This window comes from Aquarana catesbeiana, linkage group LG07 (assembly GCF_042186555.1).
Source record: "Aquarana catesbeiana isolate 2022-GZ linkage group LG07, ASM4218655v1, whole genome shotgun sequence".
Taxonomy (NCBI): Eukaryota; Metazoa; Chordata; class Amphibia; order Anura; family Ranidae; genus Aquarana; species Aquarana catesbeiana.
The window spans coordinates 323,859,431-324,003,609 of record NC_133330.1 but is presented as its reverse complement, the minus strand read 5'-3'; the positions used below and the strand labels follow the sequence as shown (position 1 = coordinate 324,003,609).

The following is a 144,179-nucleotide window of genomic DNA, read 5'->3' as shown; positions in this document are numbered from 1 at the left end:
TACTGCCTGTCCTCACCATCAACTGCCCCCCCCTGTACTGCCTGTTCTCACCATCAACTGTCCCCCCTGTACTGCCTGTCCTCACCATCAACTGCTTCCCTCTGTATTGCCTGTCCTCACCCTCAGCTGCCTCCCCCTGTACTGCCTGTTCCCACCTCTGTACTATTTGTTTCAACTGCCCCCCCAACAGGGGAAATCAGGGTGTGATTTTGTACTTGTGGCTATATATAGGGGTATGATTTTGTGTAGTTAAAAGTGAAAATCTGGTCACCTTATTGCTGCACCCCCTCTAAAGGCCCATACACACGATAAGAAAATCGGAAGTAAAATTCTGTACAGCGAGCGATTATCTGATCGTTAGTATAGTGCTTTCGACAGCCCGATTCAGACTTTTCAGACGACAAAAAGTTGTGAAGTTGAGTGCAATAAAATTTTTATCATATGTGAGCACAACGTCCGATTTTGGTTTAATCAGGACAGTTTTTGTCCTAAAAAAAGTCGTAAGAGCAAGACAACGCATGCTCAGAAATAAATACATCACACAACAATTCAACACATTACATCACTTCTGAAGTTGTATTCTGTCGTACCTCTGTCGAAATTTGGCAAGTTGAGTAACCTCTTCACTTTTGATATGCGACAGGGTGGATAAAAATCAATGATTACAATTTTTGATTTAAATCTGATTTTTCTGATTTATATTAGATTTGTTTATTTTTTATCAAATTTATTTCAAGATAGATAGATAAGATAATAGATAATATAGATAAGATACGTTAAAAACTTAGTTTATTCAGCATGAAATGGAGATTAGTTGTGTGGCAGGAGGCTGTATATTCTGCAATATTTACATTTTTGGTAAACTCATTCAATGAATCCAAGCTCTGCAAGCTGAGAGAAAATGCACTGCACTGATGCATTCACACAATTTCACAGTAACCATGAGATAAAACAAAGCTCAGGAATATTCCTTTATCCCATTGTTTTGCAAATCTATGTACACTACAAACTGTATGATTAAATCGGTTCTGATATCGCTGTTTTACTAACCTGACAGCTTATTATTCTATGTAGGAAACCTTCATTTTACTTGCAAATATTAAAGAATAGCAGCAAGAATAAGTCCTTACATTTAAAGAGCACCTGTCATTTCAGATCCATCATGGCAGAGCCTGTTAGCGGGCATTCAGTCTCCTGCTGCCGCCACGTCCCTCACCTTGTTGGGTCACTGCCGCATCACCAGCCATCCCATTAAAGTGAATGGGACTGTCGGCGAGTCAACAGCCGGTCAGAGGAGGAGCCGCTGCGGGAAAGAGATGACAGGTGCTCTTTAAAAATTATGATTTAAATCGAGTTGATTTAACCACTTAAGGACCAGAAGGATTTTCCCCCTCAATGACCAGGCCATTTTTTGCGATACGGCACTGCATCGCTTTAACTAAAAATTGCACAGTTGTGCGACACTGTACCCAAACAAAATTGGCGTCCTTTTTTTCCCACAAATAGAGCTTTCTTTTGCTGGTATTTGATCACCTCTGTGTTTTTTATCTTTTGCGCTATAAACAAAAAAAGACTGACAATTTTGAGAAAAAAACAACAACAATATTTTGTACTTTTTGCTATAATAAATATCCCCCTCCAAAAAAATAAAAAAAAAACTAATAACTTCATCATAGGCATTGAGGCCATTGTATGGTCCTCAGGGACTTTTTACGGTGCTTGAGTCAAATGATATATCCAACATATCATAAAATCATATTTTATTAAACAATCTTATAAAAGGAAACAGACATGATAAAAGACAATATACAAAAAAGAAAAAAGGGGAGGGAGGATAACCCTTCGATACACAAATTATACAAATTAATACCACTTTCTCAACATGTTTCGCTTGCATAAGCTTCTTCAGGAGATATATTTGTGATATTAAGGTCAACTATAAAAAATAGAAAGAATATCTGTAAATAATACATATACATGTCTGTTAATACCTCATACAGTCGACATATGGGCCTCCATCATCAATTTAATGATCAGTTGATGCACTTTTATGCTTTGGAACACGTCCCCCCAAATGAAAGAGGGGGTGATTATGATAAAATCCTGTTACAACGTGAAACCAAATGGATTATTACCCTCAATGCTCTAAAACATCCAGGCCTAAATGATACTCTGAGTTACAAACCTTTCTTATAATTTATTCCTTTTTGATAATGTAAAAAATATTAGTGTATTTTTTTTTTTTGCATTATATATTAATAAATCAACTGACGGTTTAATCAACCCAATTATTAATTTTATTGACCTAAAAGGTGGTATGAGCTCTTGCTTCTTCCTTGATTTCCTCCCTCTACACTATTTGGCATGTACGGACACCCCGGGCACCTGGACAATCATTTCTTAATCAATGTTTTGGTTGCTCGGTTGCCCGTTTTTTAGACCCCTTGCGCGGCGGCGCCCCCCCCCCCCCCCTTTCAGTCTCTGATTTTTTCGTGCATACGGTATTCATTATTTTATTAGATCAACGATAGTTTATCATTGGGCTTTTTCAATTCCGGACCATTTCTGAACAATCCCCAATTATGGCTACTTTTTATTCTAGTGATTTTTGAGCTTAATTAATTTCATCGCATTTACCTAGTACAATTCAACTTTATTGTTGCTCCTCTCTTTTGAGCCTTGTGAGCCTCCTTACTACCATACTTAGGACGCAGGATTTTTAAAGATGGCCGCGAGTCCATTTGCCAGTACCTGACGTCACTCACGTTGTCCGATGTACGGGAGTCAGAGGTGTGCGCATGCGCGGGCGTCTTCTTTGTGTCCGCAGCGTGACGATGAGTCGGACGTCGTCACGCTGGAGGGTTTAAAAAGCGGGGCTTTATCCCCCGCCAATTTTCTGTCAGTTCCTGTTTGATACATGGGGCAGAGAGATCTCCCGGACGGGCCATTCTAATTTAAATAAGAACTTTGATCATCATAGTAAGTCTATGCTTTTTTGCCGTCTACATTAACTATGCACTCCTAATATTGATGATACTCAGAGACATTTCTCCAATATGTCCTTATTTATCTTTTAGGTTTTTTGTGGTTAGTTTGCAGCAATACCTCCGGGTCCAGCTTAGCCATCAGCTGTGTATGGACGCATACTGCCCCCCTTTGGTTTTGCTACTCCACTGCAATATTAGAACCATCTTTTATATCTGTTAGCAATTTTGCAATCTACCATCTCCTGGATGTAGCCTTCTTTTTATCTTGAATTGATTCTATTGAGGTATTTCTGGATTTATATTTATACATAATTATCATTGATAATTACTCTAACTACCTAGACTTACTTTTTTCCATTCTCTTTCTCTTCTAAGAAGAGCTTATGCCTAAAGATTTTTATCTCTCTCTGCATGCCTCCCAAGTGAGGTGAGAATCGAGGAGGAAGCATTTTGCCATTACGTAAATCTTCATGTGAATTGTAGACTTTTCTCTACAGGTAAGCTCTTTTGAGCTGAATGATGACAATGCAAAAAACCCCCCTTCCCCCTTTTTTTTTTTTTTTTCTTCTTAAATATATAATGCTTATATATATATGCAGATTTAATTATTAGATTCATTTTGTATATGGTTTATTTTCTAATATCATGACTGTATGAGGTATTAACAGACATGTATATGTTTTATTTACAGATATTCTTTCTATTTTTTATAGTTGACCTTAATATCACAAATATATCTCCTGAAGAAGCTTATGCAAGCGAAACATGTTGAGAAAGTGGTATTAATTTGTATAATTTGTGTATCGAAGGGTTATCCTCCCTCCCCTTTTTTCTTTTTTGTATATTGTCTTTTATCATGTCTGTTTCCTTTTATAAGATTGTTTAATAAAATATGATTTTATGATATGTTGGATATATCATTTGACTCAAGCACCGTAAAAAGTCCCTGAGGACCATACAATGGCCTCAATGCCCCTCTCCTATATTTAAATTGAATATTTGGGATGTAGGTGCTATTGAATTTTTCCTCTCTTTCCGTAATCTCTCTAATAACTTCATCAGTTTAGGCCAATATGGATACTTCTACATGTTTTTGGTAAAAAAAAAAAAAAAATAGCAATAAGCGTATATTGATTGGTTTGCGCAAAAGTTATAGCTTCTACAAAATATATATTTATGCCATTTTTATTATTATTATTATTTTTTTTTTTACAAGTAATGGCGGTGATCAGCGATTTTTAGCAGGACTGCGACATTGCGGCAGACAGATCGGACACTTTTGACACTTTTTTGAGACCAGTGACATTATTACAGTGATCAGAGCTAAAAATAGCCGCTGAATACTGTATAAATGTCACTGGCAGGGAAGGGGTTAACACCAAGGGCGATCAAAGGGTTAATTGCTTCCTAGGGAGGTGTCTGACTGGGAGTAGAGAGAGATCGCTGTTCCTGATCACAAGGAACGGACGATCTCACTGTACTCTCCTGTCAGAATGGGGATCTGTTTTGTTTAAAAAGGTAGATCCCCGTTCTGGCTCTCTGAGGAGCGATTGTGAGGGGCCAGCGAAAATCGTGGCTGCCGGACCCGCGCATCTGCTCCCCCTGCTGTGCAGCGGGCACATGCGCGCCCACAGTGACTTGTGCACGAAACTACGTACGGGTATGTCGTTTCGCGCAATAGGGCTGTCCTGCCGCAGTATACAGTATATGCGGTGGGCGGTCCTTAAAGGGTAAGTTCACCTTTACAGAAAAATCAATAAGGTGAACCCCCTCCTCACCGCCCCCTCCCAGTCCCGCTGACCTGGAGCATGGCAGTCTCCCGTTATGAGCCCTGCTATAGCCGCCTCACGGGTTCGGGGCTTAGAAATCCACTTGGCTTAATTTCCAAAATGTACCCCGTCAGGAGGTACGTTTAGCAGCATTCTAATTGGTCGGCGCCGACCAATCAGAACCCGTGTAGCCCATCCTGTCAGTGGGGAAGAAGAAGAGGGAAGGCAGAGGGGATTTCTAAGCCCCGGAGCAGTGAGACGGCTATACCGGGGCTCATAAAGGGAGATCTTGTCAGGGTTGCCCACCGTCAGTAAATTTACTGGCAGTTTGTAAAAAAAAATTTTTTTTTTTTTTACAACTGTCAGTAAATATCAGGGGCTGATAATTTGGCATGCTGTTGTATCACAGGGGTTTGCTACCAAAAGTTATCATGTTAAGTAATATGTTGTTTCTTAAGTAAGGGTTTGGCTCCCTCTAGTGACCGCTGAAACTTTACCGGGATCTTTCTTTTTTTTAAGACTCAAACAACTATGCATTGTGGGGAATGTAGTTTGATGAGGAAGTGACTCATGTTGTTAAATCAGTCTGGGAACTACTGACCCACAATGCCAAGCCACAGACCCACAATGCCAAGCCACAGACCCACAATGCCAAGTCACAGAACAGCCTGCTGGGTAAACAGATAAAAGGACAGGCGTGGCCTGCTTTCGGCCTCTCCGGACACCATTCAACAACCAGCAGGAGGTCTGCGTGTGTGGCCTGGGCTGAGAGACTGCGGCCTGCGGCGCGGAGCAGGATCGCCAACCTCTGAGGGACTTCAGAGTACAGCCCGGCCAGCTTAGCAAGCGGATCGGTGTGCAGTGCCAGGACATCTGGAAGTTTCCTGCATCTCAGCCATCCGGAGGATCGGTACAACGCGGCGGCGCCATCTTCCATCAGACTGAGACATCAAGAGGGGAGACTGGACGGAGCCTCACAGCCTCTGGGTCTATTGTGGTGAGAGGGCACCTGCCCATTTCAGTAAAGTGCACTAATTGCTGAGTGAGTTATTTACAGACTGCTGGTGAGACTTGTAGTCCCCCCAGAAGTGATCCTACCTATTCACAGGCCGCATACAGCTGAACTCTAGGGTCTGTTATTCCCTGTACTATAAAGTCAGTACTGTATTCCACTCACAGATAAGAAGGAAGTGTTACAAGTGCCCTGTTTCTTCAGTTATCAACACATCATTTATTCCACAGTTTGCTTTCTCTTTGTTTCCCTGTTGGATTACAAATACTGCAGTTTAAAATACAGGCTAGCTGAAGATACTTGGAGAAAAGGAACTTTCATCATCTTCTGCACAGCATCACAGCTCTACTTTATAGTTTGAACATTGAATTACCACCTAGGGGGAGCCCTTGAGTTCAAGTTAAATATTGCATTGTACTGTTGGATGTAAGTAACATTATATTATGACGGTTTGGTGTGTGTGTATTGGGGTTTCAGTGGGAAGGTGTTTAATATAGGAATTGAAGCATATTGAACGCCTGTCCCATTATACACTCGTCTGCATATACTCCCTACTGTGATTATTGAACTCATCGTTTCACATATACACTAACTGTTATCTACTGTCATTTATTGTTTCTGATTTGTCACATTACATTGTTCATCGTGTTTAATATCCACTTTCGTAAACTTTCTGAGTGGTTAATTGCTATTCTTTGTGAGTCTCTATTTATTTTCCAGGGCTATGTTAAATATACTTTATGGGTTATCATCATTGTGTTTCTCTCTATTGCTGGGTCCCACACTAATATTACCAAGCAGGTGTGCCAGAGGGGTTGAGACCGTTCTTGGGGTTGAGAGGCAGGGTGAAGAATCAAACATTCATTAGCAGCTCTTTCAGGGGTAGTGCTACACTGTGTTGACTTTTTAAAGTGGTGTTCCACCGAAAAAAAAAAAAAACTACATGAAAAAATCCTAAAAAAAAAATACAAAAAAACATTTGTATATATTTTATTTTTACTCACCTCTAAATGCCTGTTGCTAGGTGGTCCCTCGTAGTCTGCCTCTTTCAGTACCTGGGCTGGTGACATCACTTCCGTCTCGGCACAGGAAGGGCTCAGCTCTGCTCCCTCCCTCCTGTCAATCATCTGGGACCCATTACAGGTCCCAGGTGACTGAGCGGCCAATCATGGCGCTCGGCGCTGCTCGCGCATGCGCAGTGGGTGCCAGGCTGTGAAGCCACAGCCCGGCGCCCACAGTTGCAATGCCGGCGCCGCCGAACGGAGGGGGAGACGAGTGGGGCTTCGATCCCCCGCATCGCTGGACCCAGGGACAGGTAAGTGTCCAATTAAAAGTCAGCAGCTGCAGTATTTGTAACTGCTGACTTTTAATTCTTTTTTTTTTTTAATGGCTCTCCTCTTTAAGTGTAATGCCGTGTACACACGGGCGGACTTTTCGATCGGACTAGAATCCGTCGGACAATCCGACCGTGTGTGGGCTTCATCGGACCTACAGCGGACTTTTCCGGTCGAAAATCAGACGGACTTTAGATTTGGAACATGTTTCAAATCTTTCCGACGGACTCGAGTCCGGTCGAAAAATCCGCTCATCTATATGCTAGTCCGACGGACGAACACCGACGCTAGGGCAGCTATTGGCTACTGGCTATCAACTTCCTTATTTTAGTCCAGTCGTATGTCATCACGTACGAATCCGTCAGACTTTGGTGTGATCGTGTGTAGGCAAGTTCGTTTGTTCGAAAGTCAGTCGGAAGTCTGTCAAAAGTCCGTAGAAAGTCCGTCGGAAAGACCGTCGGACCTTTGATGACGAAAAGTCCGCCCGTGTGTACACGGCATTAAGTTACATGTTATGGGTATTGTCGGTGTTCCCATATCATAGTTATACTGTTTAAATATTGATTGTGTTAGTTTTCAATAGGAGTTCTTTCATGTTTTAGGTCGTCAGTAAAAAAATGTGCTCAGTCAGTAAATGTTTCATGTTTTGTCAGTAAAAAATGCCGCCGGAGGTTAAGTGGTTAAATCAAGCCTTTTTACTAGTGATTTAAATTAAATCCACCCTGATATGAGATAACATGCAATACAAAAAAGGATGATTATTTATCCGATAATCTGATCGTGTGTACAAGGCTTAAAGCGGAGTTCCGCCGACAAAAAAAAAAAAAAAATTAAAAGTCAACAGCTACAAATATTGCAGCTGCTGACTTAATAATTGGACACTTACCTGTCCCAGGGTCCAGCGATGCGGGGGAACGAAGCCCCGCTCCTCTCCCCCTCCTCCCTGCGGCACCGGCGTTGTCACTGTGGGCGCCCGGTTACTGCACATGCGCGTGCCGCTCTGCGCACTGTGACTGGCCGGATAATCATCTGGGACCTGTGACGTGTCCCAGATGATTGCCGGGAGGGGGGGGGAGAGGTGAACTTCCTTCCGGTGCCGCGGTGCCTCGGGAGGAAGTGGGAGCTGGAACCCTCTAAAAAGAGGGTATCCGCCCCCCCCCACCCTCAAAAAAATGACATGCCAAATGTGGCATGTCAGGGGTCACCTTCCCTTAAAGTGGACGTTACATTTTTGGGTGGAACTCCGCTTTGACAGGGATGCATGTCACAGGGTGACAACTCAGGAACACAACTGAGAAACAGTTGTCACCCCAGAACAGGAAATGCATACCTCCCAACATTTTGAGATGGGAATGAGGAACACCTACTAACAAATGTATGTAGGCATAGGACACGCCCCCTGCCACACCCCCTTAAAGGAGAATTAACCAAAAAAAAAAGGTTAATTAAATCCACAAGGACTTTTTTTTACCACTACAATTCCTTTATATTGGCTTTTAAAATGTACAAATGCAGCAATTTAGAATTTGGATGAAAGGTTTAGCGCTGGAAAGCACTTTTTGAAAGATAAAAAGTGCATTTTATATACAATTATATAGATCAGACCAAAATTAGGGACAATTGAGGTGGAATGAGGGACAGAGGGACATTGCTCCAAATCAGGTACAGTCCCTCCAAATCAGTGACAGTTGGGAGCTATGAAAAGGTCCGAACATTGACCTTAATGGCAGGATTGTCTCGATATAAAAACCACACCTCCCAACTTTCTGAAATGGAAATGAGGGACACCTATTACCAAAAGTATGTAGGCATAGGACACAAACCCTGCCACACCCTCTTAAAGGAGAATTATACAAAAAAAATGATTGGTTAAACACACAAGTGCTTTTTTTTTACCACTTGCAGCAATTTAGAATTTGGATGAAAGGTTTAGCACTGAGAAACATTTTTCGAAAAGATAAAAAGCATATTTTATATACAACTACCGTATATACTCGAGTATAAGCCGAGTTTTTCAGCACATTTTTTTGTGCTGAAAGTGCGCCCCTCGACTTGTACTCGAGTCAAGCACTTTTCTGCAGCAAAAAAATGTCATTTTCCGAACCGACTTTGGGGCCCCGTATCTCGGGGACACTTGGTGCTAGGAACCCCAAATTTGGTGTGCCCCAAAGTCGGTTCCGAAAATGTCATTCTCTGCTGCAGAAAAGTGCTTGACATTTTCTGAACCGATTTTTGGGGCCCTGTATCTCGGGGCCACTTGGTGCTAGGAACCCCAGCTTTGGATATATTATGGTGCTAGTTCCACTGGGTTTGCACACCACATTTGGGGTGCCTAGCACTAAGTGGCCCTGAGATACGGGGCCCCAAAGTCGGTCAACTGTGTCCATCTGCAGCAATGTCATTTCGGGACCCTTTGGGTCCAGAGACCCCAAATTTTGGCTGCAGCTAGGGGGCACCTAGGAACCCTTAACTACCGAGTTTGAAGTTCGGGGGACCTATGGCTGCAAATGGGCACAGTGAGGCTGCAAATGGGCACAGTGAGGCTGCAAATGGGCATTGTTGACCCTCTTTTCCACTTACAGTAGCTGCGCATTTCTCACCCTAGGCTTATACTCGAGTCAATACCTTTTCCTAGTTTTTTGTGGTAAAATTAGGTGCCTCGGCTTATATTCGGGTCGACTTATACTGGAGTATATACAGTATATAGATCAGACCAAAATGAGGGACAAATGAGGAGGAAAGAGGACAGAGGGACATTGCTCCAAATCAGGGACAGTTGGGAGATATGAAAAACTGTCAATTTAAAGTGAAAATGGCTTTTTAAACGATGTGAACATGTTAGGGCGTAAATGAGATTTTACCGGCTGCCTTTAGATCGTATTGCTAAGATTAGGTCACATTGTGAAATGTATAATGTTTATGTTTAGGCGTGGTGTATAGCCAGTTAGATCTAGGGCAATATATTTGTGCCTTGTGGCGCCACGAAACCTCTTGCTGGGGAGCCGTAAACTTTTCGCTGGGGAAAAGTCCCCCTGCCCCGTAACTGGTGAGATTGAGGTCATGTCTATGTGTGTGTATCTGGTGCACAGACAGGCAGTCAAAGTTGCATTCTGAGAGGCTGCATTTACGTCCCAGATACTCAAGAGGAAGACACAGGTAGGCGGGAGGTTTGTAGTAAAGAGCAGATAAAAGGGGAAATCACCATCACAGCTCTGCAAAGCTCCACAGCAATCAGAGATGAAGGTAGGTCCTGCAACTGTTACTTACGATGCTGCTAATGATCCCCCTTAGGACCTACAACCCCCCTCTCTGTCCATCTTTTGTTAGCAATCTACTCTCATTTTGGACTTATTTCTACCAATAATGTTTCTTTTTTAAATCTGTATGCAATATAACTACCCTATAGTGTTTTATATCTGTATAGATATATTTCATTACCAATAGTTTACATCATTGTTCTTTGAAGAAGACCAATGGGTCGAAATGCATCGGGGTATTCATGTGGATAACTATTTGATGATACGTCACTTATCTGGGGGCCCTTTTTAGCCATGATTGATGTTTTATGCTGATGTCTGTTACACGTGAACCAGAGTCTGTATTTTATAATAAATTGTTGTATATTTGAATTTCTTATGAACTTGATTTATTTTACTGTCATAATAATATTCAATACAATGCTGCCTAAAAAACCCTCTGGGAAATTTGTTTTTTTGTAACATCATTGTTCTTTAACCACTTAAGGAGCGGAAGATTTGCCCCCTTAATGACCGGGCCATTTTTTATTTTATTTTTTGCGATACTGCACTGCGTCTCTTTAACTGACAATTGCGCGGTCGTGCGACGCTGTACCCGAACAGAAATCAACATCCTTTTTTTCCCCACAAATAGAGATTTCTTGTTGTGGTATTTGATCACCTCTGCGGTTTTTATTTTTTGCGCTATAAACAGAAAAAAAAAGACCGACAGTTTTGAAAAACAAAACATTTTTTACTTTTTGCTATAATATATATCCAAAAAAAACCCCAAATTTCTTCATCAGTTTAGGCCAATATGTATTCTTCTACATATTTTTTGAAAAAAAAAAATCACAATAAGCCTATGTTGACTGGTTTGCGCAAAAGTTATAGCGTCTACAAAATAGGGGATAGATTTATAACATTTTTATTAATATTTTTTTTTTTTTTTTACTAGTAATTTTTGTTACGGGACTGCGACATTGCGATGGACAGTTCAGACACTTTTGATACTTTTTTGGGACCAGTGACATTTATACAGCAATCAGTGCTATAAAAATGCACCGATTACTGTATAAATGACACTGGCAGGGAAGGGTTTAACACTAGTGGTGATCAAGGGGTTAAATGTGTTTCCTAGGGAGGTGTTTCTAATTGTGGGGGGCTGGGCTGACTGGAGAAGGAGAGAGATCGCTGTTCCTGATCACTAGGAACAGACATCTCTCTACTCCCCTATCAGAACAGGTATCTGTTTGTTTACATTGACAGATCCCTGTTCTGGCTCTCTTTGGAGCAATCGCAGGTGGCCGGTGGGCATCGTAGCCGCCAACCACGCGCATCGGCTCCCTCGCCGTGCAGAGGGCGCGCCTGCTATAGCTCTTAAAGGAGCAGGAACATAGCAAAGTTGTAGACCTGGGCTCTTAGTGCAGGGATGATGGGAATCCTCATAATGAACACAGCAGAGGTGTAGACATGGGATCTTAGTGCTGGGATGGTGGGAACCCTCATAATTAACACAGCAGAGGTGTAGACGTGGGTTCTTAGTGCTGGGATGGTGGGAACCCTCATAATGAACACAACAGAGGTGTTGACCTGGGATCATAGTGCTGGGATGGTGGGTGCCCTTATAATTAACACAGCAGAGGTGTAGACGTGGGATCTTAGTGCTGGGATGGTGGGAACCCTCATAATTAACACAGCAGAGGTGTAGACCTGGGATCTTAGTGCTGGGATGGTGGGAACCCTTGTAATGAACACAGTAGAGGTGTAGACCTGGAATCTTTATTTTGTAATGGTGATAACCCACATAATGAACACAGCAGAGGTGTTGACCTAGGATCTTAGTTTTGGGATGGTGGGAACCCTCATAAGGAACACAATAGAGGTGTAAACCTGGGATCATAGTGCAGGGATGGTGGGAACCCTCATAATGAACACAACAGAGGTGTTGACCTGGGATCATAGTGCTGGGATGGTGGGAGCCCTTATAATGAACACAGCAGAGGTGTTGACCTAGGATCTTAGTGTTGGGATGGTGGGAACCCTCATAATGAACACAGTAGAGGTGTAAACCTAGGATCATAGTGCAGGGATGGTGGGAACCCTCATAATGAATACAATAGAGGTGTAAACCTAGGATCATAGTGCAGGGATGGTGGGAACCCTCATAATGAACACAGCACAGATGTAGACCTGGGATTTTAGTGCAGGGATAGTGAGAGCCCCTCATAATGGGCACAGCAGGCTTGTAGATCTGGGATCTCAGCGATGGGATGGTGGGAGTCTCTCATAAAGTGCACAGCAGGTGTGCAGACCTCGGGATCTCAGCGCAGGGATGATGGGGGCCTCTTATAATGGACACAGCAGGTGTGTAGACCTGGAATCTTATCTTAGTGCAGGGATGGCGGAAGCCCTTCATAATGGGCATAGCAGACTTTTAGACCTAGGATCTCAGTGATGGGATGGTGGGAGTCCCTCATAATAGGAACAGGTGAAACCTTTTAGTGTCCCCTATGGAAATGATTGCTTAATTTTGGACACTAGCACAGAAAAGGAAGAGGAGTCATGTTGCCCCTGGCAATGTTTGCTGGGATTTTCTAAGGTATACCACCTACAGACATAACACAAGAGCCGTTCATTCACTTCTTTAGTAAGCATTACTGACAGAAAACTGACTGAGCAGAAAAACTGATCTGCAGAGCTGGTATTTTTTTCTTGTCAGTTTTCTATTTTATGAATAAGGTGGTTGAAGCCTTATTATTATTATTCAATGACAACAACATAGTTAGGGCCGGTTCACACGGGGGCGACTTGTCAGGCGACCTAGCCGCCTGACAAGTCGCCTCCCGTTCTGCGTCGCTCCGACTTAGAAGAAAGGTTCCTGTACTACTTTGGGGGCGACTTGCATAGACTTCTATACAGAAGTCGTCTTGCAAGTCGCCTCGGCAGTCGTGTGCAGGTCGCCTCGGTGAGGCGACCTGCAAGTTGTGCCACGTCTAGTGTGAACCGGCACTTAAGTACTGTCCATAATACTTTTTTTTTATTGCACTGACAATTACATTTTTATCCCCTCTTTTTTCCGCACCTTAAATAAGGACATGTGTGTTCCAGTGCGTTTTTGATGCGTTTTACAGAGTTCCAGTACAGTCCAGTGCAGGAAAAATGCAGCGTGTTCCACTTTTTTTTTACTGGAACTGCAAGAACTGGTGTGAACTATGCCATTGAAAACCGTATAATCTACTTTCCATGCGCACTGGACTGAATGTGGTGTGAACTGAATTATTTTGTTTATTTTTGCATTTAAGAATCCTTATTTAAGTATTCACGTTCAACAGACAGACACATTTCCTGTACCCGGACACGCTGTCTTGATATTATCTGGTATCTCCCATGTGCTTTCTGAGTAAATCTATTTTTTCTTATCGAGACATACGTGTACATGTACATATATTTACTTTTTAAATTCATGCCATGTGGTGCACACTGCACAGTGGAAAACCATTCAACTCTCCTATGAAGGTTTATAGACCGCTTTCCTGGAGTCGAATGGTGCTTTAGAGCTTCAAGAAATCTGGATGAGGCTTATCAAATGGTTTGCAGGTAGTTAGTTACTGTGGTTTGATAAAGATGTAAAAAAAAAAGATATCTGCAAAGAGATTACCAAACTTTTTTTTACATTAGCAATGTTTTGCACTTTAAGTTTGCTGCAATTACAATTGCTATTATGTTTTTTTTCTTGTTCGCTTTTTTTTTTGTTTTTTTGTTTTTTTATCACATTGCAGAGAACAAATTTGATTCACTATCTAATGGATGCTTGGTGTGCCACCAATGTAAGGGGCACCACACTGACCACCAATGTAAGGGGCACCACACTGACCACCAATGTCAGGGGCACCACACTGATCACCAATGTAAAGGGCACCACACTGACCACCAATATAAGGTTCACCATACCGACCACAAATATAAGGTTCACCATACCAACCACCAATGTAAGAAGCTTCACATTTACCACCAGTGTAATGGCATCACATTGGCCACCAAGGTAAAGGGTCACTACAATGTTAAATATCTGCATTTGACTTTTGGTGATGATGATATTTATTATTTTTAATGATTATTACTGAAAATCATTTTGTCATGTAAAGCGCAGTGTTGAAAAACTATCCCCTATGGTTGTCACTTTCCCTAAATACTCCCGCAAATATACAAAACCTATTTGGTGACTACTACAGGCGATTTAAATAATTACATCCATATTTATGCATATTTGTGTACTAGTATCTAAATTAAAACAATCAAAGAATGATTTTGATCACTAAATACTCCACATTTTGTTTTATTTGAATAATTATTATATCTATGAATTAATCATCACGCTAATGTACCATTTGCTATAGATAAATTATTTTTTATAGGGTGTTCCCATAGACCTGCAATTTTAAGAGTTCCTTTGGGGTTAAAATGTTGAGAAAGGCTGATATAGAGGCATAAGGGTAGACAAATGAGGAAAGGGAATGAGCAATCTGTATATAAGGTGACAGTGTGTGTGCCTGGTCAGATAGTGAAGTAGGAAGCCGTGTTGGATAAGCTGCGCATAATTGACAGTGAGGCCGCGGAATATCATGCCTGGGGTCCAGTGCATTCCTGTACACTGGTTCAGGTGCGATTCAGGTCCAAATTTTAGCCTGAATTCACACCTGAACTGGACCCAAAGATGCCCCACACCGCAGCCGCCCCGGATATGTGTGAACCGGCTACATTGAGAGGTCACATTTGTCTGTCACGTGACTTTGATGCGGGGAAACCCACATCCAATTTGCAAATGTGTGAACCCACCCTGAGCGTTTTGTTAGATTTTAGAGAAGGAAGCAATGAAGTAAAGCCCATGGGAGTCCTGAGTGATAATTATTGAGTGAGAAACTCTGAAGAAGTAACTGAAGTGAATCAGGAAGAAGGTGTCAGAAACCATGAAATCAGACCGAGACAGAAGTACAGTTAAATCACACTTGTTTAATAATAAAAGAACAAACGTAGTCAAAACATAGCCAAAGTTCAGTAACCGGAACGGATCGTCAGCCAAGCCAGGAGTCAGGGATCAAAGTAGCAGAATCAGTAGCCTGAAGGGATGTCAGCAAAGCCAGTCTTTAAAACAGGAACGCAGGAGATAGTTTCTTGTGATGTGACCAAGGCGAAGGCAGAGCTCCTCTGGACTGGACGGTTTAATTAGGCAGGACTGACGAGCAGGATATCATCAACAGCTGAGTAACTGTGGAGAGATAGGAGCTGGCAATTAGCTGACAGCTGAGCACCGGTACGGATACTCCGAGAACAGTAAGTGTTAGAGAAAGAAATTTCCCCCAAAAAAATTGGGACTTTTTAGGCTCAAGGAATGTGCAAAGGTCAAGCATAATAGTATTAAATATATTGTATTTTTTAGTGTCAAAAAAGTATTTAAAAGAAATTAACAGTATAAAACATGGATACAAAAGACATGAAAAATGTGGTCTATGGCCACAAGGCAAAAAAACCTACTAAATGTGAGTACAAATGTTGTATATAAACCAATCGCCAACACGTTTCGGGGTCCTTTAAAGCTCCTTCTTCAGGGAAGGTTTTAACAGACGTAGTACATATGGTAATGCCTTGATGAAAATTGTCAACACACACACGGAGTCTGGTCTCAGATGAGCAGAGCATGACAAGCTGTATGGATCATCTTTGCAGTTGGATCCAGAGAAACGCCGTTACATGGCTATCCTACAATCATACTGCTCAGGCTTTTCTAGTCCATTTCGAATATGCTTTGAGCAAGGCGATATAGGATTGATGTTCCATAAGGATCTCTTTAAAAGATCTAAAGGCTACCCCTTAGGCCGAGGGTTTTTTCATCTTTAATAGGTGATCCCAGCACACTCCCCCCTTGATTCACCCTGAAGCAGTGGCGGTGCGTCCATTAAGGGCGCACAGGCGCCGCCCCCTCTCTCCAGCCACCCCCCTCTGTGTACTATGGATAGATTCATGCATAACACAAATCTATCCATGGCCGCTGTAGCCACCACCTATTCAGGCGCCCGGCCCCAATTTTTTTTTTTGTGGGGAGATTTCTTTATCTATCCATATTAGGGGTGTGGCCTTTTTAAGCGGAAACGCACAACCTTGTCTATTCTATTATCAGAAATGTTAGTTCCTCAATAGTTCTGGAACTACACATTGCCCAACTCGGAGTGTAAAGGTTAGAAATGTCACTCAGAGATTAGAATTGTGTTTCTGGGAAGTTGGAGGAAGTCAGAAAACAATAAATTCTTTTGTGAAATTCTGTAAACCTAATAAAAACTGTGTGTCTGCAGTTCCGTGTTGCAGTTTCCTCTTCGACTCTTTTTGGGAATTTCCTGCCAGATATACAATACTTGTATCAGATAGACAGATGAGCAGGATTGATAAGACAAAGTTCATGTTTGAGTTTCCTCAATTTCTGCCTGAAGGGTAAACAGATATATGAAGGATTTCATCAAATTTTATAATGATGGCTATTGACAAGAGATGGCGGGTGGGAGATTGGACCACCATATGGTGTGTTTAGAATTGTACAATGGGTTTGCATTGGATCCGATCAAAAAAATCTATTATTATTATTATTATTCTACAACTTAATGACCATGTTAATGCTGAGCTATAGATATAAAATTATCTTTAGTAGGGGGGTACCCTTAAAAAATAATTTTAAGGTTGTAAATGTGAAGACTGCCTGCGTCCAGGGCCGATCACTCGTTGCACGCATGAGTGGCCATGATTAGCTTGCAGCCTCCCATTGCTTTCAATGGGGCTGCCTCCTGCAGCTAATCGCAGAACTCCCACTGGGGTTCTGGCATCTAATCTTGGTGTGGGAGCGATCGCAGGTGGAAGTGACCCCTAAGGAGATGATTCCAGCTGTTCCCTTCCCCAACCTTGTCTTCCTACTACAGCATTACTATCTCTTCTAAGGTACTTACCAGGCCTTTCAAAAAATATAAAAATTAAAAAGAGGCAACTTTAGAGGAAAGATTACTATACTTGTGTCACATGGACCCTTTTCTGTAACAGTACCTTATCAAGTAATCTTTTACATGTCTGTAATATGTTGTACATGTATACGCTCTGGAATGTTCTTTCCTCTTGAATAAATACCGTATTTATCGGCGTATAACACGCGCCGGCGTATAACACGCACCCCAAGTTTAGGAGGGAATTTTAAGGAAAAAAACTTTTAGGAGGGAAGTTTAAGGAAAAAAACTTACATTTAAATGCCCATCAATGCAGCCTCATCAGTGTTCATCTGCAGCCTTTCCCCAGTGTCCAGTGCAGCCTTGTCAGTGCAGCTTTGCCCCAGTGCAGCTTGTCCCCAGTGCAGCTTGTCCCCAGTGCAGTCTTGTCCCCAGTGCAGCTTTGTCCCCAGTGCAGCTTTGCCCCAGTGCAGCCTTGTCCCCAGTGCAGCCTTGTCCCCAGTGCAGCTTTGTCCCCAGTGCAGCCTTGTCCCCAGTGCAGCCTTGTCCCCAGTGCAGCTTGTCCCCAGTGCAGCCTTGTCCCCAGTGCAGCTTTGCCCCAGTTCAGCCTTGTCCCCAGTGCAGCCTTGTCCCCAGTGGTCCGTGCAGCCTTGTCCCCAGTGGTCCGTGCAGCCTTGTCGCCGCCAACATACAAACGTTTAGTTTGTATTTTTAAACATGGCGCCGCGGAGTTCGGAGGGACTCAGGGGCGCTCGTTCAGCTGAACGAGCGCCGCCGAGGACACAGTGACTGGGCGGAGCCGAGATACACATAGCCGAGGGTTCTCGGCTATTCTCGGCGCCGTTCACAGTCACGCCCAGTCCCTATGATGGACATAACAGAGGTCCAATGGCGGGACTGGGCGTGACTGTGAACGGCGCCGAGAAAAGCCGAGAACCCTCGGCTATGTGTATCTCGGCTCCGCCCAGTCACTGTGTCCTCGGCGGCGCTCGTTCAGCTGAACGAGCGCCCCCGAGTCCCTCCGAACTCCGCGGCGCCATGTTTAAAAATACAAGCTATGTGAATGTCGGCGGCGATCGCGGCGATCGCTCCGACAGATCACAAAATAGCGGGGATCGGCGTATAACACGCACCCACGATTTTCCCCTTATTTTAAGGGGAAAAAAGTGCGTGTTATACGCCGATAAATACGGTAATTAAAGTGGTTGTAAAGGCTGAAGGTTGTTCAGCCTTTAGAAAGCCGATGACACAGAGCTGCGAAATGCATTGAGGCTGTGTGTCCGCCATCGTTGACGTCACTTCTGGTTTGTCCTCGGGGAGCTTCCTGATGACGCAGAGTTGCGAAATGCATTGAGGCTGTGTGTCTGCCATTGTTGATGTCACTTCTGGTTTTAACCTTGGAGGAGCTTCCTGATAAGGAAGAGTTGCGAAATGCACTGAGGCTGTGTGTCCACCATCATTGATGTCACTTCCGGTTCGTCTTTGGGCAGTTTCCGGCCATTGGAATGCACACCAGCATGAGCGGCTGGGAAATACACTGTTGGCTGTTTATGTTGGTGCTGACATTAGCACCATTAAATGTAAGTGTCCTCTTATGTACTGAAGAATTTTAATTAAATTACTACACTATGATACCCTTTATCACTCTCTTTGGGTCCTTTTGTTTATTACTATATGAGAGGGTGGTATCTGGAGGGCTGGGGTTGGTGAACCCTATGCTACCACGAGATCTTCCAGTTCCAGTTTTTGGTTGGGGAAATGAGAGCTGACAATATCTGAAGGCTGGTTTTATATTGATGGTGAATGAATGAATGAATGAGTGACTTGTATAGCTCTACCTATGCAAACTGAATCGCCTCAGGGCGCTTTTTAATCTACCAGCATGTCTTTGGAGTGTGGGAGGAAACCGGAGTACCCGGAGGAAACCCACGCAGGCACAGGGAAAACATGCAAACTCCAGGCAGGTAGTGTCGTGGTCGGGATTTGAACCAGCGACCCTTTTTGCTGCTAGGTGAGAGTGCTATCCACTACACCACTGTGCTGCCCTCAGTGGTTGGTGAGTGTGCAATTTATACACACATAGAGTTTGAGTGGTGGAGTCTCAATATTTTATTATTTATATTGATGGCACTTATTTTTTTCAGGCTGCACATGCTTAGTTTGGTGTGTAATGCTTGAGAGTTTTTTTTGGGAGAGTGCATGTGATCAGCACAAGGCCAATCAGTACTGTCCAGACAGAGGGTCAGGTGTCTTGCAGTCTCATAGGACAGTCAGAAAACTACTCCTACATGCTTTAACCAGTGCTTGGCTAGACTGATAGAAGTCACAAGACTGCTCTAACTGCTGATGAGAAAAAGGTATTTAGCAGTTTATATTTACTAAAATTGCATTTCCATCTTCTGTGTACTGCGGGAGACCAGATATAGTGAATGCAGAGTCCTGGGTTTAGTAATACTTTATTATCTCTTTAAAAAAAAAAGAAAGGTTGTGCACTGACTGACTCCGATGATTAAAAAACAGCCCTGCACATTACTGTGTACTGCTGCTTTCTTTGGAAATATTTCCATCTTGAAAGTGGTTGTAAACCCTTACAGCCCACTTTAACCTACAGGTAAGCCTAGATTAAGGCTTACCTGTAGGTCCAAGAAATATCTCCTAAACCTACACTGTTTAGGAGTTATTTGCAAAAAGACAGGCACCGCTGCCTACGGCGCATGCTAACGGCGATAAGCCGTTAGTGGCGGCTCCCGTGCGCATGCGCGGGAGTGACGTCATTGCGGCTCTGGCCAATCACAACGCCGGAGCCACGATACCCAGAAAGAAGATGGACGCTTCGTAGCAGAGGGGACAGCGGTGACATCGCAGGCTCCTGTGTCAGGTAAGTGACACATAATGGGCTACTATGCGGTGCATAGTAGCCCATTATGCTTTACCTTTGCAGGGAAACAAAGAGGAAGTAAACCCATCAGGGTTTATTTCCTCTTGAAGATGGTCATCAATACGTGATATCTAGCACATTACCAGTACCAGATTTTTCCCTCTCAGGATGATTCAGTATTATTCTTGGCTGTACCACGCACTTGAAACTGAGCTGCGGGCAGATATAAAAGACACAAATGAATGCAGCTCTGAAACCATTAATCCATAATTAAATTTATTTTTAAATGCAAGCAGTGTAAGTATCCGAATTTGGTCTCATATCAGCCTCTCACAGTCCTTGTACAGCAGGGCAAAAGTGTGAGAGGAAGAAGCAGCTTTAAGAGCCAATCAGTGCTGATAGAAGGAGAAAGCAGAGTGACATAGAGATAAGCTTAACATCTTTTTCTGGCTGTAGATGCATGAGCTTTGACCCCAACTGTTGCAAGAGTTACCAGCAGATAACACAATTAAATTTGGTGTTGAAGACCTTCTGGCTCAAACCATCAGCTTTTGGGATGAATTTTCAGGGAAAGCCACGCCTGGAGAAATTAGCAGTCATTTAAAATCTAAACCACTTAAAGAGAATTGATGGATTTTTAATAATTTGGCTATTTTTTTGTTTTGTTTTTTAATTGCATGCCAGACTCATTGACATCCACAACTTTCTTTCTGCACATTACCACTAATTTCTACAATGTATAGCAACCCACCTGTTCTACATGCGGTGGGTTGTACTGTGAATGGCACCCCAAAAACATTGTACAGTAGAGCCCAATGCACTGCAATTCAGTAAAGGGGTTGCCTTAGTGCAACACACATGTGAATTAATGCAACACAAGGGAAAGCTTTATGGCTTTCACATGGGCGGACCGATTTGTTGTGAGTGTGGTATGGAATCTTAAATAAGATCTCATTGTATTATTTTTCTGCACCTCCAACCTTACGGTAAATTTGTGAACTTCAGATAAGTTCAGATAATCAGTACATACCACAATCCTTTCCTGAGTTTGTTAATTTATGGGGATTTCTTATCAATGTATAAATATCTCCCAACAAAATTAATAAGTAAATAATTTGACTTTATTAATTAACAAGTATAGTTATACAATTTCATACAGAACTGGAACTTCTGGTGATTGATATTTCACACACACATTATCAAAACCTCAACACGGCAATAAAACGATATTTCTTCATATTCTGCAAATAACTCAGGGGAGCCCAAATTGTTCTGTTAGAAAAATATATGCGGTAATCACGCTTTACGTTCAAGAACACAATATCCCTTGTCGCTCTGGGAAACAGTCCTCTGAATTTCTCCGGCCGGAAGGAATCCAAAGTATGTCTCGCGGAGTCAACAGATAAATATTGCCAATTTTGAAAAATATTAATCTAACAGAGTTCCTAAATTGAATAGGGCGATAAATACTCTCCCTAGGACCACAGTAGATTAAATTGAAGTAATCCAAGTTTATGTCTGAATTCCTCCAAACACGGCTTCAATAATACACAGCCTAGACCAGTGATGGAGAACCTGGGCACCCCAGATGTTTTGGAACTACAATTCCCATGATGCTCAACTACACTGCAGAGTGCATGAGCATCATGGGAAATGTAGTTCCAAAACATCTGGGGTGCCAAGGTTCGCCGTCACTGGCTTAGACAATCAATGTGGGCGAATGATAATGATAAACTACCCTACACACTGCACATGATAATGTTAACACATAAACTATACAACACAATCCCTATAATTTTGAGAAAAAAATAATTAATATTTGTAACGTCTGTATCTTACCAACAGTTTAAAAGGGGAAGCTATCTGACAACATCTAAGTACATTGAGTGGTTCCAGTCACAAGGTCCTGCAAGATGGGGAGTGGTCAAATATCAGCAGGCTTCTTGATCGTCTAGGGGTGTATCCGGCGTGTGGGTCTGTGATCCTCTCTCTATGGCCCTCACATCCTTTATACCATCTGGGACAATAAGCTCATAATATGATCATAAGCTCAGGCCAGAAGTTTTGGCTTTATTCTCCATTGGTTGGAGAACGCTAATGATTTACCTGGTGAGTCCAGGTAATATCATCATCAGCCACTAGGTGTGTCTGAGGGCAGAAAAATGTGTTCTAAATTATTTATTAAAAGAAAATATGTAGTCTTTCATAATGGGCATCTATCTAAATATTGGGGCTTATGAAAATATATATCTATATTGTTCAGGGACCCCGGCAACTGGTACAAAATACAATACACTTAGTATAAATTTGATTAATTAATATCACACGAAATGGATGTTTATATGGATAATTGCATGACACCTGCATATCCTATGAAAACCTATTTGTCTTAGGATAAACACATGCTATATGGGTATTTTTATTTAGATGCGGTCACGGTTTCTATGTCTTTACAATAATGATCTAAACACAATTCTTCATTTGTTCTATATCAAAATTTATATTTCTACCTTATGGCAGATTACTCATGGGGTCAGTGGATATTAAAATTATGGTCGTATTTGTGACCTGGAGTCTAGTATAAATTTGAGTTACTTATGATCACATATATTTACAATATCACATGAATACAAGTTTTAAATGCCCTCCTAGAGCCTTTGAAATGAACTTTGGACAGGCTCAATGAAGATATTTAAATCAGGGTTTTAGCTGTCCAGACAATTTCTCCTTTCAGACAATTTAGTCACACAATGATTATTTACTGTTCAGAGATTTGTGCCTGTTTGTCATTCTGGTGTAACATTAACCTCGCATCTCAGTCATTGTCTGAGGGAAAGCTTGAGTCAACATTTGGGTTTGACTAGGAAGACTATTTCACCCTTTGAAACAATGGGATATTTACCCAAGCTTTTCCTTTAATTTAAGGTTTTGTAACTGGGGTCTGAAAACACAAATTTGACCATAATCAGCTGGTTTCGTATCAGATTCATGTTTACTCGGTTTCGACATAAGTTTTGTCTCTTAACGTTAACTCTCCAATGGATGGTATAACTTAATCGGCCTTCCCTGTTGGGAGGAGGGAATGCTCTCCTGGAGTGATGACTCCAAAGCTAAAAGTTCCATGAAAAATATAATATTTTAATGTATCTCGGCCATGACAGATTGAGTCCACCTGTCAGTTTTTTAGGTGGACCCGATCGGAACATCCATTGCCCTTTATGGAGCGGCGAATGTCAACCGACATGTCGCTTTACACCCACCAATATCCAATCTGCTCTGCTGGCGGAGTCCGACAGTGTGAAAGAGTCCTTAGTGTGAATGGGCCTTCAATGGGGAAACCTATCACAGTGAAAACGAACTAATTGTGACTTTCCCTGACTTTAGAGAGATTTACTTCTTGTTGTTTTTATGGGACAGAAAGTGTAAGAAAAATTCTCCAATGGGGCAGCAAAAAAAAAAAAAAAAAAAAAAAGAATTAACAGGAAATATTGGTTTTAGAAACATTTTAAATGGATACCTTTTTAAAACTAAACTGAGGAACAAAACATAATATATTGCACCCTACCAGTCTTTAGATGTGGTGGCTGCGTTAGTTTAAAAATAAGCCTATTGAAAGGATCCAAATCAGCCCTTTCCAACCATTTACCCCAAAGGAACTCTTGAAATAATTTAATTTTCAGGTCTTAGGGAACACCTGATAAAACCAATTTATTATAGGGGCCAGGGGATAATGCCCCTTACAGTGCCTTGAAAAAGTGTTCATACCCCTCTGAAATGTTCCACATTTTGTCATGTTACAACCAAAAACGTAAATTTATTTTATTGGGATTTTATATGATAGACCAACACAAAGTGGCACATAATTGTGAAGTGGAAGGAAAAATGATAAATGGTTGTCAAAATATTTTACAAATATGTGAAAAGTGTGGTGTGTATTTGTAATCAGCCCCCCCCGAGTCAGTACTTTGTAGAACTGCCTTTCACTGCAATTACAGCTGCAAGTCTTTTTGGGAATGTCTCTACCAGCTTTGCACATCTAGAGAGTGACGTTTTTGACCACTCTTCCTTGCAAAATATCTCAAGCTCTGTCAGATTGGATGGAGAGCGTCTGTGAACAGCAATTTTCAAGTCTTGCCACAGATTCTCAATTGGGTTTGGGCCATTCTAACACATGAATATGCATTGATTGTAGCTCTGGCTGTATGTTTAGGGTCATTGTCCTGCTGGAGGATGAACCTCCACCCCCCCGTCTCAAGTCTTTTGCAGAGTCGAACAGATTTTCTTCTAATGCCACGTACACGCGGTCGGATATTCCGACAAGAAATGTTCAATGTTAGCTTGTTGTCGGAAAGTCCGACCGCGTGTAGGCTCCATCGAACATTTAATAAATAATGATATTTGAAGCGCTTCACAATGTGCATGAAAATGAATATATAAGAATAAATATAAATAGTCAAATAAATCCAGCGGTGAGCAAAAATTCCTATAAAATCCAGCAATCAAAATAGTGTAAAATTATAAAAAATTAGTGACACCAAATGTGTAAAAAATCCACAAAAAAATAAATATATAGGGATGTATTCAGAAGGTTCAATTATACAGGTGTAGAATCCTGATTGGTATAGAGCTTTTGATCACTAGCAAAGCTGTTTAAAAACACTTGCTTAATTAAGGTGCTCATTGATAGTACCTAGGGTTGTCCCGATACCACTTTTTTAGGACCGAGTACAAGTACCGATACTTTTTTTCAAGTACTCGCCGATACCGATTACCGATACTTTTTTTTAATGTCACGTGACAGTTTTTTTTTTTTTTTTTTTTTGAGGGGGGGGGGCGGGTGGGGTGGGGGTGGTGGTATAGTGAACGGTGTCTGTGTGTGTGTTTTGGTTTTGGTTTTTTTCATTTACATTTATTATTTTTTACAATTTTTTTTTTATTCTTTATTGCACTATGTGTGTGTTTTTTTTTTTTTTTTTAATCAGCCCTGTTGGGGGGCTTTGGTGAGATATCAGGGGTCTTAACAGACCTCTGATATCTCCCCCTTGAGACAGAGAAATAGACAGAGGATAGAGATTCCCCAGTCCCTTTCTCTGCAGCGTCAGCTGCACTGAGAATGAATGGAGAGAACACAGCGGCTTCTCTCCATTCATAAACTGACACATTGTAATCACAGAAGATTACAATGTTTCAGTTATGTGAATGGAAAGAGTCAGCTGACTCTCTCCATACACACAGCGGAGAGAGAGCAGAACGGAGGGGACAGACGAAGAGAGAGGGGGACAACGGAAAGCCGGAACGGATGGGGACAGCGGAGGGGGACAGAGGAACGCATGGGGACAGCGGAGGGGGACAGAGGAACGGATGGGGACAGCGGAGGGGGACAGAGCAAAGAAGGACAGCGGGAGGTGGACAGAGGAACGGAGGAGGACAGCGGAGGGGGACAGAGCAAAGAAGGAGGACAGCGGGGGGGGGACAGAGGAACGGAGGGGGACACAGCAATGGAGCAGGACAGCGGAGGGGGACAGAGGAACGGAGGAGGACTAAGGAGGAGGAGGTGACAGTCAGCGGTGATCGCGTGTGGGGGAATTACAAGCACCGATCACCGCTGTATGTCACTAAGCAGCTGAAAGCCGCGGGGGGAGAAGCTTGTAACTCCCCCACACGTCCATCACCGCTGACAGTCAAGGTATCGGCGGAAGCATCGGGAGCATTTGCCCGAGTACAAGTACTTGGGCAAATGCTTGGTATCGGTGCCGATACCGATACTAGTATCGGTATCGGGACAACCCTAATAGTACCAATGTGTTTTTTGCTTCTATTCACAACCAATGTGAGAATCATAAACAGGCAGATAAGAGAAAAAAACAATCATTGTGCAATAGTTAGGATACCAAGGTACACAGGCAAACTTCAATCCACTCACGTGTGCCTTATAATGATAAGGCATATGCAGGTTTTACTATAGCAGTCAGCCGCCTTAGACAGGAGCAGATTCAGTGCAGTACACTGTGTGAAACTGCTGATCTGCACAGAGCTTCCTTGGCTCCTCCCACGCGTTACATCACAGTCACGTGACTTTTTCAAGGATCCTTATCATTATAAGGCACACGGGAGTGGATTGAAGTTTGCCTGTGTACCTTGGTATCCTAACTATTGCACAATGATTGTTTTTTTCTCTTATCTGCCTGTTTATGATTCTCACATTGGTTGTGAATAGAAGCAAAAAACACATTGGTACTATCAATGAGCACCTTAATTAAGCAAGTGTTTTTAAACAGCTTTGCTAGTGATCAAAAGCTCTATACCAATCAGGATTCTACACCTGTATAATTGAACCTTCTGAATACATCCCTATATATTTATTTTTATGTGGATTTTTTACACATTTGGTGTCACTAATTTTTTATAATTTTACACTATTTTGATTGCTGGATTTTATAGGAATTTTTACTCACCGCTGGATTTATTTGACTATTTATATTTATTCTTATATATTCATTTTCATGCACATTGTGAAGCGCTTCAAATATCATTATTTATTCTTTTTAAGTGACTCTGAAAACACTCTCTTTTGATAGCAGCCTCACTTGGTTTTATGTGTAATTATCAGCTATTTAGCATCACAGCGCTTTGTGTTTTATATATATTTTTTCCATCGAACATTTGCTGTTGGAATTTCCGCCCACAAATGTTTGAGAGCAGGTTCTCAAATTTTCCACCAACAAAACTTGTTGTCGGAAAGTCCAATCATGTGTATACAAGTCCGTCGCACTAAAGTTCACGCATGCTCTGAATCAAGCAGAAGGAGCCACACTGGCTATTGAACTTCATTTTTCTCAGCTCGTGGTACATCACCGCGTTCCCACGTTCGGAATTTTGGGCCAACATTTGTGTGACCGTGTGTATGCAAGACAAGTGAGCCAACATCCTTCGGAAAAAAATCCACGGTTTTGTTGGCGGAAAGTCCAATCGTGTGTACGGGGCTTTAGATTGCCCTGTGTTTGGCTCTATCCATCTTCCCACCAACTCTGACCATCTTCCCTGTGCCTGCTAAAGAAAAGCATCTCCACAACATGCTTCCACCACCATGTTTTACGGTGGGGATGGTGTGTTCAGGGTGCAGTGTTAGTTTTAGCGCTTTGCTTTTAGACCAAAAAGTTACATTTTGCTCTCTTCTGACCAGAGCACCATCTTCCACAGGTTTGCTGTGTCCCCCACATGGCTTCTCGCAAACTGCAAACGGGACGTCTTATGGTTTTCTTTCCACAATGGCTTTCTTCTTGCCACTCTTCCATAAAGACCAGATTTGTTGAGAGCACGACTAATAGTTGTCCTGTGGACAGATTCTCCCACCTGAGCTGTGGATCTCTGCAGCTCCTCCAGAGCTACCATGGGCCTCTTGGCTGCTTCTCTGATTAATGCTCTCCTTGCCCGGCCTGTCAGTTTAGGTGGACGGCCATGTCTTGGTAGGTTTGCAGTTGCGCCATACTCTTTCCATTTTTGGATGATGGATTGAACAGTACTCCGTGAGATGTTCAACGCTTGGGATATTTTTTTATAGCCTAACCCTGCTTTAAACTTCTCCAAAACGTTATCCCTGACCTGTCTGGTGTGTTCCTTGGCTTTCATGATGCTGTTTGTTCACTAAGTTTCTCTAACCAACCTCTGAGGGCTTCACAGAACAGCTGTATTTATACTGAGATTAAATTACACACAGGTGGACTCTATTTACTAATTAGGTGACTTCTGAAGGCAATTGGTTCCACTCGATTTTAGTTAGGGGTATCAGAGTAAAGGGGGCTGAATACATATGCATGGTACACTTTTCAGATATTTATTTATTAAAAATTTGTAAAAACATTTATCATTTTCCTTCCACTTCACAGTTCTGTGCCACTTTGTGTTGGTCTATCACATAAAATCCCAATAAAATACATTTATGTTTTTGGTTGTAACATGACAAAATGTGGAAAATTTCAAGGCGTTTGAATACTTTTTCAAGGCACTGTACATTGGTGGTCAGCAGTTGCGGCTGGTGCTCAATATTTTGTGGGGGGGGGCAAACCCACGGGAGGCGCCGATCAGTCCCCCCCCGCGGCAGACTGACAGCAGTGATCAGTGTCCCCCTCATGGGGGATGGACGGCAGTGATCAGTGGTCTTACGTTAGGAGGCCAATGCTGCTCCTTGGTCCAGCTTGCCGAGGGGAAGAGCCGGGGCCCTTGCTTCTCCTCCCGGCCGAACAGGAAGTGGGTCCTGAGTCCTAAGACTCCCTGGCCAATCGGGTCTCAGGACCCGCTTCCTGATTGGCTGGGAGGAGAAGCAGGAAGACATTAGTGAATATTAATTTGCTAATTAATATTAATTTGCTAATGTCACACAAGTGGGTGGGCTCGGGGCGTAGACCACACTTTTTTGAAGCCAATTAAAGCCTCAGGCTCTAATCATGGGTTTAAAAAGAAAAAACCCCATTGGTGGGGTTTAAAAAGAAAAAAACCCTTTACATTGGTGGCCAATGGTCTCTTCCCCCTCCCCCCCGTACACTGGTACAAAGTGGGAACAATGCTTCTTACATTTGTGGTCAGTGTGAAGAAAGTTCCTTACCCTGGTGGCCAGTAGGAAGAATGCCCCCTTTATATTGGTGGACAATAGGAAGAATACACCCCCTTTACATTTGTGGACAGTGGACCAGCTACAGCTCAAGAAACATCTAGCAACCACTTGTGGAACCCTAGAGTTCCATGTAAGCCTGGTTGAGAATGGCTGGTCTGCATACACTTAGGCGTCTATTTATAAAACATTAGTTGGATATCTTTCACAAAATATTGAACATCATTTCTGTAATAGATTAATTCCTATGATGGTCAGCTCCATCTACTGGCCAAAATGTTGTATTTTTCTTGTTGAGCTGTTTCAGAAAACGATACCACATTTTGGCCACTAGATGGTGCTGACGATAATAGGAATTAATCCATTACATAAATTACAGCCTTATTAGGCCCCTCTCCCACGGGGCTGTCCATTTTGACGGACTCCGCTTGCTCAGCAGGGATCGATCCGTTGATCCCTGCTGTGCCGGCGGATGACAGGTCTGTCTCTGCTCACTGTGCAGGGACGGACCTGTCAGAGCCCCGCTCTCCTCTATGGGGAAAAAATGAAAAATAGGGTTTCCATCCTTCTGGATTTAGCCGATCGGATGTCAGAGACAATTTTTGCAGCCTACATGAAAGTGTGTGACGTTTATCCATGAATGTTTTATAACTCTACCCCTTTAAATATGACTCTGCCTGCAAAATGGTATTATACTGTAGGTAGGAAAGACAGGTCCACTTTATTTCTGAGTATCTTTCAATGTAGTAACCTGTGTTCGATTATAGTGCAAAATACATGAATTTTCAGTGAAACTTTTATTAACTAGAATTTAATATTTTTCCCTTGCAGGAGTAAAGATGCCTTACATAACGCAAGATGTTACATTCAGATATGGGAGCTCCGCCTTCCAAATGGAGTGTCATTTGCATATTTCATTTATTCACAGCAACAGTTTCCGAAGGTAAGACAGGGTCATCATCACAGCTAGGGAACCTTCCATATAACCCTGGGATTATTTGACCCCTTCCCGCCCACCCTGGCGTCCCTTTAACTGGGATACTACGCCCAGGGGCAGGAAGGTCTGCCTAATTTTGATTGGCTGTCACAATGGTCACATGATTAGTACAGACAGCTCGTTCTCTGTACTGGGAGCATCTGAAGTAGAAAAAAAAAAAAAACAGCCAGAGAAAGCTGTTCACAAAATTGCAAAAATGACGCAGCGTGCTGCGTTGACAAGCGGTGCCCCCTGTCAAATTTGGCCACTCAAGTCAATGGAGGAGCTGTGCCCTGACCACAAGTCAAACACTTGGTTTGCAGTTATGGTGCATTAGCCCCATTATAAATTGCTGTTTGGCAAAAAAAAAAAAGGCATTCAAAAGGCAGCAGGATCACATCCTGAATGCCTGACAGTGGATCAAATTTCAGAGCATGGGCTAGTGCGAACCTAGGCTAATGGTGGCCGTGCACGCTTTGATTTTTTTTTTTTTTTATCCAGTTGATCTGTGTTTTGATCAAAACAATAAAATCTTCAAAAAATCACCATAACTTCCCTTTGGATCAAACTACACTCAATTTTGGTTGAATTCAATCAGAGTCGATCAGCCAGGGTGGAAAATTATCGATCCTTTTTAAACCAATCTGCAGCACTGAGATACTTTGGGGTCAATTCACTAACGTTTACCGCATGCGATAACGCAGTCACGAGACTCATTTGCATAAAGCCCCCCCTCCCTAAAGCAAGCACCCATCCCCCCATGTTAAGGGCATGTGGCCTGGTATGGTTTGGGAGGGAAGGGAGGAGGGGGGGCGCTCACTCCTCCCCCCTTCTTGACCTGCCGGGCTGCATGCTCGGATAACGATCTGGTATGGATTATGGGGGGGACACTGCGCCGTTTAAAAAGAAAAAAATTGGCGCGGGGTTCCCCTTAAAATCCATACGAGACCCGAAGGGCCTGGTATGGACTGGGGAGGGGGGGGGGGTCCCACACTGTTTAAAAAAAAAAAAATTATCTATTGCCGGCAATGGTATTGTTTTTCTGACAATTTAAATGTCATTTCATTCATTGCTTTTCTTTGGTATTGTAATTTTTGCTGCAGCATGTTCTATACATGCTACAGATGGTATGCATGGGGGGGGCATGCTGTTTTTTCTCCATACTTTTTAATTGTCAGCATGTTTTTTTAACATTCACCTGTCAGTGGGTAACCCGCTGACAGCTGACGAGTCATCCGTTGTTAAGGACTTTCCAGCCTGCTCCTTACCAACCAGCTCAATGCGGTAAATTACTGCATGAAAACGATTGTATTTCAGTCGATCAGATTATGAGACTACATGGTAAAACAGGGATGCCATCAATAAATTTAAATTGTTCACGTCCGGGTTGTGTGGCATATTAATCGAATGGGTTGTTGACTATAGATTGATTTTTTCCGATCGGAAAATTAATCATATATCGATTGGGAATTATTGCAGTGTGCATAACCACCATATCAGTTTGTCCAACTGAAAAGTTGTGCTCTGTTGTAACAAAGTTTCAAATATTTCTGTGTATATATGAGAAATATTTTTAATTCCTGTAGGCTTCTACACCAGGAGAGGAGATATGATATTTAAACCGGCCTCCGTGGTGCCAAAAGGATCCGATGTCCTGGTGATCTGCACATATTTCAAGGACCCCTGCAGAGGGAGAGGACAGTTTGTGTTTGACGTAAATGAAAATTACAGAAAACCGGACTGGCAGAACGGAACGCTTTCCACTATGCAACTCCTGGGTGTCACAGGGCGTTACCACATTATCTGTTACTTGGAATGTGTCCGGAAGCATATCATAAACGAGACAAATTTACAAGTAGGATGTAAGTGTGTGTGTGAGCGACCCATGCATACCAGTGCTTTTTATTATCTTTTGCACATGTGTATGTACCACCAACCTTCCAAGATAAGGAAGAAGGTTAGTTATGTGTATGTGCAGTATAAGGAGATACACCAATGTTAGTTCTCTGTGTATCAGTGGCTACAATATACACTATATTACCAAAAATATTGGGACGCCTGAAGAGTTGAAGCTGTTATAGCTGCAAAGGGTGGGCCAACTCAATATTGAACCCTACGGACTAAGACTGGGATGCCATTAAATTTTATGTGCGTATTAAGGCTGGTGTCCCAATACGTTTGGCAATATAGTGTACTTTAGGCCACTGTAATCCATTTTTTTTTTTTTAAATACTGTATGTTTTCTTTTAGATCCTCCTGACAGACCCTCTAAAATATCATGTTCTCTGGGAGAATTATCGTCTGAGATGACATGTACGTGGGATACAGGGAAAAAAACAGACTTGAACACAAGCTATGGTGTACATGTTGTTAAGTAAGTCCTTAATATCTTATTTTCAGTCATTAGTTACATTGAGGGTGTCTTCAAGGTATTGCCCAAAGAAACCAGACTACAGCTTTGGAAAGTAAAGAAAAAAGCCATTGACTGGAAAGGCAAGATTACTGCCTGTATAATTAAGCACCAAAGTCTGTCCTTTGCATTGCCCATACATATGATAGCAGCTAAATAGACACAAATTTTAGCTCTGAAATTTGTGCTCTGAAGCTCTATGCATGTGGTTTCAGCCCTACCTACTTCAGTTCTGATTGAATACAAAGAACACAGCCCTCTCTTCATCTCCACTCCCCCTTCAGCTCCTTAACTGCTCTTCATCTCCATAACCCCTCTTCATCTCCATAACCCCTCTTCATCTCCATAACCCCTCTTCATCTCCATAATCTCTCTCCATTTCCATAACCCTACTTCACCCCCATAACCACTCCCTATCTCCATAACCCTTCTTCATGTCCATAACCCTTCTTCATGTCCATAACCCTTCTTCATGTCCATAACCCTTCTTCATCTCCATAACCCCTCTTCATCTCCATAACCCCTCTTCATCTCCATAAACCCTCTTCATCTCCATAATCTCTCTCCATTTCCATAACCCTACTTCACCCCCATAACCACTCCCTATCTCCATAACCCTTCTTCATCATCTCCACAACCCTTCTTCTTCATCTCAAAAACCCTTCTTCAACTCCATAACCCTTTTTCTTCATTTCCATAACCCTTTTTCTTCATCTCCATAACCCTTTTTCTTCATCTCCATAACCCTTTTTCTTCATCTCCATAACCCTTTTTCTTCTTCTCCATAACCCTTTTTCATCTCCATAACCGCTTTTCTTCATCTCCATAACCGCTTTTCTTCATCTCCATAACCCTTCTTCTTCATCTCTATAACCCTTCTTCTTCATCTCCATAACCCTTCTTCTTCATCTCTATAACCCTTCTTCTTCATCTCTATAACCCTTTTTTATCAGCTCCATAAGTCTTCTTCTTCATCTTCATAAGTCTTCTTCTTCGTCGCCATAACCCCCCTTCTTCATCATCATCTCTATAACCCTTCTATATCTCTATAACCCTTCTTCAGTACCATAACCGTTACCCATCTCCATAACCGCTCTTGCTCCATAACCGTGCCCCATCTCAGTAACACCTACTTCTACACAGGCAGAGAGCACAGGAAGTTATTAGCTCACAAAATTCCTGGCAAAATTAAAGTTGTTTTTTTTTTAATTTATTGAACAGATTAACAAAACATTTTCAATTGTATATTTAGTGGACTCGGGTTTACATACAGTTTAAACAAACTGAAGCCCCTTTATTGAAGACAGTAGGTCTTCAGGGGTGGCCAACTTACTTGATATAGAGAGACTTAAGTGCAGCCAATGATATACTGTATATACACAATATTCAGTGAATGTAGTGCCACAGAAAGCTGTGAGAGACTACAGAAATGCAACAGGAGATGGTCAGCATTATGGGCAAGTTACAAGAGATCACCAGACCCCTAGAACATGTTGCAAGAGATGGTCAGAGACTACAGACATGCAAAAAAAAGGTCAGAAACTGTGGACAGGCTACAAGAGATGGCCAGAGACTGTGGACAGGCTACAAGAGATGGTCAGAGACTGTGGGCAGGCTACAAGAGATGGCCAGTGACTGTGGACAGGCTACAAGAGATGGCCAGTGACTGTGGACAGGCTACAAGAGATGGCCAGTGACTGTGGACAGGCTACAAGAGATGGCCAGTGACTGTGGACAGGCTACAAGAGATGGCCAGTGACTGTGGACAGGCTACAAGAGATGGCCAGAGACTGTGGACAGGCTACAAGAGATGGTCAGAGACTGTGGGCAGGCTACAAGAGATGGCCAGTGACTGTGGACAGGCTACAAGAGATGGCCAGTGACTGTGGACAGGCTACAAGAGATGGCCAGAGACTGTGGACAGGCTACAAGAGATGGCCAGTGACTGTGGACAGGCTACAAGAGATGGCCAGTGACTGTGGACAGGCTACAAGAGATGGCCAGTGACTGTGGACAGGCTACAAGAGATGGCCAGTGACTGTGGACAGGCTACAAGAGATGGCCAGAGACTGTGGACAGGCTACAAGAGATGGTCAGAGACTGTGGGCAGGCTACAAGAGATGGCCAGTGACTGTGGACAGGCTACAAGAGATGGCCAGTGACTGTGGACAGGCTACAAGAGATGGCCAGAGACTGTGGACAGGCTACAAGAGATGGCCAGAGACTGTGGACAGGCTACAAGAGATGGTCAGAGACTGTGGACAGGCTACAAGAGATGGCCAGAGACTGTGGACAGGCTACAAGAGATGGCCAGAGACTGTGGACAGGCTACAAGAGATGGTCAGAGACTGTGGACAGGCTACAAAAGATGGCCAGAGACTGTGGACAGGCTACAAAAGATGGCCAGAGACTGTGGACAGGCTACAAGAGATGGCCAGGAATGTGGACAGGCTACAAGAGATGGCCAGAGACTGTGGACAGGCTACAAGAGATGGCCAGGAATGTGGACAGGCTACAAGAGATGGCCAGAGACTGTGGACAGGCTACAAGAGATGGCCAGGAATGTGGACAGGCTACAAGAGATGGCCAGAGACTGTGGACAGGCTACAAAAGATGGCCAGAGACTGTGGACAGGCTACAAGAGATGGTCAGGGACTGTGAATGTGCTATAGGAGTTGGAAATGGGGGAGGGGGGGGGGGCTTCAGGAGTCATTGACTGGAGAGACTTGACATGAAACTTGTAGAGCTCCCTGCTATTATTCACCCTTTAAAAATCAGTGCTTCCACATATGTGCTCAATAAGCCCCCTTAAAAGTTACATGACACATTTGATATTATTGTCAGCAAAATCCACTATAAGGCCCCATTCACACTAGCGCGTTTTTTGATGCATTTTGCATTTTGCAGAAATGCACGGGAATTTTTTAACATGGGTTCCTATGGAACATGTTCACATCAATGCTTTTTTGTATCTCCGCGTTTTTGGAAAGGGTCGGGGACTTTTTCTCATGCAAAATGCAGCGTTTTGCATGTAATGGTTTTCAATGGACAAGCATCAAAAACGCAAGTGCACCTTTTTTGCAGCGTTTTTGATGCGTTTTTGGTGCGTTTTTGGTGCGTTTTTGCCGTTTTTTTTTTTTTTTTTTTTTTTTTTTTTATTTTTTTGTAATTTTTTTGTAAGACTGTAAAAAAAAATGAAAAAAAAAAAAAACGCAAAACGCAAAACGCAAATCGCGGCAAAAACGCGGCAAAAACGCCGCTAAAACGCGGCAAAAACGCGGCTCAAAAATGCGGCAAGCATGAAAAAAAAACCTCCAAAAACGCTCAAAAGCAACATGCATAGGTGTGAATCGAGCCTAAAAGATCTCAGAAAAAAACATTCAGAGAGAACAAGGATGGACAACAAAGAAAATAAGATAATGTGAAAGAAAAAAAAAACCCCAAACCATTTAACTACTATAAGGCCTTGTTCACACCTATGCAGGTTGCAGTTTGCATATTCCAGATGCATTCTCATTTTTCAATACACGGTTTTGATACATTGAAGTCTATAGAACCAAAAATCTGAAAAAAAAGTCCCTGGCCCATAAAATGCACAGATGTGAACTACATCCATATGAAGCCATGTTAAATGGGCTGTAGTGTGTTTCTGCAAAAGTGAAAATGCACTATAAAAGGCATAGGTGTGAACCAGGCCTAAATTAGACTTTGTTACATGGACAGTGCCCTCACAGCTTTCCTGCCCCTTGGCACCTGCCAAGTCTGCCTTCATCGGCCCTGGTGAGAATAATTAAAAAAAAAAAAAGTAAATGTCACATCACATTAATTATTACATTTTTGGCATTTAATCTTGCTAATCTAAGATATATAGATATATATAGATATATATATATCTATATATATATATATATATATATAGATATATATATATCTATATATATATCTATCTATCTATATATATATATATATCTATATATAATATTATTTATATAATATCTCTATATCTATCTTTGCTTTTCAGTTTCACTCACTAATCTTCACCAGAGTGATTAATATTTGGCAATGTGAAAGGAAGCTTTTAGCATTTTACTGGTACATGTTATCTTGGTTAATCAGATCGGGGAGTGACAAGGACAGCAATCTGTAGGATGTGCTCATCTAGAGTGAGGAAGAGATAACGGGGTTAACAGGAAACAGATAAGTGGCAGCATTTCAGCAATAATGGTTGCTCTGTTTTTAATTACTTCTTTGCCAGATATGCCCTTTGGTGTTATTTAACCACTTCAGCTCCAGAAGATTTTACCCCCCTTCATGACCAGGCCATTTTTTTGCTATTCAGTATTGCGCTATTTTCACTGGTAATTGCTCATTCATGCAACGCTGCACCCAAACAAAATTTAAATCTTTTTTTTTTTCACACAAAGCTTTCTTTTGGTGGTATTTGATTACCACAGCGTTTTTTATTTTTTGCGATATAAATGAAAAAAGACCGACAATTACAAAAAAAAAATATATAGTTTTTACTTTCTGCTTCAAAACATATCCATAAAAAAATCCCAATAAGTGTATATTTATTTGTTTGTGTGAAAGTTATATAGCGCCTAGAAACTATGGTATATATTGCTGGTGGTGATCAGCGACTTATGATGGGACTCCGAGTGTCTAGTGCGGCGACCCTAGACACTAAGTGACGATGGGGGCCAACTGACTAACTGCCACTGACATCACCACTGGCGTCAATAGGGGGGGCAGAGGGGGCACTGACCCCCCCCCCAACATTATGCTGTGCCCCCACAAAAAAAAATTGCCTTTTTGTAAAAAAATAAATAAATAAATAAAAAATGTCTGTTTGCATTCGCAGCGGATGCGCCGCATCTTACTCGGACCGCTGCTGGAGTAACACAGTCTCTAATGAGAGGGAGAGCGTCCCCAGTCAGCTCCTGCGGGTGATTCCTCCCCCCTCCCTCTGCTCGCTGACACTGCATAATGCGAGCGCTCACACAACCACGGCCGCCCGATCTGCTCCTTCCCCTGCATCCTCATTGGCAGGGAGAAGAGCGAGTTGCAGGAAGGACTCCACCAGGACTCTCAGTTACTGAAAAAACAGACTGATTTCTCCGTCCTTAGGATAGAAGAACCAGCCTGTAAATTCCAAGAGATGCCAGACCAGCGCTGTCAATAGCAGGGGCAGGAAAGCAAGAGGTGGCTGGGGAACCCCACAGTGGCAGAACACCAGGGCCCGGTGGCAAGACAACCTTTGCAACCCTGATAGTTCTCCCACTGCTTTGAACCCTTATATTTTCTTGGTATGCTGGTGACATATATCTCTTGTTTTCTGCCACCCTGGGGGGGCCCCAATACAGTAGGAAGGGAGATCACTGCAGAACATGTTAAAGGGCCCATTGTGGGATCGTTGTTAAGGGCCCCGGGATGGATATATATATATATATATATATATATATATATATATATATATATATATATATATATATATATATATATATATATATATATATATATATATATATATATATATATATATATATATATAAAATTGCATTTTATAGTTGCCCTCCTACTTTTGTCCCTGTTCCCCCCATGTGCCCCCCCTAAATATGAAAGCTGGAGATGCCACTGGACATCACCAGTGCCATTAATACAGTGATCAGTGATAATATTATACACTGTCACTGTACTAATGACACTGGCTGGGAAGGGGTTAACGTCTAGGGTAATCAAGGGGTTAAATATGTGCCTAAGTGTGTACATTGTGCTGCTTTTACTAAAGATCTCAGTTTCCCATCCCAAACTGACAGATCACTCCCTCTGTACAGAGCTCAGTGTTGTTTACCAACATAGAGATCTGGGCTGTGATTGCACACAGCCCATTAGCAGCTCCTGGCCATGTATCATTGGCCGGGACTTACTGACAAGCTGGACCTGCTGACAGGCTCTCGCTGTGTACAATCACAGTAGGAGCCAAGTGGGGGGTGTGCATGCGCGCTCCCCAAAACTGAAAGTAGGCAGCCATGTACAGGTTATTATTTTTGTTTGTATTTATTATTTTTTTTTTTTTGTGATTATTTTCAAAAAGTACTGAGTCTATTAGATAAAAACCTTTTTAAGAGATCTTTTTTCTTAAAATGTTACTAAACCCAGGAGCCTACATTCACTATATCCAGTCTCCCACAGTACACAAAACATGGACTAGTTATAGTAAATATAAACTGCTATATACCTTTTATAATCAGCAGTTACAGCTTGTGACTTCAGTCGGTGTCTGGTTAAAGCTTTCATTCTCCTCTGACTGTCCTATGAGGCTGCAGGACCCCTGACCCTCTGTCTGGACAGTGCTAATTGGCCCTGTGCTGATCACATGCACTCTCCCACGAAAAAGAAAAAAAAACTCTCTAGCAATACACACCAAACTGAGCATGTGCAGCTTGCCCCCAAGACTCTGTTCTATCAGGAGATGGGTTGGGGACAGTAAAAGAAGGGGAGGATCAGAGAAAAAGGGTTTAAATAGCCTTTTTACACAATGCAGAGGATTAACCCTTTAGGTTCCACAGTGAGTATAACCAGCATGCTTTACTGCATATACAGAATAAATTCACTGTTGTGGGTTTAGTAACATTTTAAATATATTTAGTTGAGGACTTCAGCTGTGGCACAATTGAAAGGGGGGCCCATTGGTTTTATTTAACCAATTTGCAGTTATTAAATTATACCTGTTATTATCAAACTGCAAAGACAGCAACATTTTTATTTTTCTTGTGTCAAGTCAGTCCTTGCAGGAATTTGAGTATATACTGTGGGGTTATACTCGCTAGTGACAATTAAAGATCTATAGAGGGGAATCGGGACCACCTCCATCCTGCTGGTGACCCCTCTAGTGATAACTAATAATCTATATAAAGGAATCAGGGCCACCTTCCGATGCTGGTGATCCCTCTAGTGATAATAAAGCTCTATATAGAGGATTGGGGACCTTCTTCATCCTGCCGGTGATCCCTCTAGTGATATAAAGATCTACATGGAGGAATCAGGACCTCCTTTCTGCTGCTGGTGATACCTCTAGTGATATAAAGATCTATATAGAGGAATCAGGACCTCCTTTCTGCTGCTGGTGATACCTCTAGTGATATAAAGATCTATATGGAAGAATCAGGACCTCCTTTCTGCTGCTGGTGATCCCTCAAGTGATATTAAAATCTATATAGAGGAACCCGGACCTCCTTCATCCTGTTGGTGACCCCTCTAGTAATATAAAGATCTATATAGAGGAATCAGGGTCTCCTTCTTCCTGCTAGTGATCCCTCTATTGATGTACCCCACAATTCTATTAATTTTCCCCACTGCCAGGCCAAATTGTTTGCTCATTTTGCAATCATCTGATATAAGCACCTCAAATATTTCTCCCCTCTAGTTCTGCCCAGCACATGGTCAGATCAGCAAATACATAAATCGTCTATATTATCATTTCTGTGGAAAGTTGATCACTCTAAAGTCACCACAAAAGACACACAAGAATCATGTGCACCTGAAAGAATAGACAAAACCTCCACATATGAAAAGGATTCTGTACTATGAGCTGTGAAAAATGCGAAATTGACTTCCACAGGATCTCTTTTTCAGTAGATTGCTTCAAAAAGGTCTGCTTGTGTTTTCAAGTGCTCCAAATATGTATACCTATTAATATTTATCAGAAATAGCACTGCGGATCGTTGATCAAGGGAGTATCCGATTGCCTTAGGTCAGGGGTGTCAAACTCAATTTCATCGTGGGCCGCATCAGCATTATGATTGTCCTCAAAAGGGCCGGTTGTATCTGTAAGATTAGATGTCCAGCGCATCCCCTCCCCTTGCATTAGATGTCAAGAGCCACCCCACCATCAAAAGTTGAGTCCCCTACTCTCCCTAACATCACAGTGCACCCTCCTTCCTTATGCTGCTGCTGGGAAGAAGCTGGATGCCTTGATTGAAAGCAGAAAGTAGGGGTCTGGAGGAGGAACAGAGGAGGGCTGGAGCTCTCCTGCAGCTGCAGGAGAGATGTGAGGGCCACATGAAATGGCCTGGAGGGCCGGATTCAGCCCGCGGGCCTTGTGTTTGACACCTGTGCCTTAGGTGATCAGGAGAGAGTTTTATCCCCTAAATTAGGGGGCCAAACTCAATTTCATTGCAGGCCACATCAGTGTTATAGTTGCCTTAAAAGGCCCAACTGTATCTGCAAGACTATATAAATGTATCCAGTGCTTTTTTTTCTCAAAGAATAGGTGTAGGAACAACTAACAGTGGGAGGATCTTAAAAGGGCAATAAATAGGAGGAGTGCATTGCGTGGAGTTCAGGGATGTACTATGTACAAGTCAGGGGTGGCTCCATACCGAGTGCAGGGTTCAGGGGTGCACTCTATATCGTGTGCTGTTTCAGGAGTGCCCTATGTATAGAGTGCAAAGTTCAGGGGTGTGCTACATGCAGAGAGCAGAGTTCAGGTGTGGGCTCCGTACCGAGCGCAGTTTCAGGGGTGCCCTATGCACAGTGTGCAGAGTCTGGGGTGCGCTCCATACCGAGTGCAGGGTTCAGAGGTGCACTCCGTACCGAGCGCAGTTTCAGGGATGCCCTATGCTCAGAGAGCAGAGTTAAGGGGTGCGCTCCGTACCAAGCAGTTTCAGGGGTGCCCTATGCACAGAGTGCAGAGTTCAGGGGTGTGCTATGTACAGAGTGCAATTTCAGGGGTGCTCTACGCACAGAGTGCAGAGTTTAGGCGCGTGCTGTGTAGAGAATGCAGGGTTTAAAGGTGGGCTATGTACAGAGTGCGCTACATACAATGTGCAGAGTTTAGGCGTGTGCTATGTACAGAAAGCAGGGTTTAAAGTAAGGCTATGTACAGAGTGCAGAGTTCAGGGGTGCGCTACGTACAGAGTGCATTACATACAAAGTGCAGGGTTTAGCCGTATGCTATGTACTGAGTACAGGGTTTAGAGTGTGCAGGTGTCATGCATACGCAGTAATGTTTGTAATGCTTACCTCTCCATGTGTTCAGCTTGAGAGACCAGCTGCCCTTCACCTGGCTGCTTAAGTAATCTCTCCTCTAAGCATGGCTCCATCCCAGGCCCTATCAGGGAACACTATATTAACCCGTGCACTGCAAGCCAGCCCTGCTGATCAATATTGTGTGTTTGGCTTCCGTGTGCTCCTTACTTTGTGTTCTACATCTGCTTCTAGTTACCGATCTTGGCTTGTTCTTGACTGTCCTTGTCTGCTTCATATCCCGACCGTGGCATGTTCCTTGACTATCCTTACCTGCTCGTTGCCCCGACCTTTGGCTCCTGACTATCCTTTGTTGTCATAGTCTGCAACTTCCTCTCTACCTACCTGTAGTCTACCGTGAGTGTGAGCTGGGGGTTGCGACCTGGAGCCGGACTGCAGCTAAATCCATCCCCACCACTAGGGGCCTCTGGTGAACACCCGCTGGCTCTTAGATTCGGCGCCCTGGAAAATCTCATGTTCTAGCTCCCAGTGTGATCCGTGTTGGTGCTCCAGAATACCTGCTCTCCTGAATCACCTAGAGCTCCATCCGCAGAAGTCAGCCGTAGGGTCTACAACCTTGCGGTGCACTCCTGACCCCAACGGGGTGCATCTGTCACCTGGATTCAGGAGACCTGACAGCAGGATTCAGCTCTTTCACAGGTTGTCCACATCTCACTTCCACCCCTACTCGGCTTTGACCTCTGCACCACTTTTTCCCATCCCCCACCTTTGCAAACCCTCCAAAATGTTCCTTGCATCTCTCCCACCCAGCCCGACTCAAGTACCTGATTGCAGCAGTGTAGGCACCTCTGCCCCCCTTGCAGGAGATCATTGGTCGGCATCTGTGAACAGATGAGGATCACAGTGCAGCTTACGACATGCCCCATCCCACACTGCACCTACATCTGCCTCGTCCCCACCGTGAGTGCAGGGCAGGCAGGGATCTGTCCTCATAAAACCAGAAGGCTTCTGTGTTTACAAGTGACAGTGGTGGGTGTGGAGCAGAGGACGGGAGCCGAAGGTAGCAGAATAGAGTTCTGCCACGTTCTGGCTGAAAAAAGAACCCTGTGTGCAAGGGCCACGTAAAATGACCTGGTGGGCTGCACCGAGTTTTTTTTTTGCCTTCCTCTGGATTAACTTGGCCTTAATGAACAAGTGACCTTTTTTTCAACTATGTAGCTCCATTAATAAAACCAAATATCTTCTTACTAAACTATACACAATACTTTCCCTTTGAATAAATTTAGCTACATCCTGGTTCTTTTGTTGCACCACACATTGTTACAAGTTGTTCCTTAGTCGTTGGAGAGCCGACCATCTCAGTTCTCGCCCACACCTTGGCCCAGATATTGTATCTAAAAATCTTTTTTTTTTTTTTTCCAGCAGGTTGTAAAGTCATTTTATCACACTCTTGAACCATAATGTGGTAAAGGTGTTATTGTCTTATTTGGTGACATTGGTTTGATCCCCTCTAGCTGCAATTCGCTGTGGTCACACACACACACTCATAGTAGCAAAACCATATCAGCTTTAATCATGATGCAATTCTTCAATGTCAGAGCAGCGTGCTTCTGGTGTCCCAGTTACATTTCAATCTGTTCAGAATGGTGGGGAAGGAACTGAGAGTCAGCGGCCCTATAATATCATCTCTGCAAATGGCATTTAAAAAGTAAAGGTCACACTTTACATTTTCAACAAGCTGCATGACATTATGAGGACAGAGCAGTGGGTGCATCTTAATAAAGATAAATATCATTTTTACAATGTGTGGGCAACATAGATGCACTTCTCCTCCATTATACACTATATTGTCCAAAGTATTGGAACACCTGCCTTTACATGCACATGAACTATAATGGCATCCCAGTCTAATGCCCTGTACACACGGTCGGACATTGATTGGACATTCCGACAACAAAATCCATGGATTTTTTCCGACGGATGTTGGCTCAAACTTGTCTTGCATACACACGGTCACACAAAGTTGTCGGAAAATCCGATCGTTATGAACGCGGTGACATAAAACACGTACGTCGGGACTATAAACGGGGCAGTAGCCAATAGCTTTCGCCTCTTAATTTATTCTGAGCATGCGTGGCACTTTGTGCGTCAGATTTGTGTACACACGATGGGAATTTCCGACAACGGATTTTGTTGTCGGAAAATTTTATAGCAAGCTCTCAAACTTTGTGTGTCGGAAATTCCGATGGAAAATGTGTGATGGAGCCTACACACGGTTGGAATTTCCGACAACAGGGTCCTATCACACATTTTCCGTCGGAAAATCCGACCGTGTGTACGGGGCATTAGTCTGTAGGGTTTCAATATTGAGTTGGCCCACCCTTTACAGCTATAACAGCTTCAACTCTTCTGGGAAGGCTGTCCACAAGGTTTAGGAGTGTGTCTATGGGAATGTTTGACCATTCTTCCAGAAGCGCAATTGTGAGGTCAGGCACTGATGTGTGTCTCGCAGTCTCCACTCTAATCCCAAAGGTCTTCTATCGTGTTGAGGTCAGGACTTTTTGCAGGCCAGTCAAGTTCCTCTATCCCCAAACTCGCTCATCCATGTCTTTTATGGACCTTGGTTTGTGCACTGGTGGGCAGTCATGTTGGAACAGGAAGGGGCCATCCCCAAACTGTTCCCACAAAGTTGAGAGCATGGAATTTTCCAAAATGTCTTGATATTCTGATGCCTTAAGCGTTCCCTTCACTGGAACTAAGGGGCCAAGCCCAACCCCTGAAAAACAATCCCACACCATAATCCCCCTTCACCAAATGATTTGGACCAGTGCACAAAGCAAGGTCCACACTTCAGGCATCTGCTACAGGAGGATTCCAGAGAGAGAGTGGTGAGCAGGTTGCAGGCCCACAGTTAAGCTGAACCTTTTTTAGTGTTATTAGTTTCCACTTGGAAGAAGCTGCGGGTGTAAGTTCCCCACACACCATTGTTTTATCTGTTACTGTTGTTGCTGAATTGGGTCCAACACGGCTAATTTACCTGGTTCTTTTCATCTCACTGCAAACCATGTACCACACTCATCATCTAATTGCTGCATCTGTGCCTACCCTTCATCTAATGATTCAATTGTATCCTAAAGATCCCTCCTTGTTACTCAATCCAACTTCTGAGGTGCAGTACCCCCCTTCACCATTTGATTAGGACCAGTGCACAAAGCAAGGTCCATAAAGACATGGATGAGCAAGTTTAATGTGGAGGAACTTGATTGAGCTGCACAGAGTCCTGACCTCAACCTGACAGAACACCTTTGGGATGAATTAGAGCGGAGACTGCAAGCCAGGCCTTCTCGTCCAACATCAGTGCCTGGCCTCACAAATGCGCTTCTGGAAGAATGGTCAAACATTCCCATAGACACACTCCTAAACCTTGTGGACAGCCTTCTCAGAAGAGGTGAAGCTGTTATAGCTGCAAAGGGTGGGCCAACTCAATATTGAACCCTACGGACTAAGACTGGGATGCCATTAAAATTCATGTGCGGGTAAAGGCAGGTGTCCCAATACCTTTGACAATATAATGTAGATCCACTCCTCCTCCAATATAGATAATGTGATTTCTACTTAACCCTGACTACTATGCAAACCACAACGACCCACCATTGCACACATTGGGATGCCTGTTATGCTCTTTGTGTTGTATACAACTAGGGATGGGCCGAACACCCCCCTGTTCGGTTCACACCAGAACATGCGAACAGGCAAAAAATTTGCTCGAACGCGTGAACACTGTTAAAGTCTATAGGACACGAACATGAAAAATCAAAAGTGCTAATTTTAAAGGCTTATATTCATGGTATTGTCATAAAAAGTGTTTGGGGACCTGGGTCCTGCCCGAGGGGACACGTATCAATGTGAAAAAAAGTTTTTAAAACGGCCATTTTTTCAGGAGCAGTGATTTTAAAAATGCTTAAAGTGAAACAATAAAAGTGTAATATTCCTTTAAATTTCGTACCTGGGGGGGTGTCTATAGTATGCCTGTAAAGGGGCGCATGTTTCCCGTGTTTAGAACAGTCTGACAGCAAAATGACATTTCAAAGGAAAAAAAGTCATTTAAAACTACTCGCGGCTGTTAATGAATTGCCGGTCCGACAATACACATAAAAATTCATTGTTAAAAACGGCATGGGAATTCCCCACAGGGGAACCCCGAACCAAAATTTAAAAAAAAATGACGTGGGGCTCCCCCCAAATTCCATACCAGGCCCTTCAGGTCTGGTATGGGTATTAAGGGGAACCCCGCGCCAACATTTTTAAAAAAATGGTGCAGGGGTCCCCCTCAAAATCTATACCAGACCCTTCATTTGTTTTTTTGCTTTTTTCGGAAATTCGGAAATCTGAAGCTGTTTGTGAACGTAACGAATTTATCCGAAGTTATGAATTATCCGAAATAACGAATGCCGCATCTAAACAAATGGAATGGAACAAATTAATAATAATAATAAGGTTTTATAATTCTAAGTATAAAATTGATGCGCTTTAAATAAATAGTGCGACTAAGCTTAAATCCAGGAATAAAAAATGCATACATGTGAATAAAATAAATACATAATTATGGTGCTAATACATGTGTTAAAATTGCCAAAAAAAAAAAAAAAAAATCTTCAAATTGGTGATGTGACGGTTAGTATAAATAAAATAATAATGACACTCTGAGTACAATGTCCAGGCAGAGATAAATAGTGGGAGAAAGTAAAAATAATTAAACAGTTCATTCCCTTAATCCAGATTGATTGACTCACTGGGTTAGATCGTTTGTATCAGGATATTTAGTTTTTCTTGCATCCCACTTCAGCAATTATACTGCTGGTGATTCGGCTCTCAGGATAAAGGTTTTATGCAAAGCAAGCAAAGAAAAAATAGATCATTGTGCAGTGAACTTACTAGATAGTACATAAGCAAAACAGAGACAAGAGATACACTCACAAACTCCCGGTCTATTAGAAGCATTCAAATAAGCAGATTGCAGTCAGCCGCTGTGGACGAGGTTTCCCATAGAGAAACAGCTGCTGTTAACCTTCAGGTGTATTGCAGCACTGAACGTCCTAAGCTCCTCCCACGCGTTACATCACTGACACGTGACTTTTTCAAGGAAAAAGTCACGTGTCAGTGATGTAACGCGTGGACATTGTACTCAGAGTGTCATTATTATTTTATTTATACTAACCGTCACATCACCAATTTGAAGATTTTTTTTTTTTTTTGGCAATTTTAACACATGTATTAGCACCATAATTATGTATTTATTTTATTCACATGTATGCATTTTTTATTCCTGGATTTAAGCTTAGTCGCACTATTTATTTAAAGCGCATCAATTTTATACTTAGTACTATTTGTTTGGTTATCTGATCACCCTATATTGATAGCAGCTTTAATTTACTGATTTTTTCATAGCACTAACTATATTGGTATATATATATTTTTAAGCACAATTTATTTATATCACACATATCTATCCACATCAGCGCTTGGTTTTTATTCATTTTTTTAGCGCAAGGTTTTATAATTATTGTTATTTATTATTATTAGATCATTACGTTCCATTCGCTTAGATACGGCATTCATTATTTCAGATAATTCGTAACTTCAGATAAATTCGTATTCGTTACGTTCACAAACAGCCAAATTTGAAAGGAAATTCCAATACCTATAATTTAATATTTATTATTAGTTAGTTATTTCAGATTTTCGAATTTTCAGATCTTCATTCTTTTGAATTTTCAGATTTTCATTTTTATTTTTGCATTTTCAAATTTATGAAATTTTCGAATTTCCAATTCCTGAAAGTTCGAAAGCTCCGGAATTTACGAATTTGTAAAAATTCGTTAAAAAACAAATTTGGAACTAAACGAATTGCACATGTCTTGTTGCCGGTCCCCAGCAGGCTTTTGGAGCACTTCCTTTGGCTCTGCCGCTATGATAGGTGTCTAATAGGTCACGCAAGTGGGGGGGGACAGAAGATCTCCAACAGCCGCTGCCGCTTCATCCTCCGGATCATCCCCGGTGTCAGTGTGTGGGCAGCGGGTGACAGGCAACTCGGTGCAGCTGCCCAAGAAAAGGGGATCCGCACAATGCTCCGTCCAGCATGCCTGAGCGAGCTTGCGACACACACCCTTCTCCCGCCCTTCTCTCCCTGCCCGTGTGCTGCATCTGTGAAGAGGAAGAGAGGGCGGGAAGATTAAACAAACAGCCGATAGCCACATTAAAGCTGCTGACTGTGAGCCCCCCCCCCCCCTCCGTGGACCATTCAAGTGAGTGAGCTGAGCACTGTCACTGACCAGACCCTGGCCCCTCTCTTTGCCCTCCTACCCCCCCTCTCTCTCTGCCCTCTCTCTGGCCGCTGGCGACGGTGACAAGTGACATGCTGCATCTGGGTGGCAGGTGACGGTGGCAAGTGACACGCATCTGGTGGCAGGCAACAGTGGCAAGTGACATGCTGCATCTGGGTGGCAAGTGACACGCATCTGGTGGCAGGCGACAGTGGCAAGTGACATGCTGCATCTAGTGGTAGGCAATGTTAACAAGTGACATGCCCCCCCTCCTCTCTCCCTGCCCTCTCTCCGGCAGCAGGCAACGGTGCCAAGTGACACACTGCATCTGGGTGGCAGGTGATGGTGCCAAGTGACACGCATCTGGTGGCAGGTTGACAGTGGCAAGTGACACGCATCTGGTGGTAGGTGACAGTGGCAATTGATATGCTGCATCTGGTGGCAGGTGACGGTGGCAAGTGACACACTGCATCTGGTGGCAGGCAGTGGTAACAAGTGACATTCTGCATCTGGTGGCAGGCAACGGTAACGGTAACAAGTGACACACTGCATCTGGTGGCAGGCAATGGTAACAAGTGATACACTGCATCTGGTGGCAGGTGACAGTGGCAAGTGACAGACTGCATCTGGGGGCAGGCGACGGTGGCAAATGACACGCTGCATCTGGTGACAGGCAACAGTGGCAAATGGCTATGGTGGCACGCTGCATCTGGTGGCAAATGACACGCTGCATCTGGTGACAGGAAACAGTGGCAAATGACATCCTGCATCTGGCTGCAGGCAATGGTGGCAAGTGACACACTGCATCTGGTGGAAGGCAGTGGTGGCAAATGACATCCTGCATCTGGTTGCAGGCGGTGGTGACACACTGCTTCTGGTGACAAGCTGCATTTGGTGGCAGGCGATGGTGGCAAGTGACAGGCTGCATCTGGTGGCAGGCGTTTGTGGCAAGTGACATGCTGCATGGTGGCAAGTGACAAGCTCAGGGTTCCCACTAATTCTGCATTATGGGGAGTTGAACTATTTCATTATATATTACAAGGTAGTAATATAAATAATGTGATTTGATCATCCTGACACCATATTGAGCATGGTGTTGAGATAATTTCAGTGCTAACACCAGCCATTCACCCGACAAATCACCCCCACCGCTGAATTCCCCATCAACCCTGAGACTACATCCCCCACAAAATTGTCCCTGAATGGCAGTTTGGAAATGTGGTCACCCTACCGGGGTGGGGGGCAGAGTATCGATTTCCCCCTGGGCCGTTCTCTGATGCCCCATACAAAGGTCACACCGCTTCCCTCAGGCTGTGCATGCCCTTCATCCCCTCCCTGGCTCAGCCAATGGCAGGCAGGCGCCAGTAGCTGAGCAGGCTCCTCGGCTAACTCCACATAGAAAAGATAGTTTCGGGTGCAAAAGTTTGTAGGCTGTCAAGCAGCCGCTGGTGGTGATGGAGATCGGGGCCAGCAGGCTGCTTGTTAAAAATTTACCAGCCTGTGTATGTTTTTGGGACAGCGCCGGGGCCGGACTTGGGCACTTACACGGAGGAGGAGGACATGGCACGTGCATGGGGGGTAGAAGAACCGACGTCGTGGGAGAGATCGGCCAAAGAGGGGGCCACTCTGGACCAGGTAGAGACTAACAAGCTGATGGAGAACAGGGCCAATGGAGGTGGTGGTGGGAAAGCACGGTGAGGATGACCACAAATGTCGTGGGGGACAACAACACACTGAAGGATTTCACCTGACAGCTGATCGTGCAGTTTAGTATGTTAGGCTGTCATTGTGATAATATGTACCCAATCAGATAGCCTGGAACTGCAGCCAATCAGGAAATTCTGATACCGTCACGTGGTAATGGTAGACCTTTCCTAATTGGCTGCAGTTCCAGGGCTTCTGAAGTGTGAAGTAGGGGTGCCGTTGAGTGTAAATCTGACTTCCTGATAAAGTTAATTTTAGTTTGAACTATCATGACAAAAGATGATGAATGTGGGGGCCTTTTGATGGGTGGATTTTTTTTTTTTATCGGGGGGGGGGGGGGGGGCAGCATTTCATTCTTGGACCCAGGCAGCACAATGTCTTGGGCCAGCCCTGGAACAGAGCCTTAAGGGGAACTCTGTACATACTCAGTTTGGTGTTTATTGCTAAAGAGTGTTTTTTTTTTTGGGGGGGGGGGAGGGTACATGTGATCAGCACAGGGCCAATCAGCACTGTCCCAGAGGGTCAGAGGTCCTGCAGCCTCATAGGACAGTCAGAGGACAATGAAAAATCCTTCTACAAGCTTTAACCAGACACTTATAGAAGTCATAAGACTGCTGTAATACTGCTGATGAGAAAAGGTATCTAGCAGTTTATATTTACTAAAATAATTGCATTTCCATGTTCTGTGTACTGTGGGAGACCAGATATAGTGAATGCAGGCTCAGTGACTGCAAGTTTTAGTAGGTGTGGGCATCACAGACAGTTCGCATTTTAGGTTGTCTTCATTCATAAGAAAGCTAACCAGTGTTATGATTTAGTTTACAGACTAAAAAGTCATATGTGGAGAATAAGAAAGATGGCTCTGTACGGATCACAGTGAACCGAACGCGGGATGAAGTGTTTGGTATTCAGATTACGGCAAGGAACGAGCTGAATTACTCTGTATCAGATATGGTGCTGGTCCGCTTGTCAGATATAGGTATGAACTATATGAATTTCATACTTTCTACATGTATTTTTCTCATATAGATTGATACAGATGATAGTTTGTTTCAAGAATTTTCATAGGAGAGGCATGTTCTGCAAATGCTTTACAGTTTATATATAACTGGTCATATCTGCCCCTGTGCAGAGGAGCTTACAGTCTGATGCCCCTATTACCAGTGGCAATGCTAGGCACATCAGCCATACATCGGGCTGTGGCTGCCCCCCTCCCATCACCAACACACTCCTGTGGGGGGATATATATTGTAGTCCTCGGTTATATATTCATGGTTACTTGTTATTGGCCACTGGTCACTACCAATTGCATAGGCTGCCTTCTCAATGATGTCACTGGTCTGTAGTAAGTGGATAGGTTGACTTCTCAGGGATGTCACCAGTATCTAATGAATGGATAGGCTGCATTCTCAGTGATGTCACTGGTCTCTAGTAAATGGATAGGCTGCATTCCCAGTGATGTCACTGATTTGTAGTTATTGGATAGGCTGCATTCTTAAAGAGAAAAAGGGTGATTTCGCACAATAACCTAGTGCCTGAGGAATTATCCTCTAAATAAAGTGCAATAAAGACAAAGGATCAGGGCTTTTTTTTCAGCAGGAACTAGGGGGAACTCAGTTCCACCACCTCTGGATCAGGTCTTCTGCTCCCTGCCCACCACTATCACTTGGTAACACTGAAGTCCAGCTTCTGCGTTTACAAGTGGTACCATATCTCAGGTGCCCAGGGTTCAGTGCAGTCATGGGCAGGAGAGGGTGCGTGGTAGGCTACACCCTCTGTGGTCTCCATTTATTGTTGCAATATTAAGCTGAAACACCTATCCGGCTGTAGTACCTCCCAGCATACTCTACTATACTACAGTCACTTGCAAGGGAGATCATGCAGTAGGAGCATCAACTACTGGTCACCAGGGAAAAATGGAGACCACAGAGGGTGTAGCCTACCACGCACCCTCTCCTGCCCATGACTGCACTGAATCCTGGGCACCTGAGATATAGCAACCACTTGTAAACGCAGAAGCTGGACTTCAGTGTTACCAAGTGATTGTGGTGAGCAGGGAGCAGAAGACCTGATCCAGAGGTGGTGGAACTGAGTTCCCCCTAGTTCCTGCTGAAAAAAAAGCCCTGATCCTTTGTCTTTATTGCTTAGATTGCACTTTATTTAGAGGATAATTCCTTAGGTTCTAGGTTATTGTGCGAAATCACCCTTTTTCTCTTTTAGTTCCTATTGTGTTGTTGTGAACACTATAGATTTTGCTGCAATTATTCAACACTATTTTGTCACTCTTAGTGATTCACCACTGATAGTGCGAAGGACACTCACTAATTTATTCTTAGGCTGCACTCTTAGTTGTGTCACCAGTCTCACGTGAATGGATAGGCTGCATTGTCAGTGATATTACCAGTCTTTACTGATTGGGTAGGCCAGATTCTCATTGATATCACCAGCCTCTAGTGAATAGCCTACATTGTTAGTGATGTCACTGGTGTCTAGTGAATGGATAGGCTGCATTCTCAGTGATGTCACTGGTTTTTAGTGAATGGATAGGCTGCATTCTCAGTGATGTCACTGGTTTTTAGTGAATGGATAGGCTGCATTCTCAGTGATGTCACTGGTCCCTAGTGAATGGATAGGCTGCATTCTCAGTGATGTCACCGGTCTTTAGTGAATAGATAGGCTGCATTCTCAGTGATGTCACCGGTCTCTAGTGAATGGATAGGCTGCATTCTCAGTGATGTCACTGGTCTCTAGTGAATGGATAGGCTGCATTCTCAGTGATGTCACCGGTCTCTAGTGAATGGATAGGCTACATTCTCAGTGATGTCACTGGTCTCTAGTGAATGGATAGGCTGCATTCTCAGTGATGTCACCGGTCTTTAGTGAATAGATAGGTTGCATTCTCAGTGATGTCACCGGTCTCTAGTGAATGGATAGGCTGCATTCTCAGTGATGTCACTGGTCTCTAGTGAATGGATAGGCTGCATTCTCAGTGATGTCACCGGTCTTTAGTGAATAGATAGGCTGCATTCTCAGTGATGTCACCGGTCTCTAGTGAATGGATAGGCTGCATTCTCAGTGATGTCACTGGTCTCTAGTGAATGGACAGGCTGCATTCTCAGTGATGTCACCGGTGTCTAGTGAATGAATAGGCTGCATTCTCAGTGATGTCACCGGTCTTTAGTGAATAGATAGGCTGCATTCTCAGTGATGTCACCGGTCTCTAGTGAATGGATAGGCTGCATTCTCAGTGATGTCACTGGTCTCTAATGAATGGACAGGCTGCATTCTCAGTGATGTCACTGGTCTCTAGTGAATGGACAGGCTGCATTCTCAGTGATGTCACCGGTCCCTAGTGAATGGATAGGCTGCATTCTCAGTGATGTCACCGGTCTTTAGTGAATAGATAGGCTGCATTCTCAGTGATGTCACCGGTCTCTAGTGAATGGATAGGCTACATTCTCAGTGATGTCACTGGTCACTAGTGAATGGATAGGCTGCATTCTCAGTGATGTCACCGGTCTTTAGTGAATAGATAGGTTGCATTCTCAGTGATGTCACTGGTCTCTAGTGAATGGATAGGCTGCATTCTCAGTGATGTCACCGGTCTCTAGTGAATGGATAGGCTACATTCTCAGTGATGTCACTGGTCTCTAGTGAATGGATAGGCTGCATTCTCAGTGATGTCACTGGTCTCTAGTGAATGGATAGGCTACATTCTCAGTGATGTCACCGGTGTCTAGTGAATGGATAGACTGCATTCTTCAGCATGGGGCCCGGAATGATTAAACATGTTATGGTACGGGGTAGAGCACCAGTAGGATGTTAAATTATCGATGGTCCAGGCTAAATGCTGGGAGTGGATTCAGGATAATGGGGCACTTAAAAAAGTTACGTATGGTTCTGTTGTGGATAATGTAACAATATTTTGCCAGAGCGACTTACAGTTATATATTTTATCAGATTTTACCAGTTCGGCTGGAGTTGTGCCGTCTATTCTTTTCATACATATGGCAACTTTAATATTTTACAGTGGTTCCCATCACACCTATAATCAGTGAGATTCGGCTTCTGAAATCAGCCTTCAACATTTCTATTAGATGGAGAAACCAGACATCGGAGAGACTGAGCTTTTGTGAAGTGCATTATAAAACTCCAACAGACCCATCATGGAAGACGGTACGTAAGTTATGTTCATACACAAGCAGTCTCTGTATTTACTGCATTTTTTGTAAACCTAGATGACCCAATTACTCCTATTTGGTTAGGGGCGTAACTGCAAGTCATAGAGCCCCATTTCCAAATTTGATTTGGGCCCCCTAGCTAAAGTTGACCATACACTCTTAGGTTTATTTCCTTCAGCCTGCGGGCATAGTGAGTACAGGTCTCTGGAATGACGGCCCGGATAGCAGTAAAAACCTGACAAGGGTTTTGACCTTCACTACTCTATCCAAAACTATGAAAAACTTTTTTGGCTGAACATGCACTTTGGGTTTCAATCTGCTCCGCAATTGGTTGTGGATTGGAACAATGGGGAGGCAAGGGGAAGGTAAGCAGATTCTGCTTATGCTCCTCAGAGCAAAGTGATGGGGCACTATTCTTCCCACTGACACCAATGATGGGGCACTATTCTTCCCACTGACACCAATGATGAGGCACTATTCCTCCCACTGACACCAATGATGAGGCACTATTCCTCCCACTGACACCAATGATGAGGCACTATTCCTCCCACTGACACCAATGATGAGGCACTATTCCTCCCACTGACACCAATGATGAGGCACTATTCCTCCCACTGACACCAATGATGGGGCACTATTCCTTCCACTGACACCAATGATGAGGCACTATTCCTCCCACTGACACCAATGATGGGGCACTATTCCTTCCACTGACACCAATGATGAGGCACTATTCCTTCCACTGACACCAATGATGAGGCACTATTCCTCTCACTGACACCAATGATTGAGCACTATTCCCCCCACTGACACCAATGATGAGGCACTATTCCTTCCACTGACACCAATGATGGGGCACTATTCCTCCCACTGACACCAATGATGGGGCACTATTCCTCCCACTGACACCAATGATGAGGCACTATTCCTCCCACTGACACCAATGATGGGGCACTATTCCTCCCACTGACGCCAATAATGAGGCCCTATTTCTCCCACTGACACCAATGATGGTGGACATTTTTTGCCTCTTAGATCCGCATTTACATGTGTTTTCCTGCATTAAAAATTTATGTTTTTTTTTAGTAGGGTAAGAAAAGGCTATAATCCTAACAGATTTTTATTTTAGATAAAGTAAGAAATACCATAGCGCCACCCCAATGGTCATAGAGCCCAAGAAGGTTTCTTAATTTATGACTGAAATAAGGCAAGAGAGAACTGCCAACGCATTTCAGGGGTAGGAAGAGTCCTCCTTTTATCAGGGCTTTGGAAGCTGTGTGGGAAAGAAGGGCAGGACTCTGAGCACTTTTGGAATTCAGCAGATACGATCGCTCTGTTCTTTCAGATTGAGGCCTACAACAGCTGGCGGTGACTCGCTGAGCTGCTCAGGTGAAATTTACATAAAAATTGTTTATTTACTAAAAATTCCTTTTTTTTCCCCATTGAACCCTTAAAAACCCCTTAACCACTGCAGCCCCAGAAGGTTTCACCCACTTCATGACCAGGCCATTTTTTTTGCGATACGGCACTGCGTGGCTTTAAGTGACAATTGCGCGGTTGTGCAATGCTGTACCCAAATAACATTTAGGTCCTTTTTCCACACAAATAGAGCTTTCTTTTGGTGGTATTTGATCACATCTGTGGGTTTTTATTTTTTGCACTATAAACAAAGAATGACTGACGATATTTTTTACTTTCTGCTTTAAAATATAGCCAATAAAAAAAAAAAAAATAATAATTTTTTTGCACTATAAGCAAAAAAAAAACACGACAATTTTTTTACTTTCTGCTATAAAACAAACCCAACAAAAAAATTTAAAAAAATCAAATTTCTCCATCAGTTTAGGCCAATATGTATTCTGCTACATATTTTTACATGTCTACAAACTATGGAATATTTTTATGGCATTTTTATTTTTACTAGTAATGGCAGCGATCAGCGATTTTTAGCGGGACTGCCACATTGCGGTGGACAAATCGGATGCTAAGTGACACTTTTTTGGGGACCAGTGACACCAATATGTTATGAGGAAAGGTTGCAAGCACTGAACTTATTCTCTCTGGAGAAGAGACGCTTGAGAGGGGATATGATTTCAATTTACAAATACCGTACTGGTGACCCCACAATAGGGATAAAACTTTTTCGCAGAAGAGAGTTAATAAGACTCGTGGCCACTCATTACAGTTAGAAGAAAAGAGGTTTAACCTTAAACTACGTAGAGGGTTCTTTACTGTAAGAGCTGCAAGGATGTGGAATTCCCTTCCACAGGCGGTGTTCTCAGCAGGGAGCATTGATAGCTTCAAGAAACTATTAGATAAGCAGCTGGGGACAGGGATATATAATGTAATACTGACACATAATCACACACATAGGTTGGACTTGATGGACTTGTGTCTTTTTTCAAACTCACCTACTATGTAACTATGTAATACAGCGATCAGTGCTAAAAAAATGCACTTTCACTGTACTAATGACACTGGCAGGGACGGGGTTAACATTAGGGGCGATCAAAGGGTTAGGTGTGCTCCTAGGGGGGTGCTTTCTAACTGTGTGGGGGGGATGGCTTAACTGGAGGAAGAGAGAGATCTGTGTTCCTGCTTAGCAGAAACACAAGATCTCTATTTTCCTCTCTGACAGAATGGCATTCTGCCTCTCCTGTCAACGATCGATGGGTCTGGCCGCCGGACCCGCTAATTGTTTTCTGCTGTGTACAGTCACAGTGTCAGCGGGATGCTTGCGGCGCATGTGTTAGCGCCCTAGTCCCAGGAAGGGATAACAACGTACAGCAGCTGGAAGCGGTTAAAGTATAGCTAAGGGCTAAACTTTTTTTTTTTCTTTTTTAGATTCTACATACAGTGGTGATGTGCTAGAACCACTGTCAGGTTTTTATTGCTGTCTGTGTCCCCATTAGGGAGGTTCACTTTTTATAATTGTCTTGGTCACCAATGTCAAGTGCGGGTATAAAGTTTGGAGTTACTACCAGAACAGGAATAGAGAGGGAACCTACTAATGGGGACACTTCTTTCCAAGGCATTTGTCTAAGAGGACATTTCCCTCCCATTGGAAACATATCCTCTCACGTCCTGTTGAGCTTACAGGACGAAAATCTCCATAATGGTTCACAGTTGGAAAAAAAAACAAAAAAAACAGACAGCAGTTTTAACAATCCCTTACTCTATTCAAAATGAAAATAGAGGTTTTGGCTTTAAATACGCATTAAAGTGTTATCTTATTTTATTATTATTATTATTTTTTTTTTTTTTAAAAACACTTTACAAACATGTCATACTTGCCTGCTCTGTGTAATGGTTCAGAGCACCCCTGATCCTCCTCTTCTGGGGTCCCCCACCGGCACTCCTGGCTCCTTCTCTTCTCCATATGCCACCATAGGAAGCCGCTATTTATGGTGGCACACGTGTGGGCTCACTCCCAAGCTGTGCTCTGTGTGTCCATTGACACACACACACGGTGTGACTTGGCTCCGCCCCCTGCTCCCTAGTCACTGGATTTGATTGACAATAGCAGGAGCCAATAGCTCCCACTGCTCTCCCTGAGTCCAGTGAGGAGAGAGAGAGAGAGAGAGAGAGAGAGAGAGAGAGAGAGAGAGAGAGAGAGAGAGAGAGAGAGAGAGAGAGAGAGAGAGAGAGAGAGAGAGAGAGAGAGAGAGAGAGAGAGAGAGAGAGAGAGAGAGAGAGAGAGGCGCGCTGCTGGATCGAGATCGGACTCAGGCAAGTATTTGGGGGTTGAGGGGGGTAAGTTTTTCTTAATGCAGAGAATGCATTAAGATAAAATAAAACTTTAGCCTTCACAGCCATTTCTATTTTGCCTTTCCCTTTTCCTACAATGCATTTCACCTTTTATTTTGGAGAAATAAAAACTCAGTTTGTTCTTACCTATTGACACTGCTTGGACCAGATAACGGACCACTCGGGTATAAATGTATAAATTTTGCATTGTGGGGAACCAGGGGAAGCTTCACAAGCATTGAGTGGGTCGGCTGATAATAATGCTAATAATCGGGTATAAAAACAACAAGGCCTCTTTTACCTACCATGTACCAATCCTTACACCTGGGTGATCGTCCGTCTTCAACTGCACTTGATGCACAGGTGTTCGGTCTAGGCAGCCTGTCCAGATCAATGACAGATGGCCGACCTGCATAGATCTTCAAGTGCACTCCGGAGTGTACAAGATGACATCCATGCAGGTCCAAAGCACTAATCGGGATGCATCTTTTTTTTTTATTACAATTATGTGGAAGTAGAACTATTTTATGTTTTATCTCTCCTACTATTGGACTATATTATAGCTCCCAACTGTCCTGGATTTCGAGGGACTGTCCCTGATTTGGAGCAATGTTCCTCTGTCCCTCTTTCCTCCTCATTTGTCCTTCATTTTGGTCTGATCTTTATAGTTGTATATAAAATGCACTTTTTATCTTTAAAAAGTGTTTCCCAGTGCTAAACCTTTCACCCAAATTCTAAATTGCTGCATTTGTAAATTTTAAAAGCCAATATAAAGGCAAGTGGTAAAAAAAAGCCCTTGTGGATTTAATTAACCTGATGGGTTTTACTTCCTCTTTGTCTCCCTGCAAAGGTAAAGCATAATGAGCTACTATGCATTGCATAGTAGCCCATTATGTGTCACTTACCTGAAACTGGAGCATCTGATGTCACCGCTGTCCCCTCTTCCACGAAGTGTCCATCTTCCTTCCAGGTATCGCGGCTCCGGCACTGTAATTGGCCGGAGCCGCGATGACGTCACTCCAGCACATGCGCGCGGGAGCCGCCAGTCACGGCACGATCTCCTTTAGAAATGGCACGCTTGCCGTTTCTAAAGAAGTCTAAAGTGCGCCTGCGCAGTAGACATCGACGATCGCCTTTTTTGTAAATATCTCCTAAACCATGGAGGTTTGGGAGATATTTCGAGCACCTACAGGTAAGCCTTAATCTAGGCTTACCTGTAGGTAAAAGTGGTTGTAACGGGTTTACAACCACTTTAAGGGGGTGTGGCAGGGGGCATGTCCTATGCCTACATACGTTTTCTAGTAGGTGTCCCTCATTCCCATCTCAAAATACTAGAGATATGCTATAGCGGCCTTTCTCAACCTTTTAACCCAGAGGAACCCTTGAAATAATTTTTAGGTTTTAGGAAACACCTTCAAAGGTTAGTCAGTTGGTTACATTGGTTATTAGAATGTTACTCAGTCAGCTGACTCGGGCTGTTGGAAGCAGACACCATCAAACTGAAGGTCAATCAGCCACAGCCAAGAAAATGCATGGTGACCTCTGAAAGAACCCATGGAACCCTGGTTGAGAAAGGCTGGACTATATGGATTGAGCTATTTATACTCGAGGAGTACACTGACTACTGCTACTTTGTTATATGTGGTTTATGCTCCATAGAAAATAATGAACCAGTGTTATTTATGGGCCACGAAGAGCTTTTTTTTATTTTTTAAAGAAACAATCTTTTCCTAGAAAAGTCCCCTGTGCCCCTTAAATGCCGTTATGGTAGACCACAGACCACTCCCATCAGTTTCAGCTCTTCCCAGATGTTTCTAACATAACCAGTCCTCACCTTCTGCACCATCTCTGTATGAGAAAATGTTTGCAAAAAACAAATCCCTGCAGAGATGATAGAGCTTGTGTTCTTCCTGCGGAACACCTTCTACCACCACATCTTCATGTGTTTATTGGCAGGAGGATCAAAGCACTTAGTGTGAAAAGATAATGTATGTTCAGTAAGTACAATTTTTCTAGTATTTACCTGGAAATCAGTTTTCTTTTATCGCTCTTCTATATGTAGCGCTACCCATCCCCCCCCCCCCCCGCCGCAGGAGTCACTGGTTATTTTCCCAGATAGCGAGCAATTGAGCTGCAAGTTTGAAAATGACTTGTTGAGCGATTGCTACACTTGCCAGGCTTCACAAGTTTGTTGCACAATTGCAGCAAGTCCGCATTTCATGACTTCAGATCAACTTTCTTTGCAAACATTCTGCGAGTTCTGGTTCAGTTATGTTGTAAAATAGTCCTCCCACCCACAAGGGGTCACTGTGCCTGAATTTTCTTGCTGTAGACTTGCAGAGCTTTTGCTGTAGACTCACCACTGCAACTTTGCTCTTGCTAGAGACTTGCCATGCAAATTTGCTTCAAATTGGAAAAGTGTCAAGTGTCCTCACCATGCAGCACTGATGTGCATCCTTAAAATGCATTGGAATTGTATTTATTTTTTTTCTGTTCACTTATCTGATTTAAGCCTATATCTAATTCACTTCCTCTATTAGCGGCCACATACTTCATTTCCGGTTTTATATTGGCTCCTGGGAGATCTTGGTCAGCTTGGTATGGCACTGCTCCCGTAACATTTAACATTGGCGTCTATGGAAATTCTTGGTCAGCTTGGCATGGCACGGCTCCAGTAACATTTAACATGGGCGTCTATGGAAATTCTTGGTCAGCTTGGCATGGCACTGCTCCAGTAACATTTAACATTGGCGTCTATGGAAATTCTTGGTCAGCTTGGCATGGCACGGCTCCAGTAACATTTAACATTGGCGTCTATTGAAATCCTTGGTGAGCTTGGCATGGCACTGCTGCCGTAACATTTAACATTGGCGTCTATGGAAAATTAAGGAAAATTTTGGTCAGCTTGGCATGGCAAGCTGACCAAGATTGCACTGCACATGCGCGAGATTGAGGGGTAGCCAGCATGCACAGAATCCAAGAAAAAGGACACTGTGGCTTCAGATGCCCACTCTGGAGATGGCTGTACAGGAACTTCACGGGGTAAGAAAACAATATTGCACAAATAGAAAACTGGGCATAGTTTACAGTATACCTTTGTTACATTGCACGAGGCATGCGTATTGTAGGAGTATTTTTACCTTAAAAGTCATATTCTGTCCGGAACTCTGCTTTAACAAGACTTACAATTCAACACTGCCACAAATTTGTGGCAAGTTATACTTGCTATCTGGGTTGGGTCCTATGCTCCTGTCCAGCCCTGTATGAGTCCTCAACTTCACTGACACCTTTGGTATATGTTTCTGTACACTTTAATGAGTTTACAAGAATTAAACTTAGGACTATATGAAAGAATAACAGAGTGTATTGGCAAGTTAGAATAAACCGGCATGAAACCTAATAGTGAGGACACAAGCAGCTTCACAAAGTTCCTTGCAATGATTTTAGAACCCATACCATGACCCAGTTAGCTCTCCTCATGGGATGAATTGCTGCAAGTGACCAGATACATAACAGGGATCAGGCTATGTTACTTGAGAGCTCTCCAGATAAGAGACTAGGTTTAGGCCTGAGAGTATGAATTTAAAATGAAATGCAAATCTGCCCTTAGGATGAAGTTATCTGACTATAGTCCTTAACCACTTCAGCCCTGGAAGGATTTACCCACTTCCTGACCAGGCCGTTTTTCGCGATACGGTACTGCGTCGCTTTAACTGACAATTCGCATGGTCGTGCGACGCTGTACCCATACAAAATTCATGTCCTTTTTTTTCCCCGAACAAATAGAACTTTCTTTTGGTGGTATTTGATCACCTCTGCAGTTTTTATTTTTTGCGCTAAAAACAAAAAAAGAGCGACAATTTTGAAAAAGAAAACATTTTTTACTTTCAGCTATAAAACATTTCCAAAAAAAAAAAAAAAAGATTCATCAGATTCATCAGGCCGATATGTATTCTGCTACATATTTTTGGTAAAAAAAAATTGCAATAAGCGTATATTGATTGGTTTGCTCAAAAGTTATCACGTCTACAAAATGGGGGATAGATTTGTGGCATTTTTATTGATTTTATTTTTTTTACTAGTAATGGTGGCGATCAGTGATTTTTAGCGGGACTGTGACATTGCTGCGGACAGATCGGACACCTAACTGACATTTTTGACACTTTTTTGAAAACCACTGACATTACAGTAATCAGTGCTAAAAATATGCACTGTTGTACTACTGTAATGACACTGGCAGGGAAGGGGTTGAAATCAATGGGTTAAATGTGTTCCCTGTTTGTGTTTACTAACTGTATGGGGGACTGTGTGACTGGGGAAACACACAGATCCATCTTCCTGCTTAGCAGAAAGACAGGATCTGTGTAATCTCCCCTGTCAGAACGGAGATTTGCCTTGTTTACACAGGCAGATCCCCGTTCTGTCACTTACAAGAACAATTGCGTGTGGGTGGCGGACATCTAGTTCGCCGGACCCGCTGATTGGCTCCCCCGCTGGCCAATGGGAGCGCGAGTGCACCCACAAAAGCGAGTTCCCGAGCCAACGAACAGCTGCGACGATTCGCGTGATCGTGCCACCTTGCCGCCGTATAATGACGGCAGCTGGTCGGCAAGTGGTTAATGTGAATCTTGTGCCGGCTAGGTTGGGGCCCTTGAAGACGTTGGCGAGCAGGGATGAGATATGCCTATGATTTGACTGGTTACAGTACTGTACCTCAGGAGTTGGATCTTTTGGATACAATTGAATAATTAGATGAAGGGTAGGCACAGGTGCAGCAATTAGATAAAAAAAAAGGTGCACAGGTTTGAAGTGAGATGAAAAGAACCAGGTACATTGGCTGTGTTGGACCCACTGTTGGACCTTGCTGAATACCCAATTCAGTAATAACAGTAAAAGTAACTGTGGATCTGCAACCCACTCACCCTTCTCGCTCTCTCTGGAATTCTCCTTGGCCGAAGTGTCGGAGTCCCCCCTTTTGTTTGTTGACCGTTATTTGTGGCAGGAAGAATGACAAGTATTTTGGTGGTTCACCTCCATGGCTCCTCGAGTGGGCCTGAACAGTGGTGGCTTGGGTCATTGACCAAAACAGGTATCGAAATAACACAGCAAAGTTTAGCTCAGTCCAGCCACCTGGGTCAGGGTACAACAGCGTACCTGGTTACCCGAGTACCTGACCTGATTCGTTTACTCCAATGTGCCCCTTTTTGAAAGGGTCTTTTTGAAGTTTTTAAACATTTGTAAAACTCTGTGGTTTATTTTATTGAGATTTTCTTTTCAGATTGGCCAAACAAGCAGCACAAACAAGAGCTTTGTAATCAATAAAATCCGTACTGCAGATTCCCTGCGTGTCCGATGCAGAGAGGAAATTGGAAATAGTTACTGGAGTAACTGGAGTGCCCCCCTTCCGGTTCCACCATCAGGTATGTAGTTGTGTTTCTCCTTTCTTTCCTTTACCATGACATACAATGGAGTGCCCTTATTACATCTAAACCCAAGGACACTAATATAATATATTGCGGTCTACTAGTCCTTAAAGTGGTTGTAAAGGCACAAGGTTTTTTTTTTTACTCTCATGCATTTTATTCATGAAGGTAAAAAAACTTTGTTTGCAGCAGTCACCCCCAGATCCCCCTAATACTTTCCTGAGCCACCTCTTGATCCAGCAATGTCCAGGAGAGCCTTCGCTCTCCGGGGGACTCTCCCTCCTAATTGGCTTTTGGCAGCTGTCAATTGCAGCCAGTCAGCCAATCAGGAGATGCACCAGTGAGCCAATCTGGAGATGGAGGGGTGGGGCTCAGGCGTGGCTCCATGTGTGAATGAACACACAGAGCCTCGACTTGGGAGCACGCCTGCTTGGGTGCCCCCAGAGTAAGCTGCTTGCTGTGGGGCCCCGGCAGGAGGGAGGCGCCAGGAGCAAGAGTACAACCAGCATTTCAGATTTTGCATGCGATTATTGCCAGGGGCTATAGCCGCTAGCTATAATCAGTGTGTTTTCCCAGCCAGGAGAACACAATGGGCTCCATTCACAAAGCAGTATGTTCCCCCTTAAAAAAATACCGCTCAGCGTTTTTAAAGTTTTTGAGCACTCACAAAAAAACACTACTAAAATACTGCATGAGTTATTTTATGAAGTCTTGTGGTATTTTAGTATTGAAAATATGCAGTAATTTAACCCCTGACACTAGCTGGCGTATTTATTCACATTAATAAATAGGCATTGTTAAGAATCAGGCGGCCGCCCGCGTCCTTAATTTTCGCATGCATTTAATTAGTTATTTGCTTCTGTGAATGTATTTTAACGCCTTTTCATGTGGTATTTACCGAGCGTTTTCAGATTTTTCTCTCGGTAAATACCGCAAAACATTATAGTGAATTGACAGTTTCGGGATTGCATGCTGCGATATTTAGGCAAAATGTGACCTGACACCTAAACATCTCATGTGAGTTCATTCTGTGAATGGAGCCCAATAACTCTACCGGAGGGATTCCCCATTAACACTGTGCTGATGGGACAATCGAGCGATTTTCACAGGTTGCAGGACAGAAAGTCGCTCCATCTATGGCTGGCTTTAGAGGTGGTGGTTGCGTTAGTTTTCTTTTTTCAGGCAAGTACATTTCCTGCAAGTACAGTAAATACTTGCCAAAATTCCAGTGTCCTTGCACTTGCTGTGCACTCATTTAATAGCTCAAACAATGTTATCAGCTTTCTATCTTCTGTGAACTGCAGAGCATCTGCTCCCTATGAAACTGAAATGAGAAGGATTTTGCAGTTCAAATCTTAGGGTGACGACACTGCTCCTACATAGATACAATGCAGTGAGTGAGTTGTCAGCTAGGAAGTGGGTTACTAGCTGGATCATAGGATGAAAAAAGAGGACAAAAGCCTGAAAAAGGGTAATTAAAGTGGTAGTAAACCCCTGCAAAAAAAAAAAAAAATTAAATTAAAAAATAAAACTTTCCCTTGTAAGACAACTGCATAATGTGCTAGTATGCATACTAGCACATTATGCAAGACTTACGTTAAAACGAAGCCCTCCAGCGGCATGATGTCAGGGTTTCCAGCTTCAATCAGTCTTCCTTCCAGGTTCGTGGCCTCCAGCTACATAAGTGACCTGAAATGTGACATCACTCCCGCACATGCACTGGCTAAATGCAGTGTGACTATCTCTTAAACACTGCAAGTTTAGGAGATATTCACTGTACCTACAGGTGAGCCTTCTTATAGGCTTTCCTGTGGGTACAAGTCAAAAAATGAAGTTTACTTCCACTGTAATGCAGCCACCACATGTAAGCACTGGTAAGCTGCAATATATTCGTTTAGGGTTTAGATATACATTAATCCTATAAATTTGCTTAAAACGGTCAGTGAAGGAAATATTCATCACACGTTGCATGTCTAGGTATGCTTAACATGATTGGACCTAACCCTATCATACCCAGAGGTCACTGGAGAAGCCTAGATATATCAGTGTCAACCAAAATGTAGTGGCATCAATATGCAATCCATGACAATTGACAATAACTGGCAAACTAATATGCCCAACAAAATCATTAGGACACCTGACCACCATACATACAGGAGCTTGTTTAACATCCCATTCCTAAACCATGGCCATTAATATGAATTTGCCTCCCTTGCGACTGTACCAGTTGCCAAACTTCTGGGAAGGCTTTCTACAAGACTTCGGAATGTATTTGGGGGGAATTTGTGCCCATTCAGCCAAAAGAACATTTGTGAGGTCAGGTGCTGATGTTGGATGAGAAAACCTGACTCACAATCCGTGTTCTAAGTCACTTTAACGGTGGTCAATAGGGTTGAAGTCAGGGCTCTGTGCAGGACACTTGAGTTCCTCCACCCAACTGAACTCATCAAAACATGTCTTTATGGTGCTGACTTTGTACACGGGACACAATCATGCCGGTACAGAAAAAGATCTTTTCTGAACTGTTACCACAAGGTTGGAAGAGCACAATTCAAGGATAGGCCAAGGGGTAGGCAATCAAAGCTCTTCAGCAGACAAAGGGCAGGACCTGCAACCTATACCGTTTCACAGCTCATTGGGGCGGGAAAAAGGGGGAAGCATTTTTGCCCTTTTGCCTTGGGTGCTAAAGGACCTTGTCTCAGTAGTGCACACAATTGTCTAAAGTAGCTTATATGTGTAGCACACCCCACATAAGAGCCGCTGGTGAACTGGCATCCCCCACCCTGCACAGCTAGGCACACCAAATTTCCACAGAGTCAGAAAACAGTCCAGTACTTTGTTTTTGGATTTATTGAGGGGATAAAACTTGAATGGGAAGCAGGGGTTTTATGGGATGCCCACTTGACTTGGAACTCCTCAGGGCCAACTTTCCTATATACAGTTTATATACACTCCTCTGCCTCCAGCACACTTGCTTGCAGAACTTCATTCAGACTCAGCTGGGACGCTGATAGTTAATCCAACAAAAAGGCAACTGTCAGATTTTGAAGCAAAAGCCCTTTACAGGCAGGGACCTCAGGCCCCTTGGTTGTATAGCAAAGTTCAGTGTCCAGCTTCACATCCCTGTGGCTATTGATCCCAGCACCACCTGTTAAGGCACTGCCAGCCCGCCTGGCTGCAGCTGCCTCTCACTAGCCCTCCTGGCTACTTCCCACAGTCCTTCCAGACTGTACACTCACCGGCCCACCCGGATGACTTCTCCTGGATGTGCTGACTCTCTCCCGCTGTTCTCACACCTGCTCCTGTACATCCAGGACAGGATTCCTCCATGTGTTGTAGAGGATCACTCCAGCACCCAAGCCTGAGGTTACCCCCCCAGACTAGGGGGTTACCCTCAAGGGCCACCGACAGCCTCTGCAGCACTCCTTCTCCATCTTCCACCTGACTGCCCCTGCTGGCATAAGGAGTATTTAGGAGTCTCTGCCCACTGCAAGCCCACTTAGCCACCCCTCCAAGCAGCCCCTGTTAACCTCCCACCCATTCTTCTGGAAACTTCTCCAAGGTTACAGCAAGTAGGGGGGAGGTACCAGAGGTGCTGCTTGCTGGGTCATCCAGCCTCCCTGAGTCACTCAAAGCTGACCTAGATTCAACCCAAGCTTGGCTGCCAGCCAAGCCAAATTTACCAACATTAACAACTATGTACATCCTACTCTAGCACACAAGAGGGTGCTACATATGCTGTAACCTTAACCACTTAAGGACCGCCTAACGCCGATTTACGTCGGCAAGGCGGCATGGGCAGGCAAAATCACGTACATGTACGTGATTTGCCTCTCGCGGGTGGGGGGTCCGATCGGACCCCCCCCCCGGTGCCCGAAGCGGTCCCGTTCTGTTCCCCGGCGATCGGAGATGAGGGGGAGGCCATCCGTTCGTGGCCCCCCCCTCGCGATCGCCGCCGGCCAATGGGAACACTCCTTTGCTGCTGTATGCTAAACAGCAGCAAAGGAAATGATGTCATCTCCCCTCGGCTCGGTAGTTTCCGTTCCAGCGCCGAGGGGAGAAGACATCAATGTGAGTGCACAACACACACACACACAGTAGAACATGCCAGGCATACAAAACACCCCGATCCCCCCCCCGATCGCCCCCCGATCCCCCCCCAATCACACCCCCCCCCCCTGTCACAAACTGACACCAGCAGGTTTTTTTTTTTTTTTTTCTGATTACTGCATAGTGTCAGTTTGTGACAGTTACAGTGTTGGGACAGTGAGTATTACCCCCCTTTAGGTCTAGGATACCCCCCTAACCCCCCCTAATAAAGTTTTAACCCCTTGATCACCCCCCATCGCCAGTGTCGCTAAGCGATCATTTTTCTGATCGCTGTATTAGTGTCACTGGTGACGCTAGTTAGTGAGGTAAATATTTAGGTTCGCCGTCAGCGTTTTATAGTGACAGGGACCCCCATATACTACCTACTAAATGTTTTAACCCCTTGATTGCCCCCTAGTTAACCCTTTCACCACTGATCACCGTATAACCGTTACGGGTGACGCAGGTTAGTTTGTTTATTTTTTATAGTGTCAGGGCACCCGCCGTTTATTACCGAATAAAGGTTTAGCCCCCTGATCGCCCGGCGGTGATATGCGTCGCCCCAGGCAGCGTCAGATTAGCGCCAGTACCGCTAACACCCACGCACGCAGCATGCGCCTCCCTTAGTGGTATAGTATCTGATCGGATCAATATCTGATCTGATCAGATCTATACTAGCGTCCCCAGCAGTTTAGGGTTCCCAAAAACACAGTGTTAGCGGGATCAGCCCAGATACCCGCTAGCACCTGCGTTTTGCCCCTCCGCCCAGCCCACCCAAGTGCAGTATCGATCGATCACTGTCACTTACAAAACACTAAACGCATAACTGCAGCGTTCGCAGAGTCAGGCCTGATCCCTACGATCGCTAACAGTTTTATTGGTAGCATTTTGGTGAACTGGCAAGCAAGCACCAGGCAGCGTCAGGTTAGCGCCAGTAGCGCTAACACCCACGCACGCACCGTACACCTCCCTTAGTGGTATAGTATCTGATCGGATCAATATCTGATCCGATCAGATCTATACTAGCGTCCCCAGCAGTTTAGGGTTCCCAAAAACGCAGTGTTAGCGGGATCAGCCCAGATACCTGCTAGCACCTGCGTTGTGCCCCTCCGCCCGGCCCAGTCCAGCCCACCCAAGTGCAGTATCGATCGATCACTGACACTTACAAAACACTAAACGCATAACTGCAGCGTTCGCAGAGTCAGACCTGATCCCTGCGATCGCTAACAGTTTTTTTGGAAGCTTTTTATTGAACTGGCAAGCACCAGCGGCCTAGTATACCCCGGTCGTAGTCAAACCAGCGCTGCAGTAACACTTGGTGACGTGGCGAGTCCCATAAGTGCAGTTCAAGCTGGTGAGGTGGCAAGCACAAGTAGTGTCCCGCTGCCACCAAAAAGACAAACACAGGCCCGTCGTGCCCATAGTGCCCTTCCTGCTGCATTCGCCAATCCTAATTGGGAACCCACCGCTTCTGCAGCACCCGTACTTCCCCCATTCACATCCCCAACCAAATGCAGTCGGCTGCATGAGAGGCATTTTTATGTGCTCCCGAGTACCCCTACCCAACGAACCCCCCCAAAAAGATGTTGTGTCTGCAGCAAGCGCGGATATAGGCGTGACACCCGCTATTATTGTCCCTCCTGTCCTGACAATCCTGGTCTTTGCATTGGTGAATGTTTTGAACGCTACCATACACTAGTTGAGTATTAGCGTAGGGTACAGCATTGCACAGACTAGGCACACTTTCACAGGGTCTCCCAAGATGCCATCGCATTTTGAGAGACCCGAACCTGGAACCGGTTACCGTTATAAAAGTTAGTTACAAAAAAAGTGTAAAAAAAAAAATATATATATATAAAATAAAAAAAAATAGTTGTCGTTTTATTGTTCTCTCTCTCTATTCTCTCTCTCTATTGTTCTGCTCTTTTTTTACTGTATTCTATTCTGCAGTGTTTTATTGTTATTGTTATTGTTATTGTTATTATGTTTTATCATGTTTGTTTTTCAGGTATGTAATTATTTATACTTTACTGTTTACTGTGCTTTATTGTTAACCATTTTTTTGTCTTCAGGTACGCCATTCACAACTTTGAGTGGTTATACCAGAATGATGCCTGCAGGTTTAGGTATCATCTTGGTATCATTCTTTTCAGCCAGCGGTCGGCTTTCATGTAAAAGCAATCCTAGCGGCTAATTAGCCTCTAGACTGCCTTTACAAGCCGTGGGAGGGAATGCCCCCCCCCCCCCACCGTCTTCCGTGTTTTTCTCTGGCTCTCCTGTCTCAACAGGGAACCTGAGAATGCAGCCGGTGATTCAGCCAGCTGACCATAGAGCTGATCAGAGACAAGAGTGGCTCCAAACATCTCTATGGCCTAAGAAACCGGAAGCTACGAGCATTTTATGACTTAGATTTCGCCGGATGTAAATAGCGCCATTGGGAAATTGGGGAAGCATTTTATCACACCGATCTTGGTGTGGTCAGATGCTTTGAAGGCAGAGGAGAGATCTAGGGTCTAATAGACCCCAATTTTTTCAAAAAAGAGTACCTGTCACTACCTATTGCTATCATAGGGGATATTTACATTCCCCGAGATAACAATAAAAATGATTTAAAAAAAAAAAAAATGAAAGGAACAGTTTAAAAATAAGATAAAAAAGCAAAAAAATAATAAAGAAAAAAAAAAAAAAAAAAAAAAGCACCCCTGTCGCCCCCTGCTCTTGCGCTAAGGCGAACGCAAGCGGCGGTCTGTCGTCAAACGTAAACAGCAATTGCACCATGCATGTGAGGTATCGCCGCGAAGGTCAGATCGAGGGCAGTAATTTTTGCAGTAGACCTCCTCTGCAAATCTAAAGTGGTAACCTGTAAAGGCTTTTAAAGGCTTTTAAAAATGTATTTATTTTGTTGCCACTGCACGTTTGTGCGCAATTGTAAAGCATGTCATGTTTGGTATCCATGTACTCGGTCTAAGATCATCTTTTTTATTTCATCAAACATTTGGGCAATATAGTGTGTTTTAGTGCATTAAAATTTAAAAAAGTGTGTTTTTTCCCCAAAAAATGCGTTTGAAAAATCGCTGCGCAAATACTGTGTGAAAAAAAAAAATGAAACACCCACCATTTTAATCTGTAGGGCATTTGCTTTAAAAAAATATATAATGTTTGGGGGTTCAAAGTAATTTTCTTGCAAAAAAAAAAAACTTTTTCATGTAAAAAATAAGTGTCAGAAAGGGCTTTGTCTTCAAGTGGTTAGAAGAGTGGGTGATGTGTGACATAAGCTTCTAAATGTTGTGCATAAAATGCCAGGACAGTTCAAAACCCCCCCCAAATGACCCCATTTTGGAAAGTAGACACCCCAAGCTATTTGCTGAGAGGCATGTCGAGTCCATGGAATATTTTATATTGCGACACAAGTTGCGGGAAAGAGACAAATTTTTTTTTTTTTTTTTTTGCACAAAGTTGTCACTAAATGATATATTGCTCAAACATGCCATGGGAATATGTGAAATTACACCCCAAAATACATTCTGCTGCTTCTCCTGAGTATGGGGATACCACATGTGTGAGACTTTTTGGGAGCCTAGCCGTGTACGGGACCCCGAAAACCAAGCACCGCCTTCAGGCTTTCTAAGGGCGTGAATTTTTGATTTCACTCTTCACTGCCTATCACAGTTTCGGAGGCCATGGAATGCCCAGGTGGCACAAAACCCCCCCAAATGACCCCATTTTGGAAAGTAGACACCCCAAGCTATTTGCTGAGAGGTATAGTGAGTATTTTGCAGACCTCGCTTTTTGTCACAAAGTTTTGAAATTTGAAAAAAGAAAAAAAAAAAAAGTTTTTTCTTGTCTTTCTTCATTTTCAAAAACAAATGAGAGCTGCAAAATACTCACCATGCCTCTCAGCAAATAGCTTGGGGTGTCTACTTTCCAAAATGGGGTCATTTGGGGGGGTTTTGTGCCACCTGGGCATTCCATGGCCTCCGAAACGGTGTTAGGCAGTGAAGAGTAAAATCAAAAATTCACGCCCTTAAAAACGCTGAAGGCGGTGATTGGTTTTCGGGGCCCCGTACGCGGCTAGGCTCCCAAAAAGTCCCACACATGTGGTATCCCTATACTCAGGAGAAGCAGCTAAATGTATTTTGGGGTGCAATTCCACATATGCCCATGGCCTGTGTGAGCAATATATCATTTAGTGACAACTTTGTGCAAAAAAAAAAAAAAAAAAAAAAAAAAGTGTCACTTTCCCGCAACTTGTGTCAAAATATAAAATATTCCATGGACTCAATATGCCTCTCAGCAAATAGCTTGGGGTGTCTACTTTCCAAAATGGGGTCATTTGGGGGGGGGGTTGTGCCACCTGGGCATTCCATGGCCTCCGAAACTGTGATAGGCAGTGAAGAGTGAAATCAAAAAGTTACACCCTTAGAAATCCTGAAGGCGGTGATTGGTTTTTGGGGTCCCATACGCGGCTAGGCTCCCAAAAAGTCCCACACATGTGGTATCCCCGTACTCAGGAGAAGTAGCTGAATATATTTTGGGGTGCAATTCCACATAGGCCCATGGCCTGTGTGAGCAATATATCATTTAGTGACAACTTTTTGTAAATATTTTTTTTTTTTTTTTTTTTTGTCATTATTCAATCACTTGGGACAAAAAAAATAAATATTCAATGGGTTCAACATGCCTATCAGCAATTTCCTTGGGGTGTCAACTTTCCAAAATGGGGTCATTTGGGGGGGTTTTGTACTGCCCTGCCATTTTAGCACCTCAAGAAATGACATAGGCAGTCATAAACTAAAAGCTGTGTAAATTCCAGAAAATGTACCCTAGTTTGTAGACGCTATAACTTTTGCGCAAACCAATAAATATACGCTTATTGACATTTTTTTTACCAAAGACATGTGGCCGAATACATTTTGGCCTAAATGTATGACTAAAATTGAGTTTATTGGATTTTTTTTATAACAAAAAGTAGAAAATATCATTTTTTTTCAAAATTTTCGGTCTTTTTCCGTTTATAGCGCAAAAAATAAAAACTGCAGAGGTGATCAAATTTCATCAAAAGAAAGCTCTATTTGTGGGAAGAAAAGGACGCAAATTTCGTTTGGGTACAGCATTGCATGACCGCGCAATTAGCAGTTAAAGCGACGCAGTGCCAAATTGGAAAAAGACCTCTGGTCCTTAGGCAGCATAATGGTCCGGGGCTCAAGTGGTTAACAGTACCCATCACTGGAAACACTAAAACTTAATCATCCGAGGAGTGTCCATATACGTTTGGCTATATAGTGTATTGTTTTGTATTCAGAACAAAATCTGATATTATTATTATATCTACCCCTTTGCCAAATTAAAGACACATGCATGTGATGAAGTGATCACGCTCTGACTCTTAGGTCAGAATGAAAAACTTCATCACATGCATGTGTCTTTAATTTGGCAAAGGGGTAGATATAATAATAATATCAGATTTTGTTCTGAATCCAAAACATTTTGGCGCCCAACGTGGGGTGCCAAAATGTTTTGGATTCAGAACAAAATCTGATATTATTATTATATCTACCCCTTTGCCAAATTAAAGACACATGCATGTGATGAAGTGATCACGCTCTGACTCTTAGCAATAATTTCAATAAACTTAACAATTAATCAAAGCTATTATTATATGTTGACGTTGTGTCTGCTCTTGGTGCGACTTCTTGGAAGAGGCAGAAAGCAACAGGAAGCTACAGTCTATTGATAACTCAGTGAGATTTGGCTTCAGACTGAAAAAGAGGAAGTAGCAGAGGAAGTAGCAAAATATCTGGAAAAGTCTTAAGGTTCTTAACTTTCAAACCTCTGATGCAATGTTCAGTTGAGATAGACATTTTAATATACCTCACCTGGTAACACCTTATTCACATCCATTACAGTATATTTGTGAAACAAGGTTTTTATACACATCCTAAAAGTAAAGCTAACCCTCCAAGCAGTCTATATACAATCAAGCATATATTTATGCCATTAATCATACTGTATAATGTTGCTTTTAGATTGATTTTCATTTTTTTCTGTGCAGCTCCCGAAGGCACTCCTAACGTGTGGCGGATCCTTGGGTCAGAGTATCCCAATGGGACCCAGGAAGTGACTATCTTCATAACGGTAGGGACCAGCCTTGTACCTAAATATAATTTTATTGTTTTAAGCATGTCCTTAGACCAGGGTGGGACGGGGGACGGGGGCACAAGGAGAATGGGGGGAGGGGATTTGTATTGGAAGGGGAAATGTGGGAGGCAGCAAGGGGTATTCCTCTAGGAGGGGAAATTAGGGGGCTAAGCGTGGTGATGATTTAGGGAGATTTGTTTTGGGAAAGGGGATGGGGGCAAGAAAATTTTTTGCTAGGAGGGAGGAATTGGGGGGATTTGTGCTGGGAGGTGGGGATTTGAAGTGGGGGGAGAAGATGTGTACTAGGAGGGAACATTTTTGGGGTAGAGGACTTGTGCTGGGAGGGGTGATTTTTTTTTTTGGGGGGGGGTGTATTTGAACTGGGGGGGATTTTGCAAAGATTTCACCAGGGGGGCAAATTTGTATTGGGAGGAGGGGGAATTTATTCTTAGGTGCTAAGCTTGCAGATTAGTGCTCAGTGTTTTTGTGGGGGGATTTTAGCTGACACTTAAGCTCATATTGCCTTTAAGCTCATATTGCTCATATTGCCTTTTGGGGGGCAGAGTTTGGAATGTTTGCTCTTGGCTCTAGATGACCTTGTCCCGGAACTGCCTCAGATTGAGGGATTCTGGAGTAGTGGGAGAGATCCATGAGTGGAGAAAAAGAAATGTTCGCTTGACTGTTTTGCTAATGCTGAGAGTCATGTACCTCTGGTGAGTGTGGGAGCACAGAGAAGGGGGTCATGGAATGTTCAGGAGAACAAGCATGGTTGTATTTATCTCTTGGTGGACTTTTTAAACCCTGAGCACTCTAAGGTACGCATTGGAGACAAATGGAGACTTAACTGATCACAATTTTTTGTCGAATACTTCAATTCTTATGATTTTTTATGATTTTTTAATAAATTTGCACAAATAGAATAGCGCCATAATTGTTGGTATTATTATGCAAACATTTCCTAGTGTTGTGGGGCATAGAAAAGGTTGGGAATCACTGATGTGGGAGGTTTTTATAAATCAACTTAAAAAAAACGGAGGAATGTGAGCCATTACCTCCCCATTTAGACTCTCGATATACAGAATATAACAGCATATTAGGCCAGTACTACACTCCATGAGATGTAATGCTGACATATTCGGTAGAAGTAGATGGTTGGATTCCAATCGAGCATGGCGTACCTGGGAGAAGAGGTTGAAAGGTTGGGGACTAATTGAACCCCAAGCCATCCATTCCTGCCCAGCACTTTCTCCTTTTGTTGTCCCTTGCCTCTCACCCCCATCACTTTTCACGAACGGGCTCTCACCACCAGGGCCGGTTCTACCACTAGGCAAACTAGGCAGCCGCCTAGGGCACACTGCTGCTTGGGGCGCAGCAGGGGGACTCTGGGGACCCTGATGTAAAGGCGAGCTATGGGGACCCTGATGTAAGGGCTAGCTATGGGGACCCTGATGTAAGGGGGGCTATGGGGACCCTGATCTAAGGGGGGCTATGGAATGCTAATGTAAGGGAAGACTTTGGAGGTCCTAATGAAAGGGGGGTCTATGTTGTAAGGGTGAACTCTGGGGACTCTTGGGACCCTGAAGCAAGGGGGGGACTTTGGGGACCATAATGAAAGGGGTGAAAAGTGGCAAGGCCCAGGGGGCCCAGGCCTAAAGCTGTGTAAGGGGCCCCAAAATTTCTGGTGGCTGCTCTGTTCCCCACACACTGCGCCGACGTTCCTCATACTGCTGCAGGATTGGATGATGTTAGCTGGAGACAAAGCCATCTCCTGCAAACTTCAGCCAATCCATGAAGAAGAGGTATCCAGGCAATGAGATGCCATGCAAGCCATGCTGCATGCAACAACCCTTCCTCCCAGCTCCACAGTCAGTTTGCACACGGAGCCAACAATGGCAAGGAGGGGAGAAAGCATTCCTGTACAAGCTGCATTTAGAGCCTTTATTTTTTATTTTTTGGGGGGGTGCAAGTAGCTGGGCTTGCTGGGCGCAAAACAGTCTAGCAACGGCCCTGCTCACCACCTTGCTCCTCCCATTTAGTTCTCTATTTTGGGAGCCAAGGGAGCAGAATATGTCGCCTTGGCCATACAGTAGTAGAATTTCAAATTTTTATACAATGTAATTAAATTACCGCTCATTTTTGACCGCAGTGGTGGGAAGGAGCAGAATGGAATTTTTTTTTCTCAAACAAATTTCCAACAGTTTATGTGTTTGTAGTTTGGGAAACTATATTTGTTCCAAAATCAAATACTAAAGGCCAACAAAATTTTGAAGAACTTTCAAACAACATTCGTCAAGTCATCGAACATAATGAGAATGTTCTTTCGGAAACCTACTAGTGTATGGCCAGCTTGCGGTGGCAGCCCGTCTTTTAAGGGCGCACAGGCGCCGCCTCCCCATCCATGCTTCTGGCCCCTTGCAGGACGCCGGATGCATGGCTTTTTTTTTAAAAGCAGCTGATTAGAGCCAGAGGCTCTAATGGGCTTTAAAATAGGCTTTAAAATAGGGTGGACTCAGGGCGCAGAGAATGCGAACTGAGCCCACCCAGGCGTGTTACAATAGCGAGTGAGTATTTGTTATTGTAACACTGATCCTCCTCCCAGCAAATCAGAAAGCAGGTCTTGAGACCCATCACCCCGATTGGCTGAAAGGACAGGTGATCCTATTGAACACCTAGGAGGAGGGGAGGGAGAAGCATGGCGGAAGCCGCCGTGATGGAAGAGAGGACACAGGAGCCACCGCCTGCTGCCTGCCACCTAGATGGGGTGAGTGCCAGACTGACCGTCAGACACCAAGTGAGGGGGAGGTGCCGCCCCCCCCCCCCCCCACAAAAAAGAAAACACCAGCCGTCACTGGTCTGCATGGAGAGATTTGTAAGGGGAAGGGGAAGTTTCGCTTTATTTTCTCCTCCCCCTCCTCAACCATATTTGGCACATTATCATTTTTTTGGGGGTGGGTACCTAGTTTTGAAAAACACTCCCACTTCAGCCCCCCTCTCCTTGCCCGCAACCTTCTGGGACACTTCACAGGTCCCAGAAGGTTGCTGGATCTTTCAGAGTGCAGCGCGGCTTGTGCTTGTGCAGTGGAAAGCTGGCTGTGAAGCTGCAAGGAGTCACAGCCGACAGTTAACATGCTTTAACCACTTCAGCCCCGGAAGGATTTACCCCCTTCCTGACCAGAGCACTTTTTGCGATTTGGCACTGCGTCGCTTTAACTGACAATTGCACGGTCGTGCGACGTTGCACCCAAACAAAATTGACGTCCTTTTTTTCTCACAAATAGAGCTTTCTTTTGGTGGTATTTGATCACCTGTACGGTTTTTATTATTTGCGCTATAAACAAAAAAAAAGCGACAATTTTGAAAAAAAAGCAATATTTTTTACTTTTTACTATAATAAATATCCCCCAAAAATATATAAAAAAAAACTATTTTTCTTTCTCAGTTTAGGTCGATATGTATTCTTCTACATATTTTTGGTAAAAAAAAAATCGCAATAAGCGTATATTGATTGGTTTGCGCAAAAGTTATAGTGTCTACAAAATAGGGGATAGATTTATAGCATTTTTATTATTAATTTTTTTTATTAGTAATGGCGGCGATCTGCAATTTTTATTGTGACTGCGACATTATGGCGGACACATCGGACACTTTTGACACCATTTTGGGACCATTGCCATTTATATAGCGATCAGTGCTATAAAAATGCACTGATTACTGTGTAAATGACACTGGCAGAGAAGGGGTTAAACACTAGGAGGCGATCAAGGGGTTAAGTGTGTCCTAGGGAGTGATTCTAACTGTGGGGGGGATGGGTTACCACTGACATGACAGCGATCACTGCTCCCGATGACAGGGAGCAGTAGATCCCTGTCATGTCACTAGGCAGAATGGGGAAATGCCTTGTTTTACATAGGTATCTCCCCGTTCTACCTCTCCACACCGCAATCACGGGCTGTCGGCTGACATCGAATTCCCAGGACCCGTGCGCCAGATAGGCGGCAAATTTAAAGGGACGTACAGGTACGCCCATTGGCCTGCCTGTGCCATTATGCCGACGTACATCTGTGTGCGGCGGTCGGCAAGCTGTTAATGAAGACCGATGAAGAGCTGCCTGGGGTCAGGACAGCGCTGGATCCCTGGACAGGTAAATGTCCTTTTTATTAAAGTGTTACTAAACCCACAACAGTAAAATCAGTCTGTATATGTAGTGAAGCATGCTTGTTATACTTTTTTCTTGGGAGAGTGCATGTGATCAACACAGAGCCAATCAGCACTGCCCAGACAGAGGGTCAGGGGTCCTGCAGCCTCATAGGACAGTCAGAGGAGAATGAAAACGCCTCTTACAAGCTTTAATCAGACACTGATAGAAGTCACAAGACTGCTGTATACTGCAGATGAGAAAAGTTATTTAGCAGTTTATATTTACTAAATGAATTGCATTTTCATGTTCTGTGTAATATGGGAAACCAGTTATAGTAAAATGCAGGGTCCGGGGTTTAGTAACACTTTAAAAGTCAGCAGCTACAGTATTTGTAGCTGCTGACTTTTTTCATTTTTTTTTCTTTCTAGGGTGAAGATCATCTGGCCATACACTAGTAAAATTTTGTCCGTAATTTTTCATTTCAAGAGCATCCTTTGATGTTCAGGAAATTATGTTAATTCCAAAAATCTAATTCTAAAAGCAAACACAACTTTGAAGAACTTTCAAATTACATTCATCAAGTCATCGAATGTACTAAGAATTTTCATACAAAAACATTCATACGAATATTCGTATGGACATTTGTTCAAAAATCTACTAGTGCATAGCCAGCTTTATTGTTCATTTATACAGTGCATCCGGGAAAGTATTCACAGTGCTTCACTTTTTCCACATTTTGGTATGTTACAGTCTAATTCCAAAATGGATTAAATTCATTATTTTCCTCAAAATTCTACAAACAATACCCCATAATGACAACGTGAAATATGTTTGTTTGAAATCTTCGCAATTAAAAAAAAAAAAAAAAAAAAAAATCCCATGTACATAAGTGTTCACAGCCTTTACCATGACACTCAGGTCCATCCTGTTTCCACTGATCATCCTTGAGATGTTTCTACATCTTGATTGGAGTCCACCTGTGGTAAATTCAGTTGATTGGACATGATTTGGAAAGGCACACACCTGTCTATATAAGGTCCCACAGGTAACAGTGTATGTCAGAGCACAAACCAAGCCATGAAGTCCAAGGAATTGTCTGTAGACCTCAGAGACATGATTGTATGGAGGCACAGATCTGGGGAAGGGTACAGAAAAATGTCTGCAGCATTGAAGGTCCCAATGAGCACAGTGGCCTCCATCATCTGAAATGGAAGACGTTTGGAACCACCAGGACTCTTCCTAGAGTGGGACGCCTGTCCAAACTGAGTGATCTGGGGAGAAGGACCATAGTCAGAGATGTGACCAAGAACCCGATGGTCACTCTGACAGAGCTCCAGAGTTTCTCTGTGGACAGAGGAGAACCTTCCAGAAGAACAACCATCTCTGCAGCACTCCACCAATCAGGCCTGTATGGTAGAGTGACCAAATGAAAGCCACTCCTCAGTAAAAGGCACATGACAGCCCTCCTGGAGTTTGCCAAAAAGGCACCTGAAGGACTCTCAGACCATGAGAAACAAAATTCTCTGGTCTGATGAAACAAAGATTGAACTCTTTGGCCTGAATGGCAAGCGTCATGTCTGGAGGAAACCAGGCACTGATCATCACCTGTCCAATACCATCAATACAGTGAAGCATGGTGGTGGCGGCATCATGCTGTGGGGATATTTTTCAGTGGCAGGAACTGGGAGACTAGTCAGGATCGAGGGAAAGATGAATGCAGCAATGTACAGAGACATCCTTGATGAAAACCTGCTCCAGAGCGCCCTGGACCTCAGACTGGGGTGAAGGTTTATCTTTAAACAGGACAACGACCCTAAGCACATAGCCAAGATAACAAAGGAGTGGATACGGGACAACTCTGAATGTCCTTGAGTGGCCCAGCCAGAGCCCAGACTTGAACCCGATTGAACATCTCTGGAGAGATCTGAAGATGGCTGTGCTCCGACGCTCCCCATTAAACCTGATGGAGCTTGAGAGGTCCTGCAAAGAAAAATGGGAGAAACTGCCCAAAAATAGGTGTCCCAAGCTTGTAGCATCATACTCAAAAATACTTGATGCTGTAATTGGTGCCAAAGGTGCACATGGGATTTTTTTCGTTTTTTATTTTTAATACATTTGCAAAGATTTCACACAAACTTCTTTCATGTTGTCATTATCGGGAATTGTTTGTAGAATTTTGAGGAAAATAATAAATGTAATCCATTTTGGAATTAGACTGTAACATAACAAAATGTGGAAAAAGTGAAGCGCTGTAAATACTTTTCGGACTCTATATTTTTAGTGCACAATATCATACTGCCATTCGTATATTGCTGTAGATGACAAGGCCTTTGTGTGATGCTGTAACACATGTTTAACCACCTGGCATCCGCGCTATAGCCAAATGACGGCTACAGCGCGGACCTACATTCCCGGGAGGACGTCATACAGGGCGCGCGCCGGGCGCGTTGTGATCACCGAGTCACTGAGAATCGGCTGATCACCGGTCCCGGCCCCTTACCATGTGATCAGCTGTCAGCCAATGACAGCTGATCACATGATGTAAACAAAAGATCGGTAATCGTTTTTTTTTTTACTCACGCTGACAGCGCGAGTAGAAAAAAAAGCCGATCACCGGATCGGATGTGAGGGACATCGGTCCCCAAGTGGAAGAGGCACATCTGCCTCATCAGTGCCCAATAAAAGTGCCACCTAATAGTGCCCACAGTGCCACCTAATAGTGCCCACAGTGCCACCTAACAGTGCCCACAGTGCCACCTAACAGTGCCCACAGTGCCACCTAACAGTGCCCACAAGTGCCACCTATCAGTGCCCACAAGTACCACCTATCAATGCCCACCTGTAGTGCCAATCAGTGCCACCTGCCAGTGCTGCCCATCACTGCCACCCATCAGTGCCCATCACTGCCACCCATCAGTGCCCATCACTGCCGCCTATCAGTGCCCATCACTGCCGCCTCATCAGCGTACATCAATGAAGGAGAAAAATTACCCGTTTAAAATGTTTTAAAACAAAATATAAAAAAATAAACTTTTTTTTTAAAAAAAAATCAGTTTTTTACATTTTTTTAATAAAAAGTAAAAACCGCAGAGGTGATCAAATACCACCAAAAGAAAGCTCTATTTGTGGTGAAAAAATGATAAAAATTTCATTTGGGTACAGTGTTGTATGACCGCGCAATTGTCATTCAAAGTGCGTCAGCGCCGAAAGCTGAAAATTGGTCTGGATAGGAGGGGGGTTTAAGTGCCCAGTAAGCAAGTGGTCAAAACTATGGAAATGATTATAGATAATGTTTGGAATAAAAAACAAACAAAAAAAAAAAACTACCATAGCCTGAAAGGCCTGTGTACAGATCTTACATCCTTAGAAATATTTTCTTCCATTGCTGTGTAAATGAATTGGTCGTATTGCTGTCTGTTGTCACTGATTTAATTCTATGCTATTACAGAAAGATATTGAGGAAATTCCACAAAGAACAATCTTGGGATATAAAGTATTTTATTTGGATAAAGAAAATAGAGCCACTCTCAGGACTTGTTCGGTGTCCGAGGTAGAGTGTGTCACACTGGTCCCAAAAGGGGTCAAGATGTTATTGGTCTCTGCCTTCAATCGCTATGGGATCTCCCCCAGAAGTAATGTATACACCAAGGAAGAATCTGGTAAGAAGGCTGATAATTTACTAAAGAATATTAGATTGTATCTAAACCCAACACCAAAAATGTAATATATTGCACATTACTAGTCTTTGATATAGTCGCTGGATTCGTTTTTAGACATGTGCAATTCGTTTAGTTCCGAATTAATTTTTTAACGAATTTTGACAAATTCATTAATTCCGAAAATTCTGAATTTTTTAATTTCTGAAATTTCGAATTGCCAAAATTTCAAATTGCCAAAATTTGAAAATCTGAAAATTCAAAAGAATGAAAATCTGAAAATTCTAAAGAATGAAAATCTGAAAACCCAGAAATCTGAAATAATAACCAATTAATAACTATTAAATTATAGGTATTAGAATTTTCTTTCAAATTTGGCTGTTAGTGAACGAAACAAGTACGAATTTATCCGAAGTTACGAATTATCTGAAATAACGAATGCCGTATCTAAACGAATGGAACGTAACGATCTAATAATAAAACAATAATAATAATAAAACCTTTTTATTATTGTTTTATTATTAGATCGTTACGTTCCATTCGTTTAGATACGGCATTCGTTATTTCAGATAATTCGTAACTTCGGATAAATTCATATTCGTTACGTTCACTAACAGCCAAATTTGAAAGGAAATTCCAATACCTATAATTTAATATTTATTATTAGTTAGTTATTTCAGATTTTCGAATTTTCAGATTTTCATTCTTATTTTGGGATTTTCAAATTTCCACATGTTTGAATTTTCAAATGTATGAAATTTCGAATTTCCGAAATGTTCTAATTTTCGAATTTCCAAATTTCCAAAATTTGAAAATTCCGATACTCGGAAATTCTGAAATTCTAAATGTTGTGTTGTTTTAAAGCTTTTACTGCAACGAATTTCTTGGTTTGCTGCTGCTCTCTTCTTGATTTGTATACTTTATTGATGTTGTTATGATTATTTTCCTTATTACAATTATTATTATTATTAACATGCTGTTACTGATTCCACTGTTTTAGATTTACCTCAACCGGGCAATCTGACTGCTACAACTTGGCCAATCCATGTTCAGTGGCAGAGTCCACCCAGCAGAGGGCACTCCCTGCTCTGGTATGTTCTCCAGTGGAATCCTGACAATTGTGATGGGAAACACAGAAACGTGTCATGGCAGAAGCTTTCGAAGGACAGAACACATTTTTCGTTAAATGGTAATTATTTGTTTCATTTGTGTTTCCTCTGTATCATTTGTATTCATTTATTTTTCTTCCTAACCATGGCACATTTGGTTGGCTTATTGTGCCACCTAGTGGAGGGATCAAATACAGACACCTTTTCTTTTTCAGTAGTTGAGTTCCGTACTGTACTTTTTTTTTTTTTTTAAATAACAAACATATCATACTTACCTCCACTGTGCAGCTCATTTTGCACAGAGTGGCCCCAAACCTCGTCTTCTGGGGTCCCCCGGCAGCTCTCGTGGCTCCTCCCCACATCAGATAACCCCCTAGGAGAAGCGCTCTCCCGAGGGGGTTACCTTGCGAGCGCAGTCCCGAGTCCAGCATTCGGCGTCCATAGCCGCCAAATGTATGCCCCGCCCCCGGCTCCCGCGTCATTGGATTTGATTGACAGCAGCGGGAGCCAATGGCTGCGCTGCTATCAATCTATCCAATCAAGAGCCGAGAACCCCAGGCAGAGAGACAACGCATCCCCCGCCGAGTCAAGTTCCAGGGTTCAGGTAAGTAAAACGGGGGGGGGCAGGGGGGCCGGTCACTGTCAAGTGTTTTTTACCCCTTAATGCATAGGATGCATTAGGGTGAAAAGACACGAAAGTTTACAACCCCTTTAAGGCAGGGTTCACACTGGTCCGCATACCTCCCAACATTTTGAGATAGCAATGAGGGACACCTACTAGCGAATGTAGGTAGGCATAGGACACGCCCCTTGCCACACCCCCTTAAAGAAGAATTAACACAAAAAAAAGATTAATTAAATCCACAAAGGCTTTTTTTTTACCACTACTATTCCTTTATATTGGCTTTAACAATTTACAAATGCAGCAATTTAGAAATTAGATGAAAGGTTTAGCACTAGGAACACTTTTTGAAAGATAAAAAGTACATTTTATATACAACTATATAGATCAGACCAAAATGAGGGACAAATGAGGAGGAATGAGGGACAGAGGGACATTGCTCCAAATCAGGGACAGTTGGGAGGGATGCTGGTGCGCTGTGCGGGAGTGCATGTGATTAACACCGCACTGCAGTGCAAATCACATGCAATGTCTGTGCGATGCAAATTCAGCCATACAGATTGTATGGCTGAATACGCATCGCATTCGGATCAAAGGACCAATTTTTTTTTGTTCCGCACCAGAATCGGATCGCATGGGTGTTCACACCCATGCGATCCGATTCATGTCCGAACTGACAGTTCGCACTGCGATATGTGAACCGATCTGGGGGGTGTCATTAACTTAGTATTGACACCCGCAGGGGTTCGCATATGGCAATGCGAACTGCCTGTGAGTCAGGTGCGATACCGGAACCTGTCCTGGATTTGCACGGGTTCTCGCATTGCACCAGTGTGAACCGAGCCTAACCGGTTCACAACCACCCACACATACATTTACTGCGGCAGGGCAGCCGCTCTGCACAGAATCACTTACCTGCAGTTCCGGGTCTGGGGCATGCATGCAAGCTGCCGACGGCCTGTTCCCGCTGTGATTGGACACAGCGGAAGCCAATCAGCGGGTCCGGCGGACTTTGGGGGAGAAGTAGAACAGCGGTCTGCCTATGTAAACAAGGCAGATCGCTGTTTCTCAGTAGGGAAGGTAGTGATCCTGTGTTTCCCACATCTGTGGCTTTTTAAATTGCAATTAGTGTATAAATTGTCAATGAGTTTGTTAGCTCTCACATGAATGCACTAAGCAGGCTATATACTGAGCCACGGGGAGCAGAAAAGAACTGTCAAAAGACCTGCATAACAAGGTAATAGAACTTTATAAAGATGGAAAAGGATATAAAAAAATATCTAAAACATTAAAATGAATGTAAACCCTTCACCCAGTGAAGTGAACAGCGTCAGATGATACACAGGGATGAAACAAATATCCCTACATAAGTTTACATGTATATCTGCTGTCTTCAGCTTTATATATTCATTACAACGTTCAGATTGTGTTAGATTTTCTCCTCCTGTTCAGAACTGAGTGTGAAGTCTGGGCATACAGCCAAGACAGCTAATTGGAGGAAAGGCACACACCCCCTCTCCTCATTGGCAAAGGAAGGAAGGAATGTGCAGAGCTGTGCTCTGACAAGTCAAGCTGTCTGCTAATCTATTTATAGCAACCTCTCAGGACACAAATTTCATGCTGCTTTTATCGGAGAACTTGTCAGAAGTTATCGGGCTGATAACAGAGTTAGGGAGAAAGCCAGGGGACATAGTGCTTTGAAGAGAGATAAGAAAACACTACAGATGTATGTGCCTAGCTCAAATTTCATGAATCAACTTTAAATTTGCCAATCAGTACTGTTCAATCACTTATTAAGAAGTGGAAAATTTGGGGATCTGTTGATGCCAAACCAAGGTCAGGTATACCAAGAAAAATTGCAGCCACAACTGCCGGAGGAATTGTTTGGGATACAAAGAAACCCCCCCCCCCCCCATGTGACATCCCAAGAAATACAATCTGCTCTGGAAAAAGATGGTGTGGTTGTTTTTAAAGTTGGTTCTAAAGCCTAACCATGTTTTCTTCCTTGCATTAAGGTAAAAAATGTTAGGCATCAGCTCCCCCCCCCCCTTTTACTTACCTGAGCCCTCATTCGTTCCAGCGCTATGTACGTCTGCAGCTCTTCTCTCCCCTCACTTACGGGTCTCGCTGGCTTTGCTGGGCAACCGGGAGCCATTGGCCATTGTCAATCAAAGCCAGGGATGAGGAAGCCGAGTCCCATTGTCTTTGTAAATGGACGCAGCAGAGGCGCTCAGGAGCTCGCACGCACGAGTGCCCCCATGGGAAGCGGCTTTCCATGGGGGGGGGGGGGGCACTGGACAGAGAGAAAGGGCCAGGCGTGCCGGCGGTGGACCCGAGAAGAGGAGGTTTGGGGCCACTCTGTGCAATTCCATTACACAGAGCAGGTAAATATAGACATGTTTGTTATTAAAAAAAAATTTTAAAAAATAAAAAAATAATCCCCCAAATGGCCCTGATGAAAAGTTTACATACCCAGAAAAGAACTGTCATAAAAACCTGCATAACAAGGTATTGGAATGGTCCAGAATATAAAGAAATACCCACAGATAACCTGAGTAGAAATACAGGCTGCTCTGGAAAAAGTCGATGTGGTTGTTTATTTTTTGTTTCAAGGTGTTGTCGGGCTTATTGTAACCGGGCTTTTTTGTGGTATTGGCGCAGTAAAGACTTCTTTCTGGCAACTCGTCCGTGCAGATCATTTTTTTTTTTCAAGCATGGTTGTATTTATTGCGCTTCTCAAAAACAACCACATCATCTTTTTTCAGAGCAGCCTTTCTCCCGAGGTTACCTGTGTGTTTTACTTTATATCCTGAACCATTCCAATACCTTGTTACGCAGGTTTTTATGACGGTTCTTTTCTGGGTATGTAAACTTTTCATCAGGGCCATTTGGGGAATTATTTTTTTAAATTTAAAAAAAAATTTTTTTTTAATAACAAAAATGTCTATATTTACCTGCTCTGTGTAATGGAATTGCAATACCTTGTTACGCAGGTTTTTATGACAGTTCTTTTCTGGGTATGTAAACTTTTCATCAGGGCCATTTGGGGGATTATTTTTTAATTTTTTTTTTAATAACAAACATGTCTATATTTACCTGCTCTGTGTAATGGAATTGCAATACCTTGATACGCAGGTTTTTATGACAGTTCTTTTCTGCTCCCCCATGACCCAGTATTCAAGCCTGCTCAGTGCATCCATATGGAAGCTAACAAACTCATTGAAAATTTATACACAGACACTAATTGCAATTTAAAAAGCCAAAGATGTGGGAAATTAACCTTTCAATTGCCTTTTTAACCTGTGTGTGCCACCTTCTGTGTCTGTACCAAGGCCAAACAGTCCAGGGTATGTAAACTTTTCATCAGCGCATTTTGGGGGATTTCTGTTATCATTATGATTTAAAAAGGAGCCAAACAACTATGATAATAAAGGGCTTCATATGATCACTATTCTTAAGTAAAAGAGTTTTTCAGTCACAACACCCTTTAACGTACGCAAAATCTCCAGGCACCCTAGATAAATTGTACCTTGTTTATTTTTTTTCTTCAAGATTTAGTGGTCCTTTATTTTAAGGTAAATGTTAATGGATATGTCCTGATTGTTTTATTATCATTGGAAAATTTGCCCAAAATAACTATATACTTTAGGCGATTACCACAATCCACTACCTGACACGCACATACCTCCCAACTTTTTGAGATGGGAATGAGGGACAGCTATCAGCAAAATTATGTAGGCATGGGACACACCCCCTGCCACGCCCCCTTAAAGGAGAATAACACACAAAAAAAAGATTAGTTAAACCCAACAGTATTTATTTTTTTTACCACTACTATTCCTTTATACTGGCTTTTGAAATTTACAAATGCAGAAATTTGGAAATTGGATGAAAGGTTTAGCGCTGGAAAACGCTTTTTGAAAGAGAACAAGTATATTTTATATACAACTATATAGATCAGACCAAAATGAGGGACGAATGAGGGACAGAGGGGCATTGCTCCAAATCAGAGACAGTTGGGAGCTATTCATGCATGAGGATACCAATGTGATGCATTATTTGTTGTCTCTCTACCCGTAGTAGTATCACATCTTTTTTGGATGGTGGCCTTTTTTTTGTGGACTTATATTTAGGAGGACTTTTTCTCTTTATGATTTTTTCAGTGTCACTGAGTGCCGCACTTACAGTATTTATGTCAATCACACTTATGCAGCAACATGATTGTGTTTGATTATTTCACTTCCTTTCAGATACAATCTCAGCGGACCAACGTGTGACCATATTGCTGTACGCTGTATACAGCTCTGGGGTTAGTCGGCCCAGCACAGTGGAGTTCAGTGAGTTTTTCGTCTTTTTATATCTGTCTTTTCATATCTGTGGGCTTTATTTACCAAGTAACCTAACATGACTCCTAGACAGGGGCGTTGCTAGTTCTACAAAAGATCTGGGGCTAGAGCCCATAGCAGCATAGTAAAGAAAGTAAAGAAAGTCATACGCTTTGGGGGGGGATACACATGTATATACAGTAATATACATGTGTGTGTATATATATATATCCCCAGAGAGCCCCCCACTTACATCAGGGTCCCCAGAGAGCCCCCCTTATATCAGGTTCCCCAGAGGGCCCCCCAACTACATCAGGTTTCCCAGAGAGCCTCCCCCTTTCATCAGGGTACCCAGAGGGCCCCCCAATTACATCAGGGTTCCCAGAGAGCCCCCCTTAAATTAGGGTCCCCAGAGAGCCTCTCCCTTGCATCAGGGTCCCCAGAGAGCCTCCCCTCCCTTTGGGGACCCCTGCAGAGACTCGGGGCTATTGGCCCCAGATTCGGGACTATAGCCCCAAAAGCCACCCCCTAGCGACGCCCCTCCTCCTAGAGACGATTTAGATCCTTCCTGTGATTATCTATTCTGCACTGCTGATTGTAGTTACAGCATGGATGTTATAGGGAGCTTACATACTTTTTACTTTATAATGTCTTGATGTACCGATTTGCAATATCCAGTGCATCCATATAGTGCTCTTTTATGTCTTTTGACCCCCCCCCCCCGTCATAGAAAGATCTAATATACTGTGCCTCCATATACTGCTGTATAATATCATGTGCTTACTTATAGTGCCTCCATTTACTACTTTGTAATATCCTGTGCCTCCATATAGACATCTCTAATATTCTGTGCCTCCATATTCTGCTCTATAATATCATGCACTTCCTTATAGTGCTCTATAATGTCTTGTGCCCCTTATACCTCTCTGTATTATCCCGTGCCACGATACTTTACGCAACAAAATACCTTGTGGCCCACATACTGTCCTTTATTATTCAATGCCTTCATACACTATATTGCCAAAAGTATTGGGACGCCTGCCTTTACCCACACATGAACTTTAATGGCCTCCCAGTCTTAGTCCGTAGGGTTCTATATTGAGTTGGCCCCCCCTTTGCAGCTATAACAGCTTCAACTCTTCTGGGAAGGCTGTCTACAAGGTTTAGGAGGGTGTCTATGGGAATGTTTGGCCATTCTTCCAGAAGCATATTTGTGAGGTCAGGCACTGATGTTGGACGAGAAGGCCTGGCTCGCAGCCTCTGTTCTAATTCATCCCAAATGTTTTCTGTCGGGTTGAGGTCAGGCCAGTCAAGTTCCTCCACCTCAGACTCGCTCATCTACACTATATAGCCAAAAGTATTGGACCACTCCTCCAAATGATTTGGTGGAGGGGGGATTATAGTGTGGGGGATGTTTTTCAGGGGTTGGGCTTGGCCCCTTAGTTTCAGTGAAGGGAACTCTTTGGGGCAGGGGTAGGCAACCTACATGACTGCACACCAGTGCACAAAGCAAGGTCCATAAAGACATGGCTGAACAAGTTTGGGGTGGAGGAACTTGACTGGCCTGTACAAAGTCCTGACCTCAACCGAAAGAACACCTTTGGGATGAATTAGAGCGGAGACTGCGAGCCAGGCCTTCTCGTCCAACATCAGTGCCCATAGTTGCCAACATTGTAAAAAAAAATTTAGGGACAATTTTTTGGCTGTAGGCAGAGTGTTGTTATAATTAGGGGGCGGGGCATGCATTTGTAGGCGTGGCATAGGAAAAAATAAAAATGTGGCATGCTTTGCGCGTCGCAGCGAAAAATGGGCATGGTTTAGCAAAATAGTGGGCGTGGTTTAAATGGGTGTGGCTCAAAAGGGTGTGGTTATAGTCTGAGATAAATGAGGGATGGAGAGGGAAAGGGGAAGAGGGATGGAGGGACAGCAGCCCCAGATCCTACACAAAAAGAAATATGTGTATTCTAGAAAGTTTAACAATCAGCAGATAAAGATACTCCAAACACCTGGTGTTAGCGCTTTAATCATCCCGGCACCATGGTTGTTATGGGGTCAGGATGATTGAAGTGCATTATTTCTATTATTACATTGTAATATAAAATGAAATCATTCAACTCACCATAATGCCGAATCAGTGGGATCCCTGAACGTGTCACCTGCCACGTCGCTTGCCACCAGCAGAGTCCGTCCTTGCATCAGGTGCCCCAGCAGAGCCCCCCCTTGCATCAGGTGCCCCCAGCGCAGTCCCCCCTTGCATCAGGTGCCCCCAGCGCAGTCCCCCCTTGCATCGGGTGCCCCCAGCGGAGTCCCCCCTTGCATCGGGTGCCCCCAGCGGAGTCCCCCCTTGCATCGGGTGCCCCCAGCGGAGTCCCCCCTTGCATCGGGTGCCCCCAGCGGAGTCCCCCCTTGCATCGGGTGCCCCCAGCAGAGCCCCCCCTTGCATCGGGTGCCCCCAGCGGAGTCCCCCCTTGCATCGGGTGCCCCCAGCGGAGTCCCCCCTTGCATCGGGTGCCCCCAGCGGAGTCCCCCCTTGCATCGGGTGCCCCCAGCGGAGTCCCCCCTTGCATCGGGTGCCCCCAGCGGAGTCCCCCCTTGCATCGGGTGCCCCCAGCGGAGTCCCCCCTTGCATCGGGTGCCCCCAGCGGAGTCCCCCCTTGCACCTGGTGCCCCCAGCAGAGTCCCCCCTTGCACCGGGTGCCCCCAACAGAGTCCCTCCTTGCACCAGTGTCCCAGGCAGAGCCATAGTTACCCCCTCCCCTTGTACATAGTTACCCCTCTCCCCCTAGTTATCCCCTGTACATATTGCATAGTTACCCCCCCTGTGCATAGTTAACCCCCCTCCTGTACATAGTTACTACCCTCCCCCCTGTACATAGTTACTACCCTCCCCCCTGTACATTAGTCACATCGCTGCTTGTGCTTTACAAGAGGCACAAAAGAGAGCAGAAGAAACTCCGCGAGCGCCCGGCGCCATGTGTTCAGTGGAGAGGGGAGGGGCCGATCCATGCAGTTAAACTCGGCTTCAGTATTGTGAAGAGAGAAGCTGATTCATTGGCTGCACGGATCGAGCCCTCTCTACTGAACACAAGGGAAACGATCTAGCGGCGGCCATTTTGTTGGAGCCAGCTGCTGCAAAAGCAAACATTCCCGATTTCCCTGAACAAAAAAGGCTAAATCCCAAATCAGGACGGCCTCCGATCGGGACGAGGGTCCCAAAATCGGGATTGTCTCGGGAAAATCGGGACTGTTGGCAACTATGAGTGCCTGACCTCACAAATGCGCTTCCGAAAGAATGGTCAAACATTCCCATAGACACACTCCTAAACCTTGTGGACAGCCCTCCCAGAAGAGTTGAAGCTGTTCTAGCTGTAAAGGGTGAGCCAACGCAATATTGAACCCTATGGACTGGGGCAGGCGTCCCAGTACTTTTGGTAATATAAATGATCAAAAATAACAATTATGAAGTGCAAAAACTGCAATATGAAACATCAAATAAGATGAAATAATAAACAGACAACTTTTCAAGTTGTAAAGTGCAAAAGATATATATATATATCCACAAAGGTGTGTGTGTAAAAAAAGCAGGCGTACCAATACTTTTGGTAATATAGTGTATATTTGTCTGCCCTATGCTGTTTTTACATATCCTGATCTGTTATATACTAGATCTCCATATAGTGCTCTGAAATAATGCCTCCATGTACCATTATGCAATATCCTATGCCACTATATATTTTACTATCCAATACGACTCAATATAGAGCCTGTTTTTCTCCTCTGCCTCCATATTGCACTCTGTCCTATCCTGTGCCTCCATATACTGTTCTGATCCCTTTCCTCCATTATTTTATATCCTGTGCTTCCGTATACGCCTCTATATAGCACTCAGCAATATCATATGGAATACTATGCACATAACAGTTTACTTTTACATCACCATTTATTTTACAAGCAGAACCTGAAAGTGGACCAGATTATATAACCATAGAGAAGATTTTACCAAACACACTATTAATCAAGTGGATGGAGGTTCCTGTGTGTAAGCGGCGAGGATTTATCACTACATACACGCTGAATGTGACAGAAAGGTCAAGCAGTGTACAGTATACATACAGTAAGTAGATTATCAGAGTGTCAGAATAATTGCACAATAATCAATGTATGTTCCCCCCCCCCTCCCCCCCCCCCCAGCGGAACTTCAGTAATTTTTTTCATCTTTCCATTTATTAAATCTTCTGCCCTTGTTGTTGTTTTAACTTTGGATAAACTTAACTTAGGCTTATGCTTAGGCTTATGAGCTTAGGCTTATGACATCATGTACAGCTCTCTCTCTCTTGTGAGAGTTGGCCAGGAAGGGAGGGGTGATGACTCATAAGAGGGCCAATGAAAGCTGCAGGGCTGGAGGTGTGTGTCTGTGTAAATCCAGGAAGTGAACAGGCAACAGCTTCAGCTGCCCACAGTTTAAAATGGTTGCAGCCAGACTCAGTGGAGGGAGATTTCTGCAGCATATTTGGCAAGTACAGAATCACAGTATATATAAAATAATATGCAAAGTGGTTGGAGGGAAGCTTCAGAATGACAAAAATGTTTTTATTACAAATTATGTGAGCAGACTGCAGTTGCGCTTTCAAAGCTGAAATCCAGGAATTCAGACACTTTTTAAAATCTGCCGGCATAAAATTAGTCCAATGAGGTGCATGTCACCATGTGGACTTATCTCTTCTATTTGCATCTGCCACTTTTACGGAGCTCCGGGAGAACAGCTATCACTACACTCCCGGAGCTGTGACAGGAGAGACGCTGTATTCTCACACACAGCAGTTCTGCCCTCTCTTCCCCCTCTGCTGTACAAGCTATTGGGCTCTGAGCACAGGTATATCTTGTTCCTATTGTATTGCAGGTCAGCGGAAAAGCGCCTCTAAGTACAGTATTGGTAAACCATTTAATGATAAGTCAAAAGTGAAACTACTCACAAAGGGAGCATAAATACAAGCATGATAGTAATCCTGCAGCAAAAACCGGGGGTGGTTTTCTCCTAAACGTCTGTCTCTGAAGTACAGCTGACTGCTCGTGTGGGTTGATTCCAGCATTCGCAGCCTATGAGAACAGCAGGGGACACAGAGGTGATCGGAGATGACGTCACTTCCGGGTGCAGGGTGAGAGGAGGCGTGCAGGGTCAGAGGAGGTGGCTTCGCGTTCGGAGCACGCTTGCTCCTTCCTCGGGCCACTGGCCTGCATGGCCAGACCTAAACCGTGTAGCTCTCCCCCATTTTGTGTGAGTAAGCTCCAGGTTGGCATTGTGTCCACTGTAGTATTTACAGTGGCAAAGAGGAGTAGCTTGGCTAAAGAGGGATTACTTTGATGCAGTTGGCCAGCTCAGACATGTATTGCAATATATGTGAAAACTAAATATCCCTATTTTTGTATTGCAAAGTTTGCTTGAAAGGGTATAGCGGTGTGCAGTGGGTTCATCCAGTGTTTTCAGTGTTATGTGGTCACACCCTTTTAGCACCTGGTAGATTATATGCATAGAAGCTATTGGGACAGGTATATCTTGTTTCTCTTCCCCTCTGCTGTGCACTCACTGAATCCTTTGTATTTTGTGAATAAGTAATATAATACAAAGCATTTTTGTGCTTGGGCAGGAGGAGTGTAGGGGATAGGAAGTGAAAGCTATGCCACGGGTTAGAAGTGATCAGGACGATTCTGTACCTTCTGTAAATAACTACTGATTTTTTGAGTAAATTATTAAATTGCTGTTTTATTTGGTACTGGTATGAGTGTAGCATTCTGTAAAATGACCACAAGATGGCAGTGTGGAAAGTATTATAGAACCTGAATTAAAATAATGATTCTTTTCATTAGAAACAGGGAAAAGTGACGGCAGAAAAAAAAGATCAAGTAGTCCATCGAGTCTGCCCGTTTTTTCGCTAACTTTTTTTGTCTGAGTGTAGATCCACACTATATTGTCAATAGTATTGGGACACCTGCAGGGCAGGACTTAGGGTGGTGGGGGCCCATGGGCTTGAGTCACTTTCGGGCCCTACCCTTCTATACATATGCACAGCTCTATAAAACAGAAATAGAAAAGGACAAGGTGCGCCAGACTCAGTGCAGTATTAAAGAACTTCTGTTTAATTGGACAAGACAAAACAGCCAAATGGCTACTCACAAAAGTAGATAATATATAAGCATATAAGTGGGGGATACTGTGGTGGTATTCGTCCTGGGTCCACGATTAATAAAAGCAATAAAAATGGATAAAATGATAATTACCGTATTTATCGGCGTATAACACGCACCCCAAGTTTAGGAGGGAATTTTAAGGAAAAAAACTTTTAGGAGGGAAGTTTAAGGAAAAAAAAACTTACATTTAAATGCCCATCAATGCAGCCTTATCAGTGTCATTGCAGCCTTGCTCCAGTGTCATTGCTGCCTTGTCATTGCAGCCTTTCAGTTTAAAAATGGTGCCGCAGAGATACAGAGCCGCATGTCCTGTGTATCTCGGCGGCTTTCGGCGGCTCTTGGCAGCTTTTGGACGCTCTCGGCGGCTTTCGAAATGGGCGGGGCCCGCGGTGCCCCCTATTGGCCAGGGGCCCATGGGCTTGCTCCCAGTCAAGCCCTATGGTAAGTCCGGCCCTGGCACCTGCCTTTACACACACATGAACTTTAATGGCATCCCAGTCTTAGTCCGTAGGGTTCAATATTGAGTTGGCCCACCCTTTGCAGCTATACCAGCTTCAACTCTTCTGGGAAGACTGTCCACAAGGTTTAGGAGTGTGTCTATGGGAATGTTTGACCATTCTTCTAGAAGGGCATTTGTGAGATCAGGCACTGATGTTGGACGAGAAGGCCTGGCTCCCAAACTCGCTCATCCATGTCTTTATGGACCTTGCTTGCATTGAGTTTGGCTTCAATATATTAGTGTATCTAAATCTGCTAGTATCTAACACCTCCCCCCCCCCCCGACTTACAATGCTGCTGTCTAAAGGTGTCTCTGTTGCTGTTATCCAGAGTTGCAGGGCCATCTTTAATATCGAGTGGACCCTGGGCAAACATTTTCTTGGGCCCTTCCGAATCCACTTGTCAACTATTTGCGGACAGTGTGGGCTCAAGGGGCAGCTGCTTTGGGCCCCACAATAGTGACTGGGCCCAGGGCAGCTGCCCCTTTTGCCCTGCGTTAAAGACAGGCCTGAAGAGTGGGGCACTCTAATACAGGAGTGTTCACACTAATGTGTTTTTTTTGGTGCATTTTGCAGTTTGCAGAAGCATATTACAGTCCATTAAAGATGGTTTCCTATGGGGCACATTCACATCTATACATTTTTCAGCCTCTGCATTTTTGAAAAGGGTCAGGGACTTTTTTCCCGCAGCAGATTGTGTTTTCCATGTAATAGACATGCATTTTGCGTTTTTTTTTTTTTTTCTTCTCCTTAACAAGCTGCGAATAGCTGGTTGTTCAGGAGCCGGTGGCTGTCTGCTCTCTAACAAATGGCAATTCACAGTTTAAGGAGAGAAAACAAAACCCCACAAAATGCAAAACGAATGAAAAATCCATGCAAGTGTTTTTAAAAATGCATAATGCACCGCAAAATGTGCCGGAAAACCACATCAACCGCAACCTGGCCTTACTGTGTGTTACTGGCTAGATCACCAGTTGAAAACAGAGGGGAAAAAAAACAAATGCAGTCACCACATCTAATGATTTTCGGTTATGGGTTAAATATCACTTTGATGATTCACTTATACAGGCAGAGTCCCCGAGTTACAAACACCCGAGTTACGAACGACCTCAAATGCCGGCCACTTGTGCTCCACGGTGGTCTTGAATACCTTCGGACACATCCCATACTGCAGTACTACATGTACTGCATGGCCAGAAGAGCCCCAGATAACATAACAAGCGCCTGGAACATCCCACATCCATGCACAGGCGGATGTTACACTTACGAATGCAGTGTTCTGACCGGAAGTTACACTTATGAACAACTTCGACTTACCAACAAACCTACAGTCCCTATTGTGTTCGTACTCAGGGACTTCCTGTAATTCCCCCCATCTACCTTGGTAAAAACTCCCTCTAGTGAGCATTTTGTAAATTGCTAAATATCTCTTATGTAAGCTCTCATTATTTATTGTATTTTATAAATACATCGTTTAACATTTTTTTCAAATATATCGCTTCAATATTTTGTATTGCTTGTAGCCCTGATGAAGAGGGATTTTTGGTCCCTGAAATGTGTTGGCGGCTTTTTGTCTTCTGATGTCATTTATGGATTTACTAAAACATATATGAAGACTGTATGGCGCTCCTTCTGGTTCAGACACACATAGACTTCGCAATTTGGGAGACCCCTCTGTCTGTTTGTTTAGAGCCACTGAATTCAAGCTACCTGGCTTTACTAAGAAATTATTAACCTATTATTTGGGGATTTGTATCCAGCACCTCACTGCTTTAGGATTTCTGAACTATCAGTTTGCCAGCTCAGTCCTAAAGCCGCTCCTTAAGGGGCGCAGGGGCAACGCCCCCCCCCCCTCTAATCTCCATGAACCCGGCCCCTAATCTCTATGCGGGTCGCCGGACAGATGGATTTCAATGGGGTTTTTTTTTTTTGGAGCACATGATTAGAGCCTATGGCTCGAATTGGCTTCAAAAAGTTTGGGCTGCCCACCCTCTTATGTGACATTAGTGAATCAATATTCGTTTTTGTCTTCCTGTCTCTCCGCCCGGCCAATTAGGAAGCGGGTCTTAAGGACCAAAAGACGTGTAGTAACGTGGCAGTTATCATTTTTTTTATCTCACGATAGAAACTGCTAGAATATATAAGTGACCAATCGGCAGAGATGGGTAAATCAGTCTGCCAATTTCAGAGTCAAGATATGGCTGACTCACGATTGGTCGAGATACATTTTACCAGAACCTTCATTGCCATGGAATACAGCTCTAATATTACTACTTGAATGATATCATAGTTACATGGTAGGTGAGGTTGAAAGAAGACACAAGTCCATCAAGTCCAACCTATGTGTGTGATTATATGTCAGTATTACATTGTATATCCCTGTATGTTGCGGTCGTTCAGGTGCTTATCTAATAGTTTCTTGAAACTATCAATGCCCCCGCTTAGACCACCGCCTGTGGAAGGGAATTCCACATCCTTGCCGCTCTTACAGTAAAGAACCCTCTACGTAGTTTAAGGTTAAACCTCTTTTCTTCTAATTTTAATGAGTGGCCACGAGTCTTATTAAACTCCCTTCTGCGAAAAAGTTTTAATCACTATTGTGGGGTCATATCAGTAAAGCTGTAGAGCTTTGAGGGATCTAACTCTGTTTCTTTTGTGAAATTCTAGACTCAGAAGCAAGACAGTTTACATTCAAGGATTATAATCCAGATCGGCGCTATTCGGTTTGCATATCGGCATCAACCAAGGCTGGCCAGGGACCTGACTCCTGTTCATTCATTGAACCTGGTAAGCCTGTTGCCTGGTTCAAAAGATCAGTCTTTCCAAGATGGATGTTCAGTATTTGATAGGGGCTGTATAAATAAGAACACGCTATGTGTGTGACAAGCATTAGAACCCCTATCTGTTTTTATAAATTTTTTTTTATTTAGTGGTATGCAACAGATACAATAAAAATAACTTTGCAAAACATACATTCAAGGTATGGTAGTACATGTTCAGTCGGTGTACAGGTAAGAGTGAGCTTGTATAAAGCAACAGTAACCACATGTAGACAGGTAGTAATAATAAAAATAGAACAAGGGTACCAGGGTTTGGAAACCCTTATAAGTGGACCATGTAGGCACCAGCCTAGATTTGGATGAAGGTCCCTCAGATGTACACGTAGTAGTACCTGTACATGAGGAGAAGCCTGATACAGGGCGTCTAACCAAAATCTGGGCATACCCCCCTGTTTTGTTTTTTACTCTTATCCCAGGCTCCGTTACAGAGAGATTTGCCCTCACTTCCTGTACGGTTGAAAATAGTTTCCCCAAACAGGAAGTGAGGGAATCGAGTGCCACATTAAAGTGTTAAACAAAATCCAAAAAATTAAAAATGTACTTTCTGTTACTGCTTCCAGTGCACATATCTGTATATGTGATTATTCATGGTTGCTCACCTACAGTATGTAAAAATAATTATTTAGACATACGGTATGTGAGCAAACATGAATTTATTCTTGCACTTCCTTTTTATTCATTTATTTCAGGTAATTATATAGCGCTGTCAATTTACGGGCTTCACATATATTGTACATCCACATCAGTCCCCTACCCTCAAGGAGCCTACAAGGAGCTTACAATCTAAGGTCCCTATCTCACATTCATACATACACATGCAGGAGCCAAATAACCTAGCGGAGAGGAAACCCACACAAGTACAAGGAGAACATGCAAACACCAGGCAGGTAGTGTCATTTTTGAGGGTGGGCATGCTAGCCTTTCATGGTCCTAATGTAATGGAAGCATAGCCACCCTCCTCGGTATATTCTTGCTGTGGATTCCAATGCTGAATGCCAGTGCAGCCAGAGTGGGCACATGGACCCTCCAAAAAGTAGTAAGCTTCCTGTCCTGACTAGGAAGGAAATTTCCCCAGTAGGAACATGGAAAGCAGTAAAACCCTGACAGAATATTCACAACTCCAGGCTATTTTTATATTAATAAACGTGGAGCTCAGGCTGCAAAAATCACTGGTAACCTGGAGTTGCCCTCTGCAGTACTTCTATTCAAAAACAAGAGGCCCTCAGTCTTCTAGGTTAAGTGACACCCTGACAAGGCCGTACGTACAGGGGTCGCCATTGCAACCTGGCCCCATGCGCCAGGAGGCCCGTCCGGTCCCCCTGTACACCTGGATGGGAGGGGCAGTGGGGGCGGCGGCATATAGAGGAACCAAAGCCCTCCATTTCCTCTTCCTGCAGCCGCTAAATGCTCCTCCTCTACCTCTTGCAGACATTCAGCGGCTGCAGGAAGGAAATGGAGGAATGAATCGGTTCTTCTACCTGCCGCCCCCGCCGCCTCACTATCCCTGTCCTGCAGCCCTGGGCCCATGTGTGCTCTCCTTGCTCCCCTGCCCCCCACAGCACTGCCGGGCATCCCCCTCCCACCTCCTGCCGGCCGCTGTGGGGGATTCTGTGAATGGAGAGTGGGGAAGGAGCCAGTAAATGTGTAATTTACTGGCCCCTTCCTTGTCTTAATGAATAGAGTCAGTGATCAGTACCGATCACTGACTGATTTTTTTTTTTTTTTCACGCATAGCTGAGGCTTAGTAAACTGTGTTTACTATGCTTCGGTTTGTGAATGGAGGGGAAGCTCTGTACAGAGCTATTCCTGTCCATTCATTCTGTGCTGCAGAGATGAAGATTGAGGGCTGTATCCTCAATCTCCTTTCTCTGTCTCAAAGGTGAAATATCAGAGGTCTGTTTAGACCCCTGATATTTCACCAAAGCCCCTGACGGGGGTCCTAACTTTTTTTTTTTTTAAATAATAAAAAATGAAATAGTAAAAAGATAAAAAATGAAAAAAACTGACACCAGTGGTGGAACTACCAAGGTTGCAAAGGTCAAACTTGTGGCAGGGCCCTGGTGTTCTGCCACGATGGGAGTCAGCGCCCCAGGATCAGTGGGAAGGGCACTGGCCAGGGGTACTCTTTCATGGTTCCTTTCACTCTGAAGGTTCAAGTTACGCCCCTGTGCCCAGACAGTTCTGCTCCAGAAGCAGGTCTGATTGAGTGTTATCACGCAACTGATCAGCAGACTGCACAGCTAAAGACTTCACCATCCAGTGGCCAGCAAGGAGGAGCATGCACATCTAAAGGGATGCCATGGATTTGTTTCTTTTATACAATGCTTGGACCTAGAGCTTTGTCACACTCTGTCACTTATCTTTGTTCCACCATCGGGCAGTGAGGTGTTGAAGTACATGAGCATGTAACCACAAGAAAAAAAAAAAAAGAAAGGTTTATGAGCTTAGTGAAATTATGCAAATGATCTGCGGTTATTGTTAGAGTGTTATTCAATGCTCATATGCAATAAGTAGTTCTGATGGATTTACATACTTTTTTTTTTTTTTATGTTTCTTAGATAAAAGATTGCAGAACTATTTTGAACCCCTGCTGGGTACATGTTTGGTTGCCATCACATTGACCACACTCGTTTTGGTTTTATTGATTATTCGGAAAAGGTAGGAATAGCCTTTTGTTGTTGTTTTTAAAGTGGACCTGTCCCCTATATGCTCAACTGATTCTCAGTGTATAAAATTATTGATGAGAGCGATCTGTTTACTGGCACAGAACATGCTCATTCTGCTGCTGAAATGCTTCTGTGGGAAGAAATTTCCCAGCATATATTGCATTGTTTTGACTGGTTCTAGATCATCACACAAGGTTTAGTGTACTGCCTCTTGCCAAGGCCATTTTTAAGAGTTGGGAATTTCCAGCTGATGTCTCATGGTACTGAGGCTTAAATATTGTACAAGAAACCCACTTAACTTCAACTTCTGACGTTATAATGCAAAGGTAAGATGCAAGGGTAGAAACCCATCCCTAAATATTACAGAAAACTTCCAGAAAGACATATACAGAGCAACATATGCTAACGTGAACTGGGAAGATCACAGTTTTGCAGAACAGACCATAAGCCAATTCAGCTTTTTAATAATTGCTGAGTAACACAAAGTGGAAAATGTAATCTTTCTATTTAAAGAGACTCTGTCATAAAGTAAAGCACGCATGTGGTTAGTCTGGCATGTAAGCAACAATTTCCTGACTCGTCGCAGACAGGTTGTGGGCCCGGCAAGCTGAAGCTGCTTAACCATATATTGCCTTTTCTCAATACTGCTCTTTTGTACTGTGTGGATGTGCATACATGGGTATAGTTATAGTCCAACTTTAGGCAAAAAAAAATAAATATGGTGCCCCAGGAGGTGTAAAATAAAAAGAAGCTCTGGCCAAAATACTCACCTCCTCTCCAGTGCTGTCACCAGTAGTAATTATTTTCTGCCACTAGATGTCCTCAGTCTTCTGGGTTGATGACAGCCAGCATCATCCAACATTCTGTGAGTGTCAGATGTCATAGACCCCCCCCCCCCCCCCCCCCCGAGGGGAATCATTATGGCACCCCGCAGTCCCATACCACCATAACCACTTCTCTACATTCCTGGTTGTGGGTGGGCACACAGTGACCTCATGTACAATGCAGAACTATTGGTCCTGCATAGTACTTGATGCGACCACTGGCAGGAGCACCTTTATTATTATTATTACACAGGATTTATATAGCGCCAACAGTTTACGCAGCGCTTTACAATATAAAAAGGAGACAATACAGTTATAATACAATAAAATACAAGAGGATTAAGAGGGCCCTGCTCAGAAGAGCTTACAATCTAATAGAGTGGGGCAGGTGGTACATAAGGTTGTAACTGTGGGGAATGAGCTGATGGAAGTGGTAAAAGATTAGTTGGAGACGTGATAGGCTTTCCTGAAGAGATGAGTTTTCAGGGATTGCCTGAAGGTAGCAAGAGTAGGGGATAGCCGGACAAGTGGAGGTAGCGAGTTCCAGAGGATGGGAGAGGCTCTGGAGAAATCCTGGAGAAGAGCATGGAAGGAGGAGATGAGAGCTTGAGAGTAGGAGGTCTTGAGAAGAGCGGAGAGGATGATTTGGGTGATATTTGGAGACAAGATTGGTGATGTAGCTCGGGGCAGAGTTGTGAATGGCTTTAAAAAAGAGGCTTCAAGGGACTGGTTGCACAGCATGGAGGAAGGTTGCTGCAGTGGGAAATAATGTATGTATAAGGGTAGATTCACATCTCCCCCCCCCCCCCCCCCATGTTCGTGACACTTTCCTGTATTCTCATTGACAGGGGCGTTGCTAGATCTGCAAAAGATCTGGGGCTAGAGCCCATAGCAGCGATCACCAATCTTTTTGCATGCCCAGGTGGGGGGGGGGGGGGGTTTGGGGGGAGACCTAAGCAATTTTTCACGGGTGATGGCTGGTGTTGGCGCTTCAATCATCATGGCACCATGGTTGATATGGTGTCAGGGTGATTAAAGTGCATTATTCTATTGTTACATTCTAATATATAATGAAGTGAATCAACTCACCATACTGCAGAATCAGTGGGAGCCCTGGGCGTGTCACTTACCACATCTCCTACCACCATTTGCAGATTGCCACATCTCCTACCACCATTTGCAGATTGTCACTTGCCACGTCTCCTGCCACCATTTGCAGATTGTCACTTGCCACGCCCCATGCCACCATTTGCAGATTGTCACTTGCCACGTCACCTGCCACCATTTGCAGATTGTCACTTGCCATGTCTCCTGGCTCAATTTGCAGATTGCCACATCTCCTGCCACCATTTGCAGATTGTCACTTGCCACCTGATGTGGATTGTAACTTGCCATGCCAGCCAGTGCTACCAAATGTGCATTGACGCTGCATTGGTGGCAGGCTGACAGCACTTGTCCATTTAATGAGAGCAGGAGAGTGGTGATGCAGGGCGGGCAGTGAGAGATGATGTCATCTCGCTGCTCCCTGCTGCACCTCCGACACTGAAGCAAGGGGGTCTGGCTGCAAAGTGGAGCTTCACAATGACAGGAAGCATGTGACCTCCACTCCACCGTGCTGTGAGGGTGGAAGAGCGCTGATGTGTGACGGGCAGTGAGAGATGATGTCATCTCTCTGCTGCTCGCCGCACCTCACTCCCAAATTGAAGAGGCCCGGCTGTGAAGAGCGCTGATGTGGAGCAGGCAGAGAGAGATGTCATCTCTGCTCGTCCGCCCGCTCGCTTATCTCTTCTCCTCCAGCCTCTCTCATGCAGCCAGCCTGCAACCCGCTGGTTAGGCAGAGACCCTGCAGCAAGAGACTCGGGGCTATGGACCCAAGATCCGGGGCTATAGCCCCAATAGCCACCCCCTAGCAACGCCCCTGCTCATTGGGTTGTTTTTTTTTTTTTTCAGCAGTGAAAATACCATCCGTTTTTTTTTGTTTCACTTCCGCAGTACCTCGCTGCGGCAAGGTACGTCATGTCTGGCCACGCAATGGCTCCTGGAATGATTGTCATTAATCCCAGCAGACCATGCGCCGCCGCATGTAGCATCAATATGTTTATGCGCATGATCGGGAGGTGCATGCTGGGTAACCAGCAGCACCATATCCAAGGAAGGAAATACCAGTGGGCTTCGGCTGCCCACACTCAAGATCAGAAACGCGCTCGGCGGGGACTGCTAAGTAAGCATCTTAAAATAAATAACATTAAAAAAAAACCTACATTAGAAAATGCCGCTTGATATAGGATTAGGTGCATACGACCTGGGAAGGTTTTTAAAGAAGCAAAAAAAAACCCGCTGGAACTCCGCTTTAAAGTGATATTAAAGGCAAGTTTTTTTAAAAAAGTGGTTTTGCACAGAGCAGCCCCGATCCTCCTCTTCTCAGGTCCCCCGCTGGCGCTTCTTGCCCCTCCGTCCTCTCATGTGCCCCCAAAGCAAGCAGCTTGCTATGGGGGCAACTGAGCAGGCTCGCTCGCCAGCCAATGGTCTGCGTGTCCATTCACACACAGAGCCGTGTCTTGGTCCCACCCCCTGTTCTCATTGGCTCACTGGCTGTGATTGACAGCAGTGGGAGCCAATGTCTTCCACTGCTGTCTTAGCCAATGAGGTGGGAGAATCCCAAGAGAGCCAAGGCTTTCATGCACATCTCTGGATTGCGAGAGGACTAAGTATTAGGAGAGGCTGGGGGGGTGGGGGGGGTGGATGCTGCACAGAGAAGGTTTTTTAGGCATAGAGAGCATGAAGGTAATAAACCTTGAGCCTTTAGAACCACTTCAATAAAATGTTGCTGTGTGACAATTCAATAAAGTTTGTTTAAAAAAAAAAAAAGCGATCAATGTGATGTGCTGCGATTGGTGCATCGGCACTGTTGTGATCCCACTGCACACCATATTGTAACACAGTGGCTGGTGTGAATGTACCCACCAAAGTTTACACTGGCTTGAAAAAGTATTCATAACCCTTGAAATTTCGCACATTTTATCATGTTACAACCAAAAACGTAAATGTATTTTATTGGGATTTTATGTGATAGACCAACACAAAGTGGCACATAATTGTGAAGTGGAAGGAAAATGATAAATGGTTTATGATGATAAATGGAAGCAATTTTTCCTTCCACTTTACAATTATGTGCCACTTTGTGTTGGTCTATCACATAAAATCCCAATAAAATACATTCACATTTTTGGTTGTCACATGACAAAATGTGGAAAATTTCAAGGGGTATGAATGAATACTTTTTCAAGGCACTGTATTTCGTTTTAATGTCCCTTTAAATAGTTCCTTTGGGCCAAGCTGGCCCAAAGGAACTATTTAAAGGGACATTTAAACGTGGAGATCCTCCTTTAGGCTTGCTGGACAGTTAGCAATATATCCAGCAGGGGTCAGGCTGGCACCATTCTACAGGTACAACACCAGCACTGTGCGAAACACAAACTGCAGATTCGTAGAAAATTGTCCGCGGTGAGACGAAAGGTTTCATAAAGACGTCAGCAGAAAGTACAGCACGTAGGAGAGCATGAGCTCATCAGAGACCCTCTCCCCTGGTGAAATCCAGAGTAGCTTTCATTTTCTGCAAGGCTGCATAAGGGCTTTCAAACACAGAACCGATGATGACCAAAAAGTCAGAAACAGCTGTGTCCACGTCCAGTCTATATATTAAATGGCTCTGTAATGTTTTATAGCTGCTGTGCTATAAATTTCAAAAATAATGAAACAACCATAAATCTCCTTTTAAATTAAAGTGGTTATAAAGCCTTAAGGTTTTTCCCCTTAATGCATTCTATGTATTAAGGTGAAAAACCTTCTGCGCTGCAACTCCCCCCCAGACCCCCACCCTTTATTCTAACCTGAGCCAGCGATGTGCACGAGCGCAGCGGCTCCAGCCGCTGTCACTATCCTTATTGGGCAAAATGATAGCAGCGGAAAGCCATTGGCTCCTGCTGCTGTCAATCAAAAGCTGTGACATGGGAGCCGAGGGGGCGGGACCGGGTCCTGCTGTCTGTGTCAATGGATGCAGCAGCGGGACTCGGGAGCGAGCCTGCATGTGTTCCATGGGGGCACCCAATGAAGAGGAAGGACCTGAAGCACCGGCGGGGGGACCCCACAACAAGAGGATCCGGGTTGCTTTGTGCAAAAATTTAGGTAAGTTTGTTATTTAAAAACAAAAAAGGGTTAAAACTGAATTACAAGGCCTACCTTGTACACAACTCCCAACATTTTGAGATGGGAATGAGGGACACCTACTAGCAAATGTATGTAGGAATAGGACACGCCCCCTGCCACACCCCCTTAAAGAAGAATTAACTAAATAAAAAAGGTTAATTAAATCCACAAGGGCTTTTTTTGTTTTTTACCACTACTATTACTTTTTTTATTGGGGGTTATTTACAAAAGGAAAATCAACTTTGCACTACAGTCGCTGTAAATCCGAGGGGGACATGCAAGGAAAACATAAAACAGCATTTTAGCTTGCACATGATTGGATGATAAAATCAGCAGAGCTTCCCCCTCATTTCAGATCTACCCCTCAGATTTACAGCGACTGCACTTCCAAGTGCACTTTCAGTGCAATTTCAAGTGCACTTTGCACCTGTAGTTTGCACTTGTAGTGCAAAGTGGATTTGCCTTTCGTAAATCACCCCCATTGGCTTTTAAAATTTACAAATGCAGCCATTTAATTTAAATCAGATGAAAGGTTTAGCACTGGGAAACACTTTCTGAAAGATAGAAAGTGAATTTTATATACAACTATAGAGATCAGACCAAAATGAGGGACAAATGTGGGGGAAAGAGGGACAGAGGGACATTGCTTCAAATCAGGGACAGTCCCTCGAAATCAGGGGCAGTCTGCTGCCAGAGAATGGGGGTGGGGGCTGGGCACCGTCTGCTGGGGGAGCAGAGAATCGGGTAGGTAAAAGTGCTTTTCATCCCCTAGAGAGATAAAAGCAGGTGAGCCTTGCGGTGCAGACGCAGCCCCACTGCAAGCGGGGACTTTTACTTTAATTGGAGTTTGGCTTTAATGCGGTGTAAATGCAAAAATATATATTATTTTTTTCTGAATAAAAATGCAAAAATAAGAAAAAAAAGTTGACATTTTGAGACTTTTTTTTTTGTGTGATTTATTAGTAAAATTATTTTTGAATTTATTCCACATTAGCCTTTGGTAAACCTTTTGCAACCACTCCTTTAGTGGTTTAGCATTTTGCATGATTTGTGCTGCCAGTTCATCTACAGCAGCTTTTCTTTTTACCCCTTGAAATAATTTTCGTGCTTCAGGGAACCTCCGCTAAAATAAGTCCGTTGGGGGGTCATTAGGAAAGTGCCCCTACACTGGTGGTCAGTCCCCTCCTTACAGACAGCAAGTGTTACTAAACCCACAACAGTAACATCAGTCTGTATATACAGTAAAGCATGCTTGTTATACTCACTGTGGAACCTAAGGGGTTAATCCTCTGCATTGTGTAAAAAAGGCTGTTTGTCTTCTCTGATTCTCCCCTTCTTCCACTCTCCCCAATCTATCTGCTGATAGAACAGAGCCTTGGGGGCAAGCTTCACATGCTTCACATGCTCAATTTGGTGGGTATTGCAAAGGAGGTTTGTTTTTTTTCTTGGGAGAGTGATCAGCTTAGGTCCAATCAGTATTGTTCAGACAGAGGGTCAGGGGTCATGCAGCCTCATATGACAATCAGGGGAGAATGAAAACTCCTCCTACAAGCTTTAGGCCCAGTTCACACTGGTGCAACATGGGATCTGACATGTGAGAGCACAAGTCAGATGACATGTGAAATTCAATGTTTACCTAAGAGAGAGCCGTCTATACTGATCCTACACAAGTCTGTCCGACTTTAGAAAAGGTTCCTACACTACTTTGGTCCAACTTTGTTACGACTTCAATGTAATAAGTCACATTAAGTCGGATCAAGGTCGGACTGAAGCTGCAGGGCAAAGTCGGATTGGAAGTCACACGACTTTCATGTCAGAGCAGTGTGAACCTGGGCTTAACCAGACACTGATAGAAGTCACAAGACTGCTGATGAGAAAAGGTATTTAGTAGTTTATATTTACTAAATCAATGTCATTTCCATGTTCTGTGTACTGCGGGAGACCAGATATCCTGGGTTTAGTAACACTTTGAAGATAATTGGTGTCACGCTACTGGCTCTATCACATGGTGATGGACCTGGATCTGTGAAGACACCATCAAATAGGAGGTCAATTAGCTGCTGCTCAAGGAACCTCTAGCAACCTTTGGAGGAACACTAGTGTTCCGTTGAACCCTGGTTGAGAATGGCTGGTCTACAGTTTTAAAGGAAAGCTGAAGTGGCTGACAAGTCTTCAGATCTGCAGCTCCTCCCACTCCTCCTGCCCTGCTGATAGGATGACATCACTGGTGGGGCAGGAGATCGGGGATCGGACACACGGGCTGATAACTGCCTCTGCCCTGCCGAAGGTGCAGAGGAGGCAGAGATTGAAAGGGGGCAGTGATGTTAGAGAGGAAAGGGGGGGCACAACTGCAAGGGGCAGTGGGATTGGGGGGGCTGTGATTTCCCAGGGGCACTGTAATGTAAAGGGGGCACAGTGATATAAAGGGGACTGCACTGTAAAGGGGCACTGTAATCATAAGGGCACTGTACAGTGCAGTCCCCTTTATATCACAATGCCCTTTTACAGTGCAGTCCCCTTTACATAGCTCCCAACTGTCCCTGATTTCGAGGGACTGTCCCTCATTTGGAGCAATGTCCCTCTGTCCCTCATTCCTCCTCATTTGTCCCTCATTTTGGTCTGATCTATATAGTTGTATATAAAATGCACTTTTTATCTTTCAAAAAGTGTTTTCTAGCGCTAAACTCTGATTCCTAAATTGCTGCATTTGTAAATTTCAAAAGCCAATATAAAGGAATAGTAGTGGTAAAAAAAGCCCTTGTGGGTTTAACCAATCTTGTTTTTTTTTTTTGTACAATTCTCCTTTAAGGGGGCGTGGCAAGGTGTGCCCTATGCCTGCATACTTTTGCTGATAGGTGTCCTTCATTCCCATCTCAAAAAGTAGGGAGGTGTGCCCTTTATGTCACGGAGCCACTTTACAGTGCAGTGCCCTTTACATTAATGTAAAGGGCACTGCACTGTAAAGCGGGGGCTGTGATGTGAAGGGGAACTGAGGACACTGTGGGACAACTGTGCTGTAATAGGAGATTGTGATTTAAAGGGAGGCTGAGGGCCAACTCCATGAAATCCCCCCCCCCCCCCCCCTCCCGGTCCCAGGAAAAAGTGTCTGCCACAAAACTGCACCCTGGGACAGCTGATCTATGATACTGCTGCCTCTGACTGCTAGTCTCGGGATATTAGGAATGTGATTTGATTATTACTGTACTAGTCACTGTTCTGCTTGCTGGAGGGGAATCTGTACCTGAGGACCTGAAGTGCAAGGATCTCCCTGTTTCTGCTTCATTCATTCTGTGGATATGTTCTTCCTCTCCTGCTGTCTATTGAATATTTCCACACCAGTCATTAGGGGAACAGCTCTGACATGGGGGGGGGGGGGGGGACACAAAGCCCTTTGCCTTTTCCAAGATGGCTGCCTCCACATAGCGACACATTGCAGAGCAAAGCACGGTAAAGCCAGTAATGGGGGAAAAAAGATCAGCTGGAGGAAGACCACAGGCAATACTGGTACCTTCTTCTTCGCTCCCCGTCTGGCATTTTTTGCACCACAGTACAGGTCCTTTTCAGTTGTTGGGTAATAGCCATGTGCCATGGTGGAGGGCACGCTATACAGTAGGGCTGGGAGATTTTCCACAAAAAAAAAAATCTGTGATTTCCTTAAAAAAAAACTCGATTCACGATTCGAATCGAGTTTTTTTTTTTTTTTGGACACTGCGCCGGTCCTGAAGAGCTGTGGGCAGGAGTTTTTAGGCGAAGCCGCGGCCTGGCCTGAAAACTCCTGCCCGCAGCTCTTCAGGACCGGCGCGGTGAAAAAAACAAAATCGGTTTGCTTAAATTTTGAATCGATTTGACTTCTCAACTCGATTCAAGATTTCAATCGATTTTTTTTCCCCAGCCCTACTATACAGTAATTTCTAGACTGCGTCTTGAACAATATGAAATCACGTAACATACAGCTTGCCGCCAGGACCCTCCACCCAAAATAAAGGGTCATTTTGAGTGGGGGCTTCCTGCAGTAAAGCTTGCAAATGCTGTAGAAGATTTTGTGTTTTTTTTTAAAGCTGGCATAAGCCCTCCTCAGCTTAACCAAAACCTAAGAGCAATTCTGCAGAACTGGTTCACCCACAGCATTTTCACACCTATAGCTGTTTCCTGGGCAAGTCAATAGTCTGAACTGGTTAGAGTTTTGCTACATGTAAAAATGCATTTGTAAAGCCTAGACTCTTGTTAGTTCTCATGAATTTACAATTTTTTTAATTGTCTACATAGGAAGAAGTCACAATGTGCGTTTTTTTTTTCACAAAATGCCCAAATGCAAAGTCTGAGGATGGTTGGCTTTTTATTTTACAAGACAGCAAAAGTAAAAATAGAAATTTGTGTATAGAGTATGTGTTAGTGGCGGTGCGTTTATAAGGGCGTACGGGCGCTGCCCCCTCTCTCCAGCCCCCCTCTATGCCCCCCTCTATGACCAATGGATAGATTCATGCATAGCATGAATCTATCTATGGCCACCGCTGCCACCCCCTATTCTGGCGCCCGGCCCCTGAATTACAGTGGCGGGGGTGTGTGTGTTTTTGAAGCACCTGATTAGAGCCATAGGCTCTAATAGGCGCCAAAAAAGGAGACCTGCGAGCGCCATGCTTGTGCTTGCAGTTCACCCAAGTGTGTTAGAACAGCAAATTAATATTCGCTTTTCTAGCACTGAACCGCCTCTCCGCCAGTCAGGTGCTCGGGTCTGTTACCCGTCACCTGCTTGGCTGAAACAAGGAGGAGAGGACGGGAGGAGACACATGGAGGACACCGCTCGCCGCCGTCACCCACTGCCCCACCGAGACAGGGTAAGTGCTGGGCAGATGGTGAGCGGAGGGGGGGGTGTCACAGTGACGGTATTCGGTGGCAGCATTCGATGGGCACAGTGGCAGCATTTGATGGGCACAGTGGCTGCAATTGATGGGCACAGTGGCTGCGTTTGATGGGCACAGTATGGCTGCAACTGATAGTTTTTTTCAGTTTGTTTGCGCCCCAAAAATTTTGAGCACCAGCCGCCACTGGTATGTGTATATATACACTATATTAACAAAAGTATTGGGACGCCTGCCCTTACACACACATTAACTTTAATAGCATCCCAGTCTTAGTCCGTAGGGTTCAATATTGAGTTGGCCCACCCTTTGCAGCTATAACAGCTTCAACTCTTCTGGGAAGGCTGTCCACAAGATTTAGGAGTGTGTCTATGGGAATGTTTGACCATTCTTCCAGAAGGGCATTTGTGAGGTCAGGCACTGATGTTGGACGAGAAGGCCTGGCTCGCAGTCTCCGCTCTGTGCAGGCAAGTCAAGTTAATCCACCACAAACTTGCTCATCCATGTCTTTATGGACCTTGCTTTGTGCACTGGTCCGCAGTCATGTTGGAACAGGAAGGGACCATCCCCAGATTGTTCCCACAACAAGTCGTTCCCCATGTTTTCCAATGATAACCATTCATTCACTACTTTGGTCCGACTTTTATGCAACTTGAGGGTCATAGACTTAAATGTTAACCCTTAAGCTGTGTACACACGGGCGAACTTTTCGACCGGACTGGTCCGACGGAAGGAATCCGTCGGACAATCCGACCGTGTGTGGGCTTCATCGGACCTTCAGCTGGCTTTTTCTGTTGAAAATCAGATGGACTTTAGATTTGGAACATGTTTCAAATCTTTCCGACGAACTCGATTCCGGTCGAAAAATCAGTTCGTCTGTATGCTAATCCGACGGACAAAAAAGGACGCTAGGGCAGCTATTGGCTATCAACTTCCTTATTCTAGTCCCTTCGTACGTCATCACGTTCAAACCAACGGACTTTCGAACGGACTTTAGTCCGTTTGTGTGTGGGCAAGTCTGGTCGTTCGAAAGTCTGTTGGAAAGACCGTCGGACCTTTGATGCTGAAAAGTCCGCTCGTGTGTACGCGGCATTAGAAGTTGCATGAAAGCCGTACCTGAATGTTATACAATGCAACTTGTGTGCAACAGTTGTCCATTATCACCGTTTCAAAGCCAAAGTCGTATCCAAGTCGCACCCATCCACAGTTGCGTTAGGGCCTAGTCGCTATACCCTATATCAGTGACGGCGAACTCTGCAGTGTAGTTGAACATCATGAGAAATGTAGTTCTAAAACATCTGGGGTGTCAAGGTTCACCATCACTGCCCATTATCATATTTAAAAAAAATATATATTTAAAAAATCCGTCATCATAATCTGGTTACATCATTGTCAGGAGGCAGCGATCTGTTTGAAAAACTTTTTTCAGTATCGCTTCCATGTGTTGCACAATTATTTTAATGCTTTACGAGCGGCTGATGATGTATAATTGTCTTGCTCCACTCCGCCATCTCCATGATTAACCCCCGATGGGTGGGGCAAAATGCATCAGAGACGGGGCTCAGGTCGTTCGTCCTCTCGTCCCCAGGACGCGGCTTTCTCCGCTCACAATACACACAATGGAACCTCCCAAACCATAACTTTGAGAATCCTGAATGTGTCCTTTCCATATCCCTTTCCTAATCTCACACCATGGCAGGACCTCGCACTGTCACACATTATTAAATGATAGCACTTATGTAGACAATGAAGATCACGTACCTTTAACATATCCTCTTGTCTTTTCTTTTTTAGGATAAAATCTATACTAAGGCTCTGGGTACCCAAATATCTATATGAAGAGTACCCCAATGTTAGGAACAGTGTAGCAGTGCAGTTCCTACAGGTAATTGTGTTTTATATTAAGCTGCTTTAAGCCTTTACATTTGTCATTATGTAGAGAACTGCCTGAAATGTCATGTTCTGTTTTGTATGGTGGTCTCACTGCACAGTGTGCTGACAACACTGCCTCCGCCGCACTGAAATCCCAAGCGGTGTTGTCAGCCCTGCCTGTGTTCACCCCTCTAGACCAGGGGTGTCCAAACTTTCTAAACAAAGGGCCAGTTTACTGTCCTTCAAACTGTAGGGTGGCCGGACTGTGGCCAGTAGAGGGAGAAAATGTCTTGGTGTCAGTGGGCGTAAACAATGCCCCATCTTTGGTATTAGGGGGAGAAATAGTGCCCCATTGTTGGTATCAGAGGGAGGAGTAGTGTCCCATTATTGGTGTCAGTGGCAGTAATGGTGCCCTATCATTGGTATCAATGGGAGGAATTATGCCACATCATTGGTGTCAGTGGTAGAAATATTGCCCCATCATTTGGTATCAATGGGAGGAATAGTACCCCATTGTTGGTGTCAGTGGCAGTAATGGTGCCCTATCATTGGTATCAGTAGGAGGAATAGTGCCCCATCATTGGTGTCCCTGGGATGAATAGTGCCCCATCATTAGTGTCCCTGGGATGAATAGTGCCCCATCATTGGTGTCAGTGGGAGGAATTGTGCCCCATCATTGGTGCCAGTGGGAGGAATAGTGCCCCATCATTGGTGTCAGTGAGAGGAATAGTGTCCCATCTTTGGTGTCAGTGGGAGGAATAGTACCCCATCGTTGGTGTCAGTGGCAGTAATGGTGCCCTATCATTGGTATCAGTAGGAGAAATATTGCCCCATCATTGGTTTCCCTGAGAGGAATAGTGCCCCATCATTGGTGTCCCTGGGAGGAATAGTGCCCCATCATTTGTGTCCCTGGGATGAATAGTGCCCCATCATTGGTATCAGTGGGAGGAATAGTGCCCCATCATTGGTGCCAGTGGGAGGAATAGTGCCCCATCATTGGTGCCAGTGGGAGGAACAGTGCCCCATCATTGTTGTCAGTGGGAGGAATAGTGCCCCATCATTGGTGCCAGTGGGAGGAATAGTGCCCCATCATTGGTGCCAGTGGGAGGAACAGTGCCCCATCATTGTTGTCAGTGGGAGGAATAGGGCCCCATCATTGGTGCCAGTGAGAGGAATAGTACCCCATCTTTGGTGTCAGTGGGAGGAATAGTGCCCCATCATTGATATCAATAAAAAGCATAGTGTCCCATCGCCGGTACAAGTGACAGGAAATATCCAACTATTGCTGACTGTGTGGAGAAGAATACCCCAAGGGCCAGATAAAATCAAGCAAGGGGCCACCTGTGGCCCCCGGGCCGCAGTTTGGAGACCACTGCTCTAGACCATAGGCGTGCCCAGGGGGCCACCAAAAGAAAGCTCTATTTGTGTGAAAAAAAATTTAAAATTTTCATTTGGGTACAGTGTTGTATGACCGCGCAATTGTCATTCAAAACGTGAAAGCTGAAAATTGGTCTGGGCGGGGGGGGGTTTAGGTGCCCAGTAAGAAAGTGGTTAAATGACATTTTCCTGGGCCCCAAAAAGGTAAACAAAGGGGCCCGGGATGTGAGAGCAGAGGAGGAACTTTTTTCATTTTTGGGGCGTAGGCAGATAAAGTCAGTGCTGCTGTTCTGCTGCACCTTGTGGGGGGGGGGGGGGGGGCAGAGGCGGGGTTGGGGGGACCCCATCAGGAAGGCTGTACGGGGGCCCAATGATTGCTAACAGCAATGGAGGTTTCAGTTCATCTCAAAGATGTTCAGTTGATGTCAGGGCTCTGTGCAGGCCATCCAGTTCTTCCACCAAACTCAATAAACTATGTCTTTGTAGTGCTGGCTTTGTACACAGGGGCACAGTCATACTGGAACAAAAAAAGGGTCTTCCCCAAACTGTTATCACAAGGTTGAAAGCACACAATCGTCTAAAATGTCTTTTTATACTCTAGCATTAAATGTACCTTTAATTAAAAATGCCTGAACTCAATCATTTAAGGGAAGTTTACAAGCTTTTGGCTACATAGTTACAGTATAGGGAATAGTATAGGGAATAGGGATGTCATATTTTTTACTAAATTCCCTTTTGCATTGTTGTGTTTCTGTAAGAAGCAATGGGCTGCAGTCAGTCTATCTGCACCTCAGCAGGAGTGATCTCTAAGTGTGGAGTGTATTTGCTCTGCCACTTGCAGTTTGAGCTTGCTCCAGCAGGGTGTGCTAGAAAGGTGTCATTCTGTGTTATGAATGTTTAACCGGTTCACGTATTTATATATTATTCTACAGTTCTGCATAGGGGGCATGCGCACGCGCACGCTGCTTCTGCTGTGATTAGTCACAGCAGAAGCCGATCAGCGGGTGCCGGCCAATGGATGTGCACTGGCACCTGCTAATCCCAGAGGAGAGATATAGGACGGAGCTCTGCATATGTAAACAATGCAGAGCTCCGTCCTGTCAGTAGGCATGTGGTGGATTTTGTTTCTCTGCAAAGCAGGGAATTAAATCTAGCACATCCCTTAGGAAAAGTAGCAGCACACAGTACACGCATAAACACTGGATAGGCACACATTTAACATTTTGATCACCCTAGATGGTTAACTCCTTCCCAGCCAGTGTCATTAGTACAGTGACAGTGCATATTTTTTAGCACTGATCACTGTATTAGTGTCACTGGTTCCCACAAAGTGTCAATTAGTGTCAGATTGTCCGTTGCAATATCGCTGTCCCGCTATAAGTCACTGATTGCCACCATTACTAGTATTAAAAAAAAAGAATAAATATAAATTCCATTATATATCCCATAATTTGTAGACGCTATAACTTTTGCGCAAACCAATCAATATACGCTTATTAGGATTTTTTTACCAAAAATATGTAGCAGAATACGTATTGGCCTAAATTTAGATTTAAAAAAAATGTATTAGATATGTTTTATAGCAGAAAGTAAAAAATTTTATTTTTTTTTTTGCAAAATTGTCGGTCTTTTTCTGTCTAAAGCGCAAAAAATATAAAAAACCCAGAAAGAAAGCTCTCTTTGAGAGGGAAAAAAAAGACCTACATTTAATTTATGTACGGCATTGCATGACCACGCAGTTGTCCATTAAAGTAACGCAGTGCAGTATTGCAAAAAATGGCCTGGTCATGAAGGGGAGTAAATCTTCCAGAGGTCATGAGGTTAATGACCTAGCCAATCAGCAGGCTTGGGGGGCCTGTTGATGTGTGTTGGGGGAACTTTTTGGGGGAACCATATTTGGCACTTTTCCTGTTCCGTCTTCTCCCCCCATGCATTTCTGCCCCGTGAGGCTGTCACTGTGAAAGATCTGTCTTTCTCTCCAGGCCTTAGGGCCTAGGACAGGGGTCTCCAAACTACGGCCCTCCAGGTGTTCAGGAACTATAACTCTCATCATGCCTAGTAATGTCTGCGAATGGCAGAGTTTTACAATGCCTCCTGAGACGTCTAGTTCCGCAACAGCTGGAGGGCCGTAATTTGGAGATCCCTAGGCTAGGAGATGGAAAGAAATGAGGGATTTCTCCTCCTGCGGGGGGTATTTTTGAAGATGCTGGCTGCTGGAGTTCAAAGAGTACCTGGCATGGCCTCGAGGAAACAACTGTGGTTGTCCCTCCAGAGGGAAGAGAGAGCCTTAGGGCCCTTTCAGACAGGCTGTCCAATTAGGTTCGCCTATCAGTTTTTCAGGCGGACCTGATGGGACCCTCCAGTCTCCCCTATGGAGGGGCGGATGTTAGTGGTGACATGTCCGCTGACATCTGCTGCTATCTGATCTGATCCTGGTACGCAAAAACCAGACGGATGGTGGTCCTATTTTCTATCCGCCTGGCGTATCGGATCAGATATGATCAGATGAAGAATGGACAGGCGGTCCTTTTTCATCCGATCTCCCCATAGAGGAGAGTGGGACTGTGTCCACCACCGCTCTGCACAGAGAGGAGAGTGGGACTGTGTCCATCTCCGTTCTGCACAGAGAGGAGAGTGGGACTGTGTCCATCACCGCTCTGCACAGAGAGGAGAGTGAGACTGTGTCCATCACCGCTCTGCACAGAGAGGAGAGTGGGACTGTGTCCATCTCCGTTCTGCACAGAGAGGAGAGTGGGACTGTGTCCGTCTCCATTCTGCACAGAGAGGAGAGTGGGACTGTGTCCATCACCGCTCTGCACAGAGAGGAGAGTGGGACTGTGTCTATCTCTGCTCTGCACAGAGAGGAGAGTGGGACTGTGTCTATCTCTGCTCTGCACAGAGAGGAGAGCGGGACTGTGTCTATCTCTGCTCTGCACAGAGAGGAGAGTGGGACTGTGTCCGTCTCTGCTCTGCAGAGAGGAGAGTGTTGTGATGTTTACTCATTTATAAGCATGTTTACAGGAGCGTAAATGAGTATATTACAATACGGACAATGAGAAAGGATTTTACTTGTCTATATGCTTACGCACTTTTACTCGCCTATACTGAACATTAATCAGGTCTTTACACACAGTTTTTGTCCCCTTGCACATGGGCGTCACAAGTTCCTGAGCAAACATCAGTAAATGATGATGCCCATGTGAAAGGGGCCTTAGCCTCCAGAGGAAGTTCGCATGAACTCGGAAAGAACATAGACACTCCATGCAGATCACAGGAATTAGAGTTGGGCCTAGAACCCCATGGCTGCAAGGCATCTTAACACTAAGTCTGTAATCCAGACTATTATCCATTGAAATAATATATCTTATTATTTTTCAATCCAGGAGAAACCAGAGGACTCTGTCTCCTTCCCCAACCCATCATACAGTGACCCAGAAATCACAGATGTACAGGAAGCCCTACAGTTTAAGTATGCCGCCATCATCAGGGAGACACCCGAGGCTCACCCACTTCTTCAAACCACAACAGATGATACTGTGGTGGAGCTTGTAGATAAGGTTGTCCCACTTATGACCACAACAGATGACAATATGGTGGAGCACATGGCTGAGGTTGGCCAACCTCTTCAGACCACAGCAGATAATTTCACAGAGCAAACATCTGGCTATCGCCCAACAGATGACAATAAGGTGGAGCACATGGCCAAGGTTGGCCCACCTCTTCAGATCGCAATGGATAATATGACAGAGCACATGTCTGGCTATCGCCCGCAAGCTGCCCGACCAAACCTACAGAGTCAGGATTCATACTGTAGTCCCTTCCATTTGTTGGACATTCAGAGAGAAGCTCCAAGACTGGATGGGCCAATTGATGGCTCAGATAGGAACGACACCTTCCAGATGGATTTCAGTTTGTTCCAAGGGATGGACCTGCAGGTACTTCATGATGGAGCACTGGAGGATGACTCTACTTCCCTGCAGGTGATGGCCAGTATGGCCGCATGGAGTGAGCATCAGAAGTATCGCGACCTCACGGAAATGGCAGATATACTGAGCAGTAAGCTAAATTGCCACTTACTGCTGGACCACAGAGGATTACAGGACACAGATCCGTACTTTCCACAAATGTTTGCAAGGGGAACATAATATGTGTGTGGCGTATTGTTCTCATCAGACAGCTTTAAAGGAAACCTTAGACAATATGGAGGTTGCTATTGCTGAAATTGCTAGTTGCCTGGCTGTCACGAATACACTCTTGCTTTACTACTTCGAGTCATTGGTCTGCAAGAAGTATGCAGATCGGGAGTTTTGACCTCACTGACTTTCTGATTTGCATCCTTATTCCAGGTCAATGACTCAACAAAGTATTGAAAAGGGATGACTGAGACTGAGAATTTTCATTTCACTGCAGTTTTCTATGAAAATTGGGAGATTTCGATCAGTGAAGACAGCGGAAGGAAGTGAGATGAACTCTCCAACAGCAACTCTGACAAATTAGAAATGCTTTTCTTTCGTAGACTAGAGAAAGTTTAGAACCCCTGTAATTGACGAGAGGGGAGCTTTCCCTGTTGCAAAGCTCCCCTCTCTTCCTGTCTGATGAAAATGTCATCAGGACATTCCTGTGAAGGGAAATCTCTCTAAGGAAGCCTCTAATGCAGCAGTCTCCAAACTTTCTAAACAAAGGGTCAGTTTTATGTCCTTCAGACTTTAGGGGGGGCTGGACTGTGGCTATCGGGAGTAGAAAATGTCCCCGAATCAGAGGGAGTAAACAATGCCCCATCTTTGGTGTCATTGTGAGGAATTGTGCCCCATCGTTGAGGTCATTGGGAGGAATTGTGCCCCATCTTTGGGGGTCATTGGGAGGAATTGTGCCCCATCGTTGAGGTCATTGGGAGGAATTGTGCCCCATCGTTGGAGTCATTGGGAGGAATTGTGCCCCATCGTTGAGGTCATTGGGAGGAATTGTGCCCCATCGTTGGGGGTCATTGGGAGGAATTGTGCCCCATCGTTGGGGTCATTGGGAGGAATTGTGCCCCATCGTTGAGGTCATTGGGAGGAATTGTGCCCCATCGTTGGGGTCATTGGGAGGAATTGTGTCCCATCGTTGGGGTCATTGGGAGGAATTGTGTCCCATCGTTGAGGTCATTGGGAGGAATTGTGCCCCATTGTTGAGGTCATTGGGAGGAGTTGTGCCCCATCGTTGAGGTCATTGGGAGGAATTGTGCCCCATCGTTGAGGTCATTGGGAGGAATTGTGCCCCATCGTTGGGGTCATTGGGAGGAATTGTGCCCCATCAATTGGGTCATTGGGAGGAATTGTGCTCCATTGCTGGTGTCATTGGGAGCAAATGTGCTCCATCATTGGTGTCATTGGCCCCATTGCTGGTGTCATTGAGAGGAATTTTGCCCCGTTGTCTGGGTCATTGGGAGGAATTGTGCCCCTTTGTTGGTTTCAGTGTGTGTGTGTGTGGGGGGGGGATTGTGCTCCATTGCTGGTGTCAGCGGATGAAATGGTGCCCCAAGGGCCGAATAAAAGCAAGCAAAGGGCCACCTCTGGCACCTGGGCCACAGTTTGGAGACCATTGCTCTAATGGATAGCAGTAAGGGTTCGTTTACACTAGCATTGCCCTCTTAAGTGCGATATACAGTGGATCACTCTTGAAAGGGTGTTTGACAGGTGGTGAGCTGGCATTGTATCGCCTCCTTGGCAACCAGTTTAACCCCTAAAAGCCTGCACTGGTTGCAACGCAGCCCCATTTAGTTGAATGGGTTGTGTTTAGAGGGTGGTACTGGGGGGAGAAGATATTTTGCCTTGTCGCAATGCAAAGCATCCCAGCTGCGGCATGTGTACACCTCTGTCCATACTGGGGAGCAGTAGGGGGCTCCAAATACGTGATCCAATGTGTTTTTACCACTTCCTAACCACAAATGTAAATAAAGCTAGGCTCCTCATTGGCCTAATTTTTTTTACAATTTTATACACAGGAAGCTAAAAACAGATAAGGCTCAAATACACAAAAAGGAAAAAAAAACTCTAAATGAAACAAGCATTCTGTAAATAAAAGAAAAATAACAAACCCATTTTATTTATTTTCAAGAAAATTTCATACAGTAATTTCTTGGCAAAATCTATTTCGCTAAAACTACTCCACTGATCCTCAACCAGGCAACTCACAATTTCAGGAGGTCAGGGATGGCAACCTTCATACACTATATTACCAAAAGTATTGGGACACCTGCCTTTACACACATGAATTTTAAGGGCATCCCAGTCTTCGTCCGTAGGGTTCAATATTGAGTTGGCCCACCCTTTGCAGCTATAACAGCTTCAACTCTTCTGGGAAGGCCGTCCACAAGATTTAGGAGTGTGTCTATGGGAATGTTTGACCATTCTTCCAAAATGTCTTGGTATGCTGACGCCTTAAGAGTTCCCTTCACTGGAACCAAGGGGCCAAGCCCAACCCCTGAAAAACAACCCCACACCATAATCCCCCCTCCACCAAATGATTTGAGCCAGATGAGCGAGTTTGGGCTGGAGGAACTTAACTGGCCTGCACCGAGTCCTGACCTCAACCCGATAAAACACCTTTGGGATGAATTAGAGCGGAGACTGCGAGCCAGGCCTTCTCGTCCAACATCAGTGCCTGACCTCACAATTCCGATTCTGGAAGAATGGTCAAACATTCCCATAAACACACTCCTAAACCTTGTGGACAGCCTTCCCTGAAGAGTTAAATCTGTTATAGCTGCAAAGGGTGGGCCAACTCAATATTGAACCCTACGGACTAAGACTGGGATGCCATTAAGTCCATGTGAGTGTAAAGGCAGGCGTCCCAATACTTTTGATAATATAGTGTATATCTCTCTGTGCAAGTTAAACTTGAAACGTGTGACATAGCATTAATTGGGGTAAATGTCTGTCTGTTTCCAGAGGCATTATTGTCATTAGTGGTTCTGATCCACTCCAGTTCACAGCTTGTAAAAAGTTCTTTAAAGTCAACCTTTGCTCTGATAATAGGCTTACCCAAGCCGCTCCTTCCCAGCAGCACATCCTCGCTTTTCCTCCTCTCCCCTCCTGCTCTGATCACCTGTGGGACTGAGGAAAATAAGTCCTGTGTAAGCTCTTAGTTGTTCTGGTTGGAGCTTACACATGGCTAAGAACCCTCCCTCTACCCTCATGTGACAGCACTGCGGTCTGACGATTGGCTGTTCAGGCAACCAATGTTGCATTGTGGGAGGGACAGGAGTGAATCCTATGCTCCCCCCCCCCCATGGAAGCTCCAGGTTGTGCCTTCAGCCCAGGTAGCTGAACGGAGCGGTGAAGGAGCGAAGGGATCTGTTGGGAGGGGGCATTAAAGCCTAAGTCTGGGCAGGAAAAAAGACTGAACTCCGGGAAAAATGGTTTTGTAAAATGTTATATTGGGGCCAGTGTGGTTACTTCTAATGATTGCTATGAGAGCTACTGAGAAGGTTCAAATTGTCAGTGCTATTCCAAGTAGGGTTGCCACCTTTTCTTCAAGCCAAACCCGAACACTTTAGCGGCCTGGGACACCTTTGGGTGCCCCAAGGAGAGTACTAATTTGGTGTCCATAGCGTGCCGCAGCGAACAGTGGGTGTGGCCAAATTGCTCTTTCTGACACCATCACCCTGCCACCCAGTGATGCCGAACTTGCCCCAAGACAGAGGCCTGCAGCTCCCGGATGGCAACAGATTTGTGTGACTATCTTGGTTACTTGAGGAGCCACTGCCCGGTTTGAATAATTACATAGTTACATAGTAGGTGAGGTTGAAAAAAAGACACAAGTCCATCAAGTCCAGCCTAATAATGTGTCCGGGTTTCAGTCTGCCTGAAACCTAGACACATGATTCAAATCCCTGACTGTCCGGGTGAATCCCGGACAGGTGGCAACCCTAATTCCAAGCTGCATACAGCCTGAGCTGTGCTGTCCTGGTTGGTGCCGCTGTGACTTTCCGTCTCGTACAGTTCTCATAGCAGGATTGCTCGCTCAGCACCTCCTCCATTTTAAGAACTTCAATGAATACAAGTTGTTCTGTGATTCCACTACATCTTGTCCAATCACAGAATGTCTTGTATTAATTTTAAAAGAATACAGGATGTTTTTTAAATGGAGAAAGTGTCCCGCTGTGAGAATTGTACGAAAAGGGGAGTGGCTTCAACACTCAAACTGTATGTGGAACGGACTTACCACTGACAATTTGCGTAGCAGACATGTGCAGTTCGTTTCGTTCCAAATTAGTTTTTTAACGAATTTTGACAAAATCATTCATCCAGAAATATCCGAATTAACGAAAATCCATTTAATAATTTTTTCGTAAAATATTCATAAATTCGAAATTAGAAAATCTGAAATAATAACTAACTAATAACTTAACTATTATCAACTATTAAATGATAGGTATTGGAATTTCCTTTCGAATTTGGCTGTTAGTGAACGCAACGAATATGAATTTATCCGAACTTACGAGTTATCCGAAATAACGAATGCCTTAGCTAAACGAATGGAACGTAACAAATTAATAATAATAAATAACAATAATAATTATTATTATTTATTAATAATTTGTTCCATTCCATTTGTTTAGATGCGGCATTCGTTATTTCGGATAATTCGTAACTTCGGATGAACTCGTATTCGTTACAATTCCAATAATTCCACTACCTATAATTTAATAGTTACGGTATTTATTCTTTCAAATTTTCTGATTTTCTAACTATTAAATTATAGGTATTGGAATTTCCTTTCAAATTTGGCTGTTAGTGAACGCAATGAATACGAATTTATCCGAAGTTTTGAATTATCCGAAATAACGAATGCCGCATCTAAACAAATGGATTGGAACAAATTAGTAATAAATAATAATAATAATTTTTATTATTATTATTGTTATTTATTATTATTAATTGATTACGTTCAATTTAATTTAATAGTTAGTTATTATTAGTTAGAAAACCCAAAAATTTGAAAGAATAACTAACTAATAATAACTAACTATTAAATTATAGGTATTGGAATTTCTTTTCAAATTTGGCTGTTAGCGAATATAACAAATACGAATTTATCCGAAGTTACGAATTATCCAAAATAACGAATGCCACATCTAAACAAATGGAATGGAACAAATTAATAAAAACTTTTATTATTATTATTATTATTGTTATTTATTATTCATTTGTTCCATTTCATTTGTTTAGATACAGCATTCGTTATTTCTGATAATTCGTATTCGTAACATTCACTAACAGGCAAATTTTAAAGGAAATTCCAATACTTATAATTTAATAGTTAGTTATTATTAGTTAGTTATTCTTTCAAATTTTTTCGGATTTTCTAACTAATAATGAACGATTACATAGTTGGTGAGGTTGAAAAAAGACACAAGTCCATCAAGTCCAACCTATGTGTGTGATATAATTAAATTATAAGTATTGGAATTTCCTTTCAAATTTGGCTGTTAGTGAACGTAACAAATACAAATTTATCCGAAGTTACGAATTATCTGAAATAACGAATACCGCATCTAAACAAATGGAACGTAACAAATTAATAATAATAAATAATAGTAATAATAAAAAGTTTTTATTATTATTGTTATTTATTATTATTAATTTGTTACGTTCCATGTGTTATTTCGGATAATTCGGAACTTCGGATAAATTTGTATTAGTTACAAACACTAATGCCCCGTACACACGGTCGGATTTTCCAATGGAAAATGTCCGATCGGAGTGTGTTGTCGGAAATTCCGACCGTGTGTGGGCTCCATCGGACATTTTCCATCGGATTTTCCGACACACAAAGTTGGAGAGCAGGAGATAAAATTTTCCGACAACAAAATCCGGTCGTGTGTACACAAATCCGACGGACAAAGTGCCACGCATGCTCAGAATAAATAAAGAGATGAAAGCTATTGGCCACTGCCCCGTTTATAGTCCCCACGTACGTGATTTACGTCACCGCGTTCAGAACGATCGGATTTTCCGACAACTTTGTGTGACCGTGTGTATGCAAGACAAGTTTGAGCCAACATCCGTCGGAAAAAATCCTAGGATTTTGTTGTCGGAATGTCCGAACAAAGTCCGACCGTGTGTACGGGGCATAACAGACAAATTTGAAAGGAAATTCCAATACCTATAATTTGATAGTTATTATTAGTTAGTCATTCTTGTGAATTTTCGGATTTTCTTTCTTATTTTGGGATTTTGAATTCTCAAATTTACGAATTGCGATCATAACGAATAACCCGAAAAACAAAAAAAAAAAAACACAAAAAAGAAATGAAACAAAGACAATGTAATTTTTCGGCAGTGCACATGTCTATTGAGTAGCCCTCTGGATGTTACATTGCAATCAATAGAGGTTGGCCCAATCTAAATTAAATAAATAAATACTTGGAGTTCAGATTTAATATTGTATCACTCCCTCAAGCCGATCAATAATCTAGTCACGCAGGGATGTCCAAACTACGGCCCTCCAGCTGTTGTGGAACTACACATCCCATGAGGCATTGTTAAACGCTGACATTCACAGACATGACTAGGCATGATGGGAATTGTAGTTCCTGAACAACCGGAGGGCCATAGTTTGGAGACCCCTATCTGGGGGATTGGGCTAGCATAGAGCCAGAAGCAGCTCTAGGCTTTGTGAGGCCTTAGGCAAAACTTAGACACGAGGCCCCACTCACACCTATAATGTAAAAAATAATCAAAGCAATAAAAATTAACTGTATAAATTGCATATATTAAGTGCCAAAATAAAAACAAAATACTTTTACTTACCATTCGTCTGTCCATCTGTACGTATGTCGGCTATGCAGCAGGTCTTCCCAGATTGAGATCCTCATGCGGTGGATGGCAGAGGTGACACGTGCGAGGATGCAATGTCACTCCTCATTGGCTGGCAGACGGAGCTCCAGAAGTCTTAGGTGAGTGTAACATGGCTCTTAACGCTCCCTGTGCACAGCAGCATTAAAGCGGAGTTCCACCCAAAAGTGGAACTTCCGCTTATACATCCCCCCCCCCCCCCCGGTGTCACATTTGGCACCTTTCAGGAGGGAGGAAGGAACGGGGACCAGTGTTTGACAGGTCCTCTTCCCCACTTCCAAGAGACGGGGCCGCGGCCTGATCTCCTGGAAGTTTGGCCCCTCTCCTCCTCCCCCCACCACCAGGCCAATTAGAACGCGCAGCGCACTTCGCGCATGCGCAATAGGGAACCAGCAGTGAAGCTGAAAGGCTTCACTACTGGGTTCACTTACCAGGATGGCGGTGGCAGCAGCACCCAGGAGTCGATCTGAAGATCGGCTGGGGTGCTGACATTGCGGGCTCCCTGGACAGGTAAGTGCCCTAATATTAAAAGTCAGCAGCGGCAGTATTTGTAGCTGCTGACATTACATTTTTTTTGCCCAGGCTGGACCTCCTCTTTAAGGTGTCCTGTCACCTCTAAAATAAAGTCATGACTCATTTCTCACAGGTCCATCACTCTTATCGACTATTTTCTTATAGATCATAGCTGTTTGGATTGGTCACCCGCATGCGAGATAGACTCTATGGTTTGGTCTGACCACTCACCTAACTATCTGACACTATCGCTCCCTTCCACTCCGGTGAGGGAATGGAGGTGAAGGCTGAATGATTCACTTCTCACAAACCCTGACTGTTCCCACAAGGTTTCGGAAACCATTTCTAATATCTTACCAGATCATGCCTCGGACTCTACCCCGCTACCCTTACAATGGGAGGCACTTAAAGCTGTCCTGCGAGGAATCTTTATTCAGATGGGGACCCGCTTGAAAAAGGTATGATCGGCCGCAAAAACGTCAGCAATGCAAAAGCTATGAGATCTTGAAACCCAACATAAACGAGCCCCAACAATGGTGCCCCTTATAGAGGTCTCAACGGCTCAATACCAACTCAAAGAATTGTACGAGGCCTCAGCTCATACCTATGCGGACAGACTTGCCTTACATCAGTACCGATTCCAAAATAAATGCGGTAGACCTTTGGCTCGCTCCCTCCACCCAAACACGTCTTCCACATTTATACCCCATATTCGGGACCCATCTGGGGAAATGATCAGTGAGCCCTCTAAGATATCACAAACATTCTGAGATTTCTACCAAACACTGTATAATCTACCGCCTGGCGTCTCTTCTAGTCCCTCCCTTACCCCTGAGACTGATAGACAGCCTTATATTGAGGAAACAGTGCTCCCTACATTATATGCTGATAGTGTAGAAGAGCTGGAGCAGGTAATTACAGCGGACGAGGTCGTAGGAGCGATATCGGCCACCCCATCAGGTAAAAGCCCGGGTCCCGATGGTTTCACTTATAAATTCTATAAAATATTTGCTCCCCTACTGACCCCCTTCTTAGCTAAGGTGTTCAAAGCCTTATCGGAAGGCTCAGCGCTTCCTCCACAAAAGCTTGAAGCCCACATTTCCATTATCCCAAAACCAGATAAGGACCCAACTTTGTGCTCTAATTATAGGCCCATATCATTAATTGGAGAAGACTTAAAAATATATGCCAAAATTCTAGCCAATAGATTGCAGCCGCTGCTCCCCTGCCTCATACACATGGATCAGGTGGGTTTTGTAAGTGGTCGCGAGGCAAGGGGACAACACCCAGAAAACCCTGCTTCTTACTGAATATGCACTCATGATTTCCCTCTATGCCTTTTGACAGTCGATGCGGAAAAAGCATTTGTTCGGGTCGACTGGCAATTCCTCCAGATGTCTCTGGTGCAGATAGGTCTGGGCCCCAATATGCTATCCCAAATTATATCCCTCTACTCCTCTCCTTCCGCTAGAATTTGGGTGAATGGCTCATTGCCCCCCACATTTTCTATCCACAATGGGACACGACAAGGCTGTCCTCTATCTGCCCTCCTATATGTCCTTGTCATGGAACACCTGGCAATTGCTTTGCGCAATAACCCTAACATCTCAGGTGTATAAGTAGGCCCCACTCATTCCAAACTGGCTCTCTTTGCAGATGACCTGCTAATGTTTGTGACCCAACCCCATCTATCCTTACAACATATAATGCAGGAATTCACAAGATTTGGGAAGCTGAGCAACTTCAAAGTGAATCATACTAAGTTGGAAATCCTGAATATCTCACTGTCTCAGGAGGTCCTCCGCCAAGTCTCAACTAAACTTCCCTTTAAAACAGGTTCCACTTCCATCTGTTACCTCTGAATCCAAATACCCACAGAAGGGTCCCACTTGTTCTTCATGAACTTTGCTCCCCTTATGCTTATGTAGCGCTCTACCCCCATAGGAGCTGCTGGTAGTTCCTTCCTTTCTGTTACTGTAGCTCCGTTCTCCTTACCTGCACGAATTACACAGCAGACAGTCCAGAACAGTTGAACATTAAACTTTATTCTTTTCACTTAATGCATGGCAGAAAAGAATGTGCAATATGTACAGTCTGTATCTTCAAGAAGTATGAGCTGCCTCTAAATCTTAGGTTCCTGTAATGGTAGTTCTATCCTTTTCCTTAATGAACCAACAGGTGCCTCTCTGAAAAACACCCTAGTTATTCGAATTTTAGAAGTGCCAGGCCTCACCTGCCTATCTTGACTCCCGAAATCCTCCCTGGTCGGTTCAGGAAAAGTCCGGGCGCACCCCGATCTACTGCATCCTCTTGACAGCCGCTTCCTGCTCCGCATGTTCAGAACCATCCCAGCCGGTGATGTCTGATCCATGACTCCTGGAGATTCTTTAGGTAACTTAGTAAATGAACCATCCAGCGCTGAGGTCTCTGAACCCTCAGGCCTTCAGGTGCAAGATCTGGTGCTATCCAGCACTGAGAGCATTACACCCCCAGGCCTTCAAGCCTGGACCCCTGAGGGTCACATTCCCATCTCCAACCACCTCCTCCCCTCGAGCATGTGATCCCCAGTTTATATAGGCTTAATAGCCCCTGCCCACTCAAATTAATTATTGGTTCAGGGTAGCCCATACAAACTAACTGCATCCTGTGTCCAAACCACCTTCCCTCCAGCACCTCTCACTGGAAGAACAGGGCATCACTCATAACAGAATACAGGTGGTCACACCCCCAGTTCTACTCTGTCATCTCTCCTAACCAAATCAAACCCAACCAGGCTTAAACCAACAGGGCAATGAACTGGCCATTTTACCTAACACTAACCCTTACTAACCAGTTAGCACACACCTAAGTAGGTGGGTGCTACACTTAGAACCAAGACAGATCTCTTAAACTGCACGAAGAAACGCCTATCATGGCTAGGCAGGGTGAATGCTCCCTTGGTTTCTATATTTATTCCAGACAATTCCTATTTCCATACCCTCCTTGTTCTTTAAGAAACTCCGCCAACTGTTTTCCTCCTTTATCTGGAGGGGGGCTCGGCCGCGGATACGCTATGAAACTCTATCGCTCCCCAAGATTCGTGGTGGAGCTGGAGCTCCAGATGCCTCTATATACCATAGCGCAGCAGTACTCACGCGTATACTTGACTGGTTCCACCATTCCTCCACCAAATTATGGGCATGAATAGAGAGCCATCTCAATCCAATTCAGCAGGCATCTCCGCGCTTTGCCGTGGATGCCTGCTGAATTCCTGAAGGGAGGGATACCCCTTGGCGATCTCACCCGACAAACTATGCAAATATGGACCCAAATGATTTCCTCCAAGACATTATCTCCACTAAAGGGACCCATGATGCCTCTGTTTGGGACTCCGGCTTTTCCACCGGCCCTACAGGGGGTAAGTTTTGGACCTTGGTGTAAGGAGGACCACAGATGACTCTGATTAAAGATGTTCCCTCCGTCCCATCTCCTCATACTTCGACACAATGGCTGAAGAGGCAACAAGTGATATCTTACATTCGTACCTTCCCATCCTTGCCTGATATACTAACTGATTTAACAGACTTGGAGAACATGCTGCTTCAGGCCGACCCCCCTATGCATGTGGTCTCTTAACCCTACTCTCTCATACATATGGTTTCTAATCCCGAACTCGCTCCATACACACAGGCCTGGAAAGTAGATTTGGGTCACTCCTTTTCACCTGTTGATTGGCAAATGTGCTTCATTCTGACTCACAAAATATCCTTAGCCTCCAAAGCTCAAGAAAAAGGGTTCAAGTTGTTGACCCATTGGTAGAGATGCCCCTCAACTTTACACTGGATAAATCCGGCTCTCCCGGATACCTGCTGGCGTTGCTTGTCATCCAAGGGAACTTTACTCCACATTTGGTGGGAATGCCCCCCTGGGCGGAGGTTCTGGCAAAAGATACTCGACATGTACTGCAGACTCATGGTCGACCTCAATTAAAACCTCTCCTGAGGTAGTTCTGCTATCTATGCTTCCTGGACTGCTCAAATCGGTCAAAAAAAGACATTCTGTGTCACTTTCTGGCAGCAGCTAGAACGGTTCTGACCAGACACTGGAGGTCGACGAACATGCCTTCCCTGGGGGATTGGGCAATTGAAGTGGACCGAATCAATAGCTTGGAACGAATATTGTCGCAGGAATCGGGTAAAGAGGAGCAATTCTCCAAGACCTGGACCTCATGGTCTATGTTTTGTTATTCCCCGGAATTTATTCCATGGGCTGCAGAGGACTCTACCAACGCAACTGTTTAACCTAAGTGAAATCTTGTTACAAGGTCTTGTTACAGAGAAATTGCGTTTAGCACAATAACAAGCCCTAGCATATTTGTAATGTGTGGGCACCACTCGTTGAGTGGATAGTAGTGCTCACCGACCATTAATATATCATGATAGATGATATAGCTGCACAGGCTTATATACCAAATTAACTCAGTTGAAGCTAACAAATTCTCTATACCCTGAGACGTTATGGTACTAGTATTAAAACTATGTCTATTTCTATCTATGTGTTATTAAACGATGTATTTGTGTACTGTACACCTCTCCTTTCTCAAAAAAATAATATTAAACTAAAATAAAGTCATGATGCAAATCGGCTAGTCAGCCACCGCAAAGCCCGTTTAACGCTGCCGGAGCACCTGTCCCTCAAGACTGTGGTAATGCATTAGGCAAATTAGGCGGCCATTAGGTTCCATTCAGAACAGGCCTCGCCATGGTCGACCAAAAAGGGTTGAGTGCACGTGCTCAGCGTCATATCCAGAGGCTGTCTTTGGGAAATAAACGTATGAGTGCTGCCAGCATTGCTGTAGAGGTGGAAGGGGTGGGGGGTCAGCCTGCCGGTGCTCAGTCCATACGCCACATACTGCATCAAATTGGTCTGCATGGCTGTCGTCCCAGAAGGAAGTCTCTTCTAAAGATTATTTACAAGAAAGCCCGCAAACAGTTTGCTGAAGACAAGCAGATTAAGGATATGGATTACAGGAATCTGATGACCAAGATAAACTCATTTGGTTCAGATGGTGTCAAGCGTGTGTGGCAGCAACCAGGTGAGGAGTACAAAGACAAGTGTGTCTTGCCTACAGTCAAGCATGGTGGTGGGAGTGTCATGGTCTGGGGCTGCATGAGTGCTTCCGGCACTGGGGAGCTACAGTTCATTGAGGGAACCATGAATGCCAACATGTACTGTGACATACTGAAGCAGAGCATGATCCCCTCCCTTTGGAGACTGGGCCACAGGACAGTATTCCAACATAACCACCCCAAAAACACCTCCAAGACGACCACTGCCTTGGTAAAGGACCTGAGGGTAAAGGTGATGGACTGGCCAAGCATGTCTCCAGACCTAAACCCTATTGAGCATCTGTGGGGCATCCTCAAATGTAAGGTGGAGGAGCGCAAGGTCTCTAACATCCACCAGCTCTGTGATGTCATCATGGAGGAGTGGAAGAGGACTCCAGTGGTAACCTGTGAAGCTCTGGTGAACTCCATGCCCAAGAGGGTTAAGGCAGTGCTGGAAAATAATGGTGGCCAACACAAAATATTGACACTTTGGGCTCAAATTGGGAATTTTCACTTAGGGGTGTACTCACTTTTGTTGCCAGCGGTTTAGACATTAATGGCTGTGTGTTGAGTTATTTTGAGGGGACAGCAAATTTACACTGTTATACAAGCTGTACACTCACTACTTTACATTGTAGCAAAGTGTCATTTCTTCAGTGTTGTCACATGAAAAGAGAGAATAAAATATTTACAAAAACGTGAGGCGTGCACTCACTTTTGTGGGATACTGTAAGTATTCAATTTTTTCAAAAACGTGCCTCAACCACATTAATTTACCAGCCACCAACCACAGATGTAAGCAGGCCTATGTTTTTTCTTCATATCTTTATTTATACCTACTGAACCTGCCAGTAAAACACTTCCGGTCGTAGAGTGACACTGTTCACTCACAGTATTGTATCTATGGAGGAATAACACTAGGGCAGGTAGTGTGTTACTGGCAGGATCAGCGGGTATAAATAAAGGACTACAGAACACCTTCCGCTATCCCCTTCCCTATAACATGGGGTGACATGTTGTGTAGTCCACAGAGAGAACTGGAAGCAATCCTAACTGATAACATTCAGCCCATATCAGCTTGTTGGGTTTAACAGATATTGAACAGACAGGGCTACTGCTAGAAATCAAGGGGCCCCATACTGACAGGCCCCCCTAAAAACATCAAAATTATAGTTTTGTTTAAAATACTCTAAACCCATTAATTGTAGACACAGACGCAACATAACTTACAAAATCCCTGCTGAATCTAAATGATAAAACTGTATTGAGTTATTAAATAAAACTCTGTGTGTGGATGATGTCTTGGGGCTCATTCACATGAGTGGTGTGTGTATGTGGCTGGAGCTGCCTGCAGCTGTGTGTGGGTGCAGGTGTACGGACCGAACACAGACAGCATGCATTCAGAGCCACACCTACCTGCACACCTACCAAATAAGGACCTATACCTGTGTTCTAGAAAGAGAGGGGTTCCCCTTGGGGTAGAACTTTAGCGGCACTAAGATAAATGTCACAAATCAATTAAATAGAAAAATGGTTATATAGTTATTGAAAATACATAAAATTGTAAGTTTTGTATGTAATAGTTTTTTGCGTTGCAATACTATCTGTGAATGATTTGTATAGAGATTGATTGTTTGTACTTATTTCATAGAGTTTCTATATCCTATCTACCCCTGAGGAAGGAGTATCTCTAGTAGACTCTGAAACGCGTCGGTTGAAGGATCAATCCTATTTACCATCTACCTCAACTATTTGCAATATCAGTAATGTGTACACTCCGTGATCCATGTTTTTATCTATGTATTTTCAATAAATATATAACCATTTTTCTATTTTACTGATTTGTGACATTTATCTTAGTGCCGCTAAAGTCCTACATCAAGGGGAACCCCTCTCTTTCTATATCCTTATATTTGGATGTTGGCACTGTAAAACAATCACCTCTACTTTTTCATATACCTGTGTTCGTACAGCCACTGCAGCCTCATAAAGTTTCACATTGTATGGGCCAGAGAACCCGCTCTCCAGCCTGAAACTATCCCCCTGCATGCCCGGGAGAGGAGAGATGTCAAGTCAGCAGCGCTGTGAGAGGGAGGGTGGGGGCACACAGAGGGGCCCGGCAACAAGGGCAATGGGATGTGGGCAGGGAGGGTGATCAATGCAGCGGGGGAGCAATTACAGGAACCAATCCCCTGGGTGGCTCTCTGCAGCAGCTGAAAGCCAGCAGGAGGGATAGAAGGAGAAGCCAGCTTTTAGCTGCTGCAGAGAGGGTCAACCAGGGGATCAGTTTCTGTAATTGCACCCTCCCCGCTGCATCAATCACCCTCCCTGCCCACATCCGATTTCCCCTGCTGCCCGGGCCCCTCTGTGTGCTCCCACCCTCCCCCTTGCAGGGCTGCCAGCAGGAGGGAGAGGAGGAGAAGCCAGCTTTTAGCTGCTGCAGAGAGAGCCACCCAGGGGATCAGTTCCTCTAATTACCCCCCCTGCTACATCGATCCCCCTCCCTGCCCACATCCGATTTCCCCTGCTGCCTGGGCCCCTCTGTGTGCTCCCACCCTCCTCCTCGCAGCAGTGCCAGCGGGAGGGAGAGGAGGAGAAGCCAGCTTTTAGCTGCTGCAGAGAAAGCCACCCAGGGGATCGGTTCCTGTAATTGCCCCTCCCCCCCTTCCCTACTACCTCAATCACCCTCCGTGCCCATTCGATTCCTTCTGCTGGCCAGACCCGTACAGAAGGACCGGTGGTACCCCTTATCGGCAGCCCTGTGAATATATTAAACAGATCAAAATGATAGAAAATATGATGATTATTAGGATTTACATACACTTTAAATTTAAATGTAAATTACTACAGCTTTCACTTGGTGTGGAGACCATTTTTTCAGATAATTACATTCTCTGAATTAAATAATGATTGTATGACTTTAGTGTCAAATATATTTTATTAACAATATCAAGGAATATTTATACACAGTCATTGGTAGTCAGTTATTGATGACAAAGACATCATTTAATATTTCTTAGTCCAGTGTACAATGTTTGGTTAAATCTTGCGTGAAAGGGGACTATCATCATCCGGCAATATGATATAGTAATAAACTGTCTATGAAGACCTATAAATTAGTCTAGGAGAGACTGTAATCACTGACTATAGAGTCATATCAGAGTTCAGAAAAGCAAGGAGAAAGAAAAGAAAAGCGGAAGGAAAAAGAAGAAGAGGGATAGGATACAGAGGAGGGGAAGGGGCGTGGAGCGGGCCTCGGCACGGCAGTATATGCAAGAGGTATTAAAGATGAACAATTGTGTCTAATCTCGAGTGGTCAATAAAGTTTTCAAGGCGTCTGATGTTGAGTATTCAATCCAGATGAGCCATAGAGTTTTGAATTTATCAAAAATGTCGTTATCCAAGGCCAACCTTTCCTCCGTGCGCATAATGTCATTCATTGTCGTCACCCACAAAATAAGTGGGGGTCTAGTGGGGGTTGATTGTATGACTTTAGAAGGGATGGATAATCAAACTAAAAAGCTATTTTTTACAGTTGCCGGTACTTGTCTTTAACTTACATTTATGTAATTTATTCATGACAAACCCTCTCCTGTTTTATTAATGGGTGTGTAGACGTGTAAGCCTTTTACAAGAAACCAAAGAGCAGCAACAACTGTGAAACCCAAAGTAAATACGCAAGTGAAAACGAATGTTTTGCGGTCACAAGACGTAGATGAAATAGGAACGAAATTCATCACAAGTTAAAAGAAAGGTCTAATTTGAGAGTCTTTTTTTGGGCAGCTCAGGAAGGAAGTGGTACACCTCGCAAATGAGATGCAAAAGCTGCAACAATGCAGCAATTTCATGGCATAATACATACACAAATAGGAATGTACCACATTATTTATTTATGCAGGGTGCCCCTATCCTTGGTGGAGCCAAAGGCAAAGGTTGAAAGGTTGGCTGTACACATGGGTTTCTCACCATGCCCATACCTTTTTTTTTTTTTAGTTTTTTTTTTTAGTTTTTTTTTTTGTTTTGGATAGCGAAGTGAGGCCTTAGACCAGTGGTGGTTACATTTCTTGATATATGGGTGCCTCAAGTGTGGTCCCTGACGTCACTTACGGGCCACATATGTGATTTAGTAAAAGTCGTCGGGAACTGCTTACATGCAACAGAAAATGGTCAAACACTATGGTCTTGTTACAAGTAATGGGTAGAGACTGCAGACGTGGTGCAGGACATGGTCAGAGACTGCAAACATGCTAAAGGAGTTGGAGACTGGGGGTCATGCCTTTTGCAAATGCAGTTGCTCCAGAGCTTAGTAAGTTGCTCCAGAGCTATTTGCCTTTAGTAAATCAACCCCGTAGACTCAGCAGTATGTTTATAGGCAGGTGCAATCTGCTGTCTCCACTACAGGTGGTGCTGAACCGCAGCGGCAATGCAGAGGGAGAGGAAGTCATTGGGAACAGGGTTCTTTTATGGTTTGCTGAGTCACAGGAGCAGCAATCCAATTGGATGCTGGTTGCCCTTGTGACTTTTGATGGCCATCTTAGCTGTAGCAGAGTCTATTTTTAAAATTTTGGCCCCGGGGTTTGGCACCCTTTTATGCGAGTGGGTAGTGTAGGGTAAGGTACCCCGTCTGGTAGGGACAGTAGTAGCAATAGGGTAATGTTCCTGATGAGAAAGGAAAGCATAGGGTCACATTTCTCTGGATACATTCCTGATTAGGCATAAGATGGTAAGATGATACTTTCCTGATTAGGCATAAGTTTTCAGTGAAAACCAGAAGTTAAGTGGGGTTCCACCCAAAAAAACAAAAATACCTGAAAAATTCTAAAAAACAAAACAAAAAAACATTTGGATATTATTTTTTTTTTTTACTTACCTCTAAATGCCTGTTGCTAGGTGGTCCCTCGTAGTCTGCCTCTTCCTTTGCCTGGGCTGGTGACATCACTTCCCCCTCGGCACAGGAAGGGCTCCGCTCTGCTCCCTCCCTCCTGTCAATCATCTGGGACCCATTACAGGTCCCAGGTGATTGGGCGGCCAATCACGGCGCGCGGCGCCGATCGCGCATGCGCAGTGGGTGCCAGGCTGTGAAGCCACAGCCCGGCGCCCACAGTTGAAATGCCGGCGCCGACGAGCGGAGGGGGGGGACGAGCGGGGCTTCGATCCCCTGCATCGCTGGACCCAGGGACAGGTAAGTGTCCAATTAAAAGTCAGCAGCTGCAGTATTTGTAGCTGCTGACTTTTATTTATTTATTTTTTTAATGGACCCCCTGGGTGGAACTCCTCTTTAGTTCACAAGGGTAAAAGTCCCTGCCTCACATTTTCTTCCCGTTTTCGTTTGTTAACGAAAACGGATCTGATTTTCGTCGTAGTTTTTGTTGGTGGATGAAAATGTGGTGTACTTTTCGTTTTAGTTTTTTGTCACTGTAAAAATGCCGCTGACAAAATCTTTGACGAAAAAGTTTTTGTTGACGAAATTAACACTGCACTCCACTTCATACTTTATATTCTACTTTAGGGAAGTAAAATAATACTCCGCAAAATATATAACTAAATAAAAAATATATAACAGCAGCTACACAGGAATGTGACAAAAATTCAAATACAAAGGGTGCAAGAAAATGTAGCGCTAACAAAATATGTGCAGAAGTGCAATAATCAAATAATATAAATAAATATTCCAAGTCCAACCTAGTGAAATGAATGGATATATATGAAAGTGAAAAAATGTTTATGTGAGTCTCATATCATAAATCCAAAGGAATAAAAAAATATTTGTAGAAATCCACAACAATGAAGTGATGATTTTCCAACGTGCAAGATGTAATATAAAACATCAACAATGGTGAATCCTGAAGGCGAATAAGATTGGATACTCTCCGAATCATAAAAGCCTGGACAACCAAATCAGTGGTTCTCTCGGATGGAGGTAGAAACCCAGAGTCTCCAGTGATATCTTCAAACGACCTCATGGATCTCGACCAAACTGGAAAGGCAACTATCCAAAAGGAACACCACGACAGCTCTCATCCAAGTACAATGTATATGAAAAAAGAGAGGGTGGGCTCCAATAGTGCAGGTCAAAAAGGTGGGTTTATTAAAACCAACATACATAGATAAAAGTGATCACGGTGAATAAAAGCAATGTGGGGAGCGATGAACCTTGCCCTCACTTTACACTGGGAGAGTAAGCCCACTTCGATCAAGTACCTCCAAGCCCTTCTTTTTTAATTCATGTTGGTCATCTGGTAGATTGTGGTGAGTTGGATCAATGGGAATGGCAATTAATTCACCTATAAAAAAGTATGATCTCCTTTAGGGAGGTAATCCGTGTTGGCATTTTGACGTGTGTGTTTTACTATTTCTCTGATCATGAAAGACGAATCACTCTTCAGATGATCAGTTCCAGGATTTCTGGTTAAGTGCGTTCCTCTAGCTTGCTAAGTCTAATTAATTTATACATTACATTAATTGTATTAAATGTTATTAAATTACATTTCATTTACCGCATTAAATTGAATTAAGTGTATTCTATGATCACAGCATACACTTTTATTTTATAACATCAACATTAGACTAGCAACACAAACAATAGTTATATTTGACAATCCACTGTAAACTTACTTGATAAATCTCCTTTCATGTTGTGAGTGATCATAGGCGTGCGCACAGGGTGTGCCAGGTGTGCCCAGGCACACCCTAATCACCCTGTCCAGCACAGATTCCCCCTACTGCCCCCCCCTTTCCTCCCACAGCGCTTCCGGCTTCCCTCCTCTCCTTTCCTGTTACTGTGGACATGTTTTAGGACGAGTGGGAGAAGGGGTCGGTAAATATGTAATTTACCAGCCTCTTCCCTTTCTGAATGAACATTGTGAGTTATCGGTAATGTGTGTTTGAGCTTTGGGGTGCACACCCTAATGCAATAGGCTGCGCACACCTATGTGAGTGATGCTTGTCTGCTGGCCGTCCCTTTATACAACTTCTTGGATTCCCTGTATGCTTTGCAGCCTCTACTCAATGTTTAAAGTGGTTGTAAAGCCTAAACATTTTGAACCTTAATGCATTTCTTGCATAGAGTAAAAAATGTTTAGGTATCAGCATCCCCCCTGAACACCCCCCCCCCCACACCTTTACCTACATGAGTCCTTGTTCGATCCAACGCCGTGCACGTCTGCGGATCTTCTCCCCCCTCACTTCCGGGTCTCGCTGGCTTTGCTGGGGCACTGGGTGCCATTGGCTCCCAGTGCTGTCAATCAAAGCCAGTGACAAGGGAGCGGGGGCGGCGGGGTCGAGTCCCACTGTCTGTGTCAATGGACACAGCAGTGGGGCTCCGGTGCCAGCAAGCACATGTGCCTCCATGGGAAGCGGCTTTCCATGGAGGCACTGGATAGAGGGGAGGAGCCAGAAACGCCAGCGGAGGACCCGAAAAGAGGAGGTTTTGTGGCTGACGTGTTTGTCTTTTAACCACCACTTATGGACCGCCCTACGCAGATATACTGCAGCAAGCAGGGTGGCTCTGCAGCACAAAATCACGTACCTGTCCAATCACAGTGGGAGCCAATCAGTGGGTCCGGCGGACGCAATGTCAGAACCCAGCCGATCGTTCTGAGGAGAGGCAGAACAACCTATGTGAACAAGGCAGACCGCCGTTCTGCCAGAGGGGAAATGGAGATCTTGTGTTTCTGCTAAGCAGAAACACGAATCTCTGTTTTCCTTCAGTCAAAGCACACCCCCCACAGTAACAAAGCACTCCCAGGGGACACATTTAACCCTTTGATTGCCCCTGATGTTAACCCCTTCCCTACCAGTGTCATTTATACAGTGACAGTGCATTTTTTTTAAGCACTGATGACTGTATTGGTGTCACTGGTCTGCAAAAAGTGTCACCTAGTGTCAGATTTATCTACCGCAATGTCCCAGTCCCACTAAAAATCTCGAAATCTCTAACTTTATTTGGGTACAGCGTCGCTCGGCCGCGCAATTGTCAGTTAAAGCAACGCAGTGCCGTATAGCAAAAAAAAATGGGATAAAAAATTCTCTTTACAATCACTTAAGGGACAATGCTGCCTGCAAGCAACGATTCCTGTGCTGACCTTACCTTATGAAACTCCTCCTTCCAGCACCTCTGTAGCTCAGAAGGCAGGCTCTGCAAAATTTCAAATAGGATAGAAACTGCACTAAAAACTAAAATTGTATACAAATTATTAGAGCAGGAACTCTTCTGTGAGATATAAACACAGTTCCATATCATGTAGTCCTATACGGAGTGGCGCTAGTAGTAAGATTCAATTCAATCCACCAAGCACAGCTGATTTGATAAACATTCAAAAGTGATGGAAAAATACTCTTTATCAGTGTCCACACCATCCATAAAATCCTTAAAACTTTATTTTAAACATTCAAAAAGATTGCACTTACATCAAGGAAAGTGAATTTTCACCTTTAAAAACAAATACGCCAGTCGGCAGATTAGCAGCAACCCATCCTTCTAGGACTCGAGGACCGTGATGACGTCAGCACGTTGCTCCACCCTACGCATTTCGTCATATAGTGATGTCGTCCCTCAGGCGACGTCGCTATATGATGGAACACGTAGGGTGGAATGGCGTGCTGACGTCTGATATTACCCACTTTTTTGGTAAAATATAAAATAAGAGGCTGCATCGAGTAAATGGATAGCAAATATGCCAAGCCTTAAAATTGTCTATGCCCATTAAATGGCTATAAACTACAGTATGTAATATTGCACATGGCAATGCTTTAAAAGGTCATCAACTTAGAGTTAACCAAGAACGATGGTCCAATAATAATTTCTATCACTCTGGCGTGTGCAGCAATCTTGTTTCTAGATATGTATTAATACCTGCATGTGCGTATGTAGATGAGGGCAAAGGGGCTTAAAAAACTGTTTGGGTGTTTTTATATTTATTTTATTAAACTTTATTTATATGTTTATTTTTAACACATAATTGCCTCTTGGGGGATCAGGAAGGAATTTTTTTCCCCTGCTGTAGCAAATTGGAGCATGCTCTGCTGGGGTTTTTTGCCTTCCTCTGGATCAACTGAGGGTATAGAATTGGGTCTATTGGATTGTACAATATTTTTTTTTTTTTTTTTTTTTTTTCTTTTTATGGTTGAGCTGGTTGGACTTGTGTCTTTTTTCAACCTGACTAACTATGTAACTAACTATGTAACTACATTGCTTTTACAAGGGCACTGATAAGGATTGTGCAAGTGACAGGTCCCTCTTACCCTCTGAAACCAGACAGTTCTGAAACCAGAAGGGCTTGTTTAGGCAGGTAGCAGTCTCTGCTGCTCCTCCAAAAAGCAATAAGTAGCGAATCACTTTTCAGAGGGCAGTAGAGCAGCAGCCAGGCATCCAAGCAGAGATACTGCTGCCTCCTGAATGCCTGTTTTTTTTTTTTTTTTTTTGCAGACAAAGAGGATTTTGGATGGGAATACTAACCCATTCAAGTGCACCTGTTGATGTGTGGCGAAAAGGAGGTGATGTATTCTACAACTGCATGAATGAGAGCAGTGCCTGCAGAGTCACTCCTGTCAGAAGGAGCAGGGGCTTGATAGCTGCTGGAGGGTAGCCTGCTGTGGGTAGAAGAGAGCGAGCAGCCAATGTGAAGGGGCCTTTTTCTCAGCACAGTGCCACTGGGGGGGTGAAGGCACACTTCTTCTCATCTCCCTTTGTCATGTGACATATCGCATGACTAGAGATGGAAAGAAGGAGAAGCTGCCTTCACTCCTGGTAGCTTCTGCCCTGAGGTCTGAAGTTAGTGAGAACACAGAGGGTGGGAGGACAACTCAGTTCTAGACCCCCCCCTCTCCTCCTCAGAACCCTCCAAGAGCCCCTTGGGCTCCTCCCTCCCTTACAGCCCTTCAGCCCCTTCCTCCCCCAGAGCCCCACAGATCCCCACAGATCCCTTTAGTTCCATGCACTCATCAGAGCCCACCTCCTAGCTCCCCTGCTTCACCCCACTGGCAGAAATGCCAAAGTAGTCCTCCTCAAACTGACACCAATGATGGAAGAGAATGTTTTTCCCACTGACACTGATGCAGGGCCATTCTTCCTCTTAGCAACACCACTGATGCAGGGACATTTTTCCTTCCAGTGACACCCCTGACGCTGGGACATTTATTCCCTCCAGTGACACCACAGACCCGTGGGCATTTTTCCTTCTGGTGACCCCTAACACAGAGACGTTTAGTCCTTCCAGTGATTCCACTGAGGTGGGGGCATTTTTTTCCTTACAATGACAGCAACGATGAAGGGACATTTTTCCTTCCAGTAACACCACTGATGCAGAGGCAATTATTGCTTCTAGTGACACAACTGATGCAGGGACATATATTCCTTCCAGTGACACCATGGATACAGTAGCATTTGTCTTTGCAATTAAAACACTGATAGTAAGAAGAGCCGGCAAGACTGTAATCCTTGAAGTGTCGTTTTTATTGGTACATCAGAGTGACAATAAAACAATAATGCTGATGCGTTTCGGCAATAGCCTTAGTCGTAGCTAGTCTACGACTAAGGCTATTGCCGAAACGCGTCAGCATTATTGTTTTATTGTCACTCTGATGTACCAGTAAACGACACTTCAAGGATTACAGTCTTGCCGGATCTTCTTACTATTGTTGCATTGGAGTGTGTTGGGATACATCGAGCCTCGGCACCTGTGAGCGGACTTGGTGTATGGATTGGGTTGTCCCTGCAGAGAGCGCTGTTACCTTTTTCTTTTCCATGTTGAATTAAACCACTGATGCAGGGACATTCTTTGATTCCAGTGACGCCACCAATGCAGAAACTTCCAGTGACATCAATATAGTGATATTTTTACTTTCAGTGACACCACGACACAGAGACATTTTTTTTTTTCCAGCGACACCACCGTCACAGGGGCATATTTCCTTCTAGGGACACCACTGACACAGTAACATTTTTTCATTTGCCTCTGTTAGCCCCATATTTATGCATCTATTTGAAACTATTCAGTTTGCTGTACTACAACCATTGCCACTATTTCAGTGTATGCCACAAATATTACATGCATTTTGACAAAGTTGCACGTGCATGTGCTCTACACGTGCCACTATTGGCCCCACCCATTTCTTCATCTGAGGGTTGATCACAGTTTACTCTTTCCACTCATTGGATGACCTTGTCCCGACACTGGGCCTTCCATTCACACATTTTACCGCACATTACCAAAGGGCATCAGTGTGACCCTTTATTTCCTTTCTTCTTTTTTTTTTTTTTTACTTTTAATAGAAGTTGAATAAGACATAGATGAAGTACAAGGTGCAAAAACCACAGCTTTGAGCTTTTAGTTTGTTAGCAATAATTAGACTTATACAGCGGGTAAAATAAGTATTGAACACGTCACCATTTTTCTAGGTAAATATATTTCTTAAGGTGCTATTGCCATGAAATTTTCACCACGTCACCACATGTCGGTAGCAACTGATGCAAACCATACACACAAAGAAACCAAAACAAATAAGTTCAGAAATTAAGTTATATGTAAAGAAATGGAACGACACAGGAAAAAAGTATTGAACACGCTAACTGAAATGTATTTAATACTTTGTACAAAATCCTTTGTTGGTAATGACGGCTTCAAAACGCCTCCTGTATTGAGAAACTAGTCCCATGCGTTGCTCAGGAGTGATTTTGGCCCATTCTTCCACACAAACAGTCTTCAAATCTTGAAGGTTCCGTGGGCTTCTTCTATGAACTCTGATCTTTAGTTCTTTCTATAGATTATCTATTGGATTCCAGTCAGGTGATTGGCTGGGCCATTCTAGCAGCTTTATTTTCTTTCTTTGAAACCAATTGAGAGTTTCCTTGGCTTTGTGTTTGGGATCATTGATTGCTCAGATGTCCACCATCGTTTCATCTTCATCCTCCTCCTGGTAGTTGGCAGCAAATTTTTTATCAAGAATGTCTTGGTACATTTTTCCATTCATCCTTCCTTCAACGATATGAAGTTTGCCAGAACCGTCTGCTAAAAAAACAGCCCCGCCCACACCATGATGTTCCCACCTCCAAACTTCACTGTTGGCATGGGTGTTTTTGGGGTGATGTGCAGTGCCATTTCACCTCCAATCATGGTGTGTATTATGGCATCCAAAGAGTTCAATTTTGGTCTCATCTGACCAGACTATATTCTCCTAGTATTTCACAGGCTTGTCTAAATGTTGTGCAGCACACTTTAAATGAGCTTCAACATGCTTTCTCTAAAGCAACGGAGTCTTGTGTGGTGAGCGTACATACAGGCCATAGTGGATGAGTGCATTACTTATTGTTTTCTTTGAAACAATTGTACCTGCTAATTCCAGGTCTTTCTAAAGCTCTCCACAAGTGGTCCTTGACTCTTGGTCAACTCTGATAATTCTTTTCACTTCTCTGTTAGACACCTTGCGAGGAGCCTCTGGTCGTGGCCGGTTTATGTTAAAATTATGTTCTTTCCACTTCTTGATTATGGTCCCAACAGTGCTCACTGGAACATTTATAAGTTTAGAAATCCTTTTGTAACCAATGCCATCAGTGTGTTTGGCAACAATAAGGTTGTGAAGGTCTTGAGAGAGCTCTTTGCTTTTACCCATCATAAAATGTTTCTTGTGCGACACCTTGGTAATGAGACACCTTTTTATAGGCCATCAGTTGAGACTGAACTGGCTGATATTAATTTGCACTGACAAGGGGCAGGATTGCTTTCTAATTACTGATAGATTTCAGCTGGTGTCTTGGCTTTCCGTACCTTTTTCCACCTCCCTTTCTTTGTGTGTTCAATACTTTTTCCCTGTGTCATTCCATTTTATTGCACATAACTTCTGAACTTACAGTCAGGTCCATAAATATTGGGACATCGACACAATTCTAATTTTTTGGCTCTATACACCACCACAATGGATTTGAAATGAAACAAGAAAGATGTGCTTTAACTGCAGACTTTCAGCTTTAATTTGAGGGTATTTACATCCAAATCAGGTGAACGGTGTAGGAATGACAACAGTTTGTATATGTGCCTCCCACTTTTTAAGGGACCAAAAAAATGGGACAATTGGTTGCTCATGGCTGTTCCATGGCCAGGTGTGTGTTATTCCTTCATTATCCCATTTACAAGGAGCAGATAAAAGGTCCAGAGTTCATTTCAAGTGTGCTATTTGCATTTGGAATCTGTTGCTGTCAACTCTCAATATGAGATCCAAAGAGCTGTCACTATCAGTGAAGCAAGCCATCATTAGGCTGCAAAAACAAAACAAACCCATCAGAGAGATAGCAAAAACATTAGGTGTGGCCAAATCAACTGTTTGGAACATCCTTAAAAAGAAAAAAAAGCACCGGTGAGCTCAGCAACACCAAAAGACCCGGAAGACCATGGAAAACAACTGTGGTGAATGACCGAAGAATTCTTTCCCTGGTGAAGAAAACACCCTTCACAGCAGTTGGCCAGATCAAGAACACTCTCCAGGAGGTAGGTGTATGTGTGTCAAAGTCGACAATCGAGAGAAGACTTCACCAGAGTGAATACAGAGGGTTCACCACAAGATGTAAACTATTGGTGAGCCTCAAAAACAGGAAGGCCAGATTAGAGTTTGCCAAACTACATCTAAAAAAGGCTTCCCCTTTCTTTTTTCCTTTCTTTTTCCTCCCCTTTCTTCCTTCCCTTTCATCCCATATGCTTCCCATTCCCCTCCAATTATAAATACTCCATCAATCTATTCGTGGACCGAAATTCCTCCCATTTTTGCCATATTTCTGGCATCTGACCCCCTACTTCCCCTTCTTCTCTTATCTTATTTAATTTCGTTCATTTCACATATCCATTCCAACACAGTTGGCTTATTTGTTTTTTTCCAATTTCGCGCTATAATTGTTCTAGCTGCAATTGTCATGTGGTGAAGAATATCTATTTTGGTTACCCTTATTGTATCTGATGTAAGGGAGAACAACGAGGTGCTTATATTTGGACTCCTTTCTATTCCTGACACTTTCTGATATATCTCAAATATTTTGTCCCAGAAGCTCCTCGCTCCTTGACAACTGTACCATACATGATCCATGGCCCCTCTTTCTACCTTACATTTTTTTTTTTGAATGTTTAGATGTATGTATGAGCAATAGGAAATGAATATTTTGAGGTATGTATGAGTAATAGGAATTCAGATGATTCTATAGAAACAGGAGGAAGTGGTATCATTAAGATTATATATTATGTAAAAGGAATTTTTAATGTATGTATTTTTGAAGATGGTATGATGTGTATTACTTGTCTTTTTTAAAAAATTTAATAAAAAGAAGATTGATAACAAAAAGCCTTCACAGTTCTGGAACAACATCCCATGGACAGATGAGACCAAGATCAACCTATACCAGAGTGATGGGAAGAGAAGAGTATGGACAAGGAAAGGAACTGCTCATGTTCCTAAGCATACCACCTCATCAGTGAAGCATGGTGGTGGTAGTGTCATGGTGTGGGCATGTATGGCTGCCAATGGAACTGGTTCTCTTGTATTTATTGATGATGTGACTGCTGACAAAAGCAGCAGGATGAATTCTGAAGTGTTTCGGGCAAAAATTATCAGCTCATATTCAGCAAAATGCTTCAGAACTCATTGGACGGCCCTTCACAGTGCAGATGGACAATGACCTGAAGCATACTGCGAAAGCAACCTAAGAGCTTTTTAAGGGAAAGAAGTGGAATGTTATGCAATGGCCAAGTCAATCACCTGACCTGAATCCGATTGAGCATGCATTTCACTTGCTGAAGACAAAACTGAAGGGAAAATGCCCCAAGAATAAGCAGGAACTGAAGACAGTTGCAGTAGAGGCCTGGCAGAGCATCACCAGGGATGAAACCCAGCGTCTGCTGATGTCTATGCATTCCAGACTTCAGGCTGTAATTGACTGCAAAGGATTTGCAACCAAGTATTAAAAAGTGAAAGTTTGATGGATGATTGTTAATCTGTCCCATTACTTTTGGTCCCTTAAAAAGTGGGAGTCACATATACAAACTGTTGTAATTCCTACACCATTCACCTGATTCGGATGTAAATACCATCAAATTAAAGCTGAAAGTCTGCAGTTAAAACACATCTTGTTCATTTCATTTCAAATCCATTGTGGTGGTGTATAGAGCCAAAAAGATTAGAATTGTGTCGATGTCCCAATATTTATGGCCTGACTGTATTTGTTTTGAATGAAAGAAAATTCCTTAATATATGGCCTGCTTTACGCCACTGGCTACCCCAAATGTATTGTATTGTTATTGTATTGTTGCAGACATGTGGTGAGAATTTTCATGTCAATAGCACCTTTAGAAATACATTTACCTAGAAAAATGGTGACGTGTTCAATACTTATTTTATGTACTTTCAAAGTCTGGGTGACCACCATCTGACAAACACTGCAGTCAACATTTGGGGTAGCCAGTGGCATAAAGCAGGCCATACATTATGGAATTTTCTTTCTTTCACAAGTAGCTTGACCCACTTCTGCAGTACTATTGTGCTCTAAAGGTGGGGAGTGCGGGAAGCCTTCCCTGCCAGTTGAACACAATGATTAGTGTTGCCAGCTTAAAGCCAGCTGCAGGGGCGTCACTAGGGGGTGGCTTTTGGGGCTATAGCCCCGAATCTGGGGCCAATAGCCCCGAGTCTCTGCAGGGGATCCCAAGGGGAGGAGAGGCTCTCTGGGGACCATTATGTTAGTGGGGGGCTCTCTGGGGACCCTGATTTTAAGGCAGAGGCTCTCTAGGGCCCCAGATTTAAG

General features: G+C 43.9%; 1 protein-coding gene across 1 annotated transcript; it reads left to right on the top strand.

The window, feature by feature from the left end:
* Positions 1-29,633: 29,633 nt before the first annotated feature.
* LOC141103792 (interleukin-12 receptor subunit beta-2-like) lies at positions 29,634-121,507 on the top strand. The gene is made up of 15 exons (XM_073593779.1): positions 29,634-29,750; positions 31,370-31,645; positions 32,034-32,157; positions 50,027-50,187; positions 53,239-53,384; positions 62,415-62,556; positions 72,701-72,783; positions 80,373-80,583; positions 81,581-81,769; positions 86,562-86,648; positions 90,592-90,750; positions 95,987-96,106; positions 98,718-98,817; positions 110,509-110,599; positions 115,347-121,507. Exons 1-15 carry the CDS (start codon positions 29,666-29,668, stop codon positions 116,106-116,108), a joined length of 2,736 nt encoding a protein of 911 aa, XP_073449880.1. The 5' UTR covers positions 29,634-29,665; the 3' UTR covers positions 116,109-121,507.
* Positions 121,508-144,179: the final 22,672 nt, after the last annotated feature.

What these genes read in the sequence shown, in the direction of transcription:
- LOC141103792 (XM_073593779.1), top strand. Translation starts at nt 29,666, where the DNA reads ATGTTACATTCAGATATGGGAGCTCCGCCTTCCAAATGGAGTGTCATT. An exon ending in CACAGCAACAGTTTCCGAAG is followed by an intron (nt 29,751 to 31,369) that starts GTAAGACAGGGT and finishes TAATTCCTGTAG; the next exon opens with GCTTCTACACCAGGAGAGGA. An exon ending in ATACACCAAGGAAGAATCTG is followed by an intron (nt 80,584 to 81,580) that starts GTAAGAAGGCTG and finishes CCACTGTTTTAG; the next exon opens with ATTTACCTCAACCGGGCAAT.